At 43.3% G+C, this 142917-nt stretch overlaps 6 protein-coding genes and 2 long non-coding RNA genes across 14 annotated transcripts; 3 read left to right on the top strand and 5 right to left on the bottom strand.

Annotated features, from left to right (window-relative positions):
* The first annotated feature begins 21620 nt into the window (after nucleotides 1-21620).
* LOC124880625 (junctional adhesion molecule-like) lies at nucleotides 21621-106347 on the top strand. Its single transcript, XM_047385903.1, has 5 exons — nucleotides 21621-21958; nucleotides 23363-23370; nucleotides 98165-98483; nucleotides 100721-101044; nucleotides 105045-106347. The coding sequence occupies exons 1-5, from the start codon at nucleotides 21814-21816 to the stop codon at nucleotides 105137-105139; spliced, it is 891 nt and encodes a 296-aa protein (XP_047241859.1). The 5' UTR covers nucleotides 21621-21813; the 3' UTR covers nucleotides 105140-106347.
* Nucleotides 65211-70187, bottom strand: LOC124880601 (immunoglobulin superfamily member 11-like). Of its 3 annotated transcripts, none has more exons than XM_047385874.1 (6): nucleotides 70119-70187; nucleotides 68708-68794; nucleotides 67355-67702; nucleotides 67051-67167; nucleotides 66729-66809; nucleotides 65211-66047 (listed from the first exon to the last, which is right to left on the bottom strand). In XM_047385874.1, the coding sequence occupies exons 2-6, from the start codon at nucleotides 68772-68774 to the stop codon at nucleotides 65854-65856; spliced, it is 807 nt and encodes a 268-aa protein (XP_047241830.1). In that variant the 5' UTR covers nucleotides 68775-68794; nucleotides 70119-70187; the 3' UTR covers nucleotides 65211-65853. The 3 variants fall into 3 exon arrangements, with proteins under 3 accessions (XP_047241830.1, XP_047241832.1, XP_047241831.1); XM_047385876.1 differs by lacking the exon at nucleotides 70119-70187 and adding an exon at nucleotides 68865-69009; XM_047385875.1 differs by lacking the exon at nucleotides 70119-70187 and having other exon boundaries at nucleotides 68708-68961.
* Nucleotides 70423-76818, top strand: LOC124880599. 4 transcript variants are annotated; one of them, XM_047385871.1, is made up of 8 exons: nucleotides 70423-70484; nucleotides 71033-71068; nucleotides 71199-71462; nucleotides 71644-71790; nucleotides 71910-72062; nucleotides 74327-74425; nucleotides 76054-76140; nucleotides 76237-76818. In XM_047385871.1, the coding sequence occupies exons 1-8, from the start codon at nucleotides 70454-70456 to the stop codon at nucleotides 76287-76289; spliced, it is 870 nt and encodes a 289-aa protein (XP_047241827.1). In that variant the 5' UTR covers nucleotides 70423-70453; the 3' UTR covers nucleotides 76290-76818. The 4 variants fall into 4 exon arrangements, with proteins under 4 accessions (XP_047241827.1, XP_047241829.1, XP_047241826.1 ...); XM_047385873.1 differs by having other exon boundaries at nucleotides 71641-71790; nucleotides 71910-71966; XM_047385870.1 differs by having other exon boundaries at nucleotides 71641-71790.
* LOC124880608 (programmed cell death 1 ligand 1-like) lies at nucleotides 79339-83178 on the bottom strand. Its single transcript, XM_047385882.1, has 4 exons — nucleotides 83133-83178; nucleotides 82424-82729; nucleotides 81321-81680; nucleotides 79339-81159 (listed from the first exon to the last, which is right to left on the bottom strand). The coding sequence occupies exons 2-4, from the start codon at nucleotides 82497-82499 to the stop codon at nucleotides 80951-80953; spliced, it is 645 nt and encodes a 214-aa protein (XP_047241838.1). The 5' UTR covers nucleotides 82500-82729; nucleotides 83133-83178; the 3' UTR covers nucleotides 79339-80950.
* A 1304-nt stretch (nucleotides 106348-107651) lies between the features above and the next one.
* LOC124880657 lies at nucleotides 107652-110993 on the top strand. The gene is made up of 2 exons (XR_007041417.1): nucleotides 107652-107815; nucleotides 110689-110993. It is a non-coding gene; the product is annotated as an uncharacterized LOC124880657 (long non-coding RNA).
* A 3620-nt stretch (nucleotides 110994-114613) lies between these two features.
* On the bottom strand, nucleotides 114614-120094 carry LOC124880587 (low affinity immunoglobulin gamma Fc region receptor II-like). 2 transcript variants are annotated; one of them, XM_047385854.1, is made up of 8 exons: nucleotides 120045-120094; nucleotides 119796-119930; nucleotides 118228-118263; nucleotides 117128-117388; nucleotides 116806-117048; nucleotides 116555-116731; nucleotides 116296-116334; nucleotides 114614-115148 (listed from the first exon to the last, which is right to left on the bottom strand). In XM_047385854.1, the coding sequence occupies exons 2-8, from the start codon at nucleotides 119854-119856 to the stop codon at nucleotides 115030-115032; spliced, it is 936 nt and encodes a 311-aa protein (XP_047241810.1). In that variant the 5' UTR covers nucleotides 119857-119930; nucleotides 120045-120094; the 3' UTR covers nucleotides 114614-115029. The 2 variants fall into 2 exon arrangements, with proteins under 2 accessions (XP_047241810.1, XP_047241809.1); XM_047385853.1 differs by having other exon boundaries at nucleotides 117128-117391; nucleotides 120045-120093.
* Nucleotides 120095-124354: 4260 nt separating this feature from the next.
* LOC124880658 lies at nucleotides 124355-130441 on the bottom strand. The gene is made up of 3 exons (XR_007041418.1): nucleotides 130367-130441; nucleotides 125559-125882; nucleotides 124355-125486 (listed from the first exon to the last, which is right to left on the bottom strand). It is a non-coding gene; the product is annotated as an uncharacterized LOC124880658 (long non-coding RNA).
* A 70-nt stretch (nucleotides 130442-130511) lies between these two features.
* Nucleotides 130512-135089, bottom strand: LOC124881003 (butyrophilin subfamily 3 member A2-like). The gene is made up of 3 exons (XM_047386481.1): nucleotides 134788-135089; nucleotides 133260-133607; nucleotides 130512-130906 (listed from the first exon to the last, which is right to left on the bottom strand). Exons 1-3 carry the CDS (start codon nucleotides 134828-134830, stop codon nucleotides 130512-130514), a joined length of 786 nt encoding a protein of 261 aa, XP_047242437.1. The 5' UTR covers nucleotides 134831-135089.
* Between the last annotated feature and the right edge of the window lie 7828 nt (nucleotides 135090-142917).

The raw sequence follows: 142917 nt of genomic DNA, 5'->3' as shown, positions 1-142917 counted from the left end.
CCTTTCGTGTCTCCGCATCTTCTGCACTGTGCCTTTTTATCTTGTGTTGCTTTTGTGACGACATATTTTGTGGCGCCTTTGGTTGTCTGGAGCGCATGTTCCCGCTTGCATGAACGCGATCCAACTGCGCGCCAGCAATGTCTGACTTGAAGTTAGCATGAAGCATTTCCTGTTGCTTTTTTACTAGCTCGCTCTGACGGGCTCTGTTTAGCGCCTTCTCTAGCGTCACTTCAGCATCTATTTGTAGCTGTTCTGATAGTCTTTTATCTCTCAGACCCACGACGAATCTGTCCCGCACCATCTCATCATGCAAAGTCCCGTATCCACAGTATTCCGCCAAACAGTGTAACACGGTGTAAAACCCGTCAATGGACTCACCCGTCTCCTGTTGGCGCTGATTGAATTTCGCCCGCTCAAATATAACATTCCAGCGGGCTACGAAGTGAGCATCCAGCCGTCCCTTAACAGTCTCTTACTCACTCGCTTCTTGCAGGGAAACCAGTATATCTTCTGCCTCATCCCCCATGGTGTATACCAGCGTATTTACTTGGTTTTCGTCCGCTTGTGTCTCTAAACCAGACGCGATACGAAACCTCTCGAAACGCTTTATCCATTTCAGCCAGTCTTCAGCTCTGAACGTGAACTTTTCTGGCGGGGCGACTTGAAACTGGTTCATGGAGTTGTACTTCTTTTTATTTTTTTCTGAACCGTCAGTTCTCACTTGTTCTCTCTCACTCTTCGCTAAGTAGTCTATCCCACTTCTGACACCATGTTCTGTTCTCCGATATGTCTATCTAATAGAATATTGAGGCTACACAGAAGCACGTGTGAGACATCTCCATCTTAGCTGGTACCTCCTTTATTTGCCCCCCTCCTCCCAACACAATACAGCACAAAGGTTCCTATTCACCAATAGCCTGATACTACAGTTTTCATGTCCAACAGAACTGAGAAATAATGGTTCATTTTCACCTAAATCTACTTTATAAACACATCAGGCTCAAAGAAACTCTGAAATCATCTCATCTAAATTTAAAAATACTATTTATTACAATAAAAAACACAAAAATGATCAATTATCTGTTTTAGAATCAGAAAAAGTCAACAATGGTTGCAGATATGAAGATGAAGGTAACGTTGAAATGAAGTAAAACTAGAAGCAAATATTTCCTGTAAAACTGTAAATCTGTTGGTATTTTTACCTCATCAGCTGCAGCTCTAGAAAATCAATCAATCAAACATCAACTAGAACCAAATGAAGTGAAGGAAGATGATTGAATCAATATGATCTGATTCTACTGATGGAAACATCTAAAGACATGTCAGACCTGTCCATCTCATCCATCCAACTTTTACACCTGGAGAAATATTTATGTTTATTATCAGGCTAAAAATCATCATATCTCCACCTGTTAATGTTAGAAACTAGGAGAGGGTTAGAAATCTGCACTTTCCAGCTTTGAAACCGGACTGGGACGTCCCAGAACCTTCTGACCCACCAGGCTGTTGGTTCCACTGTTGGCTCTGAAAGTTTGGCTGAAACAGGCGCCTCCTTTTCAACTTTGGGGTTGTAGTTGAGGTATTATTTCAGCTTTTAGATATTAATCAGCTGCTCCCATTTGTAAAGACTGAACAAAAGAAAGACCTTGTTGCTATGGTTACGCATCATGACAAATGTCCAAACGTAAAAATAAATCAGCAAAAATCCTTTCAGCAGCTCAGCATCCAACAGTGAAGAGAAGAATCGTGCAAAAAGATCAATATTCATCCACAAAAGGAGGAAAGAGAATTTATCAGAATAAAGTAACAGAGCTACTCCAACATGCTGCCACCTAGAGCGGAGTAATTCTAGAATAATATTACTCCGTCGGTTTGTCTCACTGTAACCCGCTGTATGTAGAGATTAAATTCAGACCTGTTTTATTAACCAGCTTTATTAGGCAATTGGAGAGAAAAAAATCTTTTTTGTTTTGTATGAAAGATGAACAGTGCCATATTATAATTCATTTATTATACAGTTATTCTTATTACTTACATTTGTCATTCAATTCAATTCAATTCAAAAATACTTTATTAATCCCAAAGGTAAATTAAATGTTGTTCGTTCGTTCGTCGTCTTCCGCTTATCCAGGACCGGGTCGCGGGGGCAGCAAACTCAGCAGAGACGCCCAGACGTCCCTCTCTCCAGACACCTCCTCCAGTTCCTCCAGGGGGAGCCCAAGGCGTTCCCAGGCCAGCCAAGAGACATAGTCCCTCCAGCGTGTCCTGGGCCGTCCCCTGGGCCTCCTCCCGGTGGGACGTGCCTGGAACACCTCCCGAGGAAGGCGTCCAGGAGGCATCCGGTATAGATGCCCGAGCCACCTCAACTGGCTCCTCTCGATGTGGAGGAGCAGCGGCTCTACTCCGAGCCCCTCTCGGATGGCCGAGCTCCTCACCCTATCTCTAAGGGAGTGCCCGGCCACCCTATGGAGGAAGCTCATTTCAGCCGCTTGTATCCGTGATCTCGTTCTTTCGGTCATGACCCAAAGTTCATGGCCATAGGTGAGGGTAGGAACGTAGACCGACCAGTAAATTGAGAGCTTTGCTTTTTGGCTCAGCTCTCTCTTCACCACAATGGACCGGCACAGCGCCCCCATTACTGTGGCAGCTGCACCGATCCGTCTGTCAATCTCCCGCTCCATTCTTCCCTCACTCGTGAACAAGACCCCGAGATACTTAAACTCCTCCACTTGAGGCAGGAACTCCCCTCCAACCTGAAGAGGACAAGCCACCCTTTTCCGGTCGAGTACCATGGCCTCGGACTTGGAGGAGCTGATCCTCATCCCAGCCGCTTCACACTCGGCTGCGAACCGCCACAGCGCATGCTGTAGGTCTTGGCTAGAGGGGGCCAGCAGGACCACGTCATCCGCAAAAAGAAGAGACGAAATCCACTGGTCCCCAAACCAGACCCCCTCCGGCCCTTGGCTGCGTCTAGAAATCCTGTCCATAAAAGTTATGAACAGGACCGGCGACAAAGGGCAGCCCTGCCGGAGTCCAACATGCACTGGGAACAGGTCCGACTTAGTGCCGGCAATGCGGACCAAACTCCTGCTCCGCTCGTACAGGGACCGGATGGCCCCTAATAAAGGGCCCCCGATTCCATACTCCTGGAGCACCCCCCACAGGGCATCACGAGGGACACAGTCGAATGCCTTCTCCAGGTCCACAAAACACATGTGAACCGGTTGGGCAAACTCCCATGAACCCTCGAGTACCCTGTAGAGGGTATAGAGCTGGTCCAGTGTTCCACGGCTGGGACGAAAACCACACTGTTCCTCCTGAAGCCGAGGTTCGACTATCGGTCGGACTCTCCTCTCCAATACCCTGGCGTAGGCCTTACCAGGGAGGCTGAGGAGTGTGATCCCCCTGTAGTTGGAACACACCCTCCGGTCCCCCTTCTTATAAAGGGGGACCACCACCCCAGTCTGCCAGTCCAGAGGCACTGTCCCCGACCGCCACGCAATGTTGAAGAGGCGTGTCAACCATGACAGCCCTACAACATCCAGAGACTTGAGGTACTCAGGGCGGATCTCATCCACCCCCGAAGCCTTGCCACCACGAACCTTTTTAACCACCTCGGTGACTTCAGCCTTGGTGATGAAAGAGTCCAACCCCGATTCCCCAGCCTCTGTTTCCACCACGGAATGCGTGATGGCAGGATTGAGAAGTACTCCTTCCACCGCCCGATAATGTCCTCAGTCGAGGTCAGCAGTCTCCCGCCCCCACTATAAACAGTGTTGGCAGAGCACTGCTTCCCCCTCCTGAGGCGTCGGACGGTTTGCCAGAATCGCTTCGAGGCCAACCGGTAGTCCTTCTCCATGGCCTCACCGAACTCTTCCCAGGACCGAGTTTTTGCCTCTGCCACAGCCCGGGCCGCAGCACGCTTGGCCTCACGGTACCCGTCAGCCGCCTCAGGAGTCCCACAAGCCAACCACAGCCGATAGGACTCCTTCTTCAGCTTAACAGCATCCCTTACTGCCGGTGTCCACCACTGGGTTCTGGGATTGCCGCCACGACAGGCACCGCAGACCTTACGGCCGCAGCTATGGGCAGCAGCATCGACAATAGATGCAGAGAACATGGTCCACTCTGAGTCTATGTCTCCAACATCCCCCGGGATCTGGTCGAAGCTCTCCCGGAGGTGGGAGTTGAATACATCCCTGGCCGAGGGCTCCGCCAGGCGTTCCCAGCAGACCCTCACTATGCGCTTGGGCCTGCCGAGTCTGTCCGGCTTTCTCCTCCTCCAGCGGATCCAACTCACCACCAGGTGATGATCAGTGGACAGCTCAGACCCTCTCTTCACCCGAGTGTCCAAAACATGCGGCCGAAGGTCTGATGATACGACAACAAAGTCGATCATCGACCTCCTGCCTAGGGTGTCCTGGTGCCAAGTGCACTGATGGACACCCTTATGTTTGAACATGGTGTTCGTTATGGACAATCCGTGACTAGCGCAGAAGTCCAATAACAAAACACCACTCGGATTCAGATCGGGGAGGCCATTCCTCCCGATCACGCCTCTCCAGGTGTCACTGTCGTTCCCCACGTGGGCGTTGAAGTCCCCCAGCAGAATAATGGAGTCCCCGGGAGGGGCACTATCCAGCACCCCCGACAGGGACGCCAAGAAGGCAGGGTACTCCGCACTACCACTCGGCCCGTAGGCTGAAATGATAGTCAGAGACCTCTCCCCAACCCGAAGGCGCAGGGATACAACCCTCTCATCCACTGGGGTAAACCCCAACACGAGACGGCTGAGCTGGGGGGCAACAAGCAAACCCACACCAGCCCGCCGCCTCTCCCCGTGGGCCACTTCTACTCTGGAGTGTAGAAGAGAGTCCAACCCCTCTCAAGGAGATGGGTTCCAGAGCCCACGCTGTGCGTGGAGGCGAGCCCGACTATTTCTAGTCGATATCTCTCGACCTCCCGCACAAGCTCAGACTCCTTCCCCCCCAGCGAGGTGACATTCCACGTCCCTAGAGCCAGCCTAAGCATCCGGGGATCGGGCCGTTGAGGTCTCCACCTTCGTCCGCCACCCAATCCTCTTTGCACCGGTCCCTCACGGTTCCCCCTGCAGGTGGTGGGCCCACTGGAGGATGGCCTCGCGTCTCTCGTTCGGGCTTGGCCCGGCCGGGTCCCGCGAGGAGCAACCCGGCCACCAGGCGCTCTCCGACGAGTCCCGACCCCAGGCCTGGCTCCAGGGTGGGACCCCGGCTCCGCCGTACCGGGCGACGTCACGTGCCTCGATATTGTGTTCTTCATGAGGGGTTCTTGAACCATTCTTTGTCTGACCCATCACCTAGAACCTGTTTGCCATGAGAGACCCTACCAGGGGCATTTAGGCCCCAGACAACATAGCCTCTAGGATCATTTGAGCACTCAAACCCCTCCACCACATTAAGGTGACGGTTCAAGGAGGGGTAAATGTTGTTATATCTCATATTATGAAGGTTTCCTCAGAGAGCCGTTGTAGATGCTGATGGCTGTGGGCAGGAAGGATCTCCTGTAGCGTTTGTCTTACAGCAGATTGTGGAAGAGTGCGGCTTTACTACTGAGCTAAAAGCAATTAACACAAAACTCAGAGTCTTCTCTCTTCCCAGCCTCCATGTGGGGAACTTTTATTTCTTACAACGCACAAAACATCTTCATTAAAAATTCCAGAAGTTCCCCCCTTTCAGTTCTTACAGGGCGTTTTTTATACAGATACAAAGCACTGGTGTGTATGGGGTCCTCTTGACCAATCGAATTCATCATACTCATTTACGTAAAACTTTTGGCATCTACAACATTGGTCCTCAATCACAGTTCCAGGAATACAAGACCAGCAACACATCTGCAAGAAATCAGAACTGGTCTACGTGACAGTTACACAATAACAATCTCATCACTGCGGTCAACTCCTCATTCCTGAGCAAACTGGACTGCTGAACTAATGTCAAAGTGACCTGGCAGGATTTAGGATCAGAATCAGAATCAGCTTTATTGCCAAGTTCGTAGATACAAACAAGGAATTTCACTCTGGTACACTTTGCTTTCATTGGATCAGTCCAATGACAGTGGTGTCATCTACAAACTTCAGGAGTTTCACGGACGAGTCCGATGAGGTGCAGTCATTTGTGTACAGAGAGAAGAGGAGTGGGGATAGAACACACCCCTGGGGGGCACCAGTACTTATTGATCTGGATCGAGAGAAGATGCTCCCCAGTCTCACCTGCTGCTGTCGGTCCGTCAGGAAGCTGTTGATCCACTGACAGGTGGAGGCTGGGACGTTGAGCTGGGTGAGCTTCTGGTGGAGGATGTCTGGTATGATGGTGTTGAAGGCTGAGCTGAAGTCTACAAACAGGATCCTGGCGTACGTCCCTGGGTGGTCGAGGTGTTGCAGGATGAAGTCTAGACCTAAGTTAACAGCATCATCTGCCGACCTGTTTGCTCGGTAAGCAAACTGCAGGGGGTCCAGCAGGGGGCCTGTGATGTCTTTCAGGTTCTTCAACACCAGCCGCTCAAAGGATTTCATGACCACAGACGTCAGGGCTACAGGCCTGTAGTCATTTAATCCTAGGATGGTGGGTTTCTTGGGAACCGGGATGATGGTGGATCGTTTGAGGCAGGAGGAGACCTCACACCTCTCCAGTGACTTGTTGAAGATACTTGTGAAGATCAGAGCGAGTTGATGTGCGCAGGCTTTCAGGCATGATGGGGAGACGTTATCAGGTCCTCCAGCTTTCTTTGTTTTCATGCGCTGAAAGAGCCTGTTTACCTCTTCCTCGGAGATCTTTAAATGATGGTAGAAGAGATCAGACTCTCCACAACAGACTTATAGAAGATATGCAGCATCTTGCTGCAAACACCAAAGGACCTAAGCTTCCTCAAGAAGTACAGTCTGCTCTTTCCCTTCTTGTAGATGGCTTCACATTTGCATCTCCACTCTAGTCTGTTGTCCAGGTGAACACCGAGGTATTTATACTCCTCCACCACCTCCACTTCTTCTCCCATGATAGAAATAGTTTTTGACTTATTCCTGTTTCTCTTAAAATCTACAATCATCTCCTTTGTTTTAGTCACGTTCAAGATGAGATGATTGTTTCCACACCATGCCACAAAGAGGTCCACCACCTTCCTGTACTCAGCTTCTTGTCCATCTCTGATCCACCCCACGACTGCAGAATCATCCGAGTATTTCTGCAGATGACAGGAGTTTGTCTTGTACTGGAAGTCTGAGGTGTACAGAGTGAAGAGGAATGGTGAGAGTACAGTCCCCTGTGGTGCTCCTGTGCTGCTGACTACCTGGTTAGACTCACAACCCTTCGGTCTCACAAACTGTGGTCTGTTGGTCAGGTAGTCTTTGATCCAGGAGATTGTTGAGGCCTCCAACTGAGTCTTCTGGAGTTTCTGACAAAGAAAATCAGGTTGGATTGTGTTAAATGCACTGGAGAAATCAAAGAACATGATCCTCACAGAGCTGCTGGCTTTGTCCAGATGACAGTGGGTTTGGTGAAGCAGGTGTATGATGGCATCTTCAACTCCAACTCCACAGCGATAAGCAAACTGAAGGAAGTCCTGATAGTTTACTGTTTGCTTACTCAGGTGGGCCAACAGGAGTCTCTCTAGGACCTTCATGATGTGGGATGTCAGGGCAACAGGTCTATAGTCATTGAGGACTGATGGGTGAGTTTTCTTTGGTACCGGAACAAGACAGGAGGTCTTCCACAACACTGGAACCTTCTTCTGGACCAGGCTAAGGTTGAAGAGGTGCTGCAGAATCCCACAGAGCTTCTCTGCACAGGCCTTAAGGACTCTAGGGCTGACATGACCTGGACCTGCAGCCTTGATCCGGTTCAGTCTTTCAAGTTGCATCTTCACCTGACTTCTAGAGACTTCATTTTGGATATTTTATCTGGGATATGATCTTTTCATCTGGGATATGATCCCTCAGCCGTGTCTCAGTAAAGCACACAATACTGCATTCCCGGTACTCTGGCTGGGTCCTTTGTAGGGCTTGGAGTTCATCCAACTTGTTTCCCAATGATCTCACATTGCTCATCATAGTCGACGGAAGAAATGGTTTGAACTTCCTCCTTCTCTCTCTTCTCTTAGCTCCTGCTCTGCATTCACAGTGTCTCATTTTCAATTCATCAGGGATTTGGGGTTGTAGTTGAAGTATTATTTGAGCTTTTGAGATATTAATCAGCTGCTCCCGGTTGTAAGCAACAATCCTGTTGCCATGGCAATGCATAACAAATGTCCAAAAGTAGAAAAGTATTAGGAAAAATCCTCCAAGCTGCACAGCATCCGACACCGGAGCGTACAGTCATCCAAGAATTTTTTTTAAAATGAAATTAAGAAATAAATAAACACATGTAATGAATATATAATGTGCCTCAGATAAAAATACTGATTTAATTTTAAAGATATTTAATTATTTCATGATTTAATAAATTGTTTCATGTTCCTGTGCACTATTCATCAGTAATTTATTTTGTCATACATCCATCAAAGTCAGTGGGTGGCGCATAGACTACTGGATGGTTGCTCTGGTCTGAGGTAAATGCTCCAATGTTGGCGACCCAATAGTGATGTGGGAATACTGGGAGACCCAAACCACCCTCATTGGTTGGTCTGTACAGATGCTTTTTTGAGATTCTATGTTTTTTGTATCCCCGTATAACCTCTAAAATAATTTTCTCTAAGCTCTTAAAATGTCCAGCTGGAATCAATATTGGCAAATCTGGAAAGAAATATATACATTTTGGTAAAGCCATCATCTTGATTGCATCGGCTCTACCTATCATTGAGAGTGGTAGAGTCCACCAATATGATTCCTTACGTTTTAGGTTATCTACACTTTCCACAAAATTACATCTAAATCTATATTTATTGTTATTTTCAACCCTAAATATGTAATGCTATGTCATACAACGTTAAGAGAACAGTTTGATATTAATCTAACATTCCCTAAAAACATTAGTTCACTTTTAGACCAAATAATATTAAAACCAGAAATTAATCCAATTTTCCAAATATTGCAAAAGACACAGGATTCCCTCCTCAGGATTACTTAGGATGAAAATCATATTATCAGCATATAGTGATACAAGACAATCTGCCAGGCCAATATTAATCCCTTTTATGTAGGGGTGATTTCTTATCCCCATCACAAGCGGTTCTGAAGCTAAATTCAATAATAAAGGGAACAAGCAGTCGCCTTGTCTTACACCTTGATGTAGATTGAATGGAGCTGATGAAATGTTGTTTGAGATAACAAAAGACTTTGGTGTTGAGTAAATTGTTCTGACCCAATTTATAAAATTTAAGCCAAAACCAAATCTAGACAGTACTTCAAACAAATACGGCCATTCAATCAAATCAAAGGCTTTTTGTGCATCCAGTGATCAGATTGCTGCTTGACATTTCCCCTTGTAATCCGAGTGAAGCACATTTAATAGTCTGCGTACGTTCCAAAAAGAAAATCTACCTGGTTCAGAACCACATTGGTCAGGATTCATTACTGACTATATTATTTTGGTTAAACGAAGAGCTAAGGTTTTAGTTATCATCTGGTGATCAAGATTTAACAAAAAGATCAGCCTATAGTTTGCTGGATCATTTGGATCTTTATCTTTCTTTGCTATTAAACAAATATATGCTTCATAAAGCGAAGGAGGCAATAACTGTCTTGCTGCTGATTCGTTGATCATCCTAATTATAATTGGTGTCAACTTTTCATAAAAGGCTTGATAGAATTTAACCCCAAACCATCTGCTGGAAAAGACATAATTGTCTTTTCCAAAGGTCATTGCTGAAGAAGCTGGTTGTTCAGAGTTCTTTATCCAAACATATTAACAGAAAATTGAATGGAAGGAAGAAGTGTGGTAGGACAAGGTGCACCAGCAACAGAGAGAAGCGCAGCCTTAAGAGGATTGTCAAGCGAAATCTATTCAAGGAGTGGACTGAGGCTGGAGTCGGTGCATCAAGAGCCGCCACACAGACAAATACTAGACATGGGCTACAAATGTCACATTCCTCATGTCAAGCCACCCCTGAACCAGAGACAGCGTCAGAACCATCTTGGCTGGACTCAGGAGAAAAGGAACTGGACTGTTGCTCAATGGTCCGAAGTTCTGTTTTCAGATGAAAGTAAATTCTGCATTTTGTTTGGAGATCAAGGTCTCAAGAGTCTGGAGGAAGGGTAGAGAGAAACAGAACCCACATTGCTTGAAGTCCAGTGTGAAGTTTCTACAGCCAGTGATGGCTTGGGGTGCCATGTCATCTGCTGGTTCTGGTCCACTGAGTTTTATGAAGTCCACAGTCAATGCAACCATCTACCAGGAAATTCTAGAGCACTTCATACTTCCTTCTGCTGACCAGCTGTATGGAGATACTGATTTTATTTTCCAGCAGGACTTGGTACCGGCCCCACTGCCAAAGGTACCAGAAGCTGGTTCATTGACCATGGTCTTCCTGTTCCTGGTTGGCCAGCAAACTGCCCTGACCAGAACCCCATAGAGGATGATGAGAGACACGAGACCCAACAAGGCAGATGACCACAAGGCAGCTATCAAAGCAATCTGGGCTTCCAGAACACCTCAGCAGAACCACAGGCTGATTGCCTCCATGCCACGCCACATTAATGCAGTAATTCATACAAGAGGATTAAGGGCATAGAAATGGACATACTGTTCAGAAACATGACATTTGTTCTTAAAATATCCTTTATTGATTGGTCTAATGTGATATTCTGATTTTCTGAGACGCTGAATTTTGGTTTTCTTGTAATCATCAAAAATAAAAGAAACGAAGGCTTAGAATATATCCCTCTATTTCTGATGATTCTATATATCAGTTTGATTTTCTGAGATGAGTGCAAAACATATTACACGTTTAAACAATGTTCTAATTTATTGGGATGTACCTATAAATATACCATGGTTTTACTGTATCACAATATTAACACAAACAAGTTTTAACATGATCTGAAAACCTTTACTTCCAACATCTGTTCTTGGTTTTCACTGTAGATTAAATCTGACATTGATCAGTTGATAATTATCTGAAACTCTGATATTTAGGATCTGAAACTTTGAGTGTATTCACACCAGCCATTTCTGGTCTGCTTTAAACGGACCAGAGTTTGTTTCCCTCTTGGTCCGGGCCTTTTGAGCAGGTGTGAATACACTGAAACGATCACTGGTCCGAACCAAACAACCGGACCGAGGCCCACTTGTTGAGGTGGCCTCGATCCGCTTCCAAACAGACTCTGGTGCGGTTTGCTTATGGTGTGAGTACGAACCGGCCCCTATCCGAACCAACTACAGAAAACATACGTCTGTTTGGACCTAACAAGCCACTGTAGCCAGTAGCAAAGGTTTAAGTTGTACTTAAATCATACATGATCAGTTGTATGTTGCTTAGCAACGCTGCTACCGGCATGCTGAGAGATGGGGCCCTCAGAGCACATCGTCTCCTTTGGCTGGAAGGACGCATTTTCCTGACGCCGCTGCAGAATTACAGTGAGGAAAATAAATATTTGAACACCTGTGAAAATCAGTGTTAATATTTGGTACAGTAGCCTTTAACAGAGGTCAAAGGTCAGATGTGGCCTGGGTGACATAAAAGGTTAAGACCTGGTTTCAGCTATAAATAGACAATAATTATAATGTTTTAATCAACTAGTGTCTGTTTGTAAAGCAGCATTAGACAGTAAATTATTAATCTTCTTATTCTGAATGTGCAGCTTTAACATCTCTGCTCTGTGATGTTTCCTCTCCTGCAGGTCAGAAAAACATCACAGTTAAACCTGGAGAAGACGTCATTCTGCCATGTAGAGCAGCTGGGAACAAAACTGATATAGATGTAGAGTGGACCAGAACTGATGTTGGGTTAGATCAACCTGTTCTTTCTTACAAAAATAAGACTTTTACTCATGAGGATCAGTCTCAATCCTTTAAGAACCGGGTGGATCTGAAGGACGTGAAGAATGGTGATGCGTCTTTGGTTCTGAAGAGCGTGACAACTGATGATACAGGAAGATATGAGTGTCGAGTCGATCAGAGAGGAAATAATCTGGACACTAACCTCATCAGCATCATTGATATGAGAGTGGAACCAGGTGAGTCTGTTTGTTTCTGGATCAGAACTTCTAGCAGCTTCCTGGTTCTTGACATGAGAGAAACATCTCAGATCAGATGTTTGTGTTTTCTAAGCTCTGTTTCTCCAGGTCTGCAGCTTCTGTCTGCATTAGATGGACAGAGACAAACACTTCAATGATTCATGGTCTTCATGTCCAACAGAACTGAGATCTGATGGTTCATTTTCACCTAAATCTACTTTCTAAACACATCAGGCTCCAAGAAACTCTGAAATCATCTCAACTGAATTTAAAAATACTATTTATTACAATAAAAACCACAAAAATGATCAATTATCTGTTTTAGAATCAGAAAAAGTCAACAATGGTTGCAGATATGAAGATGAAGGTAACGTTGAAATGAAATAAAACTAGAAGCAAATATTTCCTGTAAAACTGTAAATCTGTTGGTGTTTTTACCTCATCAGCTGCAGCTCTAGAAAATCAATCAATCAAACATCAACTAGAACCAAATGAAGTGAAGGAAGATGATTGAATCAATATGATCTGATTCTACTGATGGAAACATCTAAAGACATGTCAGACCTGTCCATCTCATCCATCCAACTTTTACACCTGGAGAAATATTTATGTTTATTATCAGGCTAAAAATCATCATATCTCCACCTGTTAATGTTAGAAACTAGGAGAGGGTTAGAAATCTGCACTTTCCAGCTTTGAAACCGGACCGGGACGTCCCAGAACCTTCTGACCCACCAGGCTGTTGGTTCCACTGTTGGCTCTGAAAGTTGGGCTGTTTATGTGGATGACGTCCCCTGAAGAATAAAATGAGACCAAAACAGCATTAATCTCAGATTGTTTCATAGAGGTCATGGCAGGGGTCCCAAACTGTAGCTCAGGGGCCATTTGTGGCCCTAGGATGGATTTTGTGGCCCCTGGACCACATTTCAGGAATGGATCAAGTCTAGTTGGCCAGTCCAGGCAGCTGGTGCTGAGATGCTTTTCAAAGAACATTTTAGAGTCAAATTTGACTGATTCCAGAAAGATGCAGACAAGTTGAAATCTTCTTAAAATGGAGTTAATTCTTGTCTTCTTCACTGATCTGCCTCCATGCTGCCTGGGAACCGGTGGACATGTTCTTCTACGAGATACCTGCAGTGTTGATGAGACTCTGTAGAAAGCAGCTGGTCTGAGATCAGAGAGCAGATCATCAGTCACCTCCTACCGGACAGATCAGAATCACACCTGGTTCTGTTCTGCAGGGAACAAAGAGGATGGAGGGAACAGGAATGGACTGATTTTTGATCTGGTTCTGCTGTTGTTCCTGTTTTTCTGCGCCTTAGAAGGCAGAAATATTCATCATCAAACTGAACCCACCTCCATTATCAGAAGCTGAAGGTGAGAACATCATGACAGGACCATAAAAGTGTGATCATCCAGGACAACCTGTGAGAAGCTTTCAACTCACCAACATGAAGGATAAAACTCATTTCTACCTGATTGTTTTTCCCTGATCCGGTCAGAGATTCCTGACAGTTTGGACTCGTTACTAAAAGTAAATTTAACAACATTTTAAACCTTCTCAGATTGAACCAGCTGTATTTTAGGAGGCTTCTGGAACTGGGAGCATTTATTTTAAACATGCTAATATTTGTTTTTGTTTCCTTCATCATCAGGTCATACAGCTAAGATGGAGTATTGGGGCCATTGTGGATAAAGAATAAAAATAATGTGGACTAGAAGAAAGATCAGAGATTTCTAGAATAATTTCACATGTTTACAAGATAATACTTCCCTGATGTCACAAAGTTGAAAATTTGCAGGAAAAAATTGAAGACATAAATTATTATTCTCTGATATTGTAAAGTCAGATGTTTGCATGAAGAAAACTCAGAAGTTTACTGAGATTATAAAGTCAGACTAAAGTACCAGAAGTCCTCTAAGATTGAAATGGTAAATTTAGGAGCTGAGCATCTGGTCATGTTCCAGAGGTTAAATGGTACCGCCGTGTTCTTGTCCTGTATCAGAACCACTTCTCCTGGGTTCAGACCCACCATGAACGTCTCTAAGAAGTTCTGGAAAACCCGCCTGTAGCAGCGAGGAAGAAGCTGCAACATGGCTGCATCCAGTCTGCACCTGGGAGATGTTCTGATACTGGAGGAGTCTGGATCTGCTGTTTACATGCTGGGAAATATCCAGATGTTCATCCCATAAATGTTGCACCTCAACCTTAGAGAACTTCTGGGATTTATGTTGCAAATAATTTAGAAAGTCTCCAAGTTTCATACTTTACCATGTAAGAGAGTTTAAAATAGTGTTAAATTGTTTGTTAAAATTTATGGTTTTAATCGTGGTAAATTATAATTTTTTTCTAGTGAATTTACAACTTTTCAGTATCAGAAGATTTTTCTGGTAAATATGGGCATTATATCTAGACATTTCTGAGTGATTTTTGTTATACATTTGCTCCTCCGTGTCGACATAATAATTATTTTTATTTTATCTACAATGGACCTAATCCATTGTAGGACAGTAAACATTCTTGACACTGACTTTAAAACATTCGACTCAAACGTGTTTAAAGTGTCAAAACGGTCATTTCTTGAATTAATTACCTTGAATATATTTAGAATTTCTCTTTTTGAAATATATTTCAATATGTTTTCTGAGCTATGTTGCTGTACTGAGCAGTTACTGCTTGTTACTACGTGTTACTGTGTGTTACTGCTTGTTACTGCGTGTTACTGCACGTTAATGCTTGTTACTACGTGTTACTGCGCGTTAATGCTTGTTACTACGTGTTACTGGGTGTTACGTGTTACTGCGTGTTACTACGTGTTACTGCGTGTTATGGCGTGTTACTACGTGTTACTGCGTGTTACTACGTGTTACTGCGTGTTACTACGTGTTACTGGGTGTTACTATGTGTTACTGTGTGTTACTGCGTGTTACTGCGTGTTACTACGTGTTACTGTGTGTTACTACGTGTTACTGTGTGTTACTGCGTGTTACTACGTGTTACTGTGTGTTACTACGTGTTACTACATGTTACTGTGTGTTACTGCGTGTTACTACGTGTTACTGTGTGTTACTACGTGTTGCTGTGTGTTACTACGTGTTACTGTGTGTTACTGCGTGTTACTACGTGTTACTGTGTGTTACTACGTGTTACTGCATGTTACTGCGACAGGTCGTCCAAATCTCGGCAGGCATGTCAACCACTGCTTCCACAACCTACTGCATGCGCCACTTCCTGCGGACATGTTTCCTGTGGAGAAGTGAAAGTAAAGTTTCATCAGAAGGTCAGGAGATGATCATCTGCTGGTAGCTGATGTCCTCCAGGGCTTTGAAAGTGTCTCTCTGTTTGTTCTTGTTGCTCTCTGACCAGAAGATGAAGATGCTGGTGGTTCTGGATCATCTTGCACGGATTAATCTGCTTCTTCTCTCTGCTCTCATCATCTCTGAAGACCGATGATGACTTTTGATTTATTGTAAAGTGAAGTTCAGGGCAGTTAGTGGAAAACACTGGAGCTGTGAGAACAGAAATAACAGTTTAGTGAACTGGGATGAGGATGTTTTATTGATGTCAGGAGGTCATGAGGAGGTTCTGCTCCATCCGGTCGTCTTCCTATGGGAGATTTCACGTGGGGGAGGGGCTACCGTTATATTGACATGGTTGTTTGTTTTTAAAAAACCTACCCCGCCCCCTATTTATCGAGGGACCATGGATGGATGGTTACTGATCCTGTGACTGTTCACATACTGCAGTACTGTAATAATGATGCCTTCTGGTGTTTCCCTTGCATAGAACCCAGACACAGAACCAGGTCCAACAGTTTCCAGCCCAGCCACACGGCCTGCAGAAGGTGTACTGACTCCTCACCAAGAGCCATGTCTAACTCAAACATCCCATTGGCCACAGCAACCCAGCGCTGTGCACTAATAAATCACTGGATTACATCATAAACACTGGAAACATCATCCAGTCTCAGAGCTCCTGCAGCCTTAACTGACCTTTAACCTTAGCTGTGTTTCACAGTACTGAGATTATGGCTGCAGTCTGAAAGGTCCTACAACTAAACAGCAGACGATAGACACAGAATGGAAACATTAGAAAGATCAAAACAACTTGACTCTCCAGCAGTTCAAGATCTTCTTCTTGGGTCTGAGCTTCAGTACCGGTACCAGTCCAGTCTGCTGAAAGACAGGAACCCAGAGATCCAGCTGTCCTCCACAGGCTGCAGGAGAGTCTGTTATTCCAGCTGGAGGCAGATCATAGCACTCCTTTTTCCCTCACAATCCACCTACTGCAGGAACCTTTCCCTGAGCTGGTGGCTGCAGCCCAGCAGCTAAAATAGGCTCCCGTCTCCTTTAGATGCTGCTGCAACATTTCATTAAAACAATAAGTTAAACTCTTATTCCCATCAGAGACACGTTAGATGTCGTCATGGGACATTTCATCAGCTTCTTCAGCTTCAACAGGGACAGCTCTGTGTTCAGTTAACATACAGGTCCTTCTCAAAATATTAGCATATTGTGATAAAGTTCATTATTTTCCATAATGTAAAGATGAAAATTTAACATTCATATAATTTAGATTCATTGCACACTAACTGAAATATTTCAGGTCTTTTATTGTCTTAATACGGATGATTTTGGCATACAGCTCATGAAAACCCAAAATTCCTATCTCACAAAATTAGCATATTTCATCCGACCAATAAAAGAAAAGTGTTTTTAATACAAAAAACGTCAACCTTCAAATAATCATGTACAGGTATGCACTCAATACTTGGTCGGGAATCCTTTGGCAGAAATGACTGCTTCAATGCGGCGTGGCATGGAGGCAATCAGCCTGTGGCACTGCTGAGGTCTTATGGAGGCCCAGGATGCTTCGATAGCGGCCTTTAGCTCATCCAGAGTGTTGGGTCTTGAGTCTCTCAACGTTCTCTTCACAATATCCCACAGATTCTCTATGGGGTTCAGGTCAGGAGAGTTGGCAGGCTAATTGAACACAGTGATACCATGGTCAGTAAACCATTTACCAGTGGTTTTGGCACTGTGAGCAGGTGCCAGGTTGTGCTGAAAAATGAAATCTTCATCTCCATAAAGCTTTTCAGCAGATGGAAGCATGAAGTGCTCCAAAATCTCCTGATAGCTAGCTGCATTGACCCTGCCCTTGATAAAACACAGTGGACCAACACCAGCAGCTGACACGGCACCCCAGACCATCACTGACTGTGGGTACTTGACACTGGACTTCTGGCATTTTGGCATTTCCTTCTCCCCAGTCTTCCTCCAGACTCTGGCACCTTGATTTCCGAATGACATGCAGAATTTGCTTTCATCCGAAAAAAGTACTTTGGACCACTGAGCAACAGTCCAGTGCTGCTTCTCTGTAGCCCAGGTCTGGGGAATGCGGCACCTGTAGCCCATTTCCTGCACACGCCTGTACACGGTGGCTCTGGATGTTTCTACTCCAGACTCAGTCCACTGCTTCCGCAGGTCCCCCAAGGTCTGGAATCGGCCCTTCTCCACAATCTTCCTCAGGGTCCGGTCACCTCTTCTCGTTGTGCAGCGTTTTCTGCCACACTTTTTCCTTCCCACAGACTTCCCACTGAGGTGCCTTGATACAGCACTCTGGGAACAGCCTATTCGTTCAGAAATTTCTTTCTGTGTCTTACCCTCTTGCTTGAGGGTGTCAATAGTGGCCTTCTGGACAGCAGTCAGGTCGGCAGTCTTACCCATGATTGGGGTTTTGAGTGATGAACCAGGCTGGGAGTTTTAAAGGCCTCAGGAATCTTTTGCAGGTGTTTAGAGTTAACTCGTTGATTCAGATGATTAGGTTCATAGCTCGTTTAGAAACCCTTTTAATGATATGCTAATTTTGTGAGATAACAATAAAAGACCTGAAATATTTCAGTTAGTGTGCAATGAATCTAAAATATATGAATGTTAAATTTTCATCATGACATTAGAATCAGAATCAGAATCAGAAAAGCTTTATTGCCAAGTACGTTTTTGGACATACAAGGAATTTGTTTTGGCGTAGTCGGTGCAATACAGTACAAATTAAACAGTACAAACATATCTACAATATAATATAAATAAATAAATATTTATTATGGAAAATAATGAACTTTATCACAATATGCTAATATTTTGAGAAGGACCTGTACCTGCTGAGAACTTACACTGTAAAAACGGACTCCATGATAGATTCAAATATTCTAATAAATGTATTACTTACTTGGTTCTATATGGGAAGAAAGCCATCAGAAACTGAATTTGAGTTGTTCACATTGAAAATGTGTTTGTGTAATTTCAATGCAATTCAATTCAGTTTTATATATATAGCGCCAATTCACAACACATGTCGTCTCAAGGTTCTTCACAACAGTCAGGTACATACATTCCAATTAATCCTAATCATTGAACAGTTCAGTCAGATTCAGTTATTTATTCAAATTGGATAAAAAGTTTTTCTATCTAAGGAAACCCAGCAAATTGCATCCAGTCAGTGACTTGCAGCATTCACTCCTCCTGGATGAGCATGTAGAGACAGTGGACAGTCACTGGCGTTGACTTTGCAGCAATCCCTCATACTGAGCATGCATTTAGCGACAGTGGAGAGGAAAAACTCCCTTTTAACAGGAAGAAACCTCCAGCAGAATCAGAACCAGGCTCAGTGTGAGCGGCCATCTTCCACCACTTACTGGGGGTTTGAGAGAACAGAGCAGAGACACAAAAGGAACACAGAAGCATTGATCCAGGAGTACTTTCTATGGGAAGGAAAAGTAAATGTTAATGTTTTCAAGGTTAGAGTCTGAAAGAGAGCACATAGAGTTTGTTACAGTAAAAACTCAGTCAATCGCCATGTCTAGGAGAGAGAAAGGTGAAACAGCTAACTCCTGGCACATTGTTTTCAAAATCCCGCTGGGTTTCCCCAATGGGTGGAAGTTAAACAGATATAATTCAGTCAGATGAAATCTAATATTAACATTTTTTGTTTATTTATTATAATAATTCTTATTATGCTCTGCAAATAAACTGATTTAAACTTTGTTCCTTAAGTTAATATGTTAGTGTTTAAGTTGTTGAAAGCTTTACAAATAAATTAAAGAAATGGTATTTGTCATCAATGTGTTTTATCTAGTGTTAGATTTTTATATCTATGAACACAAACAATATTTTCAACATTTTAAATGGCTGAATAATGAACAAGATCATAAAACTATAAAATTTTAAAACAAAACAGCATCATAAGCCATCAGCAATATGTAAAAGGTTAAATAAAAACCATGTAGTCATTTAAACATCCATTGGTACTTTTCAAATGGAATAATACACGTTGATCAATAAAATAATCGTCGTTTATGGAGCTCCCAATACAATAAGACTTATCAGGCGGCCATCATCCAGAAGAAGAAAGTGAGATCATAAGCCCTGTCCTAATACCCACACTACACCCTACGCCCTTCTATGAAGTGTGTACATTGTAGAAGTGCTTGTAGGGGTTGAAGTGCGCAGGTTACAAGTGTGCAAAACTAGATAACTGGGACAGTAGTTGTTACGTCATCGGCCCGGTCCCAATACTCGCACCTCCACCCTCTATTGCGCGTTCCCGTTGATGGGTTCGGAGGCGTAGTGTGTCCCAATTCTCCAGTGGTCCTTAGCCCCGCCCCCTTTGTGCCCTCAATCCACACTTGGGCTAGCGCGCATCTAAGGACCTGTCCCAATTCCCACACTACACCCTACGCCCCTCTATGAAGTGTTTACTTTGTACAAGTGCATGTAAGGGTTGAAGTGCGCAGGTTACAACCTGCATAATTGGAGAATTAGGACAGTAGGGGTTACGTCATCGACTTGCAGCTCTGCACCGTAACTGCAACATCAAAAAGAGCGGGAAACAGCGCTGTTTTCACAGTCTTGCTGCTAAAAAAACTATTTAAAACTGCAACAAGCAAATTGTTTTGAGGAGAAGAAAGTGCAGGAAGCCACGGAGGTTTATACACCAGACTCTCGCCGCGCCAGTGTTTGTTTGAAAGGTAACTTCAGTGTTATGACCTACTGACTGCCCAGAGTCACTCTGAACCCACTGGTTTCTTACAATGTTGAGTCCGGAAAACCAGTAAAAAAATATATTTGTCCGCTTGCTGTCTAAAGTTTACGCAGTTCTTATTATTCTGATTTGGTGGCTGGTTACGTTGACGGTTGTGATTGGTTTTTGCTCAGAACGTCATCTGCAGCAGTGACTTGTGGGTAATATACTTCGGCGAAGTCCGCTTAGATGCGGGCTTCACCGAAGTGCGGATGTGGGGCACAAAGGGGGTGGGGCTAAGGACCACTCTGGAGAATTGGGACACACTATAGACTCGAACCCATCAACGGGAACGTGCAATTCAGGGACACAAGGGTGGAAATGCGGGTATTGGGACAGGGCCATCGATGAATCTGTGTTTGATTAATCTGTGGCTATCATCAAGGACCCGGATGTGTGACACAAAAACTGAATTTTGGAACTGAAATTGAATTACAGACCTGAAAGTGAAAGTAGTCTAACTGAATTTTTAATACAACGAAATACATTTTAAAAGCAAATGAATTCAGCTTCAAACCATTAAATTCAGTTTCCGTTTAGTGAAATTTTCAAACCAATGCATTTAATTTCAAATTACACAAATACAAGTTCAGTCAGAGCCATTCAAATTCAGTTCCTGATGGCACAAGTTTCTTCCAATACTTCTATCTGTTTCTGTGTGATTAATAACTTCAGTTAAATATTAGAGTTATTACCTTTAACCTAAGATGTTTTACACAACAAGGCAGAGAACACAACCAGAACATCAGGTTCTAAGAAGAACAAAAGAATAGTCCACTATTTGTCCATCAGTGGGACATTTAAAGTGAGAAGAACAGAGTTACAAACATAGAACTGCTGGTTAAAGGTCAGAAATATAATCAGACAGCTGCTGTAGATCCAGGTCAGAGGTCATGATGTTCTTTATGTGTCTCCAAAGAACCGTTTCCATCCTGGGCCATAGCTCTCCTGGTTCTCCTGGTTCTGGTTCTAATTGTTGCTACAGGTCTTTTATATCATTTCCGGCTCCATTTCATGTCAGGTGAGTCTCTAAAATTACATTACCCATAATGCCAATGGTCACTGTCTGATCTCCTGTCATTGCCAGAACCTTCTCACTCATCCATCCATCTGATTGGCTCCTTAATAGTTTCTGACTCCTTCTTTAGTAGCTCCTCCAAATGTCATGAAGAAGAAACACGTCTTCATCAGAAACTGGTTTAAACTGGTTTCTGTCAGACAAGAGACAGACGTCAGGTGAGCTCAGGTCACCTGGTTGGTCCACGTCCTCAGACAACCTGCTGGACCTTCTTCATCCTGAGAGTCCTCCACCAACATGAGACTCAGAGACAAGGAGGAGACAGTCATGTGACCATCAGACCTCCTGCTGCTGTCTGTCCAACTCATCTTGTCCTTTGTTGTCCTCTCAGATTACAAGGTGGAGGTGGATTCAGGGGTGGAGTCGGTCCTGCTGCCCTGGAGAACCATAGTTCACCTGCCTAAAGATGCTAGAGTGGAGTGGAGGGATTGTGATGGTGATAAGGTCCATGTGTATGAGAACGGTTCTGATCATCCTGAACAACAGCACCAGTTCTACAGAACCAGAACCAAGATGAATGAAGACCTGCTGAGAACTAAAGACCTCAGTCTGACTCTGAAACATCCCACAGATAAAGACAGTAACATCTACACCTGCATCGTCTCCAGCAGGAAGGGAAACATCCTGATGAAGAAACAAGTTGATCTCTGGGTCAAAGGTCAGTGGTTTAAAACTGATGTTATTGTATTTTTCCAATCAGCTGATTAGTTGTGATCAATAGTGATCAGAGGCTCATTAGAAGGTGGAAGAGTCAAAGTAAATGTGATGTAATGAGTGCAGCATGTTTCCATAGCAACACATTAGAATGATGAAGATGAGGAACCAGTGTAGGAGGCAGAGGTCCAGTCCAGACAGGGACCAGTTTCCAGCTCCAGGTTTTCATCACTTCTCATGACAAACACTAATCTGATCAATGGAAGCTTTGGTGGGACTGAAGAAGCAGCTGGACGCTTTGACTCGGGACCATTTCCACTGCTGGAGAAACGGGTTTGGGTTCAGAACCGACACATGGATCAGAAGAGAAACATCAGCATTTAAGTTCCTGCAACCAGAACCGCTGGTTTCACATCTGAAAGGAACATTTGTCCTGAAATCAGCAGAACCAACATCACATCAAGATTTGCAGCATTTCTCACTAAATTCACATGATAGCAGAAGAACTGAGGCCCAGGTTCTGATAGGTTCTTCCAAGGGAACTGTTTGGATCAGCACAGGAACATTTCTGTCTGGCTCTAATTAACTAGTTTGAGCTCCAACAGAGAGGTGGTTCTGATTCTGTTTTAGAAACATTTCTCCCTGACCACCATCAGAAACATGGATCCCTCCAGAATCCAGCAGAACCAGGCCTCAGAGGTCCAGAAGCTTCAGCTCCTCTCACCTTTCAGCCAGTTTTCCTGTCAGGTGTGCTGGAAGGTTCTGGATCTCTGCACAGCTTCAGAACCATCACCTTAAAGTAGTTTCATCAACACTTCCAGAACCCGGTCAGGTTGTCAGAGAGAAGCTTCTCTTCACTGAAGGTTGTGAGGACCAGGAAGAAGATCTTCCTCCATGGATCTTCCTTCAACATGTCAGGAATCAAACTAGAGGACAGGAACATCTGAAGTGTTGCTTCATTTCTTCTGGTTGGTCCACGTTGAAAAGACTGAGCTGCTGAAAACTAATCCCACTTAGAGCCTGTCTGGTTCTGGTCTCCAGTTGGACCTGTCTTTGTCTTTCTGCCAGTCTGAGGGAACCAGGAGCTAGATGAAGATGTTGGATCAACATGTTGAAGCTGTGAAGAACTGCAGCAGCAGCTTGAACACAGTGTTGACTGCTGGTTGGGTCAGTCTGCAGGGTTCTGCTGGGTCTCCTGTCCACACTGAGGACTTTCTGTCCAACAGTCGGTTCTGCTGCTGATTGGACCCACAGCAAATACAACACTGTCTCTCTTCAGTGGAGACATGGGGCCCATTTCAGACTGGAACCAGTCCAACATGTTGGAACTTCATCCAGTCAAAGAAAATGTCCTCAGAGCTGCTGCTGCTGTCTGTCCAACTCATCTTGTCCTTTGTTGTCCTCTCAGTCCAACAGGTGGAGGTGGATTCAGGAGTGGAGTCTGTCCTGCTGCCCTGCAGAACCACAGTTCACGTGCCTGAAGATGCTACAGTGGAGTGGAGGGAGCGTGGCACTGATGGTGTAGGGGCGACGCACGTGACCATATGCAGAGGCTATAGTCCTCGAAGCGGCTGTCCTGGGTTCGATTCCTGGACCCGGCAACATTTACCGAATGTCTCCCCCTCTCTCCACCCCTTTCCTGTCTACCTACTGTCAAAAAATACAAAATTAAAGGCCACTAGTGCAGAAAAACATATCTTTAGAGTGGAGTGGAGGGATGGATACAACATGAAGGTCCATGTGTATGAGAACGGTTCTGATCATCCTGAAGAACAGGATGAGTTCTACAGAAGCAGAACCAAGATGAATGAAGACCTGCTGAGAACTAGAGACCTCAGTCTGACTCTGAAACATCCCACAGATAAAGACAGTGACATCTACACCTGCAGCATCTCCAGCAGGGAGGGAAACATCCTGATGAAGAAACAAGTTGATCTCTGGGTCAAAGGTCAGTGGTTTAAAACTGATGTTGTTGTATTTTTCCAATCAGCTGATTAGTTGTGATCAATAGTGATCAGAGGCTCATTAGAAGGTGGAAGAGTCAAAGTAAATGTGATGTAAAGAGAAGCGCACAAAAAATATACATTATAAATGCAAAAGTACAGGGGTTGGACAATGAAACTGAAACACCTGGTTTTAGACCACAATAATTCATTAGTATGGTGTAGGGCCTCCTTTTGCAGCCAATACAGCATCAATTCATCTTGGGAATGACATATACAAGTCCTGCACAGTGGTCAGAGGGATTTTAAGCCATTCTTCTTGCAGGATAGTGACCAGGTCACTACGTGATACTGGTGGAGAAAAACGTTTCCTGACTCACTCCTCCAAAACACCCCAAAGTGGCTCAATAATATTTAGATCTGGTGACTGTGCAGGCCATGGGAGATGTTCAACTTCACTTTCATGTTCATCAAACCAATCTTTCACCAGTCTTGCTGTGTGTATTGGTGCATTGTCATCCTGATACACAGCACCGCCTTCAGGATACAATGTTTGAACCATTGGATGCACATGGTCCTCAAGAATGGTTTGGTAGTCCTTGGCAGTGACGCGCCCATCTAGCACAAGTATTGGGCCAAGGGAATGCCATGATATGGCAGCCCAAACCATCACTGATCCACCCCCATGCTTCACTCTGGGCATGCAACAGTCTGGGTGGTACGCTTCTTTGGGGCTTCTCCACACCGTAACTCTCCCGGATGAGGGGAAAACAATAAAGGTGGACTCATCAGAGAACAATACATGTTTCACATTGTCCACAGTCCAAGATTTGCGCTCCTTGCACCATTGAAACCGACGTTTGGCATTGGCATGAGTGACCAAAGGTTTGGCTATAGCAGCCCGGCCGTGTATATTGACCCTGTGGAGCTCCTGACGGACAGTTCTGGTGGAAACAGGAGAGTTGAGGTGCACATTTAATTCTGGTTTTATGTTTTTTGGATACAATCCGGGTTAGTACCCGAACATCCCTTTCAGACAGCTTCCTCTTGCGTCCACAGTTAATCCTGTTGGATGTGGTTCGTTCTTCTTGGTGGTATGCTGACATTACCCTGGATACCGTGGCTCTTGATACATCATAAAGACTTGCTGTCTTGGTCACAGATGCGCCAGCAAGACGTGCACCAACAATTTGTCCTCTTTTGAACTCTGGTATGTCACCCATAATGTTGTGTGCATTTCAATATTTTGAGTAAAACTGTGCTCTTACCCTGCTAATTGAACATTCACACTCTGCTCTTACTGGTGCAATATGCAATCAATGAAGACTGGCTACCAGGCTGGTCCAATTTAGCCATGAAACCTCCCACACTAAAATGACAGGTGTTTCAGTTTCATTGTCCAACCCCTGTAAATTCAAAGCTTCTAAAGTGAGTGCAGATAACCCAACCTGGAGGCCTACCAGCCCGTGCAGCAGAACGCCGAGCGGTGCGCTGAGCTCCGCTGCTCTTTGTTCGGCGCAGCGAAAAACCGCCACTGAAAATAATGGCTTTTAGGGTGCAGCGGCGTGCGCACTACGCCCCCTTCATGGGGTGAAAGGAAGCAGGAACAGACTCAGCGCTACAGCCGTCATAAAAACCACACAGAGAGGGAGTCCAGATGCCAGTGAAAGGGCCTAATTTCATCGTAGCGGGCCGCTATGCGCTGGCGAGAACTCTGTTCACTAAATTCACATGATAGCAGAAGAACTGAGGCCCAGGTTCTGATAGGTTTGGATCAGCACAGGAACATTTCTGTCTGGTTCTAACTAACTAGTTGGAGCTCCAACAGTGATCAGATGTTTGTGTTTCATCAGTGGAACCAGAGAACCACTCGGTACCAACAGGTGAGTCCACAGTCCAGAGAAGATCTCAGACATCACATGATGAAAGCAACCAGAACCAGAGGCGCCTCATGGCTCGGTTCTACAGACAAACTGTTGCTCATTGAAACAAGTCCTCTACTGCTGAAGGTCTGACAGAACCAAACTGAACTGGTCCTCAAGCTTCTGTCACAAACACACAGAACCTCATCCTGATTGGTCCACCAACTCACACGCTTATTATGGGATGTTGATGGCTGGGAGTTCATCTGGACTTGAGTTCCAGGTCCAAAGAACCTGGACAACAGATCTTTGAGAGAAGGTTTACCTGGGAATGAAGGTCCAGATTCAACCTGGAAGAACTTTCTTCTCTGAACTTCTGTAGAAGCTCCTTTGTAGGAGACGGGTCCGGATATTTAGCTGTGAAGTTCTGGAAGAATCCCGCAGACATTCTGGTCCAGTTTGAAGGATAGATTTGCCTCTTCAAGCTGTGGTTCTGCTCTCAGAGACTGAAGCTTTGGCCCGTTTCCTTCATCCTGCTAACATGTTCCAAGGTCCAACAGGACCGATGCAGCAGAACCACTCAGTGATGGAGTTTGTTTGGAGGAAGCAGCCGATCTGAGGTCCGTCTGAACAGCAGCAACTGGATCCATTTCCACAGTAAACTGGTTCAGAACCAGTGATGCTGTTTGGTTCTGAATCTTCAGGCTGGAAAGCTGCTTCTCACGTGATGTTGATGAGAACTTGGTGTCTCTGCAGGGATCCAGCTTCTTCTCTCCAAACATGTTGGTGAAGAAGAAAGAGAGCAGCTGCAGTTTTAGAACCAGAACCCAGTGAATTCTTTATGGGTTCTGGTTCTACAGCAGTGGAGTGGGAAGAGATCATCTGACAGAGATTTAGAGATGATCTGAGTAGATCCTGCTGCTGCTGCAGGAACAAGGAGGCTGTGATGTGATGAAGGTGTGTGTGTCATGAAGCAGCTGCACACTGCCGTGCAGCAGCACATGGACTAAACATCTCAACAGCATCAGGATTCTGATCGTCTGCAGAACCTTTCTGTTACCTTCTGCTCTCATCTTCTTCTGGCCTTCAGCTTTCTACACAATCAGTCAATAAAGTGATGAAGAGCTGCTGCTGCTGCTGTCTCTACAGCTCATCTTCCTCTTTGTTGTTCTCTCAGACTGTCAGGTGAAGGTGGAGGAGGGGGCGGAGTCTGTCCTGCTGCCGTTCACAACAACACCTGATCTGCTGGGAGATGCTAGAGTGGTGTGGAGAGACATCAGAGACAGGAAGCTCCATGTCTATAAGAATGGTTCTGACAAGCCTGAAAAACAGGACCAGTTCTACAGAAACAGAACAAAGATGAATGAAGACCTGCTGAGAACTGGAGACCTCAGTCTGGTTCTGAGACGTCCCACAGAGAGAGACAGTGGAGAGTACAGATGTGTAGTCTCTAGCGAGAACATCTGGAGACGGAAAACAGTTCAGCTGAAAATCAAAGGTTTGTCTCTTGGTCCATCTATCTTCTGTCCATCTATCTTCTGTCCATCTATCTTCTGTCCATCTATCATCTGTCCATCTATCTTCTGTCCATCTATCTTCTGTCCATCTATGTTCTGTCCATCTATCTTTTGACAGACTGTCTTCTGTCCATCTATCTTCTGACCATCTATCTTCTGTCCATCTATCTTCTGTCCATCTATCTTCTTTCCATCTGTCTTCTGTCCATCTATCTTCTGTCCATCTATCTTCTGTACATCTATCTTCTGACCATCTGTCTTCTGACTGACTGTCTTCTGTCTCCTCAGCAGCAACAGTTCAGGTCCAGGACCAACCAGAGGAAATCAGGACCAGAACCAGCTCCACTGATCCGACTCCTCTGATGGCTGATCAATCAGTCTGATTAGTTTGTTAATCCATCTTTGATTACTGATCCAATCTGACTTTGGATCAGAGAGAAGATCTCAGTGAAGGTTCTGATGGATCATCAGAGGAACCTTGATCCAGTCTGCAGACTCTGTATTGATCAGTATTGATTGTATATATATATGTCCTGTGAATGTTCTGATCCATATTTGATCTTCTACGGACCTCTGTTACTGTGTGAGAAGCAGTTTGTATCTCCAGGATTTCTGTGGAGTCAACCTGGATGTTTCAGTGTTTTTCTAAGTTCTTCTTCACTCTGCTGCTCTTCCTCCTCTCTTCTATATATCCAGTCATTATAAAGTTGTCACATGTATCTACTGCACTGAGATGTTTGCTGTGTATGAAACGGGACCTTCTCTCCAGGAGGTCTGGTGCTCTTTATCAGGAGCAGCAGGCTGAACGGAGAGGAGGTCTCCTGCAACCAAAGCTTCATTAAATCTTCATCATGGAGACGTAGTTTGTGTCTTTCTGAGTTTTAAACTCGACACTGAATCTGCAGAATGACCCTTGAACCATTTTAATTATTCAACCATTCCCAGTTTCATGCAGCTGATCAACTGGTTTTTACAGCAGATTAAAGCAGATTTCCTTCAAACCATAAAAATAACTCAGATTTAATAGCTGCTGATGTTTGTTGATGGTTTCTGGCAGGTCTTCTGAACACTATTCCTAATAAAGTCTCCGATTTAGATGCTGAACATGAACTTTGTGACGATGAAACAACGTCTAGTGATGATCTAACAACATGGATGATGAAGAAATCAGAGTATTTGCTTCCAACGTTGTGAACAGAAAACATTACTTCTGTCCTGCAGCTCAGACATGGTGTCTTCTAGGAGGTCCAGAAAACATCCGTCTGCTTTGTGGTTCAATCATCTCCAACTAACGAGCCTCAAATCGTCTCTTCTCAGTCGGGTTCTTGAAGAACTTTTCCTTCATTTTCTTTACTTTTTATCACATATTTCAAACTAGAGCAAATATTTCATCTGGAAAGTTCCTCCTTCTATAAAACCCGACTTTATTAGTTCTGGTGATTTCAGGAGGAGCCTTGCTTCCAGATGGACTTCAGAACAACACCAACTGGAGCCAGATGATGCTGCTCCTCATTTTAGGTCAGAATTAATCCAACAAACTGGTTTTACTCTGATCAGAACCAGAACATCTCCAGGATTTCTATCAAGTTCTCCTTCATGATTGTTAGAGTCATCTGGGATGAGGACTGTTTGATGGAGGTCCAGAACCATCCAGAACCAAAACCTGGTTCATGAGTTCAGTGTTTGATCTGAGACCCTGAAGAACCTCCTCAGAGGAGCTCATGTTGGTTTGAAGTGAAGGTCAGTCTGTCTGTCCAGCAGCAGTAAGAGTAGGACCACATGTCTTCAGGGTCTGAGTTGTTCTCAACCATGGACCTCAGTAGAACCTCAGCAGATCTTCATCACAGCTCTTTACTCTGTATCATCTTCCTCATCATCTCAGCAGGGATGAAGGTCCAACAGCTACTGTCAGTCCTGGAATAGTATGGAGGTCATCAGCAGTGCTGAGATGTTCTTACTTTGGTTTCATTGATGACCTTCAAGTAAATCATTGATGCTCCTGATTTCTGTTTAAAATTTCCTTTTTCTGCCCTGAAACCTGAATAATTATTACAGTTGGATAATTTCTCCTCATGAATCTCTGATCTTCACTTATTCTCTTGTTCTTAATTCAAAGGTGATCAAGTCAAATCAAAGTTTATTTATAGCACTTCTCAACAGTCCGAACGGTGCTGAAAGAGCTTCACGTGTCAGGAAAAATAAAACAAGGAGGAAGAAAAGTAAAAAATACAGAAATATATAAAAAGATATAAAAGTTATCTGGATGGACACGTCCAGATAAGTGACACTTTAAACATCAACCACAGCTGGACAACAGTTGTGTGTCTAGATGTGTTTTAGCTCCAAGCTCAGTGATGATCTCAGCTCTGATGATGAGGAGTTCCAGAGCTCAGGAGCAAAGGCAGCAAACCAACCGTCCTCCATGTTTCATATCTTCTCCTCAGAAGATGTAGAGTTTTGTGCTCAGATCAGCATGAAGCTCTGTGATGTTTAATGGAAAAATGAAGCATATGAAATAAATGAAACCAGTCAATCTGATCATCAGTGGAGGAGGTCTATGGCAGATAAGACTGAGTATCAGCAGAGGGTATTTCTTATTCTGTAATAGATTTAATTTTTATTGTCTTCATTTCTTATGCCCTGAGATTTTATTTTGATTTGCATTTACAGTCTTTTCTGTCATCCATCCATCTTCTATACCTGCTTCTTCCATACTGGGTTGTAGGGGAGCTGGTGTCTATCTCCAGCAGTCTGGATCTAATTCTTTGCCAGAAGGAAACTCAGAGGCCGTGTAGAACGATAACTAAAGGCTCTGGCCTGAAAGCTTTACAACACGCTACCATGACAGCAGTGGAGCACTGATTCACACTGAGGGCTCTATGCTGTTGTCCACTGTGTGATGATTGATGGAAGAGCTCATTCACTTGGTTGCAGGTTGTGTTGCTTGAAGGTAATATTTGCTTTTGATCCATATTTAAATATTTTAACACGGTTGGAGCCTTCTGCAAACAAAGTGTCACTTTGACCATGAGCACCACTGTTTAGGTCTGTGTGTTAACTGTGCTAAAATGTGGAGTTTGAGTTGAAGAAAACCGGCTCAGTTATGGTTGAGGTCCAAACACACCCTCCATTTCTGCTACCTGTATGACCCCTTCTCTTTTCCAATGGTTATAATCAGTCTGACAGAGAGAGGTATCCCAATCCTTGTGGTTTTTAGTATAACAATGACCATCAGTGGGACCCTTTGTGGGGTTCCTTGAGACGACATTGTTGTAAATAAGCGCCGTTTAACTAAATAATCTGAACTGAAACTATGGACTGAATTGGACTGAATTTATATAGCGCCTCTCCAGTCATACAGACCGCTCAAAGCGCTTTACACTAGAGCCACATTCACCCAATCGCACTCACTAACGCTCACACATTCATACACCGATACGCAGATCGGTAGGCAACTTGAGGTTAAGTGCCTTGCCCAGAGGCACATTGACATACAGCAGGAGGAAGCTGGAATCAAACCCACAACCTTCCGATTGCAAGACAACTACTCTTCCTACTGAACCACAGTGGCGCCTACTATATGGTAGTTATGCTGATATAGGCTTAGGCTGCCTGAGGACATAATGACCACTTTCATCCTCTTCGCTACATTCTCATACTACTCTCCAATTTTGCATTATTTGCTGTTATTTCAGCTTTTAACTTTGTTCTCTCTCTTTTCTCTTCCTAGAAGCTACACCTGGCCTGACTCTGTGTCTACCTGTGACACCTTTCTGGAGAGGGGAATTGTCCGAGCTTCTGCTAGCAACAACTTAATGCTCACCCTCTACAGATGATCCACATAGCCCTGTCTTTTAGTGTTTAACCCTTTCTCTCTCCTAGACATGGCTACTGACTGAGCTTCTACTGTAACTAACTCTATGTTCTCTTTCAGACTCTAACCTTGAAAACTGGCTCAGAGTTTATCTGTTCTTTCTTTCTAGATGAAACGACTAAAGGAGCTACATCCATTAACATTTACTTTTCCTTCCAATAGAAAGTACTCCTGGATCAGTGGTTCTTTGTTCTTTTTGTGTCTCTGCTCTGTTCTCTCAAAGCCCAAGTTGGTCGTGGCAGATGGCCGCTCACACTGAGCCTGGTTCTGGTTCTGCTGGAGGTTTCTTCCTGTTAAAAGGGAGTTTTTCCTCTCCACTGTCGCTACATGCATGCTCAGTATGAGGGATTGCTGCAAAGTCAACACCAGTGACTGTCCACTGTCTCTACATGCTCATCCAGGAGGAGTGAATGCTGCAAGTCACTGACTGGATGCAATCTGCTGGGTTTCCTTAGATAGAAAAACTTTTTATCCAATTTGAATAAATAACTGAATCTGACTGAACTGTTCAATGGTTACGATTAATTGGAATGTATGAACCTGACTGTTGTGAAGAACCTTGAGACGACATGTGTTGTGAATTGGCGCTATATAAATAAATTGAATTGAGTTATATGAGCTTTTTATTAACTGAGGTCCGGCTGGACCAAACAGAACCAGAAATATGTTTCTTTCAGGATTGTTTTCAACCACATCATTGTGTTAAAGTGAACTGATGGTTTAGCTCAACCAGTACAGCTGATTCTTGTCTTACAGGTCCTTCTCAAAATATTAGCATATTGTGATAAAGTTCATTATTTTCCATAATGTCATGATGAAAATTTAACATTCATATATTTTAGATTCATTGCACACTAACTGAAATATTTCAGGTCTTTTAGTGTCTTAATACGGATGATTTTGGCATACAGCTCATGAAAACCCAAAATTCCTATCTCACAAAATTAGCATATTTCATCCGACCAATAAAAGAAAAGTGTTTTTAATACAAAAAACGTCAACCTTCAAATAATCATGTACAGTTATGCACTCAATACTTGGTCGGGAATCCTTTTGCAGAAATGACTGCTTCAATGCGGCGTGGCATGGAGGCAATCAGTCTGTGGCACTGCTGAGGTCTTGTGGAGGCCCAGGATGCTTCGATAGCGGCCTTTAGCTCATCCAGAGTGTTGGGTCTTGAGTCTCTCAACGTTCTCTTCAAAATATCCCACATATTCTCTATGGGGTTCAAGTCAGGAGAGTTGGCAGGCCAATTGAGCACAGTGATACCATGGTCAGTAAACCATTTACCAGTGGTTTTGGCACTGTGAGCAGGTGCCAGGTCATGCTGAAAAATGAAATCTTCATCTCCATAAAGCTTTTCAGCAGATGGAAGCATGAAGTGCTCCAAAATCTCCTGATAGCTAGCTGCATTGACCCTGCCCTTGATAAAACACAGTGGACCAACACCAGCAGCTGACATGGCACCCCAGACCATCACTGACTGTGGGTATTTGACACTGGACTTCTGGCATTTTGGCATTTCCTTCTCCCCAGTCTTCCTCCAGACTCTGGCACCTTGATTTCCAAATGACATGCAGAATTTGCTTCATCCGAAAAAAGTACTTTGGACCACTGAGCAACAGTCCAGTGCTGCTTCTCTGTAGCCAGGGTCAAGCGCTTCTGCCGCTGTTTCTGGTTCAAAAGTGGCTTGACCTGGGGAATGCGGCACCTGTTGCCCATTTCCTGCACACGCCTGTGCACGGTGTTCTCTGGATGTTTCTACTCCAGACTCAGTCCACTGCTTCCGCAGGTCCCCCAAGGTCTGGAATCAGCCCTTCTCCACAATCTTCCTCAAGGTCCGGTCACCTCTTCTCGTTGTGCAGCGTTTTCTGCCACACTTTTTCCTTCCCACAGACTTCCCACTGAGGTGCCTTGATACAGCACTCTGGGAACAGCCTATTCGTTCAGAAATTTCTTTCTGTGCCTTACCCTCTTGCTTGAGGGTGTCAATAGTGGCCTTCTGGACAGCAGTCAGGTCGGCAGTCTTACCCATGATTGGGGTTTTGAGTGATGAACCAGGCTGGGAGTTTTAAAGGCCTCAGGAATCTTTTGAAAGGGGTTTAGAGTTAACTCGTTGATTCAGATGATTAGGTTCATAGCTCGTTTAGAGACCCTTTTAATGATATGGTAATTTTGTGAGATAGGAATTTTGGGTTTTCATGAGCTGTATGCCAAAATCATCTGTATTAAGACAATAAAAGACCTCAAATATTTCAGCTAGTGTGCAATGAATCTAAAATATATGAATGTTAAATTTTCATCATGACATTATGGACCCTCAGAACTTGAGAGGGTCAGAACTTGAAAGGGTCAGAACTTGAGAGGGTCAGAACTTGAGAGGGTCAAAACTTGAAAGGGTCAGAACTTGAGAGGGTCAGAACTTGAGAGGGTCAAAACTTGAAAGGAACAGAACTTGAGAGGGTCAGAACCTGAGAGGGTCAGAACTTGAGAGGGTCAGAACCCGAGAGGGTCAGAACTTGAGAGGGTCAGAAGTTGAGAGGGTCAGAACTTTAAAGGATCAGAACTTGAGAGGGTCAGAACTTGAGAGGGTCAGAACCTGAGAAGGTCAGAACCTGAGAGGGTCAGAACTTGAGAGGGTCAGAACCTGAGGGTCAGAACTTGAGAGGGTCAGAACTTGAGAGGGTCAGAACCTGAGAGGGTCAGAAAATGAGAGGGTCAGAACTTGAAAGGGTCAGAACTTGAGAGGGTCAGAACTTGACAGGGTCAGAACTTGAGGGGGTCAGAACCTGACAGGGTCAGAACTTGGGAGGGTCAGAACTTGAGAGGGTCAGAACTTGAGAGGGTCAGAACTTGAGAGGGTCAAAACTTGAAAGGGTCAGAACTTGAGAGGGTCAGAACCTGAGAGGGTCAGAACTTGAGAGGGTCAGAACCCGAGAGGGTCAGAACTTGAGAGGTTCAGAACTTGAGAGGGTCAGAACTTTAAAGGATCAGAACTTGAGAGGGTCAGAACTTGAGAGGGTCAGAACCTGAGAAGGTCAGAACCTGAGAGGGTCAGAACTTGAGAGGGTCAGAACCTGAGGGTCAGAACTTGAGAGGGTCAGAACTTGAGAGGGTCAGAACCTGAGAGGGTCAGAAAATGAGAGGGTCAGAACTTGAAAGGGTCAGAACTTGAGAGGGTCAGAACTTGACAGGGTCAGAACTTGAGGGGGTCAGAACCTGACAGGGTCAGAACTTGGGAGGGTCAGAACTTGAGAGGGTCAGAACCTGAGAGGGTCAGAACTTGAGAGGGAGGGTCAGAACGAGAGGGTCAGAACTTGAGAGGGTCAGAACTTGAAAGGGTCAGAACTTGAGAGGGTCAGCACCTGAGAGGGTCAGAACCTGAAAGGGTCAGAACTTGAGAAGGTCAGAACCTGAGAGGGTCAGAACTTGAGAGGATTGGAACTTGAGAGGGTCAGAACCTGACAGGGTCAGAACTTGAAAGGTTCAGATATTGAGAGGGTCAGAACCTGAGAGGGTCAGAACTTGAAAGGGTCAGATATTGAGAGGGTCAGAACCTGAGAGGGTCAGAACTTGAGAGGCTCAGAACCTGAGGGTCAGAACTTGACAGGGTCAGAACTTGAGAAGGTCAGAACCTGAGGGTCAGAACTTCAAAGGGTCAGAACTTGAGAGGGTCAGAACTTGGGAGGGTCAGAACTTGAAAGGGTCAGATATTGAGAGGGTCAGAACCTGAGAGGGTCAGAACTTGAGAGGGTCAGAACCTGAGAGGGTCAGAACTTGAGAGGGTCAGAACCTGAGGGTCAGAACCTGACAGGGTCAGAACTTGAGAGGGTCAGAACTTGAGAGGGTCAGAACTTGAAAGGGTCAGAACTTGAAAGGGTCTGAACTTGAGAGGGTCAGCACCTGAGAGGGTCAGAACCTGAAAGGGTCAGAACTTGAGAAGGTCAGAACCTGAGAGGGTCAGAACTTGAGAGGGTTGGAACTTGAGAGGGTCAGAACCTGACAGGGTCAGAACTTGAAAGGGTCAGAAATTGAGAGGGTCAGAACTTGAGAGGGAGGGTCAGAACGAGAGGGTCAGAACTTGAAAGGGTCAGATATTGAGAGGGTCAGAACCTGAGAGGGTCAGAACTTGAGAGGGTCAGAACCTGAGAGGGTCAGAACTTGAGAGGGTCAGAACCTGAGGGTCAGAACCTGACAGGGTCAGAACTTGAGAGGGTCAGAACCTGAGAGGGTCAGAACTTGAAAGGGTCAGAACTTGAGAGGGTAAGCACCTGAGAGGGTCAGAACCTGAAAGGGTCAGAACTTGAGAAGGTCAGAACCTGAGAGGGTCAGAACTTGAGAGGGTTGGAACTTGAGAGGGTCAGAACCTGACAGGGTCAGAACTTGAAAGGGTCAGAAATTGAGAGGGTCAGAACTTGAGAGGGAGGGTCAGAACGAGAGGGTCAGAACTTGAGAGGGTCAGTACTTGAAAGGGTCAGAACCTGAGGGTCAGAACCTGACAGGGTCAGAACTTGAGAGGGTCAGAACTTGAGAGGGTCAGAACTTGAAAGGGTCAGAACTTGAGAGGGTCAGAACTTGAGAGGGTCAGCACCTGAGAGGGTCAGAACCTGAAAGGGTCAGAACTTGAGAAGGTCAGAACCTGAGAGGGTCAGAACTTGAGAGGGTTGGAACTTGAGAGGGTCAGAACCTGACAGGGTCAGAACTTGAAAGGGTCAGAAATTGAGAGGGTCAGAACTTGAGAGGGAGGGTCAGAACGAGAGGGTCAGAACTTGAGAGGGTCAGTACTTGAAAGGGTCAGAACTTGAGAGGGTCAGAACTTGAGAGGGTCAGATCTTGAGAGGGTCAGAACCTGACAGGGTCAGAACTTGACAGGGTCAGAACGTGAGAGGGTCAGAACTTGAGAGGGTCAGAACCTAAGAGGGTCAGAACTTGAGAGGGTCAGAACTTGACAGGGTCAGAAATTGAAAGGGTCAGAACTTGAGAGGGTCAGAAATTGAAAGGGTCAGAACTTGAAAGGGTCAGAACTTGAGAGGGTCAGAACCTGAGAGGGTCAGAACTTGAAAGGGTCAGATATTGAGAGGGTCAGAACCTGAGAGGGTCAGAACTTGAGAGGCTCAGAACCTGAGGGTCAGAACTTGACAGGGTCAGAACTTGAGAAGGTCAGAACCTGAGGGTCAGAACTTGAAAGGGTCAGAACTTGAGAGGGTCAGAACTTGAGAGGGTCAGAACTTGAAAGGGTCAGATATTGAGAGGGTCAGAACCTGAGAGGGTCAGAACTTGAGAGGGTCAGAACTTGAGAGGGTCAGAACTTGAGAGGGTCAGAACCTGAGGGTCAGAACTTGAGAGGGTCAGAACTTGAGAGGGTCAGAACCTGAGAGGGTCAGAACTTGAAAGGGTCAGAACTTGAAAGGGTCAGAACTTGAGAGGGTCAGCACCTGAGAGGGTCAGAACCTGAAAGGGTCAGAACTTGAGAAGGTCAGAACCTGAGAGGGTCAGAACTTGAGAGGGTTGGAACTTGAGAGGGTCAGAACCTGACAGGGTCAGAACTTGAAAGGGTCAGAAATTGAGAGGGTCAGAACTTGAGAGGGAGGGTCAGAACGAGAGGGTCAGAACTTGAGAGGGTCAGTACTTGAAAGGGTCAGAACTTGAGAGGGTCAGAACTTGAGAGGGTCAGATCTTGAGAGGGTCAGAACCTGACAGGGTCAGAACTTGACAGGGTCAGAACTTGAGAGGGTCAGAACTTGACAGGGTCAGAAATTGAAAGGGTCAGAACTTGAGAGGGTCAGAACTTGAAAGGGTCAGAACTTGAAAGGGTCAGAACTTGAGAGGCTCAGAACCTGAGAGGGTCAGAACCTGAGAGGGTCAGAACTTGAAAGGGTCAGAACTTGAGAGGGTCAGAACTTGAGAGGGTCAGAACCTGAGAGGGTCAGAACTTGAGAGGGTCAGAATTTGAGACGGAGGGTCAGAACGAGAGGGTCAGAACTTGAGAGGGTCAGTACTTGAAAGGGTCAGAACCTGAGGGTCAGAACCTGACAGGGTCAGAACTTGAGAGGGTCAGAACTTGAGAGGGTCAGAACTTGAAAGGGTCAGAACTTGAAAGGGTCAGAACTTGAGAGGGTCAGAACTTGAGAGGGTCAGAACCTGAAAGGGTCAGAACTTGAGAAGGTCAGAACCTGAGAGGGTCAGAACTTGAGAGGGTTGGAACTTGAGAGGGTCAGAACCTGACAGGGTCAGAACTTGAAAGGGTCAGAAATTGAGAGGGTCAGAACTTGAGAGGGAGGGTCAGAACGAGAGGGTCAGAACTTGAGAGGGTCAGTACTTGAAAGGGTCAGAACTTGAGAGGGTCAGAACTTGAGAGGGTCAGATCTTGAGAGGGTCAGAACCTGACAGGGTCAGAACTTGACAGGGTCAGAACGTGAGAGGGTCAGAACTTGAGAGGGTCAGAACCTAAGAGGGTCAGAACTTGAGAGGGTCAGAACTTGACAGGGTCAGAAATTGAAAGGGTCAGAACTTGAGAGGGTCAGAAATTGAAAGGGTCAGAACTTGAAAGGGTCAGAACTTGAGAGGGTCAGAACCTGAGAGGGTCAGAACTCTAAAGGGTCAGATATTGAGAGGGTCAGAACCTGAGAGGGTCAGAACTTGAGAGGCTCAGAACCTGAGGGTCAGAACTTGACAGGGTCAGAACTTGAGAAGGTCAGAACCTGAGGGTCAGAACTTGAAAGGGTCAGAACTTGAGAGGGTCAGAACTTGAGAGGGTCAGAACTTGAAAGGGTCAGATATTGAGAGGGTCAGAACCTGAGAGGGTCAGAACTTGAGAGGGTCAGAACCTGAGAGGGTCAGAACTTGAGAGGGTCAGAACCTGAGGGTCAGAACCTGACAGGGTCAGAACTTGAGAGGGTCAGAACCTGAGAGGGTCAGAACTTGAAAGGGTCAGAACTTGAAAGGGTCAGAACTTGAGAGGGTCAGCACCTGAGAGGGTCAGAACCTGAAAGGGTCAGAACTTGAGAAGGTCAGAACCTGAGAGGGTCAGAACTTGAGAGGGTTGGAACTTGAGAGGTTCAGAACCTGACAGGGTCAGAACTTGAAAGGGTCAGAAATTGAGAGGGTCAGAACTTGAGAGGGAGGGTCAGAACGAGAGGGTCAGAACTTGAGAGGGTCAGTACTTGAAAGGGTCAGAACTTGAGAGGGTCAGAACTTGAGAGGGTCAGATCTTGAGAGGGTCAGAACCTGACAGGGTCAGAACTTGACAGGGTCAGAACTTGAGAGGGTCAGAACCTGAGGGTCAGAACTTGACAGGGTCAGAACTTGAAAGGGTCAGAACTTGAGAGGGTCAGACCCTGAGAGGGTCAGAACTTGAGAGGGTCAGAACTTGAGAGGGTCAGACCCTGAGAGGGTCAGAACTTGAGAGGGTCAGAACCTGAGAGGGTCAGAACTTGAGAGGGTCAGAATTTGAGACGGAGGGTCAGAACGAGAGGGTCAGAACTTGAGAGGGTCAGAACTTGAAAGGGTCAGAACTTGAGAGGGTCAGAACTTGACAGGGTCAGAATTTGAAAGGGTCAGAACTTGAGAGGGTCAGAACTTGAGAAGGTCAGAACCTCATAGGGTCAGAACTTTAGAGGGTCAGAACTTGAGAGGCAGAACCTGAGGAGGTCAGAACTTGAGAGGGTCAGAACTTGAGAGGGTCAGAACCTGAGAGGGTCAGAACTTGAGAGGGAGGGTCAGAACGAGAGGGTCAGAACTTGAGAGGGTCAGAACTTGAGAGGGTCAGAAATTGAGAGGGTCAGAACCTGAGAGGGTCAGAACTTGAGAGGGTCAGAACTTGAGGCAGAACCTGACAGGGTCAGAACTTGACAGGGTCAGAACTTGAGAGGGTCAGAACTTGAGAGGGTCAGAACCTGAGAGGGTCAGAACTTGAGAGGGTCAGAACTTGAAAGGGTCAGAACTTGAGAGGTTCAGAACCTGAGAAGGTCAGAACATGAGAGTGTCAGAACTTGAGAGGGTCAGAACCTGAGGGTCAGAATGTGACAGGGTCAGAACTTGAGAGGGTCAGAACCTGAGGGTCAGAACTTGAGAGGGTCAGAACCTGAGAGGGTCAGAACTTGAAAGGGTCAGAACTTGAGAGGGTCAGAACCTGAGAGGGTCAGAACTTGAAAGGGTCAGAACCTGAGAGGGTCAGAACTTGAGAGGGTCAGAACCTGAGGGTCAGAACATGACAGGGTCAGAACTTGAGAAGGTCAGAACCTGAGGGTCAGAACTTGAAAGGGTCAGAACTTGAGAGGGTCAGAACTTGAGAGGGTCAGAACTTGAGAGGGTCAGAACTTGAAAGGGTCAGAACTTGAAAGGGTCAGATATTGAGAGGGTCAGAACCTGAGAGGGTCAGAACTTGAAAGGGTCAGATATTGAGAGGGTCAGAACCTGAGAGGGTCAGAACTTGAGAGGGTCAGAACCTGAGGGTCAGAACATGACAGGGTCAGAACTTGAGAAGGTCAGAACCTGAGGGTCAGAACTTGAAAGGGTCAGAACTTGAGAGGGTCAGAACTTGAGAGGGTGAGAACTTGAAAGGGTCAGATATTGAGAGGGTCAGAACCTGAGAGGGTCAGAACTTGAGAGGGTCAGAACCTGAGAGGGTCAGAACTTGAGAGGGTCAAAACGAGAGGGTCAGAACTTGAGAGGGTCAGAACTTGAAAGGGTCAGAACTTGAGAGGGTCAGAACTTGACAGGGTCAGAATTTGAAAGGGTCAGAACTTGAGAGGGTCAGAACTTGAGAAGGTCAGAACCTCATAGGGTCAGAACTTTAGAGGGTCAGAACTTGAGAGGCAGAACCTGAGGAGGTCAGAACTTGAGAGGGTCAGAACTTGAGAGGGTCAGAACCTGAGAGGGTCAGAACTTGAGAGGGAGGGTCAGAACGAGAGGGTCAGAACTTGAGAGGGTCAGAACTTGAGAGGGTCAGAACCTGAGAGGGTCAGAACTTGAAAGGGTCAGAACTTGAGAGGGTCAGAACTTGAGGCAGAACCTGACAGGGTCAGAACTTGACAGGGTCAGAACTTGAGAGGGTCAGAACTTGAGAGGGTCAGAACCTGAGAGGGTCAGAACTTGAGAGGGTCAGAACTTGAAAGGGTCAGAACTTGAGAGGGTCAGAACCTGAGAAGGTCAGAACTTGAGAGTGTCAGAACTTGAGAGGGTCAGAACCTGAGGGTCAGAATGTGACAGGGTCAGAACTTGAGAGGGTCAGAACTTGAAAGGGTCAGAACTTGAGAGGGTCAGAACTTGAGAGGGTCAGATCTTGAGAGGGTCAGAACCTGACAGGGTCAGAACTTGACAGGGTCAGAACTTGAGAGGGTCAGAACTTGAGAGGGTCAGAACCTGAGAGGGTCAGAACTTGAGAGGGTCAGAACTTGACAGGGTCAGAAATTGAAAGGTCAGAACTTGAGAGGGTCAGAACTTGAAAGGGTCAGAACTTGAAAGGGTCAGAACTTGAGAGGCTCAGAACCTGAGAGGGTCAGAACCTGAGAGGGTCAGAACTTGAAAGGGTCAGAACTTGAGAGGGTCAGAACTTGAGAGGGTCAGAACTTGAAAGGGTCAGAACTTGAGAGGGTCAGAACCTGAGGGTCAGAACTTGACAGGGTCAGAACTTGAAAGGGTCAGAACTTGAGAGGGTCAGACCCTGAGAGGGTCAGAACTTGAGAGGGTCAGAACTTGAGAGGGTCAGACCCTGAGAGGGTCAGAACTTGAGAGGGTCAGAACCTGAGAGGGTCAGAACTTGAGAGGGTCAGAATTTGAGACGGAGGGTCAGAACGAGAGGGTCAGAACTTGAGAGGGTCACAACTTGAAAGGGTCAGAACTTGAGAGGGTCAGAACTTGACAGGGTCAGAATTTGAAAGGGTCAGAACTTGAGAGGGTCAGAACTTGAGAAGGTCAGAACCTCATAGGGTCAGAACTTTAGAGGGTCAGAACTTGAGAGGCAGAACCTGAGGAGGTCAGAACTTGAGAGGGTCAGAACTTGAGAGGGTCAGAACCTGAGAGGGTCAGAACTTGAGAGGGAGGGTCAGAACGAGAGGGTCAGAACTTGAGAGGGTCAGAACTTGAGAGGGTCAGAACCTGAGAGGGTCAGAACTTGAAAGGGTCAGAACTTGAGAGGGTCAGAACTTGAGGCAGAACCTGACAGGGTCAGAACTTGACAGGGTCAGAACTTGAGAGGGTCAGAACTTGAGAGGGTCAGAACCTGAGAGGGTCAGAACTTGAGAGGGTCAGAACTTGAAAGGGTCAGAACTTGAGAGGTTCAGAACCTGAGAAGGTCAGAACATGAGAGTGTCAGAACTTGAGAGGGTCAGAACCTGAGGGTCAGAATGTGACAGGGTCAGAACTTGAGAGGGTCAGAACCTGAGGGTCAGAACTTGAGAGGGTCAGAACCTGAGAGGGTCAGAACTTGAAAGGGTCAGAACTTGAGAGGGTCAGAACCTGAGAGGGTCAGAACTTGAAAGGGTCAGAACCTGAGAGGGTCAGAACTTGAGAGGGTCAGAACCTGAGGGTCAGAACTTGACAGGGTCAGAACTTGAGAAGGTCAGAACCTGAGGGTCAGAACTTGAAAGGGTCAGAACTTGAAAGGGTCAGATATTGAGAGGGTCAGAACCTGAGAGGGTCAGAACTTGAAAGGGTCAGATATTGAGAGGGTCAGAACCTGAGAGGGTCAGAACTTGAGAGGCTCAGAACCTGAGGGTCAGAACTTGACAGGGTCAGAACTTGAGAAGGTCAGAACCTGAGGGTCAGAACTTGAAAGGGTCAGAACTTAAGAGGGTCAGAACTTGGGAGGGTCAGAACTTGAAAGGGTCAGATATTGAGAGGGTCAGAACCTGAGAGGGTCAGAACTTGAGAGGGTCAGAACCTGAGAGGGTCAGAACTTGAGAGGGTCAGAACCTGAGGGTCAGAACCTGACAGGGTCAGAACTTGAGAGGGTCAGAACTTGAGAGGGTCAGAACTTGAAAGGGTCAGAACTTGAAAGGGTCAGAACTTGAGAGGGTCAGCACCTGAGAGGGTCAGAACCTGAAAGGGTCAGAACTTGAGAAGGTCAGAACCTGAGAGGGTCAGAACTTGAGAGGGTTGGAACTTGAGAGGGTCAGAACCTGACAGGGTCAGAACTTGAAAGGGTCAGAAATTGAGAGGGTCAGAACTTGAGAGGGAGGGTCAGAACGAGAGGGTCAGAACTTGAAAGGGTCAGATATTGAGAGGGTCAGAACCTGAGAGGGTCAGAACTTGAGAGGGTCAGAACCTGAGAGGGTCAGAACTTGAGAGGGTCAGAACCTGAGGGTCAGAACCTGACAGGGTCAGAACTTGAGAGGGTCAGAACCTGAGAGGGTCAGAACTTGAAAGGGTCAGAACTTGAAAGGGTCAGAACTTGAGAGGGTAAGCACCTGAGAGGGTCAGAACCTGAAAGGGTCAGAACTTGAGAAGGTCAGAACCTGAGAGGGTCAGAACTTGAGAGGGTTGGAACATGAGAGGGTCAGAACCTGACAGGGTCAGAACTTGAAAGGGTCAGAAATTGAGAGGGTCAGAACTTGAGAGGGAGGGTCAGAACGAGAGGGTCAGAACTTGAGAGGGTCAGTACTTGAAAGGGTCAGAACCTGAGGGTCAGAACCTGACAGGGTCAGAACTTGAGAGGGTCAGAACTTGAGAGGGTCAGAACTTGAAAGGGTCAGAACTTGAAAGGGTCAGAACTTGAGAGGGTCAGCACCTGAGAGGGTCAGAACCTGAAAGGGTCAGAACTTGAGAAGGTCAGAACCTGAGAGGGTCAGAACTTGAGAGGGTTGGAACTTGAGAGGGTCAGAACCTGACAGGGTCAGAACTTGAAAGGGTCAGAAATTGAGAGGGTCAGAACTTGAGAGGGAGGGTCAGAACGAGAGGGTCAGAACTTGAGAGGGTCAGTACTTGAAAGGGTCAGAACTTGAGAGGGTCAGAAGTTGAGAGGGTCAGATCTTGAGAGGGTCAGAACCTGACAGGGTCAGAACTTGACAGGGTCAGAACGTGAGAGGGTCAGAACTTGAGAGGGTCAGAACCTAAGAGGGTCAGAACTTGAGAGGGTCAGAACTTGACAGGGTCAGAAATTGAAAGGGTCAGAACTTGAGAGGGTCAGAAATTGAAAGGGTCAGAACTTGAAAGGGTCAGAACTTGAGAGGGTCAGAACCTGAGAGGGTCAGAACTTGAAAGGGTCAGATATTGAGAGGGTCAGAACCTGAGAGGGTCAGAACTTGAGAGGCTCAGAACCTGAGGGTCAGAACTTGACAGGGTCAGAACTTGAGAAGGTCAGAACCTGAGGGTCAGAACTTGAAAGGGTCAGAACTTGAGAGGGTCAGAACTTGAGAGGGTCAGAACTTGAAAGGGTCAGATATTGAGAGGGTCAGAACCTGAGAGGGTCAGAACTTGAGAGGGTCAGAACCTGAGAGGGTCAGAACTTGAGAGGGTCAGAACCTGAGGGTCAGAACCTGACAGGGTCAGAACTTGAGAGGGTCAGAACCTGAGAGGGTCAGAACTTGAAAGGGTCAGAACTTGAAAGGGTCAGAACTTGAGAGGGTCAGAACCTGAGAGGGTCAGAACTTGAGAGGGTCAGAACTTGAGAAGGTCAGAACCTGAGAGGGTCAGAACTTGAGAGGGTTGGAACTTGAGAGGGTCAGAACCTGACAGGGTCAGAACTTGAAAGGGTCAGAAATTGAGAGGGTCAGAACTTGAGAGGGAGGGTCAGAACGAGAGGGTCAGAACTTGAGAGGGTCAGTACTTGAAAGGGTCAGAACTTGAGAGGGTCAGAACTTGAGAGGGTCAGATCTTGAGAGGGTCAGAACCTGACAGGGTCAGAACTTGACAGGGTCAGAACTTGAGAGGGTCAGAACTTGAGAGGGTCAGAACCTGAGAGGGTCAGAACTTGAGAGGGTCAGAACTTGACAGGGTCAGAAATTGAAAGGGTCAGAACTTGAGAGGGTCAGAACTTGAAAGGGTCAGAACTTGAAAGGGTCAGAACTTGAGAGGCTCAGAACCTGAGAGGGTCAGAACCTGAGAGGGTCAGAACTTGAAAGGGTCAGAACTTGAGAGGGTCAGAACTTGAGAGGGTCAGAACCTGAGAGGGTCAGAACTTGAGAGGGTCAGAATTTGAGACGGAGGGTCAGAACGAGAGGGTCAGAACTTGAGAGGGTCAGTACTTGAAAGGGTCAGAACCTGAGGGTCAGAACCTGACAGGGTCAGAACTTGAGAGGGTCAGAACTTGAGAGGGTCAGAACTTGAAAGGGTCAGAACTTGAAAGGGTCAGAACTTGAGAGGGTCAGCACCTGAGAGGGTCAGAACCTGAAAGGGTCAGAACTTGAGAAGGTCAGAACCTGAGAGGGTCAGAACTTGAGAGGGTTGGAACTTGAGAGGGTCAGAACCTGACAGGGTCAGAACTTGAAAGGGTCAGAAATTGAGAGGGTCAGAACTTGAGAGGGAGGGTCAGAACGAGAGGGTCAGAACTTGAGAGGGTCAGTACTTGAAAGGGTCAGAACTTGAGAGGGTCAGAACTTGAGAGGGTCAGATCTTGAGAGGGTCAGAACCTGACAGGGTCAGAACTTGACAGGGTCAGAACGTGAGAGGGTCAGAACTTGAGAGGGTCAGAACCTAAGAGGGTCAGAACTTGAGAGGGTCAGAACTTGACAGGGTCAGAAATTGAAAGGGTCAGAACTTGAGAGGGTCAGAAATTGAAAGGGTCAGAACTTGAAAGGGTCAGAACTTGAGAGGGTCAGAACCTGAGAGGGTCAGAACTTGAAAGGGTCAGATATTGAGAGGGTCAGAACCTGAGAGGGTCAGAACTTGAGAGGCTCAGAACCTGAGGGTCAAAACTTGACAGGGTCAGAACTTGAGAAGGTCAGAACCTGAGGGTCAGAACTTGAAAGGGTCAGAACTTGAGAGGGTCAGAACTTGAGAGGGTCAGAACTTGAAAGGGTCAGATATTGAGAGGGTCAGAACCTGAGAGGGTCAGAACTTGAGAGGGTCAGAACCTGAGAGGGTCAGAACTTGAGAGGGTCAGAACCTGAGGGTCAGAACCTGACAGGGTCAGAACTTGAGAGGGTCAGAACCTGAGAGGGTCAGAACTTGAAAGGGTCAGAACTTGAAAGGGTCAGAACTTGAGAGGGTCAGCACCTGAGAGGGTCAGAACCTGAAAGGGTCAGAACTTGAGAAGGTCAGAACCTGAGAGGGTCAGAACTTGAGAGGGTTGGAACTTGAGAGGGTCAGAACCTGACAGGGTCAGAACTTGAAAGGGTCAGAAATTGAGAGGGTCAGAACTTGAGAGGGAGGGTCAGAACGAGAGGGTCAGAACTTGAGAGGGTCAGTACTTGAAAGGGTCAGATCTTGAGAGGGTCAGAACCTGACAGGGTCAGAACTTGACAGGGTCAGAACTTGAGAGGGTCAGAACTTGAGAGGGTCAGAACCTGAGAGGGTCAGAACTTGAGAGGGTCAGAACTTGACAGGGTCAGAAATTGAAAGGGTCAGAAATTGAGAGGGTCAGAACTTGAAAGGGTCAGAACTTGAAAGGGTCAGAACTTGAGAGGCTCAGAACCTGAGAGGGTCAGAACCTGAGAGGGTCAGAACTTGAAAGGGTCAGAACTTGAGAGGGTCAGAACTTGAGAGGGTCAGAACTTGAAAGGGTCAGAACTTGAGAGGGTCAGAACCTGAGGGTCAGAACTTGACAGGGTCAGAACTTGAAAGGGTCAGAACTTGAGAGGGTCAGAACCTGAGAGGGTCAGAACTTGAGAGGGTCAGAACTTGAGAGGGTCAGACCCTGAGAGGGTCAGAACTTGAGAGGGTCAGAATTTGAGACGGAGGGTCAGAACGAGAGGGTCAGAACTTGAGAGGGTCAGAACTTGAAAGGGTCAGAACTTGAGAGGGTCAGAACTTGACAGGGTCAGAATTTGAAAGGGTCAGAACTTGAGAGGGTCAGAACTTGAGAAGGTCAGAACCTCATAGGGTCAGAACTTTAGAGGGTCAGAACTTGAGAGGCAGAACCTGAGGAGGTCAGAACTTGAGAGGGTCAGAACTTGAGAGGGTCAGAACCTGAGAGGGTCAGAACTTGAGAGGGAGGGTCAGAACGAGAGGGTCAGAACTTGAGAGGGTCAGAACTTGAGAGGGTCAGAACCTGAGAGGGTCAGAACTTGACAGGGTCAGAACTTGAGAGGGTCAGAACTTGAGTCAGAACCTGACAGGGTCAGAACTTGACAGGGTCAGAACTTGAGAGGGTCAGAACTTGAGAGGGTCAGAACCTGAGAGGGTCAGAACTTGAGAGGGTCAGAACTTGAAAGGGTCAGAACTTGAGAGGTTCAGAACCTGAGAAGGTCAGAACATGAGAGTGTCAGAACTTGAGAGGGTCAGAACCTGAGGGTCAGAATGTGACAGGGTCAGAACTTGAGAGGGTCAGAACCTGAGGGTCAGAACTTGAGAGGGTCAGAACCTGAGAGGGTCAGAACTTGAAAGGGTCAGAACTTGAGAGGGTCAGAACCTGAGAGGGTCAGAACTTGAGAGGGTCAGAACCTGAGAGGGTCAGAACTTGAGAGGGTCAGAACCTGAGGGTCAGAACTTGACAGGGTCAGAACTTGAGAAGGTCAGAACCTGAGGGTCAGAACTTGAAAGGGTCAGAACTTGAGAGGGTCAGAACTTGAGAGGGTCAGAACTTGAGAGGGTCAGAACTTGAAAGGGTCAGAACTTGAAAGGGTCAGATATTGAGAGGGTCAGAACCTGAGAGGGTCAGAACTTGAAAGGGTCAGATATTGAGAGGGTCAGAACCTGAGAGGGTCAGAACTTGAGAGGGTCAGAACCTGAGGGTCAGAACATGACAGGGTCAGAACTTGAGAAGGTCAGAACCTGAGGGTCAGAACTTGAAAGGGTCAGAACTTGAGAGGGTCAGAACTTGAGAGGGTGAGAACTTGAAAGGGTCAGATATTGAGAGGGTCAGAACCTGAGAGGGTCAGAACTTGAGAGGGTCAGAACCTGAGAGGGTCAGAACTTGAGAGGGTCAGAACGAGAGGGTCAGAACTTGAGAGGGTCAGAACTTGAAAGGGTCAGAACTTGAGAGGGTCAGAACTTGACAGGGTCAGAATTTGAAAGGGTCAGAACTTGAGAGGGTCAGAACTTGAGAAGGTCAGAACCTCATAGGGTCAGAACTTTAGAGGGTCAGAACTTGAGAGGCAGAACCTGAGGAGTTCAGAACTTGAGAGGGTCAGAACTTGAGAGGGTCAGAACCTGAGAGGGTCAGAACTTGAGAGGGAGGGTCAGAACGAGAGGGTCAGAACTTGAGAGGGTCAGAACTTGAAAGGGTCAGAACTTGAGAGGGTCAGAACTTGAGGCAGAACCTGACAGGGTCAGAACTTGACAGGGTCAGAACTTGAGAGGGTCAGAACTTGAGAGGGTCAGAACCTGAGAGGGTCAGAACTTGAGAGGGTCAGAACTTGAAAGGGTCAGAACTTGAGAGGGTCAGAACCTGAGAAGGTCAGAACTTGAGAGTGTCAGAACTTGAGAGGGTCAGAACCTGAGGGTCAGAATGTGACAGGGTCAGAACTTGAGAGGGTCAGAACTTGAAAGGGTCAGAACTTGAGAGGGTCAGAACTTGAGAGGGTCAGAACCTGAGAGGGTCAGAACTTGACAGGGTCAGAACTTGACAGGGTCAGAACTTGAGAGGGTCAGAACTTGAGAGGGTCAGAACCTGAGAGGGTCAGAACTTGAGAGGGTCAGAACTTGACAGGGTCAGAAATTGAAAGGTCAGAACTTGAGAGGGTCAGAACTTGAAAGGGTCAGAACTTGAAAGGGTCAGAACTTGAGAGGCTCAGAACCTGAGAGGGTCAGAACCTGAGAGGGTCAGAACTTGAAAGGGTCAGAACTTGAGAGGGTCAGAACTTGAGAGGGTCAGAACTTGAAAGGGTCAGAACTTGAGAGGGTCAGAACCTGAGGGTCAGAACTTGACAGGGTCAGAACTTGAAAGGGTCAGAACTTGAGAGGGTCAGACCCTGAGAGGGTCAGAACTTGAGAGGGTCAGAACTTGAGAGGGTCAGACCCTGAGAGGGTCAGAACTTGAGAGGGTCAGAACCTGAGAGGGTCAGAACTTGAGAGGGTCAGAATTTGAGAAGGAGGGTCAGAACGAGAGGGTCAGAACTTGAGAGGGTCAGAACTTGAAAGGGTCAGAACTTGAGAGGGTCAGAACTTGACAGGGTCAGAATTTGAAAGGGTCAGAACTTGAGAGGGTCAGAACTTGAGAAGGTCAGAACCTCATAGGGTCAGAACTTTAGAGGGTCAGAACTTGAGAGGCAGAACCTGAGGAGGTCAGAACTTGAGAGGGTCAGAACTTGAGAGGGTCAGAACCTGAGAGGGTCAGAACTTGAGAGGGAGGGTCAGAACGAGAGGGTCAGAACTTGAGAGGGTCAGAACTTGAGAGGGTCAGAACCTGAGAGGGTCAGAACTTGAAAGGGTCAGAACTTGAGAGGGTCAGAACTTGAGGCAGAACCTGACAGGGTCAGAACTTGACAGGGTCAGAACTTGAGAGGGTCAGAACTTGAGAGGGTCAGAACCTGAGAGGGTCAGAACTTGAGAGGGTCAGAACTTGAAAGGGTCAGAACTTGAGAGGGTCAGAACCTGAGAAGGTCAGAACATGAGAGTGTCAGAACTTGAGAGGGTCAGAACCTGAGGGTCAGAATGTGACAGGGTCAGAACTTGAGAGGGTCAGAACCTGAGGGTCAGAACTTGAGAGGGTCAGAACCTGAGAGGGTCAGAACTTGAGAGGGTCAGAACTTGAGAGGGTCAGAACCTGAGAGGGTCAGAACTTGAAAGGGTCAGAACCTGAGAGGGTCAGAACTTGAGAGGGTCAGAACCTGAGGGTCAGAACTTGACAGGGTCAGAACTTGAGAAGGTCAGAACCTGAGGGTCAGAACTTGAAAGGGTCAGAACTTGAGAGGGTCAGAACTTGAGAGGGTCAGAACTTGAGAGGGTCAGAACTTGAAAGGGTCAGAACTTGAAAGGGTCAGATATTGAGAGGGTCAGAACCTGAGAGGGTCAGAACTTGAAAGGGTCAGATATTGAGAGGGTCAGAACCTGAGAGGGTCAGAACTTGAGAGGGTCAGAACCTGAGGGTCAGAACATGACAGGGTCAGAACTTGAGAAGGTCAGAACCTGAGGGTCAGAACTTGAAAGGGTCAGAACTTGAGAGGGTCAGAACTTGAGAGGGTGAGAACTTGAAAGGGTCAGATATTGAGAGGGTCAGAACCTGAGAGGGTCAGAACTTGAGAGGGTCAGAACCTGAGAGGGTCAGAACTTGAGAGGGTCAGAACGAGAGGGTCAGAACTTGAGAGGGTCAGAACTTGAAAGGGTCAGAACTTGAGAGGGTCAGAACTTGACAGGGTCAGAATTTGAAAGGGTCAGAACTTGAGAGGGTCAGAACTTGAGAAGGTCAGGACCTCATAGGGTCAGAACTTTAGAGGGTCAGAACTTGAGAGGCAGAACCTGAGGAGGTCAGAACTTGAGAGGGTCAGAACTTGAGAGGGTCAGAACCTGAGAGGGTCAGAACTTGAGAGGGAGGGTCAGAACGAGAGGGTCAGAACTTGAGAGGGTCAGAACTTGAGAGGGTCAGAACCTGAGAGGGTCAGAACTTGAAAGGGTCAGAACTTGAGAGGGTCAGAACTTGAGGCAGAACCTGACAGGGTCAGAACTTGACAGGGTCAGAACTTGAGAGGGTCAGAACTTGAGAGGGTCAGAACCTGAGAGGGTCAGAACTTGAGAGGGTCAGAACTTGAAAGGGTCAGAACTTGAGAGGGTCAGAACCTGAGAAGGTCAGAACTTGAGAGTGTCAGAACTTGAGAGGGTCAGAACCTGAGGGTCAGAATGTGACAGGGTCAGAACTTGAGAGGGTCAGAACCTGAGGGTCAGAACTTGAGAGGGTCAGAACCTGAGAGGGTCAGAACTTGAAAGGGTCAGAACTTGAGAGGGTCAGAACCTGAGAGGGTCAGAACTTGAAAGGGTCAGAACTTGAGAGGGTCAGAACTTGAGAGGGTCAGAACCTGAGGGTCAGAACTTGACAGGGTCAGAACTTGAGAGGGTCAGAACTTGAGAGGGTCAGAACTTGAGAGGGTCAGAACTTGAAAGGGTCAGAACTTGAAAGGGTCAGATATTGAGAGGGTCAGAACCTGAGAGGGTCAGAACTTGAAAGGGTCAGATATTGAGAGGGTCAGAACCTGAGAGGGTCAGAACTTGAGAGGGTCAGAACCTGAGGGTCAGAACTTGACAGGGTCAGAACTTGAGAAGGTCAGAACCTGAGGGTCAGAACTTGAAAGGGTCAGAACTTGAGAGGGTCAGAACTTGAGAGGGTCAGAACTTGAAAGGGTCAGATATTGAGAGGGTCAGAACCTGAGAGGGTCAGAACTTGAGAGGGTCAGAACCTGAGAGGGTCAGAACTTGAGAGGGTCAGAACCTGAGGGTCAGAACCTGACAGGGTCAGAACTTGAGAGGGTCAGAACCTGAGAGGGTCAGAACTTGAGAGGGTCAGAACCTGAGAGGGTCAGAACTTGAGAGGGTCAGAACCTGAGGGTCAGAACCTGACAGGGTCAGAACTTGAGAGGGTCAGAACCTGAGCGGGTCAGAACTTGAGAGGGTCAGAACTTGAGAGGGTCAGAACTTGAGAGGATCAGAACTTGAAGGTGGAGAGACCACCAAGTGTTGGGTCAGAGATGGTCAGGTAGAAAAGCGTTTTTCATTCTTTCTTTTTTTAAGGGTCAGGTGTATTTACTGTAAGTCAGTTTCTTCAATGGTTTTTAATTATTCTATTTGATGTATTTATATTTTTTATTGATAATAAAGTCATCTGCAGATTTAAGGCATTCATATGATTAGCAAATAGAATTATATTAATGTAAACATGTTATGTATTCAGTGGCGCAGATCAGATACAACAAAATACCACCAACTAGACCACCCTGACCAACGCCCTTGTACCTGTAGCCTGTTTCTATTCCACAGCAGGATTTTTTTTTGCTTCAATAGTTTAGCACATTTCTTCTCCAATCTTTATTCTTTTTAATATTTAGCTTCATTTATAAGAGGCATTTTTCTTACGGGAAAAATGTATTCTCGGTTCTAATTATTACAGTGTTTCTACATTGCAGACGTTTTAACTTTATTTTACTTGAAAATCTACAAATCGTTCCCTGGCTTTTTTAAAAGAGGTGGCAAAAGGAGAAATGATCTGATGAGGCCCAACAGTACATCAAAATTTGCAAAAATTTGGAAGCCACTGGAAGTAACTTTTTGTTGTTGTTGTTGGCTTCAAACAATGACACCATCCCTATCTCTTCTGTTGAGCTGGAACATTTGCACGCAGGACTTTGTCCATCACCTCTGATCTGACGCATGCAGAGGTGATCAGAATTTAAGCAGCTGTGTTTTTGCTTTCAATTGATTCTTTTAGGGGGATAAAGTCCTGTATATGCTGTTGTCTTAACATTTTCCATATCTATACATAAAATTGTTACTGTTGACATGAGTTATTTAACACCAAATTTTTATATATAGTTATCCTGTTTATTGAGATCTACCTACCCTAAGATGCTGGATCTAGAGGACAGATGGTTGATATACAAAGCCGCAGGTGGGCTTCCAGCCATCTTTACATACAGATCGTTCTCAAAAAATTAGCATATTGTGATAAAGTTCATTATTTTCTATAATGTCATGATGAAAATTTAACATTCATATATTTTAGATTCATTGCACACTACCTGAAAAATTTCAGGTCTTTTATTGTCTTAATACAGATGATTTTGGCATACAGCTCATGAAAACCCAAAATTTCTATCTCACAAAATTAGCATATTATTAAAAGGGTCTCTAAACGAGCTATGAACCTAATCATCTGAATCAATGAGTTAACTCTAAACACCTGCAAAAGATTCCTGAGGCCTTTAAAACTCCCACCCTGGTTCATCACTCAAAACCCCAATCATGGGTAAGACTGCCGACCTGACTGCTGTCCAGAAGGCCACTATTGACACCCTCAAGCAAGAGGGTAAGACACAGAAAGACATTTCTGAACGAATAGGCTGTTCCCAGAGTGCTGTATCAAGGCACCTCAGTGGGAAGTCTGTGGGAAGGAAAATGTGTGGCAGAAAACGCTGCACAAAGAGAAGAGGTGACCGGACCCTGAGGAAGATTGTGGAGAAGGGCCGATTCCAGACCTTGGGGGACCTGCGGAAGCAGTGGACTGAGTCTGGAGTAGAAACATCCAGAGCCACCGTGCACAGGCGTGTGCAGGAAATGGGCTACAGGTGCCACATTCCCCAGACCTGGGCTACAGAGAAGCAGCACTGGACTGTTGCTCAGTGGTCCAAAGTACTTTTTTCGGATGAAAGCAAATTCTGCATGTCATTCGGAAATCAAGGTGCCAGAGTCTGGAGGAAGACTGGGGAAAAGGAAATGCCAAAATGCCAGAAGTCCATTGTCAAGTACCCACAGTCAGTGATGGTCTGGGGTGCCGTGTCAGCTGCTGGTGTTGGTCCACTGTGTTTTATCAAGGGCAGGGTCAATGCAGCTAGCTATCAGGAGATTTTGGAGCACTTCATGCTTCCATCTGCTGAAAAGCTTTATGGAGATGAAGATTTCATTTTTCAGCACGACCTGGCACAGTGCCAAAACCAGTGGTAAATGGTTTACTGACCATGGTATCACTGTGCTCAATTGGCCTGCCAACTCTCCTGACCTGAACCCCATAGAGAATCTGTGGGATATTGTGAAGAGAACGTTGAGAGACTCAAGACCCAACACTCTGGATGAGCTAAAGGCCGCTATCGAAGCATCCTGGGCCTCCATAAGACCTCAGCAGTGCCACAGGCTGATTGCCTCCATGCCACGCCGCATTGAAGCAGTCATTTCTGCAAAAGGATTCCCGACCAAGTATTGAGTGCATAACTGTACATGATTATTTGAAGGTTGACGTTTTTTGTATTAAAAACACTTTTCTTTTATTGGTCGGATGAAATATGCTAATTTTGTGAGATAGGAATTTTGGGTTTTCATGAGCTGTATGCCAAAATCATCCGTATTAAGACAATAAAAGACCTGAAATATTTCAGTTAGTGTGTAATGAATCTAAAATATATGAATGTTAAATTTTCATCATGACATTATGGAAAATAATGAACTTTATCACAATATGCTAATATTTTGAGAAGGACCTGTATAATGTTTGAGGGTGACAGTGAGAGGGGCAAAATACTAAAATACTCTCTCAACGACCTTGATAAACAGCTGTTCAAGTATGTTTTTCACTTTTTATTAATTTCATAATCTGAGATACATTATTTTAAAATATGAGAAAATGTAAAAAATACAAAGTATAAACCTTGAGACATATAATGATGAGACTACCCCTATGAAGAAGGCTTTTGACATTTAAAAAACATGTGTTAAGGTTTAAAACACCAACATTGTGACTTCAGGTGATGGAAAGAAAACAAGGCGTAGTATGCTTTGTGAAAGGTCAACCTCAGCTGATTGACCTTTCATATTTACAGAGTTGCAGGGGAAATATTTAGTGTGAGTGTAGCCCAAGGAGGACCAGCACCACGGTTTATGCAGGAGTGGTGTTACAACTACCTTGTCACCAGAAAACTTCAAACTCATGGTGTATATGACACTGAGTTATCAACGTTACTAACGATGGTATGTTCAGTGAAAGAATTGAATCCTCTGTAAAATGTATCATTTACTTCGTTATTGCCTTTCTCACATTGTGTGCTTTGATAGTTAATTATTATGTAACAGCAAATAAGTTCTAGAAGCACTTCCATTTACACAAACAATGTGAAACGGTTAGATTTAAATTCCTATAATGTTTGCATCCAAGATTGTCATTTTGAAGACGGTAAAATTAAAGTTGTAATAATAGAACTGAAGAAACAATTTTTTTCTGTACATCACATCTATAGATTGAAGGTGCATCTGACCTGTCTGTGTACACTAAAGAGATACTGGATTGTGGCAACACCGGTCCGATTAATACAGACCATAAGAACACTATATTGAGGCAAGTTTTAAATTTAGAAATTAGAAGTAATGTGACATTTCTTGCTTTGATACAAAGTATCAGTGTAACACAATTAGTTATTGTGATAACTAGGAAATTATTTCAGATTATACAAGACCCTAAAATTCAGTTACTTTTAACATTGAACAAATCAATACATATTCAGACACTGAAGAACAGCAGACACTGAAGAACAGCAGACACTGAAGAACAGCAGACAGACACTGAAGAACAGCAGACACTGAAGAACAGCAGACACTGAAGAACAGCAGACACTGAAGAACAGCAGACACTGAAGAACAGCAGACACTGAAGAACAGCAGACAGACACTGAAGAACAGCAGACACTGAAGAACAGCTGACAGACACTGAAGAACAGCGGACACTGAAGAACAGCAGACACTGAAGAACAGCTGACAGACACTGAAGAACAGCAGACACTGAAGAACAGCAGACACTGAAGAACAGCAGACACTGAAGAACAGCAGACACTGAAGAACAGCTGACAGACACTGAAGAACAGCAGACACTGAAGAACATCAGACACTGAAGAACAGCTGACAGACACTGAAGAACAGCAGACACTGAAGAACAGCAGACACTGAAGAACAGCAGACACTGAAGAACAGCAGACACTGAAGAACAGCAGACACTGAAGAACAGCAGACAGACACTGAAGAACAGCAGACACTGAAGAACAGCAGACACTGAAGAACAGCAGACACTGAAGAACAGCTGACAGACACTGAAGAACAGCAGACACTGAAGAACATCAGACACTGAAGAACAGCTGACAGACACTGAAGAACAGCAGACACTGAAGAACAGCAGACACTGAAGAACAGCAGACACTGAAGAACAGCAGACACTGAAGAACAGCTGACAGACACTGAAGAACAGCAGACACTGAAGAACAGCAGACACTGAAGAACAGCAGACACTGAAGAACATCAGACACTGAAGAACAGCTGACACTGAAGAACAGCAGACACTGAAGAACAGCTGACAGACACTGAAGAACAGCAGACACTGAAGAACAGCAGACACTGAAGAACAGCTGACAGACACTGAAGAACAGCTGACAGACAATGAAGAACAGCAGACACTGAAGAACAGCAGACACTGAAGAACATCAGACACTGAAGAACAGCTGACAGACACTGAAGAACAGCAGACACTGAAGAACAGCAGACACTGAAGAACAGCAGACACTGGAGAACAGCAGACACTGAAGAACAGCAGACACTGAAGAACAGCAGACACTGAAGAACAGCAGACAGACACTGAAGAACAGCAGACACTGAAGAACAGCAGACACTGAAGAACAGCTGACACTGAAGAACATCAGACACTGAAGAACAGCTGACAGACACTGAAGAACAGCAGACACTGAAGAACATCAGACACTGAAGAACAGCTGACAGACACTGAAGAACAGCAGACACTGAAGAACAGCAGACACTGAAGAACAGCAGACACTGAAGAACAGCAGACAGACACTGAAGAACAGCAGACACTGAAGAACAGCAGACACTGAAGAACAGCAGACAGACACTGAAGAACAGCAGACACTGAAGAACAGCAGACACTGAAGAACAGCAGACAGACACTGAAGAACAACAGACACTGAAGAACAGCAGACACTGAAGAACAGCAGACAGACACTGAAGAACAGCAGACACTGAAGAACAGCGGACACTGAAGAACAGCAGACACTGAAGAACAGCAGACAGACACTGAAGAACAGCAGACACTGAAGAACAGCAGACACTGAAGAACAGCAGACACTGAAGAACAGGCACATTGACCCCATGTTCAACTTCTTCACTTTGCTGTTCTTGGGACAGCAGCTCCTCAGCATGCTGAATCTGCTTTGACGAAAGCCATAGACAGATTACCCATAAAAAATACCAGGGAAAATAAATAAAAATCTACAAATCCATGTAGCCATCTGTCATATTTATGAAGCCCGAATGTTGCAATTAAATCCAAGTAAAACATACCTCTGTCAGATCTGGTTCTGACACTGGTTCCTGCAGCATACCGATCATCCACAGTTGACTGGGTGTTAGGTTTCTCTCTGTCCTCAAGGGATGAGAATTACAACTCTCGTCGAAAACCTGCAGATCTTCTCGTAGTCGTGGTATAAAGACATAGCCCACACAGAACAGATGGACCACATTCGACAGGTCAATGAGACCCTCTTCCTCCAAACTGTAGAGCATGTTGTAATATTTTGAAGTCACACTCCAAACATCTCTCCATAGGCGTTCAATTCTAAACTAAATGGCAAAACATTACAACTGTCAAAATCAGGCAACTTTCTTTTTTTGAAATAATTGTATAATGAACATTAGTTATTGTTATTCACAAATGTGAAAATTTGGCTTCGGTTTCAGGTGATAGTTTAAAAAACAATACAGCAAATTCCACACACAATATGAGGACATGAATAAACAATGAGAAATGACTCCAATAGTATGTATTGATGTTGCCCTTATTGTCTTATATGTTCTTCCAGAAGGGAGTTTACCAAATTACACAAAATTGGAGCAACCCAAGTCATTCACAATCTGTTGGATCTTTTGCTTACTATGCTTTTTGACAGATCTGCCAGTTTTCTTTGCTTTATTATTAAGAAAATGTTGTCAAATGTGAGTGTTGTAGCAGATATTTATAGAAAAACAATGTAAAGTAAAATAACCGAGATTGTTCTTGTAAAGACAAAAAAAGACAGATTTGTGGTATGTTACCTCTGGTTATGAACACTTTTCCCAGCAATGAAACTGCCACGTCCAGTACCTCGAACCGTAAACATGCACCTTGCAATGTCCACATTTTCAACCCCATGATCACCTTGAACTCTATAAGACAAAGTGGAAAGTTATATTTTACAAAATCAATGTAATTCAAGAACATCATATGCAATCTTTATCTTTTTTTAACATAAATTAACTTGCCTTGATGGCCATCCATGTTTACAAACCCCATCCATGAAGAAACAAAAAGCTGTCCCTGCCTTGTTGTTGCCAAGTAAAAGATCTGTAGGATAATTTCTAGAATTAAACAGACAGAAGTGATAAGATGTTAAATTCACAAAAACACACATACCTTACCTTCCTTGAAAAACCATCAATTGCTCCAAACACAACGATGTTGTACCTAGGAATATACACACTGTTATCATCAACAGAATATATGTATATATTCTTTATGTATTCAATAAACAAACCTGATGAGCTTGTAGGGTTAGGGTTGATTTGTATCAACGTGGACAAGAGATAAGGGAGCTGGAACACAGTATTGTCGTCTTGCGATGCTGGACCATTCTGGCAATAAGTCCTGCTCTGTCCACACGCTGCAAGGACATTTTCACTCTCTCCCATTGCTTGAAGAGACCCTTTCACTAATCTGTAGCCAGCATTTGGCATTCTGGTCTTTATACACCTAACCTTCTGATCTAATGAGTCATCTGAAATGCTGGAATAGCATTTTCTTACAGACAGATCATGCTCTTTCAAACGTCTATACAAAGTTGACCTTGCAATTCCAGAAAGGCTACATAAGGAGGTCAATGGTAAACCACTACTCTGAGAAACTGTAACTCCTGACAACAAACAAAGTACAAATAGTCAAAGTCAATGGGCTGCCTGTTGAGAGTAGAAATCACTCTATGCCTAACTCTTTGTAAAAGCTGATGCAGCATAGATTCCTAAGAAAAAAACAAAAAAATATGAGAACATATTGATTAGTCTTTACACATTTAAGAAATTCCACAAGGTTATTATTTTACATGCAACTAACACAGCATAATACTTTAGGTGTTGACCAAAGTAAATAAATCAAAATGCAATTAGGCAGCAGCATTCCTGGGTCTGCGAACTGTCCAGTTGGTTTTCCATTCTGTGTACAAGAGGGTAATATCATGCCATTGCAATTAGTCTATAGTCACTTCTGAATTAACAGAAAATTTAACCTTGACTGGAAAAAAAAAGGAACAAATATTATCTGACACAATGTCTGTGGGTCTGGTTGGATATCTTTTAGGCTTTAGTATGAACAGAGTTCAAGGTGATAAAGCCCCCCCACAGCCCCCCACATCAAAGATGAATCCAGTGCCGCTGAGAGACGGTATTGGAGCATGAAAGAAAAAACATCACTTTGAACTCAACTCGAACTAAGGTCGGTGTTAGAGTAGTTTTTCTCTTTGTGAGAAAAAATGAGTCATTTTAATCGGAAAAAGTTTTTTCAAACAATTTTGTTTTCTCCCCAAAATAAAATATTCCAGTAAAAAAAAAAAATGATCACAACTTAATATTTTTTGATTGATATTAGTTTTTTTTTGATTGAATAATATTGAGACACATTTACCTCCATAGAATAACACTAAGGATGACCTCAGAGGTCAAAAAGAAAATATTTTCTGGATTAATTCTGAAATATAAAACTGGACTTTGATCTAAGAGGTAAAACTTTTAGAAGGAGATGAGGTCAACTCCCGGGACCTCCATGACCTTTCAGCACCAGACCGCTGTAGCAGTAGAAGAGAACAGAGCGCCTTACTTGAGGTCCGACTTGTATCCAAATCAAATCCCACAGAACCGGCCTGGTTGTCTGTGGATGTGTGGCTCCAGGACTCGCCTCTTTGCCTGGATGATGGTTGACCTCTGTTGGATCGTCCTGGAGTCATTTCAAGGATGTAATAAACACATTTTCAGTTAAGTTTCTTCTGAACTTATAAACTATAAATCTTACTCATATTAAGTATATAGTTTTGTTTTTCAGCATTAGATCACATTAGAATGATTTGCCATGTCTGGTGTTGTCAGTCGTACATAAATGCTTCATTTATTATCAGTTTTGTATTCAGAATCTCACCGATCAGGCTTTTCTGGGCCGATATTGATTACTAATTCTGTCTTTTGTCTATGACCGTGTATTTGGTGTTTTCATTCACCAAACCTGTTTTTACCTGTTTGGTAAAATATAAACTCAGAGGTTGTGTGAGCTGTGGGAATGTGGCTGATTGTTAAAGGTAGGTTCCTCAGATGCTTTGGGTTTCTGGTCATTTCATTCAGGCAGAAATAAAAGCACAATTTTACTGTATCTGGTTAAGAAGATTTAATACATCAGACTTCTTTCCATGATGCCTAACCTACCCAACTATATATAACTATACTATAACTATACCAACCAAAGGTGAAGAGCCTAGTAGTCTCAGAATGTCACGCGCTGCTTTCCCTCTAAATTTCCTGCCTTGGATCAGAATCATTGGAGCTCCTAAAAGAACCGGTTCAGAAAGAATCACCTTGAAGCGTCTGCTGGAGACCAGATGCAGCTGCTGTTGTTTTTTTTTAGTTCTTGGTCTGGACTTCTCACCCTTTCAATTAAAGCCTCTTAATCAAGCAACCTAATTAACATCATGTCCCTCTTGGAGACCAAAACAGAATCTGTGAAAGCGATGATTTAACTGGACCGCTCCACCTTAGTTCATTATGAGGGTTCAGATTATGAAAGACTGTCAGCTGCTCACAGGGCGGCTGAGCACCTCTGGAGGTCAGATCCCTGAACCTCCATCTCTATCTCAGTATGTTTACATCTGATTATGAGAACAAAGACTATAATCAGTTGTTTTCTGAACTGAAAATATAAAAATGATATTTAATGTGATTATGAAACATTTTGTTGGTGCTTCTGCTGTGCTATGAGCAAAGTCTTCAAAGAACATTTCTTCCTGTTCTTGTCAATCTGTATCGTTGAACTCTTGAACCTAAAAATACCAACTGGAGCTGCGATCCTTAGAACCAGTTTACCTTTATTTCAGGGGAAACATCTAAAGATGTTCATGTCTGCAGTCTTTTTTCAGAATGACGTCTGTTGGTAGATCTCCTCCAGCAGCTCCAGTTTCTCCTAAACTTTGTTTCACTGAAGAAGAGTCTGCTGTGGTCCTCACAACACCAGAGGAACCAGGTTAGGGTGCAAATTAGGATTTGAAAGTATTCAGAGGAGGAAACGACTATTACAAACAAACACTTTGTCATGGTTCATGTGGACGAGTCAGTAGTTCACCAGACTCTAAACTAAGCCGTCTTCTAAAACCGTTGCTTTATTTTTAGTGAGATGAGGTTTAGGGGCGATTCAGCGTCTGATTACCAATATTACTGGTAATAACTGCCTGGTCTAACCCAAACGTGTTTAAAGAGGCTCACATATCGGCCTGAAAAGATTCTCCACCACTGCATGGTGACCTTCAGCTCCATCTGGTAAGAGATACAGACATCCAGGAGCAAGTGTTTCCCTCAGGTAGAGAGAGGCAGCTGAGGAGCAGCTGGCCATGAGTTAAACAACCACCCTCCTCAGGGGGGAACCACACCATGTGGTTGGGAGGACAGATATCTGCTCTCCCTCCTGGACCTGCTGCCCCTAAATGAAAAAGGATCAAACATTAAGAAAGACGGAAAGCAAAGCAGCTGGATTCATGCTGCCAGCGTCCAGCTGCAGTTTATATTTAGCTTTAGCAGAGCTGAGAACCAGTTAGCATCCAGCTACCCCTGGGGACAATAACAGGGATGGATAACTTTACCACAGCTGGATTAAAGGTAATAAACCAGGAGACAAATGTAGATTTGATTATCTAACAAACTATGAATGAAGGGAGGCTCTGTCCCACAGAGAATAATATTCATCGGGTATTCTTAGGTTTGCTAAGAATATACATCTAGTATTAGATACCTTCTACCAGAGCTGACCTTTGACCTCTTGCGCTGTTTTGAGTTGTTCCTCTTTCCATCATGGTGACATGAGTTGGGATTTGTTCCAGTGCTGATGACCTTATTCTGCAAATCTCCTGTTGAACTGCTGACTATGAAACAAACTAGTGGTGATTTGAGCAGAGAATGAATGAGCTACCAGGCTCTGTCCACCAGGTGGCAGCATCACATCAGAGCCACACTGGTTGAAACAGGGGTTGAAGCTGGGGTTAAAGTTCAGCCCGGGAGCAAATTCGTTTTATCCAGTGAGTCTTCATGTTTGTAATCAAAGCAGTAGATTTGACTTATTTTATTCCTTGATCACATTTGTCGACATGAAGAAAATAGTTCAAATCAGTTTTGTCAGGTGAGAAAGTTTGCAGAAGACTCATCTGGATAAAATTCATTTACAGATCTGCTTGGAGATAGAATTAAATACGTTTGAAGGGAAATTAATAATTTCTTAGACTGTTTTCAGATTTCAAAAGCCAAGGTTTGTTAATATAATCCTAAAAAAGACATAATCCCAAACACTTCAGTGGTTCCTGCTTCTCCTCCTCTTCCTCTGCCTCATCCTCTTTCACAGGTCCACAACCACAGCTGATACTGTCCTCATCTGCTACTGTACCACTATGATACAATTTATACCATTTTGCAAATAATTCATAGTGTTAGAGCACAAATAAAATATAAGAATCAACTTAAGGAAAAGCGCTAAACATCATTGACTTTATTTCTATTTTTCTTGAGTGGGTAAAGCAGCTAATGAAAAATCCACAACAGGACAACTAGATGTAGGCTACAGTTTATACTCACATTTTTTTTTTTTTACTTTAAACACAGACTTTCTCCAATAACGCTTTGTTTTACAATAAAGAAATGTGTCATTTTCTGTTTGGCGGCAGAATTAATTATTTCTGCATGTTGTTCTGGGTGTTGGCATGGACAAGAAGCTGACCTTCAGAGAAAATACTGAGAAGATCTGCAGAAAATCCCATCAAAGGCTGAACTTCCTTCACAATTTCAATCAGTTTGGAGTGTTTCAATATTTAATGACAATGTTCAACTATTCTTCGCTCAGATCTGTTCTTATATTTGCTTTTATCATTTTAGAAAGGCAACCTTTCAGTGGTAAGTGGAAGGCAACATTACTGGTAATAACTGCCTGGTCTAACCCAAACGTGTTTAAAGAGGCTCACATATCGGCCTGAAAAGATTCTCCACCACTGCATGGTGACCTTCAAACAGGCGGTGTAAGTTTGACCTTTCCCCTCTGCAGCTGATGATGGATGTATTAGATTTAGGATGCAGAGGGTTTCTTATAGCACCACCATCTCCCATTAATACCAGTTACTGTAGGAGGCCGGAGTGACAGCCATGCTGTGGTCATCCAGGAGCACTTCTGCGTCTCCACAGGTTAGTCCAGATTCACCTGTCTGGCCTTTAACCATCATGTTGCACTAAAGCAGGACGAACGGATCTGTTTAACCTGCATTGTAACACTTTAACACGAATAAAAAGGGCTTCTCTGACCTCATTCCTGCTGGGAATAAGAGAAAAAAACAAATATTTTAGTTTATGGTGTTTAGAAAAATATAAAAGACTTGGGTTGTTTTCTTGTCTCTGAAGATCTTCTCACTGGAAACAGGTTCTGGTCCCATTTATTAGGAAAAGTAGACGATAGCGTAAAAGCTGTCATTTGAAAACAGACGGTCTGAAGATGACTCCATTTTGTGTTATTAATACAAACATTAATGTTTCTGTGCAACTTTGGATTTTTAATTTAAAAAAAGTTTCAGTTTTGTCCATAAAAGCTGACTAAGCTACCTGACCCACACTGACCTTAGATTTGCCTTTAATCACATCCTCAGCTCTGTCGGCTCTGCATCTTCTGGACTGGACTTCTGCAAGACTTCGTGACATTCAGTTTTCTGCAGCACCAGAATGATTCTGTTTCTTCTCCCAGTGGATCTCCTCTGTTCCCACAGCTGCAGCCTGCTGGTTTCCAGCACAGTCCCAGTAGAAATCCGACCATCAGGACTCACTTTCTGGACTCTCGGTTCAGAAGACTGCAGGTCCTGATGTGATGAAACCTCCGACCTTCATTCCAGTGATGGAGGAGGTCATGATCAAGGTCTCCAGTGTGGTAGAAAATAAGGTGAAACGATTCAGGTTTTCTGTTTATTCAGGTGAACCAGGTGCAGCTAACATGTTAAAGTGGCCAAATACAGTTCAGATGAAAAATGTTAAAAACATTTCAATCATATCAGAGACGATCTGCTACAAAACACAGCATGAAGAAAAATGTACCTAATGTTTCACTGATCTACAGGAAGTGGATCCTTGTCCTGAGATGTCGGCCCGTTTGGACCCAGCAAACCAAACTAAACCAGAACCACGTTCAGTCAGAGTCAGACGAGTCTCTGCATGTTTATGGGCTTCGGATCGTATGACTCCTTCTATCCGTGTTCCAGGAACAGACGTGTTTCACATTCATTCCTCCCCGAGAAACAGAAAGAGGACCCAAGTTCAGATCGGTTCTGATTGGACCTCAGTCTGGTTTCTTAAGGGCTGAATCTGGATACCAGGATGAGGTTTAACCTGCTGCAAACAGCCGCCTCATGTTACTGTGGTCAGAGACGATGGAAAACACAGCGTTTATAAACCAGATTAACCAGATTTTATGAACAGATTAACATTTCCCAGCAGTTAATGCATTCACCATCAACACCAGTTTATACGGTACTGGGAGAAAGTATTTACCCCCTTACAGATTTCTGCTGTTTTCGTCACTCCTAGAAGTTTTCGATCCTGAAACTGATTTTATTATTGAACCTGAATAAATTCAGACAGCGGTTCTCAGACGATGATTTCATTCACGAAGAGAAAAACGTTTTCTGATGGCGGGATATATATCGGAAAATTCATGATTCATAATCATGGGAAGTTTTCCAGAAGCAAACAGTCCCAGATCATCACACCACCACCACCATGTTTGACTGTCAGTATGATGTTCTGTTTCTGAAACACTGAGTTGGGTTTGGGTCAGATGGGACACAACCTTCTAAAAAGGTCCACCTTTGTTTTCAAGAAGCAACACTTGATCTAAAAATATTCAAAAATAATAGTGAAAAAGTCATCAACCAGTCTGGAAGGCTATCAACACCACTTCTAAGACTTTAGGACTCCGGCGACCCAAAGACCCGCTGGTGTCAGATGGAACGGAACAAACGTTCCACAAAGGTCCATTTGTGTTTCATCAGCCCACAGAATATTTTTCCTCGTCTTCAGGATCATGAAGTTGTTTCTGGTAAACCGGGCTTTGTGTTCTTTTGGGTCAGCAGAGGTTCTGGCCTTAGAACCAATCAAACACACTGAAGATTTATCCAGAAGAACCCAGAACAACATCTAAAGTTCTGCAAATCTCACTGCCTCAGCTAAGGTCAGAGGTCATGATTCAATAAGAGGAAAGAGAAACTGGGCAGAAATGGCCCCTATGAGAGGGATCCAACACCAGAACCACTGCTGACCTACAGAACCCAAAGGCCCGTTTACCAAAAACATCTTGATGATCCTTAAGACTTTAGGGGAAATATTCTGTGGACTGACGAGACAAAAAAGTACCTTTTTGGAAGGTTCATGTTCTGTTACATCTGACCCAAAACATCTGACACCAGCGGGCCTTTGGGTCGCTGGAGTCCGGAGTCTCAGAAGTGGTTCTGTGTCCTTCAGGAGACTGATAGATGTTTTTCTACTCTACTTTAGATGATGTGTTGCTTTGTGAGATCTTTCAGAGGTCCTAGTTAAAGTATTTATCATATCAGGTCCAGTAATAATCAGGCCTGGGCTTGACTTGTGAATTTAAGCTCAGCTTTCCAAAAATATATTTGATCACAGTTAGTTCCTGATTTAACAGGGGGAGTAATTACTTTTCAGTTTCTTTGCCTTCATGAATGAAGTCGTTTGTTTTAACTCAGGTTATCTTTAACCAGCAGCAGAATTAGTTTCACCTCAAACATTTAAGTGGGACAGAAAAGCAAAAAACAGAAGAAATCTGTAAGGGGGGTAAATACTTTTTCACAGCGCTATAACCAGTTCCTTTCCAAGCCTTTAGAGCAGTCAGAACCTCAGTGAAAGTGTAACTCTGTCTCCATGACGATGTGCTCAGAGTGACATCAGCTCCCATCATGACTTCTTAAATGATTTCAAGTCATCAGAAAATAAAACTCCATGAAAACATCTGAAAAACGTTACAAACACATTTTATTCAGTTTAAATATGAAGGTCATGTGATGATCTGCTCTACATTGGACCTTCTGAAGTTACCATCCTTTCATCATGAACATGCATGTCATTAATTTAAGGTTTTATTTATTTAAACTGTTCATTTTTCAGGGTGGAATGATGGAGAAGATGAAATGATTTCTAAAAGGACAATTTGGTGTCAAATATTATGTTTCATTTTCTCTAATCCTAAATCTTCCTGATCAACATCCTGACAAAGATCCACCGATCCAGACCTCATGTTGGTTTGCTCATCTGAGTCTGCTTCATCTGCTCCAAATGTGGTTCTGAACTGCATGATTCTGGTTCTGTGTGGGTCACAGAACATTTCAGTTCTGTTGTCTAATCATTCCACCCTGACAGAAGGAACACTTCAAACTATTAAACACCTCAAAGTTAAATAAAATCACGCTGATGCTGAGTGGATGAAACTTACCACCAGGATCCAAACAGAACCATTAATTATTTGGTACCACAACTGAAGCAGGGATGGAGATAGAGGTCCAAAGGGCTGATAAAAGGAGGTTCCTCTGCTGATGAACTAATCAGAACCTCCTGTTAGTAAGATCCACCATCAGTTTGTCTTGAACACAGACATCACGGTGTCATATCAGATCAGACGGTACTTTATCAGGAGGCGGGTCGGACCTCCTCTTCTTCCAGAACATTAAAGCAAACACTGCAACAACAACCAGAGCAACACATGACAGAGAAGCAGCTACTCCAGGAACCGTTCTGCTTCCAGGCTTGTTCTCTCCATCCTGGTTCCCAGCGGTCCGGATTGGTTCAGCCCGTCCAACTGCAAAGAAGAAGCAGGAGTGAGTCACCAGGTGGGCTGGTTCCCAGCCTCCTACAGGACGATACACTCTGCAAGAACATCGACCCGTTGTCTCAACCAGACCTGAAGAACAAATGAACCTTTGTGTTCCTGCAGCTTCTTCTCAACATCTGGAACAAACCGTTCTTCCTGTCTGGTGTCCAGAACCAAGCAGACATGTGTGGGACCTATGAGGTCCTCCAGCAGTTCAGTGTTTGTCTGGTATGAAATGTGCTGACCTTGCTAATCGTTACCGTGGTAACCAGAAGAAATAAGCTGCTGTATTTTATGAAGCTGAAGGTGTCTGAGGTAGAACATCAGGAACAGGAACATTATGGGCGGGTCGATAATCAGCAGCTGACATTTAGTTGACCTGGTTTGACCTTGGTGACCTCATCAAACAAACGAGCGCTGCTTCTCATATTTACATAACAGATATGACCTCCACGCCCCGGCGGGTCAACAGCTGGTTCTGATCAGCTGCTGTAATCACGTTAGAAACGTCGGGACACATTTCAGGAAGATGGAAACTCAAGAGAATGTTTTACACAGAAGCAAACCAGAAAAATGAGAAAATATTATTTTTAACATAAAGCTGAACCAGTACTATACTTCACTGGTTTCCATAAAAGAAGAACAACATGCAGGAGAACTCAGACGGACCTTTTAATGCTTCAACGTGGACCACTTCCTGGGCTTCCCAAACAGCACTTCCTCCATCTTTGGTCCCTTCAGCCTGACTTCCTGCAGATAGGCAGCAGGTGAGAGGAAGCAGTTTATTTATGACACATTTATCAGGCAGCACAGAGGAGAAGATGGTTAACGTTCAGGCAGAGGAACTTCACATTTATATCAGTGATCTGCTGCTGGTGGAACATCAGTCAACATCTCCTAATTGGTCCGTATTACTCCTAACATGGAGAACTCCAACACATCTATTTGGGTCTGGAAAACCACAACAGCACCAGAAGAGAAGAAGACCTACCAGCTGAAGTTGATGTCTCCTGGATTCCTCCATCCTGGTCTCCCGTATCTCTGTTTTCTTCATCCTTCTCCCGTCCAAGCTGGACTGCTTGGTCTCCTGTTTGTTTCTCAAAGTGAGCTGCAGAACAGAACCAGGTGTGAGTCTGAGCTTTCAGGGAGGAGATGACTGAAGAACATCATCTCCTGCTCTCAGACCAGCTGCTGTCTCATCGTCAACATCTTTAGGAAAGATCTAATCTGAGATGTTTCACTCTCACATCAAGGTCCAGGAAGTTCTGCAAGTTCTGATCCAGAGACAAACTCACCTGGAGAAGGAGGAGCTACCTCCAGGTGGATGGTGCTGATGAGATTCTTCTTGCGGCTTGTTCCACTCTGAACGACCCGACACTCATATGTTCCTCTGTCATCAGTCCTCACGTTCTTCAGAACCAAAGACACATCTCCATCCTTCATCTGTCTGTCCTGCAGATCCACCCGGTCCTTAAAGGATTGGTGCTGGTTAAATGGGTCGACCTGCTGGTCTCGATACAGGAGAACATAATCTGAGCCCAGGTCAGTTCTGCTCCACTGCACGACGATAACAGGGTCCCTGCGGGTCAGTCCACATGGCAGAACCACCGTCTCTCCTTGATGAGGTCTGATGGTTGGAAGATCTGTAGGAGAGACCGAGAGGAGGAGATACGGAGATGTTTCTGCAGACAGGTCATGAACAATCATCTGTCCAGAAAACAACTCATTAAAAGAACGACAGAAATATTCTGCAGTTTTCTGAAAATATTCTGGACAAATAAAAAATAACACGTCAGGTGACGCTGAACGTGGCTTCTGATTGGACGCTTGTGATTCTCATCAATTAAAGGTTTATTTCAGTGTTTTAACTCCACTAAACAGAGAAACTAGAAGACACAACTTCTCATTTATTTGACCTTTATGTGTGGAAACACATTTATTTGCATTTGTGAATAATATTCACTCTTTTATTATTATGTACTGAACATAGAGAGTAAATAAATGCCAAATGATATTTAAAAGTTGTTTAAATTAAAGACAAACTGCAGGAAACAGAGAGGCTGGTTATTTCATAATGTTTAGCTTTTTAATTATTAATTATAGTTTATGACCGTTTATTCTGTCTGCCTGGTGACGGAGATTCAGTTTCATATTTATGGATCAGATGACGTATCCAGTTAAGCTCAGAATTGTTCATACCCCTGGCAGATTTAGGGTTAATCTGTGAATTACTTTTAATGTTACCATCATGTTTCTTTTTGACCATGCCATTTATTAATAAAAATGTTAAAACAGCTCATTTTTAAACTGATACTCCCTCCCCATCAGGAAGCTTCCTGATTGGAGGAAAAACACTTCAAGTCTAAACAAGCCAGGGGTGTAAATACTTATTACCTGGAAAGTGAAACTTAAGCTTTACTAGACGCTCAAACATAAAGAAAAACCTAAAAATATAAAACAATCAGCATTTTATTTTAACATTAGGAGCCATAAAGTCATTATTTGTGTTTGTGAATAAAATGGATCAGCAGACATGATTTCCTTTGTTTCCGAACCAAGTCTGAAAACCAGTTTGTAATGTTTCTCTCTGAAGAAACCAGCAGATCATTAAGTCCACCTGTATAGAAGCAGCTTTCTGATTCACTCACCTGCAGAAACAAACACGGAGAGTCCCACAGAGAGCAGCGCGCCGAGGAGTCCGGGTCCAGCAGCCATTATCAGCCCACCTGTACCAGCTGTGGATGAAAAGCTACTTTTAACAGAACCGAACAGAACAAACGCTGCAGTTTCACTTCTAAACCGGACCTGATGGAACTGGAGATGTCGATGGTTGAGAGACACCAAGCTTGGAGCTCCCAGTGAGAGATAAAATCCAAGGCCTGCGTATAAAAATGGAGCGGAGCCGTTTGTGGGTCGGTCAACAGGGGGCGCTGTTAGTCAGACTGACTGAATTACTGATGATCATCTGGTCAACAGCACATTCCTGGCTCATATGTGCATTATTTTATTTTAACAATAAAATAATATATGTATTATTGATTGTATCGTCTTTATATGACGTAGCAGTGTCAGCGTGTTCCCACCAGGGGGCGCTGATGCTTTTTTTTAAAGCTGCACTGAGCTGAGACAGACAGGTCATTGTGTCCTTAAAGTTCTGTCCTGTAAACCAGTAAGTCCATAAATCTGAATGGGTCACCAGCGGGGTTCTGTAGAACTCACTAATAGGCTGAAGAGGTCATGAAACTAGTTAATCAGAGGTACTGGACCAGAGAAACATCTAACATGCATGGCAGCAGGCCCTCAGGATGGGTCTGGTTAAAGCAGGGTGTCTTCAGGTTTGCATCATGTGTCATTTTCCTGCCAGTACCCCCATTAAGATGTAATAATACATTTCTTTTCATTATTGGTAATATATTCGTAGGTGTCCAACTCTGGTCCTGGCTGATTTAGCGGCTCAGCAGGTCACCAGGTTCTGCAGAGGCCCGGTAATAAACCAGTTGTTGGATTGAGGTGTTCAGGTGTTGGATTCAGCTCACCTCACCTGCAGGACAACACTCACTGGACTCAGTTGGTTCTCAGGCCAGATATGTCCTCCTGTTTCAGTCCTGACCTGTGACCTCAGGGCTGCTTTCTCTGCACATAAAATCCGCCTACAGAGAGGATCAATAACAGGAAGCTGGAAGTCTGCCTAGCGACAATCCCAGCCAATTAAAAAACAGTGTAATTGTGACATCATTGTTTTGCTCGCAGATCCCAGTTAAAACTTAGTGGTGATTAAAGATGAGAACTGCTAGAGGCCACAGAATAAATGAATTTTCCCTGTTTTCCAGTTCTGTACAGGAATATTCCAGAGGATCATCTGAGTGCAGAGAAGCAGGATGTTGACATGACTCCATGACTCTTAGTGGAGATCAGGATTTAGCTCCTATTAAAGCCACATTCCAACTGATTCCTACAGTTACCATCCTCTCCCTGCCACTGGTACCAAAAACTAAACCAGAACTTTCCTGAATCCAAACCCAGTCCTTGTTTCTGTTGGAGAAAAGCTGAGTTGTTTACCTGGCAGTTGCTCGGAGATCAGCAGTAAAACCCGGACTGGATCTTTGACTTGTCTTCATGTTTGCTTTGGACTGAAATGGGTTCGTGTGAAACCTGAACTGGATCTTGTAAAGATGCTGGAGGACTAATAATACATAATATTAAAACTGAACTGCATTAATGTTTGACTTTTTATTGGGTTTGTGGTTGTTGCTGCTGGGCCCGTTTTATGTGGAATATTCTGGTTCTGTGAGGTTTAAATGAGAACAACACAGGATCTGATTGGCAGGAAGAGGCGGGTTCATGTGGTTTCCAGTCAGAAAAATGTAAAACTGCTGAAATCAGTCAGAGCTGCAATGATGGAAGCATCTTTTCCCTGTCTGGTCTGTAAGTAGAGAACCGGTTTTATTTATTGTACCTGAAGTAGCGCCTGAGGATGAGGAGAAAGGATAGAATAGAGTTTTATTTGAATGAATACTAGTTCATCTGAGGCAACCTGAAAAGTGATCGCAGACACACATCCACACACAGAACCAGAAACTGTTAGTATTTCTCATTCCTCCACAGCAGACTACAGAAACACCAACAAAACAATAGAGACAAATGTTACAGTCAACTGTAATCCGTACTGAGGCAGGGAGGCAGCTACAGAGTTTATGTGTATAAAGTTTTAGAGTAGGAACACATTATCATGTCAACATTTAGTATTTTTTATCATAATCAGGACTGAAACCTGTTTTCCAGATTTTACTGTAACCAGCGTTCTGTGATCCATCGTGTTGTAATATCCTGTAATTAAAATCTTTGGATCAGAACCGGACCACGCTGTAGTGGAATCACATGTCTGAAACCTACATTGGAGAGTTTGACGGCTCTTTAATCTAAAATAGTTTTATATGTTAAATCAGATGAAGCTGGTTTATTTTATTTTACAGTTCTGACCTCAATGCAGCTCCGTGCAACCTTTCAAGGTCAGCAAGCCTCTCGTCTAATAAAAATATTAACATTCTAGGAGGATCAGCACCTTCTGCAGCAGTTTAATTTAAAGAAACATCAATAAAATGATTAATAAAAACACTTTTTCATTGTTCTTCACAAAAGCTGGTCTGACTGTGAGTCCCAGCAGATCTCAGTTCTTTGAAGGAAACTCTGTGTCTCTGAGCTGTGAGGAGGACAACATCTCTGCTGGATGGACTGTGAGGAGAAACACAACCAGAGAAACCAGAACTCAGTGTGGAAAAGGATGGGGGACACAAGCTGGTTTAACCTGTAACATCACCTACCTGTACCCATCAGACACTGGAGTGTACTGGTGTGAGTCCAGAGAGGGAGCAGCCAGCAGCAGCATCCAGCTCACTGTCTCTGGTAAGATCAGACTGTGGAGTTAGTGTTGATGAAGCTGTGTGGAAATGGATGAAATGCTGTAGTTTGTCTCTGTGTTGAGGTGGATCAGTGATCCTGCAGAGTCCTGTCCTCCCTGTGATGGAGGGAGATGACGTCAGAATAAGGAGAGGTGATCTAATGGATTATTCTTTTATTTCAGAAGAACCCCTCACCTCCTCTCCCCAGTCTCCCTCTGCTCCCCGAGCCTCCTCTTCCTCTGCTCTTCTTTATGTGTTGTTGCCTCTGGCATCTCTGTGTGCTGTGGTAGCATCAGTTTTACTGGTGAGACGGAGCTGCAACCAGTCAAAAGGTGACATTAACCAGTCATTGAATAAATTAGTCATTTAAACCAGTCAGTGTGAAAGTATTTTACATACATGTAGTGTTTCTAAAATGTTTTTAAAATGTTTGTTTGGTGGCTGATTTCAGGTAACAAAGAACAACCTGGAGAGGACAGTCTCACCTATAGTGGCCTCGTAATATCAGGTCAGCAACAGAACAAAGAGTCGACCTCAGTTAATGATTGGCTCCAGGATGAGATCAAACTGACATGTTTCAACACATCTTCTTTGTTCCCTCAGGGTAAAACATGGTTTTACCATCATTTGTATATTAAAATATCGCTCATTACTTATAAAGTTTACATTTTTAACTAATAATTTCCAGTTTGATTCTAAACTGTTGCTGTTTTCAACCTTTAACTGATCAACATAACAAGACATTGACCACAGTAGCCTGTTAGGCTTCAGATTAGAGACCATTTGTGGACAGGTTGTGAGTTTTTTGCTTTGCAAGCTGGTCTTTGTTCCGGTGGTTATTGCCTTAGTTAAAGATGTAGTGAAGTGAAAGCTCTGTGGTCAGCTATAGTTTCCTGTTTTTGATGAAAACCTTTCAGCTGAAGGACAAGAAAATGTGCAACTGAATACCTGAAATAAGACGTAAGAATAATACATGAAAATCTGATGTTTTAGGAGCTTTATGCATTTTAATTCAATAATTAGACTATTTTGTGAACAATTTCAATTTGAAATTTATCATCTTGTCCATGCTTACTGTCCTGAAGCAATATTATTTGCAACTAAATAGATATTCTGATTGGTGAGTTTATCGGTTAAACTGTTTAGATCAGTTTTAACTTTCATAGCAGTGGTTCAGGCAATTAGGCTGCACAATATTTATATCACAATATCAGTGTTTGCAATATTCATATCGCTAAGAACTGTTTGGAGTGCAACCCCAGTTGGCTAATATATAAAGATCACAGAGTGACGGAAGTACAGATGGGAAAGAAGAAAATAAGCATATATCACAACTGATATTGTCATCGCAATATTTACCAATATTATCGTCACCGTAAGATTTTCTAACGTCGTTCAGCCCTAACAGGCACCGGTACTCACCACCTTGTCTTCAACTGTAACCTTATGTTTGCTGAATAAAATTGGTTTCTACTAAGAAAGAAACATTCTGTTTGATTCAGTTACATTTCAGTTAAGTTTAGCAGCATATACTGAATAAATAGAGAGTAGTAGGAGAAAGTATCAAAATGAGGAAGAGTGGTCATTCTGTCCTCCAACAGCCTAAACCTATAGCAGCATAACTACAGAGATAGTTCAGGATAACCTGAGCCTAAAAAGGAGACAGGGTGTCTACCTCCTGGTTCTAGAAGGGATGAGTTCTGTTTTCTGCAAAAAGGATTTCTATTGGCTAAATGCCAGAATAAGGGGGAAGTGTTTTTCGTTTTTACTTTTGTCAAATTCCAAAGTTTAATGCTTTCAGGAATTTATTGGTAGAATTTTCCTTTACTGGGATTTTGTCCCATTTCTCCTGACAGAGCTGGTGGTACTGGGTCAGCTTTGTAGGCCTCCTCGGTGTCAGACACCTCTCCAGCTCTGCCCACTGAGAACAGGGTTGGTGATGGTTACTTCACTGTCCCGAAGACTTGTTGTAACTCTGCTTGGAGACATCGTCCATTTAAAAGACTAATTTGTGTTGCCTTCACTTCCTGGCTAATGTCTTCAGATGTTGCTTCAATATTTTCACATAAAGCTTTTCATCATAATGCCACCTATTTTGTAAAGTGCAACCAGTGTTTCTTACAGCAAAACATGATGCTACCACCGCCATTCTTCTCAGTTGGGATGGTAGCTTCAGGTTTGTAAGCTTCCTCTTTTTTCCTTCAAGTACAACAATGGTCATTAGTGGTCATTAATACTTAGGTTTTATTTCACCAAACCTCAGAAAATGTGTGTTAAAACAAATAATTTTGACCCCGAGTACATTTGAAAACTGTAATTAGACTTTTGGAATATGGCTTCTTCCTCTCTGAGTGGCCTTTCAGCCCAGGTTGGTTCAGCACTCGTTTCACTGTGGACGATGACTCTCTCTAACCAGCTTCATGCAGCATCTTCCCACGGTCTGTAGCTTTGCTTCTCAGGTTAATTCACACCGTCCCCTTCCAGAACAGCATGATGTTCTCATGCTGTTTATACTTGCATTTAATTATTAGAACAGTGGGAATCGTGCTGATGATGTCACTCAAGGAAACGGTCTGTTTAAGGTGTTGCCTTGAGGCCAACCTGCATCCACAGGTCTGCTTCATTTTAACTCAGATATTGTGAATTAAACTATGAGAAGCTTATAAGACCATGACATCATTGTGTGGGCTTCACCAAATTGTTTAAATGCATAATAGTTTTATGTGTGTAATCATCTGAATGTGATAAATCTAATATTGTGTTATTTTTGCATTCAGCAAACAAATGTTGGAGATTCTAAGCGGCCTGAAAAGTTTTGTCTGGTTTATGTAAATATCTGGTTTCAGTTAGTATCTATTTATTTGACAGAGAGCGATCCAGCTACAATCTACTCAACTGTGAGAAGACAACACACCAGTTGTGGAGAAATATTCATCAACCAAATGCACGACAAGACAAATATGACAGGTAGAGCCTCCGTCTTTAGCTCAATAACACCATCATAGCTTATCATAGCTCATTAACACCAATAACACCATCTGCTCTAACTTTCATCACAGTTTAAACTGTGGCTGAGAAGAGTTTATTATGAAACTCAGACAGGAACTTTTAAAGTCATCTTAACCTGGAAAGCTTGTTGGTAACTTTGGCATCATTCACTGCACCAAATACATTTCCTGGCAGAACTCCTGCTGCAGACATGTGTTTCTCTGCTCTGTCTCACTGAGTGAAGGCAGTGACCCTGTTAATGCGTACGGTAGAATTGGGGAAATCTGAGTACAATCAAATTTCTGGGTGCAAGTGAACTGGTTCAGAAGCAGTCGAGAGTAAATAAACTCTCTAGTCAGACAACACAGGATAATCCTTTACATAAAGAGATGTGCAGCTCCTCAGCTCTGTTAGGTGTTCTGCGGCTTAGTTAAACATATTATACATCTATGCCTTGATGTTAATGACGGCTGAACCATGAGACAGTCAAACTGTGGTCCGAGTCACCATGTGGGGCGATGCTGGGCTCTAGAAAGAGACCCATTGGTTCCGACGTCAGGCCTTCTGTATTCCCCACGTGCTGCGTAACTGCTGTCCATGAGACCATCACACACACACACACACACACACACACACACACACACACACACACACACACACACACACACACACACACACACACACACACACACACACACACCAAAGGAGGATTAGAGTAACCAGTGACCCAACAGTCATGGTTTGGACTGCAAAAGGAAACTGGAGAACTCCATTCAGAAAGGCAGGGCCTGGATTCAAACCAGGGACCTTCTTGCTGCAAGGCATTAGTACTACAACTGTGCTCCATAGTTGTTTATCACTGTTTTCCTAATGGGAACACTATTAATGACAGCCAGATACTGGACATGCAGTAAATGGAGAGTAGTGTGAGAATGTAGTAAAGAGGGTGAAAGTGGTCATTATGTCCTCCAGCAGTCTAAGCCTATAGCAGCATAACTACAGAGATAGTTCAGGATAAACTAAGCCACTCTAACTATAAGCTTTATCAAAAAGGAAAGTTTTAAGCCTAGTCTTAAAAGTAGACAGGGTGTCTGCCTCACGGACTAAAACTGGGAGCTGGTTCCACAGGAGAGGAGCCTGATAATTAAAGGATCTGAGATGTTTTCAGCAGATGAGCATCCCATGATCCTTTGTGTTCTCAACCTCTTAAGCTGCATTTTGATAAAGACAGTTCTAATTATTAATGCAGTAATGTGAAAACTGGCAGCTTCCTCCTCCTCATGGTGCTGATATGTTGCCTGATACTGGTGAACCTTCGTTCTGCAGCATGTCTTACTGACAGGAAGTGCTTCTTTACACCATGGGTGTTACTTTCTCACTAGTCGTGCTGACTTGAATTCATAGAAACGAGGAGATGTCACATGGCACACAGAGAACGTTGATGAAAGCATGTCTCACTGTAGAGATGTCATGAAGAAAATGAAACTGCAGCTTCTGTTGAATCTCCCTCTAAACAACACATGAAAATAAAGGCTTTCACCTCAACTTGTGATGGTTCTGGTACCGGCCGTAGTAACGGTGTCAATATGATGCATGGTGTTTTGCAGAGAGTGATCCAGCTGCCATTTATTCAGATGTGACAACAGAGGACATCAGTTATGGACAGATAGTCATCAGAGAAAACAGGAACAGAGGTACAAAAAAACAAGAACTTTTTGACAGTCTTACTGCATCTTAATCCAAACATGTGCTTCATTAGAGTAAAACCTCTATTTCATTTTATCCTAAAGCTGTTTCAGAGCTTCAACCAGAGCCTTGGGTCATCTACTCGTCACTGAGATGATCTGCAGCCAGAAAAACACCAACCTTCATGAATTCGTGTTTTATTGCCAGACTACGGATGTAGTTCATGGTTTTCATTTGAAGCAGCAGCTCATGTTCCCACAGCAGCTGTGATGTTTCTCTGCAGATGCCTTCAAACGTAACCAGACATGTTCTGTTTTTCATGGTGCTGTGTGGCTTTCAGGAACAACCCAGCTGTCCTTGTTTGAGGTTGGTTGACACAAACGTGGCTCCAGAGCTGCAACCAGAGAATCAAACCACAGATGCTGCTAAAGGAAGCAGCAACCTGGTTCAGGGTTTTGTTTTCTTTGTTTTAAACACTGAGTCATCTGATTTAATCTTGTAGACATGACTGTACCTTGAGATCCTTTCCACGAACCCACAAACAGCATAAAGACGAGCTGCTGACGGAAACTTCTGATGATCCCAACTGAGCCTGATTCTCGGTACAAACAGCAGCTTTTCTGATTCCTTCCTGGACTGTCGGGTTTTTCTAATTGTTTGTGGAGGAATAAAACGCATCAGCTAACCGTGTTGGCATCAAGTCTTTATTCTGAACAGATGTGACGCCACAGCTCACAGTACAGTCATAAATACACTCACCGGCCTCTTTATTAGGTACACCTTGCTAGTACCGGGTTGGACCTCCTTTTACCTTCAGAACTGCCTTAATCCTTGGTGGCATAGATTCAACAAGGTACTGGAAACATTCCTCAGAGAGTTTGGTCCATATTGACATGATAGCATCACACAGATGCTGCAGATTTGTCGGCTGCATCCATGATGAGAATCTCCTGTTCCACCACATCCCAAAGGTGCTCTACTGGATTGAGATCTGGTGACTGGAGACCATTTGAGTCCATTGAACTCATTGTCATGTTCAAGAAACCAGTCTGAGATGAATGGTGCTTTATGACATGGTGGGTTATCCTGCTGGAAGTAACCATCAGAAGATGGGTACACTGTGGTCATAACAATCAGACTCATCAGACCAGGCAATGTTTTTCAAATCTTCTATTGTCCAACTTTGGTGAACCTGTTTGAATTGTAGCCTCAGTTTCCTGTTCTTAGCTGACAGGAGTGGCACCCGGTGTGGTCTTCTGCTGCTGTAGCCGATCCGCCTCAAGGTTCGACGTGTTGTGCGTTCAGAGATGCTCTTCTGTATGCCTTGGTTGTAACCAGTGGTTATTTGAGTTACTGTTGCCTTTCTATCAGCTCGAACCAGTCTCGCCATTCACCTCTGACCTCTGGCATCAACAAGGCATTTGTGCCAACAGAAGCGCCGCTCACTGGATATTTTCTCTTCTTTGGACCATTCTCTGTAAACCCTAAAGATGGTAGTGCGTGAAAATCCCAGTAGATCAGCAGTTTCTGAAATACTCAGACCAGCACCAACAACCATGCCACGTTTAAAGTCACTTAAATCACCTTTCTTCTCCATTCTGATGCTCGGTTTGAACTGCAGCAGATCGTTTGGACCACGTCTACATGCCTAAATGTATTGAGTTGCTGCCATGTGATTGGCTGATTAGACATTAACGAGCAGTTGGACAGGTGTACCTAATAAAGTGGCCGGTGCGCACACACACACACATGATACACATTTTATAAATGAACTCTTCCAAGCTGAGATGCCTTCCACTTCTTAACTAGTTGTTGTGATTGTTAACTCGCCTTCTCTGGTCGCAGCCTCTCTGGGAAACTGATGGCTACAGTTCATGATGAATATCTTGAATAATATCTTGAATAATGAGATTATTTAATTATCAGTGAATTAACACTGTCATTGTGTCAGCTGTCTCTGCTTGAAGCCCACCTGGTTGTATGAAGGAGCTAATTTTAGAGCAATGATCTCATAAAAAGATGAGCTCCACGACTGTTTGGAGGATAAACAAAGAAAGAAAACTGTGAATCAATCTGCTATTTTTGACTGTATTTGACCCAAGGCTAGTCCTGCTAGTCCTTGTTATCAAATTGAACCAATGAGCGCTAGTTTGGTTAACCAGCTGGTTCTGAAAGGTCCGACAGTCGACACCCACTTATCCTGTCCTCGAGATTCTTCAGATGCTCGTCAGGAAATCCTGATTGAGCTTACTAGGATGGGTGGGATTTAAAATAAAAACTAAAAGCATGGCTGCTCTAAAGCTAAAGACCCCGAGAAGAGAGAGAGTTGATTCCTGGAGGGGGATGAGGGACGACTTCATTGAGGAGTCAGAATGACCTTAATCCCAGCATGGAGGCCTCTGTTTGCCTTTTACTTTTAGGAGAGTCAGCTTATCCCAGCAATCCCAGACCGTCTCTCTTCTTTTTATATTCCCACAGACAGACCCCCTCTGTCCCCAGGTGGGGACCTACAGGTTGACTCTGGGAGGGAGTCGAACTACAACCCTTTAAAACCTCAGCACCTGCCTTTTATTATTACCCTCAGTCAGAAACCAGAAATTCATTCAGAGAAGGACACCTAGCTGATAAAAAGAAAGACTTCCAGACGAGGTTCTGTGTGAAAAATAAAAGGTTCCAAAAAGGAAGAATTTCTAGAAAAGGTGCAGATGACAAAATACAAAAAGTCTTCACTTCTAGTCTGAAGAATAAAAGGTCAACTCAACTCTAAAAACTAGCTCTAAAATCCACTGTCACAAGGTTTTATATGGTTAGATAAGCATGATTACCATATCTGGGTGTGATTTAATACATGCAATACATGAGAGAGAAAAATGAAAGCATTTAATATAGTGAAGAAGTGGCTGGCATCTTATTTCCTCATGGTCCACACATGGACTTCTCCTCCTCCTGCTCTCTCTCTCTGCTGGATGATTCATCTCCATCATCCTTGTGTGAAGCAGGCTGTTACAAGCCTCTCTGAATCCCTGAAGCTCTGCAGCTCCCTCTCCTGATCATGCTCCTTCCTGTTTCTTCCCAGAGCTGAGCTTCAACGTTAGAGCAAATAGTTCCTGTCCCAGCTGAATTTCCATAAGAGGAATCCTCAACAAAAACACAGTAAAAACAAAGCAATGTTGCAAAGGGAAAATAAATGAAACTCAGATAAAAGGTACATTTATCTGTTTGAGGTTTATTTACCATCAATCAGGAGCTTTTAATCAGTTTATTGCAAACAAGCAGCGACAGTCAGATGAAGCTTTATGAAGCATCAAGGTTTTTCATCCAACTGGTTCATTTAGGAGTTAAAGCTTCATGGTGCTGAAGTGGCTCTACGGTGCCACCAAGTGGTCATTTAATGTAAAACAAGCAGAGTGATTCTGACCCCATGGTTCTGGGTGGGAGGAACTGGACGGTACCAAACCGATAATGCCTCTGAACAAATAATAAGCCCAGTCAGGTGGTATCTGGTGGTCCTATAGGGACCTATAGGACCTACTGGGGACAATGTTTCATTTATCTCCTCCAAAGGCCTCCTATGATTGTTAGTTGTAAAGCTGTAAGGTAAGAACCACAGATGGACATGTCCAGGCCCGCCAGCAGCATACTGGACCCATACTGTTATCACACAGGACCGCTGGGTTTACAGGATTCAAATCACAGGAACATCTACACTTCTTTGGTTCTGCTTCATATTCTACAACACTTCAGAATGTTCTAATGGTTCTGGTCCTGTAAAACATTCCTTCACCCATCAGCTGATCCATTTGGCTGTAGTTAGGAATAAATCTGTTGGTATGAATAATTACTACATTCATTCATTACTCCATGTTTTTCCCGACTTGGAGACAACATTATATGGCTAGAAGTATTGGGTCACAGCACCAGATCAATGGGTTCTGGTGTCCCAGGCACATCCAAGGCTGCAGGTGTATAAAGTTTGGTGAGGAGAACCTTGACTGACCTGCAGAGTCCTGACCTCAACCTTCTTGAACACCTTTGGGATGATGAGGCTGCAGTTCTGGTTCTGATCCAACTATGAACACACTCCTAAACCTTGGAAGATGTTTACAGAATAGTTAAAGTTGCTGACAACGGTGGGTCCATCAACAAACTGGACCTGATAGACTAAGGATAGGATGTGATCAAAGTTCATGTGTTTGTTGGAAGATTTGTACATAAATTATCATTACTTCATTTAAAAAGGTTCTTTATCCTGAATGATTTACCTTTAAAAGACATTTTCATTTATTTAGTTTGGTGAACTTTGATTGAATACTTTTCACATTTATCTTTGAAGAACTTTTATGAACTATTAACAGAATTGTCATCTTGTCTTAAAGTTGCATTTGGGTGGTTGCTATGCAGACTGAGCAGGAACTTGTGTTTGGAGGAGTTCTGGAAGCAGTCTGTTTGAACCCAGCTAATCTCCGTGTCCTTGGATGCCAGATGTGGACATGTGGGCTGATCAGTATCTGGACAGAACCAGTTTTATTCAGTAGGACGTGTATTTGTGAAACTGTGTGTAGCCAGACCCACGATGATGTAACATGAGTGTTTATCCTTCCTTTAATGAAAGGTTGTGACACAGAGCAGCTCCTCTAAGAGAATGAACTGTTTCTACCTGGCAGCCAAAGATAACTTTGACTCACTTGTGTCTTCATTCATACCTTCTCTGAGTTTATCAGTGTGTCTAACTCTGACATCGTAGAAGTAGACAGACAAATACTTTTGGCAGTACAGTGTACTTCATCATGGACACTTGCTTGATGTGTTTAGTTGTCTCTAAGAAACAGCACCAGGATCTGGACTCTGCAGAGCAGACTGGAGCTCCAGTTCTGCAGCTGCTTGCTCGTTCTCCCTCAAACGTCTTCGTTTCTTATAAATCACAAAACCAACAGCAGCAGCAACAATGATGCCAACTGAGAGACCGACTGCAGGTCCAACAGGTCCAACCTTGTTCCCTCCATCCTCGCTGCTTCCATCCTTATGTCCTGCAGAACAGAACCAGGAGTATCAGGTAGAAGATGACTGAAGAACAACACAGAAGGTCAGATGAAACACAGACTAACATGAATCCATGGAGGGAAAAATTCAACCTGATTAAAAGTTTTTAACTTTTAAAACATTTTTCATTTGGGCCGTACGAACTCACCTGATGGAACCACATCCAGAACAATGCTGCTGATGGGTCGGGTCTTTAAAGCAGCTCTCTTCCTGCGGTTAGTTCCTCTCTGAACGACCCGACACTCGTATGTTCCTCTGTCATCCATCGTCACGTTCTTCAGAACCAAAGACACGTCTCCATCCTTCATCTGCCGGTCCTGCAGATCCACCCGGTTCCTAAAAGATAGATGCTGGTTTTCTGGGTCAAACTGCTCGTCTCTGTAGCGAAGAACATATTCTGACTCCAGATCAGTTCTGCTCCACTCCACAACTATGATGGCCTTATTGTCAGGAGCTCCGCATGGCAGAGTGATGTTCTGTCCAGGTTCTGCTGCGATGTTGATCTGACCTGCAGGAGAGGAAACGACACAGAGCACAGAGGTCAGAGGTCAAAGCAAAGCCCCACAGCACCTTTAATGAGATACCTGGTCTCTGGTCCAGCCTCTGGACTGGACCAGAGACCATTCAGCATTCAGTAAATGCAAACTGCATCCTAACTCCAGAAGTGTTCTTATCGACACCCCAGGAAGACACCAAGACAGCAGAACCTTACCTTATTTTCACCTGTTTTTCACCTGTTTTTAACAGTACATCTGATGTCATTTATGCCAATCTAGTTTACCTAGTCAAAATATAATTACAGATATCTTAATTAACTAATATGCCTAGACATAAATCAATTTCAGACGAAGTCAGACGAAGCCGATTTTATGTTAAAACGGCCTGCCATATCCCTGCACACAAAACGTTTGACTCCTCACACTGTGTTGCTATAGAGACAGAAATTAAAGGCTGAGTCTCTGGTCCTCAACATGAAGTTAGTGTTTTTACCGTGTTAGTGTAACAGGATGTTTCCACTTGGTTTTTATTGCTCCTTTCTGACCACATTTACTGTTACTGATCAGCTGGCGCATGCGCAGTACCCATTTCAGTCATTTTGTGATATAGTTTTTTTTTTTACTTTTACTGACTGCACCTTATAGGACAGGTTCTCCTGATTTCACTGTACATTGACAATCAGGCCATTCATTCATTCATGTTAGATTTATCATTTTCATTTAAATCATAGAATAATATGAAAAAAGCTCCCACCGTCTCCAAACACCGAGAGGAAAACCGCAGACAAATCCAGAAAAAGGCTCCACTGTAAAAGCGACTTAAGATCCATTCCTTCGTAAGAGATGGCAGAGCTCTTAATGCTCAGTTAAAGGAGAATAAAACCGGCTCTAAGAGAACCAGCCTGGTGTAGCGTCTGTACTTCCTGCTCTACATGGTCCACATGGTCCCAGCTGGAAAAGGTTTATCCTCTGCTGTCATCGGACCACCGGCTGATATTTCAGGGATCTGATTGGCCAACATGGCCGCCGCCATGTTTTCGTAGACACCGCCCCATACTTTCTATGGGAAGGAAAAGTAAATGTTAATGGATGTAGCTCCTTTAGTCGTTTCATCTAGAAAGAAAGAACAGATAAACTCTGAGCCAGTTTTCAAGGTTAGATGATCAGGGAATCTAATAAACAGCTAAAGATGAGCAAAAGAACATAAATATCTAAACATAGAAATGGGCTTCCCCCTGGAGGAGCTGGAGGAGGTGTCTGGGCAGAGGGACGTCTGGGCGTCTCTGCTGAGTCTGCTGCCCCCACAACACAGTCCCGGATAAAGCGGAAGACGACAAGTACGAGAAATAAACCATGAATCTGGTCTGAACATAAACAGGGGAGTTTGGAGAAACCAACAGGGAACTTCCACTGAAAACCTTACACAGACATATCATGACCACTGTGTACTAATGACCTTTCACCTCTGCATGTGACAAATCAGATGTTATAGACAGTGTCCTCTTTCCCAGCCCTGCTTGAAACAGCTTCAGCTTCACTGAAGGAGAAGGAGTTGTGTTACATTTACAGGCAAGTGAAAAAACGAGACCTCAAAGTGGTTCCACTTTAGCATTTCTTCAGGTTTCTCATTTTTCTTTTTCTCATGTCCTAAAAAAATCTGGGGAATGACGTAGTGTCAAACTCTAATCCTCAAGCACACATCACATCAAAACGTTGCACCAGACCAGCTCTCAAAGACCAGAGTTTGACATGTCTGGTCTAGAGCGTTAACTTACAGTCAGACACGGGGCAAAGCAATATTACATTAAATGATCCATGCATGATACATACGAATTACATGATAGCAAAAAAACGGTTAAGATCAAAAATGAGAAAAAGAAAAAGACACATATATACAGAAGCACAGTGTAACACCCTGACCTGCCCCTTTGAAAACAACTGCATTGACTTTCCTACCTGGTCATCTCAGACTCAGGTGAGAGTATCTGTTGGATTGTACTTTGGCCTTGTCTGCCCTCTCCCAGGATAACTTGGGAAAGCAGAGACATAATGTGCCTAAGTATGTTTATCTCAGCCATATGACTCCTCCGGTTTCCCTGGATCAGCCAGCAGAAGGAAATTATTCAGATCCAGAGAACCTCTGCTCGCCCTCCACGCTCTGCCTGTCCACCCTCCAAATCCACTCACTTCCTGGAAGGAACCTCTCGCATATCACGCCGACCTGTCAAACTTGGTTTTCTGTGGCTCTACTCACCTCTCCCTGGAACATCCTCTTCTACCTTCAGGTAAGCGATCTTCTCAGTCATCTGAAATTCAACTATTACATTTCTCCGTACTTCATACTATCTCCATACTCTCCATACTGCTATGTGATGAAGGTGTTTTCAGTATCTGTGTGGACCTAATGTCTGAGAATAATCTATCCTTTTCAAATGATATGTATAAAACAGATAAGATTTATATTCTTTTCAGAGAGCCGATCAGTAATGAACTACAGCTATGATACACTTTGAGGGCAGCAGCACATTGACAGTGGCTCATACACTAAAATTGTCTATTTCAGATGTCACATAGATACACACGTGGATTAAATTGTTGGTACCCCTCGGTTAATGAAAGAAAAACCCACAATGGTCACAGAAATAACTTGAATCTGACAAAGGTAATAATGAATAAACATTCTATGAAAATGAACAAATGAAAGTCAGACATTGTTTTTCAAAAATGCTTCAACAGAATTATTTAAAAAAATAAAAAAAATGATGGTTACCCTGAAAATAATGTGACCAAAGGGACATTTTAAATCTAGGTGTGTCCATTAATTAGCATCACAGGCGTCTACATTCTTGTAATCAGTCAGTGGGCCTATATATAGAGCTACAGGTAGTCACTGTGCTGTTTGGTGACATGGTACCAGACTCAACATGGACCAGAAGAAGCGAAGGAAAGAGTCTCAGGAGATTAGAAAGAAAATTATAGACAAGTATGTTAAAGGTAAAGGTTATAAGATCATCTCCAAGCAGCTTCATGTTCATGACTACAGTTGCACATATTATTCAGAAATTTAAGATCCATGGGACTGTAGCCAACCTCCCTGGACGTGGCTGCAGGAGGAAAACTGATGACAAAACAAAGAGACGATAATACAAACGGTAACAAAAGAGCCCAGAAAAACTTCTAAAGAGATTAAAGGTGAACTTCAAGCTCAAGGAACATCAGTGTCAGATCGCACCATCTGATGTTGTTTGAGGCAAAGTGGACTTAATGGGAGACGACCAAGGAGACCATGGTTGAAAACAAATCATAAAAAAGTCAGACTGGCAACTACATGTTGACAAACCACAAAGCTTCTGGGAGAATGTCCTACGGACCGATGAGACAAAAATTTAGATTTTTGCAAGGCACATCAACTCTATGTTCACAGATGGAGAAATGAAGCATATGAAGAGAAGAACACTGTCCCTACTGTGAAACATGGAGGAGGCTCTGTTATGCTCTGGGACTGCTTTGCTGCATCTGGTACAGGGTGTCTTGAATCTGTTCAGGTATAATGAAATCTCAAGACTATCAAGGGATTCTAGAGAGAAATGTGCTGCCTAGTGTCAGAAAGCTTGGTCTCAGTCTCAGCTCATGGGTCTTGCAACAGGATAATGACCCAAAACACACAGCTAAAAACACCAAGAATGGCTAAGAGGAAAACATTGGACTATTCTGAAGTGGCCTTCTATGACCCCTGACCTAAATCCTATTGAGCATCTTTGGAAGAAGCTGAAACATGCCGTCTGGAAAAGTCTCCCTTCAAACCTGAGACAACTGGACCAGTTTGCTCATGAGGAGTGGTCCAAAATACCTGTTGAGAGGTGCAGAAGTTTCATTGACAGTTATAGTAATCGTTTGATTGCAGTGATTGCCTCAAAAGGTTGTGAAACAAAATGTTAAGTTAAGGTACCATCATTTTTGTCCAGGCCTGTTTCATCAGTTTATTTTGAAGCATGTTTGAAGAGTAACGTCTGACTTTCATTTGTTCATTTTCATATAATTTTTATTCATTATTACCTTTGTCAGATTCAGGTTATTTCTGTGACCATTGTGGGTTTTTCTTTCATTAACGGAGGGGTACCAACAATTTTGTCCACGTGTGTATGCAAGTAATGGGAGAACATAGGACGAGCTTCCCTGTCCGTTCAGAAAGAGCGCAGGATTCAAACCTTCTTGTAAAGGAAAGATAAAATAAACTGAGGGTTCTGGTTTCCACACATGTTGGGGTTTCATAGTTCTACATCTTTACATAGTATCGGTACATTTAGAGAGGAGCTAGAATGATTCAGTCCTTGCTTGCTTTTAACTGCATTTGTGACTAAAATGTATAGCAGGATTCATTTCATAAACTCTTATTTTTTATTTTCAACTGAAACCTAATTTAACAGTTATTGAATGGGCAGATGGACAGTAAAAATAAATCTAAAGCAACCATAAAATGAGACGAATGTTTCTGTTTATATTTTTTCAATAATAAGATTTTAATAACAAGTCATTTGTTGTCATTTCATGTGTATCAAAACATAACTATGTTGTTATGAAGATGTTGAGTCGGTTATTTCCCTCCAGATATCAGGAGCACCACCTGTTACATTTCCTGACTCCCAGCAGCAGGGGGAGCTGTAGCAATAAGACGTTCATTATTAAATGTCTTGTTATTGATAACCAGTCATCGTTTAACTTTGTAAATCTTGCTAATATGTGACGTGTTTCTGAATACGGTGAAGCTCTGCTGTTTACGACAGTCAACTACGATAAAAATATAAATTTTAAAAACTCTCCTGAAGACGTTTTTCCTCCAGAAATGATACATTTCCTTATCACTTCCGCTTCCTGTGGAGCTCCAACTGTAGGCAGACCGTCTCGTCTAAATATGGTCAAGGCGTCGTTACGTCAGCGCTGATGACGTTTGACTTCCAAGAAATATGGGATGTAGAAGTCATTATTTTTACAGTTTTAATGCAGAACCCCGTGATTTGAAGCACACAATAAAACTGATATTCTGAAATGGACGGGTTCAGAGTTTGGGTTCAGATTTTCTCTCAGCGTTTTATTTGTTCTCGGAACATTTGAGTTCGGTCAGAAATCCACGGATCCTGCGAAGGGACAAATAGTCTTTGCGTTATCTCGCAATACTTTTAGGGATAGTTTCCAAACCAGACAACTGCAAAAATGGAACAAACACTTCACCCGTTTTTGAGATTTATTGAGTTTTATTTTGAAATCGGCCTTAAATAAAATGATCTTCAATCAGACGTAAAGACAGTTTTTATCCACAAGCTGTCAAACTACTGAACTCTGGACCATAAAACTGCATGAAACCACATCTGTGACACTTTATTAGCTTATTACTGCTGCATGATGTGTACTTTATTTTATTTTTATAGTGAGTTGAACGGTTCTTCTAACCATTTAATCGCATCGTTGACTGCATGTTAACCTGCAGATGACAAATAATCCATATCATGTTGTTTGTTTTGTGAGCAGTTTGTCATCTGTGCTGCTGTTCCAAAATACACAGTTTTCTCAAGATAATTAAATACTTTCGCGAGCGAACGCAAAAGTATTACATGTGTCCTCTATGTCCCTTGGCGGGCACCGTAGAAAACAACTGGGTCACGCTCAGATAACGGTTTTCATCAATAAGGAAATGAAAGCAAAGAAAATGGCAGCATGGAGCTCAGCGGATCTCTGGTGGATTCTGTTCTCTGTCAGCTTCTTCTTTACTTCTACTGGTAAGTTTTTACTCTGGACTTAAACCGAACCGAGTCCGGTTCCTAGGAACAAGTTACCAGAACTTCCAAACCCATCCTCAGATCCGTGTGTTTGGGGGTGGAGTGACGTCAGTCCGTATCCAGAGATATGAAAGTATACCTGGGTAAAAGTACCGATACTTTCTAAGAACTTTCAAGCCCAACTCTGTCTCACAGGAAAGGAAACAAGGTTTAATGTTTATAAATTTTATTTATAACTTTATTCAGACATTTTTTTTATTGCAAAGAAACAAATATACAATATATGACCTTGTAACCAAACTGTCCTAAAGGTTATATATGCAGAAGCAATAAGCTTATAATGGCCACTCCCAAAACCAGTTTACACTGGAGTAGAAAGGAGGATAGTTACCTTTATCATATTTACAAAACTAGAATTTACGGAAATAATTACAGTCTGCAATAATAATATTTTAGAAAACCAATAATCCAGCCAACAGCTCGCTGCTGTTAATTACATTCACATGATTCATAATGTTTAATCACATTTGTTTTAAATATGTTTTTAATTATATTAATGTTGTACAGTCTTTTAGCTCCTGGTCTAATTTATTCCATTCATCAACCCCAACAAAAGAAATACAATGTTTGTTTTTAATGTTTGTTCTTACTTTTGCTTTTCTGAACATTTTGTCCCTGATCAAACAGGCTCTGAATATACAACTAATTATTCTTTACAGTACAGTGGTTTTAAGGTCAACCAAATCTTTCAGTTTTAATGTTTGTAGATTAATAAAAATAGTTTTGTATGCTTTCTATAATCAGCTTTATTTAAAATTCAAAGAGCTCTCTTTTGAATGATGAACAAAGGGTTTAGTTTGTTCTGTAGGTGTTTCCTCCACACTTCAATACAGAACATCAGGTCAGGTAGAACTAAGGAGCAGCACAAGAGTTATAAATGTGTTGGATTTAGAAACTCTTTAACTGATTTGGACAACTTTGCTCTAATCAATAATCAATATGTGGTTTCCAACTTAACTTATTTTCTATTATTACCCCCAGAAGTTTGCCATCATTTACTCTTTGGATTTCTGGGTCATTTATTTTCAGTTTTGTGTTGACATTAATACCATGATTTGTGAATATGATAAATTTAGTTTTCTTTAAATTCAAGGTTAATTTGTTTAAATCAAACCAATACTTTAATATATTTAATTTTAGTTCAATTGTGTCCATTAGTGTTTTTAAATATTTATCAGAACTAAGGATATTAGTATCATCCGCAAATAATATATGCAATGTAATAAATGTAATGTTTTTGAAACTAAACATAGATTATTAATAAATATAATAAATAAAAAGGACTCAACGCTGACCCCTGCAGGAAACCAGTGGTCATTGTCAGTAACTGTGAGTCAGTGTTTTCAATGTGGACAGACTGTGATCTATTCTGTAAATCTTGATCCAACAGAGAGACTCACCCCTAGTGCCATATTTACACTATTTGTTGATTAATAATTCATGATTAACAGTATCGAGAGCTTTAGCTAGGGCTAACAACACCCCCACAGTGTATCGTTTGTTATCAATTACATCAGATATTTTTTCCACGAGATCAACAAGTGCAGAGTAGTCGTCCTATCAGGTCTGAACCCTTGTTGCTGTTCACAGAGAATATTAGATTTTACAATAAAAGGAAATAATCTTTTATGAAATGTTTTTTGCAGTAATCTTGAGAATTGAGATAAAAAAGGAAGTCGGTCTGTAATTAGAAACGTTTGTTCCCAGCCTTGTAAATAGGGATAACCTCAGCAATCTTCATCTTTTCTGGAAACTAACTGCAGAAAGAAAACAGCACACACACAGCCTGCACACAAACCACCATGGATATGACATACTGATAAAATCTAGAAGATTAGAGGAGCAGTCTGGACATCAACATCAAGTCCAGCACCAATGTGCACTGATTGTGTCCAGTCAGAACGAAATTGGACAAAATGACACAATTCTACCAAATCATCAACAAAAACTTGAAAGAAATTATGTATCAACTGAGTCTCCCCAGAACCAGAACCAGAACCAGAACCCAACATGGAGAAGCAGCATTCAGTTCTTATGCTCCACTAATTTAGAACAAGCTTGAAGAAAACTGTAGAGATGCTAAATCCCTGAGTTCTTTTAAATCAAGGTTAAAACCCATTTGTTTAGAGCTGCTTTTGTAAACTATTCATTACAACATAGACATTTCTACTAGGGTTAAAGGTCAGTTAAGATTTTCCACCTTGGAACAGACAGCGTAAAGGACCTTGTTGTCCACAGTGAGACTCTTGGTCCAGATGTAGAACAGTTTTAAAAGGAATATTTTCTGCATTATTGAGACACATAACGTTTGATTTAATTTTAAGAAAGTATGGGTCTAAAAGCATCTAGGTGATTTGGGATTTTCCCTTAGAGCGGACCTCGTTGCGAGCAGGTAGAGACGTTACACTACAGAAGACCACTCCCTGACTGACCATGGCTGAGCTGGGCTCTCCTACCAACAGTTAGAGGGAAGGTTACAGAGTGCCCAGAAGGCTCTGACTCTTGGTCCAGATGGGGACCAGTTTTAAAGGAATATTCCCCATTGCCCAGACGCATAATGGGCTAGAAGGGTTCTAAGGAATGACCTCCTCCCCAGAGAGAAACGTTTGATTTTAGGCTGAAAACATATGAACCAAAAAGCACCGAGTGCATCAATAAATGGGTTAAAGATTTTAATTTTCCTGCAGGGGGTCTTACGACTAAACGAACGTTACTCCAGCTCTGGGTAACGTTCGTTTAGTCACTTCCTGTTTTCGCTGTCGGTGAATTGTTTGGTGTGTGAAGCTCTCTCGTTTGATCTGATTTCTCTCTACTGTGATTTCTCTTACTTGTTCTAATACATAAGCACATTAAAACACATACTTTCTGTTGGTGTATTTAACGTTTGGGGACTCTCCGTGTCTTACACGGTTTTTCTAGTAGTGGTAAGGTGTCGCTAGCTTAGCTTTAGCTCCACCATGGCTACCCGTTCTACTGTTTCTCTCTCTGAGTCTCCTCTCTCCTGCTCTCTGTGTCAGATGTTCAGTTACTCCTCTGCCTCCTTTAGTGATAATGGTACGTGTAATAAATGTAGCATTTTTGTAGCTTTGGAGGCGAGGGTGTCGGAATTGGAGGCCCGGCTCCGCGCTGTTGAAAAACCAGCAGATAGCCGAGGCCCCTTAGCCAGCGCGGAGCCACCAAGGGTAGCTCCCCGTAGCAGTCCTCCAGCAGAGCCCGTGCAGCCGGGGCTTCAGGCCGGCTGGGTGACGGTACGTAGAAAGTATAGTCCTAGATCCCAGCCCACAGGTCACCACCAACCCGTCTGCGTTTCTAACAGATTTTGCCCGCTCAGCGACACACCCGCTGAGAAGCCAACTCTAGTAATTGGCAGCTCCATAGTCAGAAACGTGGCACTAGAGACACCAGCGACCATAGTCAAATGTCTGCCAGGGGCCAGAACGGGCGACATCAAATGAGTTCCACCTTCAAAGGTATGGCATTTAACTTTTTATAATTTTTCCTTCCATTCTGGCAGTATTGGTGACTCACCAAAATTGATGTTCAAAGGTGCTGTTGATGTCTCCTCAACTATATGATTGGTCACATGGGGCTCTGAGATGATACCTGCATAGGCTTCCAGTTCAGCAATGATACTTAAAGCTGAAATGAAGGTGGCATGCTTTGTTTCATTGGAGACAGCACCTGGAACCTTATCGAGTGAGCCAACTTGAAGTGCAACCAGACAGCTACTGACAACCAGGCCACCCGGCAGCCCTGAAACCGGGTGCTGAACGACAGCACACTGACTTGTCGCACTAGAAAGCTTGGCACAACCCTCAACCACTACTGTGCAACCAGCTGGAATAAGCACAGGGGTTTTGCTGTGGAGTGTCACAACACCCAAATGGTTGCCACAGTTCTGCTGATGCATTAACTGATGCAGAACTGTTTTAAACCCATATGAGGTAGGTTGAAATGTTGGACAATCACTGGAACGAAATTTTCCATTGAGAATTTCAAGTGTATTCATACCTATTAGTACTGAAACTGGAAATCCGGGTCTCACATCAGGAACAACCAAAGCAAGGGTTTCAACTGTTAAGTCACTCCCAATGAAGTCTTTTGGAAATGTTATTGATACTTCAACATAACCCAGATACGGAACCTGTTGACCTGCAGCCCCTTCAACATGAAGTAGGTCACTTAGCGAGTGAATTGGTTGACCTGAGAGATGCTCATTGAAGAAAGAAACTGGAATTGTAGTGACTTGAGAGCTGGTATCCAGAAGACATTGAGAGTTGTAGCCAGCAATGTTGACTTCTGCTGTACATCTGGAGCCGATTAATCCATTTGGCAAGTTAGTTTTGTTTTTTGTCTGCAACTTGGCACACTTAACAGACTCTCTCTTTGCGGGACAAGGTTGGTCCAGCTCAGTTCCTGTTCACCCCTCATCAGGAACTGAAACTAGTTTAAATGTGCTGAAGTAGAGAGATTTTGTCTCTGTTTCTTCTGTTTATTATAAAATATTTTCCACTTTGCACTGACCAATGCTGGATTAGGCTCATTATCACATTGAGGCTTAACATGGCCATCCTCCCCACAACGGAAACAAAACCCAGGTTTAGAGTTAGAAGTGCTGAAATTTGCATCTTTAACAGTCTTTGTCACATTAGGCTTTGAAGTAGCTTTTGTAGCAAAAGGTAGCTTAGTGCCCATCTGACCTGCTGTTAGAGCAGTGAGCTGCTGCTGTATTGATGCCATCTGCTGGGAAAGCTGTTTAGTCATGTTGTTCAAAGCAATACACAGGTTAGTTTCCTGATCAGTATGTGCAAACTGGACTTGAGATGTAGCCTTCTGTTTAATGGTCCCCAAATGGTGCTTCATCCTCAAGGTTTGTGCTGCTTCCCTGTCCTCTTCAGTTCTAAGTAACAACAAAAACTCAGCAAATGAAGGTGGATTCATTTTTCTCTGTTTAAGTTGAAGTTCTGATATTAGATTATTGTCCCAACGTCCTCTACAAAATTGAGTCAACAGTCGTACGTCCATGTCCTTCTCCAAAACACCTCCTCTCTTTACTGCATGCTGTAGCACAACCTGCAGATGCTGCAAATAGGCACCTGGCTTTTCTCCACTATCTTGATAGGTGTCCATGAATTTAACATACCACTCCTCTCCATCTTGAACAGTTCCATAAGCTGAATCAAGTTGTTGCATGTATACTTTTGGTAATGTATCAGGACTCATATGTTTCACTATATCACAGGCAGGTGGAAGTAGACTATCACGGAGTAGTCTGGTACATTGCAACTGTGACATAGAGGGATCTAGAAGAACTAAATCAACTCTTGTCCATGTGTCATAGTCAGTCTCATGACTTGGCCTGGGGACTTTTCCAGAGAATGCTCTCAGTCTATGGGATGTATGCATATGCAGAGAGCTGTCCCCACTCCTGACAACATGCTCCACAATGTAGCGTTGCATGTGGACCGCTTCTCCTGATCTTGCACTTCAGTTCTGCTGGAGACAGAAGAACTGGAGGGAAGAGGAGCTGACTGTGAAAGGGGTGACAGAGGAAAATGAGTTGAGTTGTAGCATGAGCTAATGGCTGCTGCTCTTCATCTTCCTCCGCAGGTTTTTCCTCTTTTGCCTTCACTGGCACCACAGGACAGTAGTCTGCTACAGACTGCTGTATCTGAGACATCACTTCTGTGGGGACTTCAGCATAATTTTTTCCAGACATCTTGGCAACTTCTTGTAAATCTGCCAAATACTTGTTTGTCTTTAAGCCACCAACCTTTGAGGCATAAATCTCAGACACACTTTCAATATGAAATTTATCACCCACACCTGAAGTAAATGTATATGGTAATATTGGAGATAAGCGTGCTAAAGATAATCCAGAATCATATTCAACAACCAACATTTGATCAAATTCTGATTTGCGTAAATCTATGGTAGTTTTCTGCTTAATATTACCATACTGCTCAAGAAAATGAATGAGTTCATCAGGGGGGTTCTCTAAGACTCCATCAATCAATACTGTATTACAGATTTTTAGACCAAAAGTTTCAAAAACTTCCATGATGGAAACTGAATTGGTGAGTATGAACCAAGACTTATTTGTGCAACTTTATTCAATTGTTTTCCATTAATTACTGATCAAAACAGCTCCTGGCTAGCTCGCCAATAATGTAGCACTACTTAATGTACTAAGAGACTAGATAGCATATGATATCAGAAGACTAAATTCATCTACTGGAGCTGTTGTCAGTAATCAATAAAAACAATGCAAAAGAATAACTGCTTTCAATACCATGTATTTTATATTATATTATTTATATTAAAGTGAACACCACAAGACACAAAACATACATAAAACCAAACAATAAATACTATATGTATATACACAGGACTGCAGTAGATCTTCCATATGAATGTGCACAAAAATCCTAAATTTCCCCTTCGGTCAGCACAATGTCTGATTGACACACATTTAAATAGTTCATGGTCTGATTATCCAGATACTTAAGATGAAAATGTCCAGCGCAATTTGTTCCCGATGAAGAAGAAATGAATAATGGATTGTGTGTCGGTATAGTGAGAAGGAGGGGGAAATACTACGGACCATCAGCCTCCTACCAGACCAGTATGGAGTGAATTTCAAGTTCTCCAGGCCCAACCAGTTGTCAGAAGCTCGCCATCCTTTAACCCTAAAAGGGTCACCAATTCCATATATAGTTCAGTGCATGACAGCTTCATGGCTCCAAGCTCACTGGGTATTCAGATCTGTAGCTCCTTTGTCTCCAGCTCTTCCCCTCACACCTGATTGGGAAAGCTGGAGCAGGCCTGAATAACCACTTCAGGTGCAGTGATTGGCTGAATGCACTGTGTGACTAACTGTCCCTCCAACCAATGGAGCAGCAAAGGCGGGATTAAGGGCAGTTTTTTTCCTGGGTTTCTTTCTGGGTTACACAAGGTTTCTCCATAAAAATATGCAGTAGTGAGTGTGAGGAGCCACAGACCTGCCCCCTGGACCTGGGACAGATACGGAGGAGATCCGAGCCACAGACATCCAAACGCCCCCCAGAGCACAGGAACCCCAGAACAACCACCACTGGGACTACTGCACCCCACCATAGAAGTGCAGGGGAGAGTCCCAGGGGAACCACCCAGCAGCCACAGTGCAGAAGCCCCAAGGAGCTGCAGTGACAAGCCCACATGCCCCGCCGGCGGCCGTCTACGCCTGTCTACGCAGATCTAGCCATGGACCCAGAGACCCGAGAACCCGGGACATATCACTCCCCAAGCAGAGGCTCGACAGAGCCCAGGGTTCCAGGCCCCAGAAAGCAGCAACCGGGAGTGAGCCAGCACACACCAAAGCACCCAGCCCTGATACCGAGAACCATAAGTACAAAAGTGGCCAGAGACACCAACCACCGGCAGATAGTGTGGCGGGAAGGAAATAGGCCCCACATTTGATGGGCAGCCCCAACTGACCCAAGAGAGGGACCAGCCCAAGACCCAGCCTGACACAGAAACAGGTACACACAGTCACAATCACACATTCCCACCCTCACGAGTACACATAAAAACACCCACGCACCCAACATAAAGACAAACAACAATGGACGTCGTACACTCACTCACACTCCCCATACATACTCTGCACTCTCAGGTCCAGGTGTCGATACCCCATAGGGACAACCAGCCCCCAGACCCAGGAGGTGGTCCCCTTCCCTCTGGGGGTGGAGACAGGCAGACCACCCCGGGCACCTGAACCTGGTCCAGGGCCCATGCCTGAAACTGGGTGACCCCGAGCCCCCGCCGCAAACACAGTCCCCAATGACCCCCATCCTTATCCGGAGAGGGGGCCATGTAAAAAAGAGGGGTCTACATGGTCCAAACTAGCCCCGCCAACCAGTGCCGCCACAGAATAAAATAGTCCTAAACCCCCAATGAATTGCGATCCCAACCCCACAAGCCCGCCACCCCAAATGAACCACGACATGAATCTCCCCAAAGGGCCACCCCCAACCAGGACACAGATATCAAACACATGCCCCCCAAACCCGAATGCCATGAATCCCCTCCCCACAGCACATGGGCACACCCCACAGGTGAGCTTCATTCCCGAAAAGCCGACAAAGCCACACCCACACAGCACAAGCTACACATAGCCCCGCCCCAAGCAGCCCCACCGTGTCCCGCCCCCACCACACAGCGCGCCGCGACAGCAAGGCAAGGACCCTGCGCAACGCCACCCCAGCCCACAGGTGCAACAGGGCAGACACCACCAATCACCGAGCTCACAACGGAACCCCCGACCCCACACCAAGACGGGACAAAATCACCAGGCAAGAGGTCCCCGGCCAGCGGCAAGCACTCGGAGCCGCAGTCCTCCACCACGCCCCCGCAACCACACAGACACACCAAATCACTCCCACTGCAATGATTGCCCAGGGAGAAACATTATCCAGCTCAGCTGTACCACCGCTGCTCAGCCGATCCAGGTGCCGGTGACCCCACATCCAAGAAGAGGACACAATCCTCACACGCTGCAGCCCCCCAAACCCCGGAGGTGCCCCAGGATGCTGGCCATCCACCCTCCCGCACAGCACACCTCGCCGCACCAAGCAGGCTGGCCAGCCCCTCCACCAAAGCGAATCCACATCTCAGTCAACACTGCACACTACCCAGCCAAGACCCCCTCGCCGGTGCTCTCTCTTCACCACGACGGACAGGTACAGCGTCCGCATCATTGCTGATGCAATGTGTCTATTGATCTCCCGCTCCATTTTTCCCTCATTTATGAACAAGATCCCAAGATACTTGAACTCCTCCACTTGAGGCAGGACACCCCAACCCGGAAAAGGCACTCTACCCTTTTCCGGCTCAAGACCATGTCCTCGGACTTGGATGCTCAAGTTCTCATAACACACCAGAAGCTGCCAACTCAGCTTTAGATGCCTGATCTGAACCAAGCAGCTCTTGAACTTAGAGATTCAAGCAGCTCCTCATACTGTTGGCCTCCAGGTTCCTCCAGAGAGGACTGTGTTGAAGAGCTTCATTGAACCTTCTTTCAGAACAAGTCCTGTTTGCTCCGTTCTTCTTGCTGACAGCTTATTTTCAGATCTCATGCAGATGATGATGTTAAATCTGAAACCATCTACTCTATGTGTCCTCACAGTGTCCCAGCAGGACTCAGCTGTGGAGATGTTTGAGGGCCATCAGTTCATCCTGCTGCTCTGTGAGTTTGACACTTTTGATTTAGACGACCCCACAGTGGTGTGGAGCCGCTCCAACCTCAGTCCTTCAACCGTCCACCAGCGTCAGCAGGAAGGAGATGACCTGAAGGATCAGAACCAGCATTACAGAGGCAGAACTTCCATGAAGACTGAAGCTCTGGAGACTGGAGATCTCAGCCTGAATCTGACCAACCTGAGGCTGTCTGACAGTGGAACCTACACCTGCACCGTCAGAACCTTTAGAGGAGGAGAACAGAGAGTTACAGACATAGAACTGCTGGTTAAAGGTCAGGAATATAAACAGACACCTGCTGTAGATTCAGGTCAGAGGTCATGATGTTCTTCATGTGTCTCCACAGAACGATTTCCATCCTGGGCCAAAGCTCTCCTGGTTCTCCTGGTTCTGGTTCTAATTGTTGCTGCAGGTCTTTTATATCATTTTCGGTTCTATTTCATGTCAGGTGAGTCTCTAAAACTACATTACCCATAATGCTGATGGTCACTGTCTGATCTCCTGTCATTGTCACAACCTTCTCCATGAGGATCCTGATCAGGACTCTAGAAGCTTCTCGCTGTGTCTCTGAGGAACCTTTAGGTGGTTTCTGGGTCAGATCTCAGCAGCTTCATGTCTCTGTCAGGTTCAGAATCAGAATCAGAAAAGCTTTATTGCTAAGTACGTTTTTGGACATACAAGGAATTTGTTTTGGCGTAGTCGGTGCAATACAATACAAATTAAACAGTATAAACATATCTACAATATAATATAAATATATGTGCACAGTTTTAAGTGAGTGAGAGTAAATATAGAGCAGTATAAGATGCAAGAGCAATACAACAGTGCAGGTGATCATTGTGCAAGTATGGCAGGAGTCCAAGCTGAGCGTTAATGTAACACATAGAGTTACAGGTTACAAGGTTGACGACAAACAGAACCAGAACCTAATGGGTCAGTGACTGAGGATGAAGCAGAGCTTGTTAGTTTGCTGTCAGTCAGCAGCTGATTCCCAGATCTTCATCAGAAGCTGGACAGATATCTCTGACCTGATGCTTCCATCATGGTTCATGAACTCAGAGGGTTCTCAGCTCTCTGATCATCATCTGCTCCACAATATTCTCACTCATCCATCCATCTGATTGGTTCCTTAGTAGTTTCTGACTCCTTCTTTAGTAGCTCCTCCAAATGTCATGAAGAAGAAACACGTCTTCATCAGAAACTGGTTTAAACTGGTTTCTGTCAGACAGAAGACAGACGTCAGGTGAGCTCAGGTCACCTGGTTGGTCCATGTCCTCAAACAACCTGCTGGACCTTCTTCATCCTGAGAGTCCTCCACCAACATGAGACTCAGAGACAAGGAGGAGACAGTCATGTGACCATCAGACCTCCTGCTGCTGTCTGTCCAACTCATCTTGTCCTTTGTTGTCCTCTCAGATTACAAGGTGGAGGTGGATTCAGGGGTGGAGTCGGTCCTGCTGCCCTGCAGAACCATAGTTCACCTGCCTGGAGATGCTAAGGTGGAGTGGATAGACAAGGAAAGAGATAAGGTCCATGTGAATAAGAATGGTTCTGATTTGCCTGAAAAACAGAACCAGTTCTACAGAACCAGAACCAAGATGAATGAAGACCTGCTGAGAACTGGAGACCTCAGTCTGACTCTGAAACATCCCACAGATGGAGACAGTAACATCTACACCTGCATCGTCTCCAGCAGGAAGGGAAACATCCTGATGAAGAAACAAGTTGATCTCTGGGTCAAAGGTCAGTGGTTTAAATCTGATGTTGTTGTATTTTTCCAATCAGCTGATTAGTTGTGATCAATAGTGATCAGAGGCTCATTAGAAGGTGGAAGAGTCAAAGTAAATGTGATGTAATGAGTGCAGCATGTTTCCATAGCAACACATTAGAATGATGAAGATGAGGAACCAGTGCAGGAGGCAGAGGTCCAGTTTCCAGCTCCAGGTTTTCATCACTTCTCATGACAAACACTAATCTGATCAATGGAAGCTTTGGTGGGACTGAAGAAGCAGCTGGACGCTTTGACTCGGGACCATTTCCACTGCTGGAGAAACGGGTTTGGGTTCAGAACCGACACATGGATCAGAAGAGAAACATCAGCATTTAAGTTCCTGCAGCTTTAGAACCAGAACCGCTGGTTTGACATCTGACAGGAACATTTGTCCTGAAATCAGCAGAACCAACATCACATCAAGATTTGCAGCATTTCTCACTAAATTCACATGATAGCAGAAGAACTGAGGCCCAGGTTCTGATAGGTTCTTCCAAGGGAACTGTTTGGATCAGCACAGGAACATTTCTGTCTGGTTCTCACTAACTAGTTGGACCTCCAACAGTAATCAGATGTTTGTGTTTCATCAGTGGAACCAGAGAACCACTCGGTACCAACAGGTGAGTCCACAGAGTCCAGAGAAGATCTCAGAGATCACATGATGAAAGCGACCAGAACCAGAGGTGACTCATGGCTCGGTTCTACTGACAAAATGTTGCTCATTTAAACAAGTCCTCTACTGCTGAAGGTCTGACAGAACCAAACTGAACTGGTCCTCAAGATTCTGTCACAAACACACAGAACCTCATCCTGATTGGTCCACCAACTCACGCTGTTTATTATGGGATGTTGATGGGTGAGAGTTCTTCTGGACTGGAGTTCCAGGTCCAAATAATCTGGAGTGCAGCTCCTTGGGGGAAGGTTTAACTGAATATGAAGGACCAAATTCAACCTGGAAGAACTTTCTCCTTCTGAACATCTGTAGAAGCTCCTCTGTAGGAGACGGGTCCAGATATTTAGCTGTGAAGTTCTGAAAGAATCCAACAGACAGTCTGGTCCAGTTTGAAGTATAGATGTTCCTCTTCATGTTGTGGTTCTGCTCTCAGAGACTGAAGCTTTGACTCGTTTGCTTCATCCTGCTAACATGTTCCAAGGTCCAACAGAACCGATGGAGCAGAACCACTCAGTGATGGAGTTTGTTTGGAGGAAGCAGCAGCTGATCCAATGAAGATCATTTCTGTTACCTTCTGCTCTCATCTTCTTCTGGCCTTCAGCTTTCTATTCAGTTTATTTCTATAGCTCCAATTCACAACACATGTCGTCTCAAGGTTCTTCACAACAGTCAGGTTCATACATTCCTATTAATCCTAATCATTGAACAGTTCAGTCAGATTCAGTTATTTATTCAAATTGGATAAAAAGTTTTTCTATCTAAGGAAACCCAGCAGATTGCATCCAGTCAGTGACTTGCAGCATTCACTCCTCCTGGATGAGCATGTAGAGACAGTGGACAGTCACTGGTGTTGACTTTGCAGCAATCCCTCATACTGAGCATGCATGTAGCGACAGTGGAGAGGAAAAACTCCCTTTTAACAGGAAGAAACCTCCAGCAGAACCAGAACCAGGCTCAGTGTGAGCGGCCATCTGCCACGACCGACTGGGGGTTTGAGAGAACAGAGCAGAGACACAAAGAGAACAAAGAAGCACTGATCCAGGAGTACTTTCTATGGGAAGGAAAAGTAAATGTTAATGGATGTAGCTCCTTTAGTCGTTTCATCTAGAAAGAAAGAACAGATAAACTCTGAGCCAGTTCTCAAGGTTAGAGTCTGAAAAAGAGAACATAGAGTTAGTTACAGTAGAAGCTCAGTCAGTAGCCATGTCTAGGAGAGAGAAAGGGTTAAACACTGAAAGACAGGGCCATGTGGATCATCTGTAGAAGGTGAGTATTAAGTTGTTGCCAGCAGAAGCTTGGACGATTCCCCTCTCCAGAAAGGTGTCACAGGTAGACACAGAGTCAGGCCAGGTGTAGCTTCTAGGAAGAGAAAAGAGAGAGAATATAAAGTTAAAAGCTGAAATAACAGCAAATAATGCAAAATTGGAGATTTTCTCCATTGGAGATGATTCTATACAATCAGTCAATAAAGTGATAAAGAGCTGCTGCTGCTGCTGCTGTCTCTACAGCTCATCTTCCTCTTTGTTGTTCTCTCAGACTGTCAGGTGAAGGTGGAGGAGGGGGCGGAGTCTGTCCTGCTGCCGTTCACAACAACACCTGATCTGCTGGGAGATGCTAGAGTGGTGTGGTGGGACATTAAAGAGAGGAAGGTCCATGTGTTTGAGAAAGGTTCTGATCATCTTGACGAACAGGACCAGTTCTACAGAAACAGAACAAAGATGAATGAAGACCTGCTGAAAACTGGAGACCTCAGTCTGGTTCTGAGACGTCCCACAGAGAGAGACAGTGGAGAGTACAGATGTAGAGTCTGGAGGAAGGGAGAACTGCTGAGAAGGAAAACATTTCAGCTCGAAGTCAAAGGTTTGTCTCTTGGTCCATCTATCTTCTGTCCATCTGTCTTCTGTCCATCTATCTTCTGTCCATCTGTCTTCTTTCCATCTGTCTTCTGTCCATCTATCTTCTGTCCATCTATCTTCTGTCCATCTGTCTTCTGTCCATCTATCTTCTGTCCATTTATCTTCTGTCCATCTGTCTTCTGTCCATCTGTCTTCTGTCTATCTGTCTTCTGTCCATCTGTCTTCTGTCCATTTATCTTCTGTCCATCTATCTTCTGTCCATCTGTCTTCTGTCCATCTATCTTCTGTCCATCTGTCTTCTGTCCATCTGTCTTCTGTCCATCTGTCTCCTGTCCATCTATCTTCTGTCCATCTGTCTTCTGTCCATCTGTCTTCTGTCCATCTATCTTCTGTCCATCTGTCTTCTGTCCATCTATCTTCTGTCCATCTGTCTTCTGTCCATCTGTCTTCTGTCCATCTATCTTCTGTCCATCTGTCTTCTGTCCATCTGTCTTCTGTCCATCTATCTTCTGTCCATTTATCTTCTGTCCATCTATCTTCTGTCCATCTTTCTTCTGTCCATCTATCTTCTGTCCATCTGTCTTCTGTCCATCTATCTTCTGTCCATCTGTCTTCTGTCCATCTATCTTCTGTCCATCTGTCTTCTTTCCATCTGTCTTCTGTCCATCTATCTTCTGTCCATCTATCTTCTGTCCATCTGTCTTCTGTCCATCTATCTTCTGTCCATTTATCTTCTGTCCATCTGTCTTCTGTCCATCTGTCTTCTGTCTATCTGTCTTCTGTCCATCTGTCTTCTGTCCATCTATCTTCTGTCCATCTATCTTCTGTCCATCTGTCTTCTGTCCATCTATCTTCTGTCCATCTGTCTTCTGTCCATCTGTCTTCTGTCCATCTGTCTCCTGTCCATCTATCTTCTGTCCATCTGTCTTCTGTCCATCTGTCTTCTGTCCATCTATCTTCTGTCCATCTGTCTTCTGTCCATCTATCTTCTGTCCATCTGTCTTCTGTCCATCTGTCTTCTGTCCATCTATCTTCTGTCCATCTGTCTTCTGTCCATCTGTCTTCTGTCCATCTATCTTCTGTCCATTTATCTTCTGTCCATCTATCTTCTGTCCATCTTTCTTCTGTCCATCTATCTTCTGTCCATCTGTCTTCTGTCCATCTATCTTCTGTCCATTTATCTTCTGTCCATCTGTCTTCTGTCCATCTGTCTTCTGTCTATCTGTCTTCTGTCCATCTGTCTTCTGTCCATCTGTCTTCTGTCCATCTATCTTCTGTCCATCTATCTTCTGTCCATCTGTCTTCTGTCCATCTATCATCTGTCCATCTGTCTTCTGTCCATCTGTCTTCTGTCCATCTGTCTCCTGTCCATCTATCTTCTGTCCATCTGTCTTCTGTCCATCTGTCTTCTGTCCATCTATCTTCTGTCCATCTGTCTTCTGTCCATCTATCTTCTGTCCATCTGTCTTCTGTCCATCTATCTTCTGTCCATCTATCTTCTGTCCATCTGTCTTCTATCCATCTATCTTCTGTCCATCTATCTTCTGTCCATTTATCTTCTGTCCATCTGTCTTCTGTCCATCTGTCTTCTATCCATCTATCTTCTGTCCATCTGTCTTCTGTCCATCTGTCCATCTGTCTTCTGTCTATCTGTCTTCTGTCCATTTATCTTCTGTCCATCTGTCTTCTGTCCATCTATCTTCTGTTCATCTGTCTTCTGTCCATTTATCTTCTGTCCATCAATCTTCTGTCCATCTATCTTCTGTCCATCTATCTTCTGTCCATTTATCTTCTGTCCATCTGTCTTCTGTCCATCTGTCTTCTGTCCATCTATCTTCTGTCCATCTGTCTTCTTTCCATCTGTCTTCTGTCCATCTATCTTCTGTCCATCTGTCTTCTGTCCATCTGTCTTCTGTCCATCTGTCTTCTGTCTATCTGTCTTCTGTCCATCTGTCTTCTGTCCATCTGTCCATCTGTCTTCTGTCCATCTATCTTCTGTCCATTTATCTTCTGTCCATCTGTCTTCTGTCCATCTATCTTCTGTCCATCTATCTTCTGTCCATTTATCTTCTGTCCATCTGTCTTCTGTCCATCTGTCTTCTATCCATCTATCTTCTGTCCATCTGTCTTCTGTCCATCTGTCCATCTGTCTTCTGTCCATCTGTCTTCTGTCCATTTATCTTCTGTCCATCTGTCTTCTGTCCATCTATCTTCTGTCCATCTGTCTTCTGTCCATCTATCTTCTGTCCATCTATCTTCTGTCCATTTATCTTCTGTCCATCTGTCTTCTGTCCATCTGTCTTCTGTCCATCTATCTTCTGTCCATCTGTCTTCTGTCCATCTGTCCATCTGTCTTCTGTCCATCTAACTTCTGTCCATTTATCTTCTGTCCATCTGTCTTCTGTCCATCTATCTTCTGTCCATTTATCTTCTGTCCATCTGTCTTCTGTCCATCTATCTTCTGTCCATCTGTCTTCTGTCCATCTATCTTCTGTCCATCTGTCTTCTGTCCATCTATCTTCTGTCCATCTATCTTCTGTCCATTTATCTTCTGTCCATCTGTCTTCTGTCCATCTGTCTTCTGTCCATCTATCTTCTGTCCATCTGTCTTCTGTCCATCTGTCCATCTGTCTTCTGTCCATCTAACTTCTGTCCATTTATCTTCTGTCCATCTGTCTTCTGTCCATCTATCTTCTGTCCATCTATCTTCTGTCCATTTATCTTCTGTCCATCTGTCTTCTGTCCATCTTTCTTCTGTCCATCTATCTTCTGTCCATCTGTCTTCTGTCCATCTGTCTATCTGTCTTCTGTCCATCTATCTTCTGTCCATTTATCTTCTGTCCATCTGTCTTCTGTCCATCTATCTTCTGTTCATCTGTCTTCTGTCCATTTATCTTCTGTCCATCTGTCTTCTGTCCATCTATCTTCTGTCCATCTGTCTTCTGTCCATCTATCTTCTGACCATCTATCTTCTGTCCATTTATCTTCTGTCCATCTATCTTCTGTCCATCTATCTTCTGTCCATTTATCTTCTGTCCATCTATCTTCTGACCATCTATCTTCTGTCCATTTATCTTCTGTCCATCTATCTTCTGACCATCTATCTTCTGTCCATTTATCTTCTGTCCATCTATCTTCTGTCCATCTGTCTTCTGTCCATCTATCTTCTGTTCATCTGTCTTCTGTCCATTTATCTTCTGTCCATCTGTCTTCTGTCCATCTATCTTCTGTCCATCTGTCTTCTGTCCATCTATCTTCTGTTCATCTGTCTTCTGTCCATTTATCTTCTGTCCATCTGTCTTCTGTCCATCTATCTTCTGTCCATCTGTCTTCTGTCCATCTGTCCTCTGTCCATCTATCTTCTGTCTATCTATCTTCTGTCCATCTGTCTTCTTTCCATCTATCTTCTGTCCATCTATCTTCTGTCCATCTGTCTTCTGTCCATCTATCTTCTGACCATCTATCTTCTGTCCATCTATCTTCTGTCCATCTGTCTTCTGTCCATCTATCTTCTGACCATCTATCTTCTGTCCATTTATCTTCTGTCCATCTATCTTCTGACCATCTATCTTCTGTCCATTTATCTTCTGTCCATCTATCTTCTGTCCATCTTTCTTCTGTCCATCTGTCTTCTGTCCATCTATCTTCTGTCCATCTATCTTCTGTCCATTTATCTTCTGACCATCTATCTTCTGTCCATCTATCTTCTGTCCATCTGTCTTCTGTCCATCTATCTTCTGACCATCTATCTTCTGTCCATTTATCTTCTGTCCATCTATCTTCTGACCATCTATCTTCTGTCCATTTATCTTCTGTCCATCTATCTTCTGTCCATCTGTCTTCTGTCCATCTATCTTCTGTCCATCTATCTTCTGTCCATCTGTCTTCTGTCCATCTGTCTTCTGTCCATCTATCTTCTGACCATCTATCTTCTGTCCATTTATCTTCTGACCATCTATCTTCTGTCCATCTGTCTTCTGACTGACTGTCTTCTGTCTCCTCAGCAGCAACAGTTCAGGTCCAGGACCAACCAGAGGAGATCAGGACCAGAACCAGCTCCACTGATCCGACTCCTCTGATGGCTGAACATCAAGTCTGATCAGTTTGTTGATCCATCTTTGATTACTGATCCAATCTGACTTTGGATCAGAGAGAAGATCTCAGTGAAGGTTCTGATGGATCATCAGAGGAACTGTTATGGATGTATGATTCTGTGGCCTTTCTAATCATCTCTTTTCTTTCTTTTCTTTGCTGCCTGTGTCTGAGCTGGAGAACCATTTTATGATGACTGGTTCTGGTTTTAAATGGACCAGTGAGTACTGGTGTCTTTCTGGAGATGATTGTGAAGACAACTTTAAATGGACCCTCCTCTCTGATGGAGTCAGTCAGAGAAATAATTCCCTGCTGATCCTGTGAGGTCTTCTCCTTAAACACCTCCACACACTCTGGTTCTGGTCCTCTGATGGTTCTGGTAAAAACATGCTGCAGCGTTTCTCTGCCCGGATCAGAACCTGGAGGGAAACTGATGAAGTCATTAATAAAGTCCAGTGAGATTCAGACGTCCTGGATCAGTGTTCTGGTTCCTGAGTGGTCCGATGCTTTGACTGGAAGAGGCTGTCTGCAGAACCTGAACCTCATCCATGGATTGGGTTTGGATCAGCTGTGGAGCTACGCTCACTGGCCACTTTATTAGGGACCCCTGTTGATTGGCTCGTTAACACAGTGAAGTGAAATGAATTGTTATGATGGAGATGAAGAACCACCCAGAACCCTCTGTCCAGATGTTCTTCTGCCAGGTGATCCAACCTGGACACACAGCTGCAGATGAACCTGAGGACGTCTGTGGAGGACAGGACTCTGAGAGCTGGAGGTCTGATGTGTTTAAGATGGAGAGAAACGGTGGGATTTATTAATGCTGCAGTCAGAACAGCAACAGATTTAACATTTGAACCCAATCGGACCCAGAAATCTGACCCAGCACCAGCCTGAACCTCCTGAGGAACAACCTCTCCATCATTATTTTCTCATCAACTCAAATCCAGATGAGGAAAAATATGAAAACTGTTTACTTCAAGTTAATAATTTGAATGTTTTGACCAAAGAAAACCTGTAAATATTTTGTGCCTTTAGGGTTTATTTCAGGTCCAGTTTGACTGATCCTCCAGAACCATGTTAGAACTTGTTCTCCTCAGTGTGACGATGCAGCAGAGAGAGATGGTTCCAGTCCTGATCAACAGCAGCTCACATGTTAAATATTAGTTCTTCTATCCAGGCAGCCATTAGTCCAGGTTTTAAACTGCTAGCAGCTTTTTCTACATCTGTTACCTGATCAACTCATTTTATCAAGTTCTGATCAACGTTTCTGGTTCTGTATTTCTATGTCCTGTCAATGTTCTGATCCATATTTGATCTTCTATGGAGCTCTGTTACTGTGTGGAAAGCAGATTCGTGGTTTTTTTCCCTACATGCACCAGGGCAGTTTTGTTCTACAAAAAGGAAATTTCAAGATAATATCCTGATTGGATGAATAGCAAGAAGCTTGTTGCTCCGTCACAGTGACAGTCCAGCAGACAGTCTTAGTACTGGGAAGAGAGGAAACTCAAAGTTCATACATAATAAAAACAAAACATTATAAGAAAGTTTTATTTTTTAAGACAGTCATAGAATTTCATTAGATTTAGGCAAGAAACAAGCAGTTCTTCAATTATTCTTGTTTATGTGTCAAACAACACTGCCACCTAGTGGTTAAATACAGACATTGCTCTCTGTTCATTTATTACTGTTAGCAGACATCACTTATTACAAAATTTGAATATATTCACATGGAAAGAGTTGTTTTCCTATTCACTAATTTCCTTTTTTTATACATGTCCAATTCATAACCAGTCATTTAAAGCGCCAGCAATTCGCGCTGCCAGCGGGCGACAACGCTTCACTCGCTTCACTCGCTCCACAGCGTCATCCAATAGGAGGAGCTTCTTTCTGCTGCTTGCTGGTTTTAACTCAACATGGAGACATGGAGAGAGTCATGGTGCGTTACTTATAGAAAGCTGAACAACGGCGCCGGCGTCCTCGTCCCTGGGTTCACCAGAGACAGAACCAGAGACGGTTTGGAGAGTACCACCACCTACTGCAGGAACAGCGTCTAGATCACGATTGCTTTCAGCGGTTCTTCCATCTATCCAGGACCCAGTTTGAGGACCGGCTGTTGTGGGACGAAATCAGCCTCCAGGACACCAACTGAGTAAATAATTCTGGACTCAATAGAAAAACAAATTGTACTGTCCTCAACTTCTAAATATAATAAACATTTTTGTGCCAAAACATATGGACGAGTACCGGGAAAATTCACCAGGCAGGAGCTGATATGACAACAGAATGTAGCATGGTAGCCATAAGTACTGAATAATCATGTAATAATGGCTGATCGGCGACCTAGAAATCAGGCTTGCTGACATGAATCTGATAATTAAATACTTATGAATGAAATATCATTTCCTACATGAACATAGATGTACCCTGAGCATTTGTTGGGAGTTTCATACTTGTATGACATCTGTTATGCTGATATTAGAGCTATTGTAAATATGAATCTGAGAACATTATTTAATATTAACTTCCTCAGTTCATTCCGATCAGTTCGTTCTGTGAACAAAGGTTAGCTTCCCGCTAACCTCCAGCTGTGGATGAAGAACGAACGTTGTCCGCTGCGGTCTCTGCCGTCTTCGGGCTTCTCTCGAACAGTTTTGCTTCTGTGGGGCCTCGAAGAGAAAATGTAAGCAACTCTTACACCTTCATTTCCCCGTTCATGAATGAAAATACTGGATACACAGATAGTATTTCATTTTACTTAACTTTGCATATGATCGATGATCATATGGCTTCCTTGGATCCAGTTGAATTTATATCTTTTTGCCAGCAAAAGACATTTGCGCGCTGGGACTCTCCTGAACCGTCCTCCTCGGAGGCCGTGTGGAAAGAGAAAGACTTGTGGAAAGGTGGGGGCTTTTATTTGGGTAATGGCGCCACAGGAAGTCCACAGTTACCCCCTTTCCTGGCTGTGCTGGAAGAAGGTTAATACACTTTATTTTGAAAAGTTCCAGGAAAGTATGTACCGGAGTTTTAGTGTTGAAACCCATGGCTGTGGTCCCAACAGAGCTATAGACGTGACGTAAATTAACAGAAAAGTTCTGAGTTTTCAACTCCAGCAAAATTCGATTCGCGTACATCGCAGGTTTCACTTCGCTCTATTCGCCTAAATGACACCGTTTGCATCGCTTCGCTCCTGAACACGCCTTTACATAGGGTTAACATAGTAAATAGCTTGCTCCTGTCCTGCATTCATGTTGGGTGTGAATGCACTTTAACAGAGCCCTTTGTTCTCAGACTGCAGCTTTACTGGTGGTTCCTAGAGTCTCTAGAAGTAGAATGGGAGGCAGATCCTTTAGTTATCAGGCTCCTCTCCTGTGGAACCAGCTCCCAGTTTTAGTCCGTGAGGCAGACACCCTGTCTACTTTTAAGGCTAGGCCAACATTATCCAGCACTTAGAAATCGAACCACCCAGAGCTCCAGCCTGCCAAAGCAGCCAACACTCAGAAGAGCCCAGGGACACATCCCAGCTATTGAACTGGTTCCAGGGAGGTCAAGATGAAGGGACCACCAGAGTCCAACAGTCCCTGCAGCCCACAGTGGTCCTGACCCATTTCTGAGAACCATAGGCCAGCAGCCAGGAACGCTCCACTTCCCCATAGACCTGCTCAATGGATAAATGATTACTTGGTCTTAGATGATGACCAGAAAGCATCTTGCTGCACAATATCCCAACAGAAAGAGGAAATTAGTTTATAAAACTGAATCAAATTACACTTTGGTTTGATGCTTGATGGTTTGGTTTATGCTTTCTCAGAGCTTTTCATGATTTGCAGACTTTAAACATTGAACTCTAAGTTAAGACCACTATTAGTCCAGGCAGTTATTCTTGGTCTAAGCCTAGAGGAAATATATACTGTAGATCTAAATCATGGCTGCGTTCTTTAGGTAAATTCAACATTGAAATCAGGTCTACTGCTCCCAGACTGAAGTTTTTTCTGACACTTCATCTGCTGAGGTGGGTTTATCTAATCGTTGTTAGAAGTCTACAATAATTGCAGAGACCACTAAAGGACCAGCGGCTCAAAGTAAAACAAGGTCACATATAACCGAATATTAGCAAGAATCTCACCCAGCTTTTACAGTTCAATGTCCTATGATACTGGCTCCAGAGGTACTAATCACCTCCTGGGCTGAAGCCCAGATGTTTCCAAGACAGGAAGACATATAAAAGAACATGTCTGTTAAAAAGATGCATTAAGCCCCAAAATGACAATAGACTTCATTTTTATCTAAAATCAACCAGATTTGTTTCTGTTGTGTTCCATCTAATCACTGCCTGATCCACCTAACCTGACAATGAGTCCAAAGAACAAGACAAAAAATGGTCATTTGTTCAGTTCAGGAGCGTCAACCTGCTTCGTTCATTACCTGAAAAGTTACACTGAGCGCCTCAACAGGGCTACAATAGGGGAGACGCCTCATTTCAGAGCCGCTGTGGAGCCAACCAGAGAGAAGGAGCCTGGTTGGGGTGAGCGACCAAGAACAGGTGGAAGCAGAGCAGCTGAACCCAGGATGAAGTTAACGTTAAACCTGAGAGCTGACTCAGAATGGGCTAATTGTAAGCTAGCGCTAATCACTGATTCACTCAGCAAGACATGAGGTGGAGGATCATTAATGAGCATCAGATAGAGTTAAATGGGCTGGCCGTGATAGAAAACAGTAGAACCTTCTCTGTGAGCTTCTCTGTGGTCCTTTAGTTCAGTCACAATCAAAGCATTTAATCCTAATGTAGCTGAACACATTAGAAGGTCCTTCAGATCAACACATTGCATCTCATGACTGCAGCCGGTCCTCTAGTCCAGTTCTACATGTAGACAGAACCAGGTGTTACTTAATAAACCAGGAAAATATCTCCTGGTGCCAGAAAGATGGAGTAGAAAGAGCAACAGTAAGCCTCCATCTTCTGTTTCATATCTTCTGGTTCTAAACATTCAGCTCTGGGTTGTTTAAAGGAGCAGAATTAATGAAAATAAATCATAGTTAATCACAGGTGGATTATTAATTAGTTCACTGGTTTATTATCTGAATACTAAACCTAATATGTAATATTATATAAACTAAACTCATTAAAGAAAGATACAGTTTTACTCAAGTTAATACATTCATACCACTTTATGTTTACATTTATTAATAATTGTAATATTAGTACTGATAACAGGACAAAAGATGAGAGTCCAAGAAAAGTCCAGGATGAGGCTCTAAGTTCTGTTTTAAACACCTTTTTCTCTACAGAAAGTGTTTCATAGTAAAGACTGAACTAATGACTCAGTGGAGAACAACAGACTGGGTTGTTAAATGTTTCATTTATTATTTTTAGCAGGTAAAATATAAATAGTTTCTTTATAAGTGGAATGAAGATCTGGAAAGATGCAGTAAAACAGAACAGGTTCATGAAGGTTTGGAAGTTCTCAGCAGAATTAAAAGAAAGCAATAAATAAATGTGTTTTTTGGATCTTAACATTTGACTAAGATTTCAGAAAATCAACTTTATATCAGTTTCCTTTTTAGAAATGACGACCCTGGAGCCTCAGGACTGGAACACCTTGATGAGAGGAACGTGTCAAAGGTCATCTAGTCGATGAGAAGAGGAACCCATTTATTGAGCCACAGTAAACAGAGTTTCTCTGAATTTAAGAACAACTTTAGTCAGACGGACTGAGCAGAAACTCAGATTAAAGTTTATTAAAAGATCATAAAATATCTGCTTCACTAAAATGTTTTTTCATCAGTTATAAACTGTTTCTCTTCATCCTTCACTTCAACTACGAGCAAAACATTAAAACAAGTAAAATTATTGTTAACCTTTGATGTTTGATTGACAATAATTAACATTCAATGAAAACCAGCCAAGGCAGAGAACTGGTTCAACATGTCCTATATTAGTTTATTTCTAAATGACTTAGAAACTGGGCCGCTGTCTGATGAAAATGAAACTATTTAGGGCCTGGGCTAAAGCCCCCAATGTTCCAGACCCTAGAAACGCCCCTGGTGGTGCCTCTACTTTATCATTTAATTTGTTCTGTGATGGAGCTCCTAACTGGAATCATTCATATGTGGAATTTATTTTCCTCATTCAAATGAATTAAATACAATGAATCTGTTCCAGACGCCATGAAACACCTCGATGCAGCACTCATGAACATGAAGATGATCTCAAAAAGATGATAAAAAGTTAACCTTTTATCAATAGTTGAACTGATGTGGAGCAGAAAAGGTTCAGAGGAAACACAAAGAAAACAGGAAGTAAATCACAGTAAAAACTTTACGATTCATTTCTAATACAGGACCTTCAGATTATCTGCAGGAAGAAACACCTTGTTGTTCTAGATCAGATAGATCAGGGAGTTGAACCATGTCTGGGAAATATTCTGGTGATGAATAACTTCCCTATGATGGATGGTTTATCTCCATCCTCCCTGTTATGAGGCTGAGAGACGTGGTTGGATGGTCCATATCTACAGTCTTCCTTGAGAGTCTAGTCTGCTTTTAACGTTCATTTTAAGACACATAAATATATTCAGCTGAGATTTCATGATGGAAGATCTTTATTCCAGTAAGAATTCAGTCCCGTTCATCATTAATCTTCCAGGTTTCATATTTCTGTTTTTAACCAATAATCCTAGAAGTTTTCACAAAGATCTGTCCAGTTGTCTCCAACATTCTCTAGAAATGTGGCATGAATTTCCATTCAGACCCATTCAGAAAGTTACAGTTTACCAGCAGCCATGTAGGGAAACCATTAAACACGTGGAACAAGCTGCTATGGTCAGATTAAGGAAGATCTGGACAACATGCAGAAGAACCTTCACCCAGAACACTCCATGTGGACCATGGTGGTGGCAGCATCATGCTGTGGGGATCCTTTTCAGAGACACAGAAGCTGGACAGAGTTGATGGGAAGAAAAGTATTTATGACATCATTTGGAGCTCTAAGTGCTGACCTTAAAAGGAAAGGTTTAAAGTGTGAAAGGAAGAAGTCCAATCGGGTCGGCTCTGGTCATCTCCAACCACCACCATGATGAAACCAGTAAATGTCTTGGTCATCTCAGCTCTCTGGGATCTGCTGCCATAACATAAAGAGAAGTCCTCTTTATTCCTCCTGCTTGTCTCCAGGTAAAAATGACCAGACTCCATTTCCCATAACTCCAGAAAGATCTAATATGACGTCACACAACGTTAGACGGTCAGAAACTGTTCTGACCTCTGACCCTTCTCATCCAACCTCCAGTAAATGGGTCTGGAAGCTGTGGCTGTTAGTGTGACTGCCCCCTCTTGTGGTGAAACGTTGTAATAACAGCAACATTAAAAATGGCTCCACCACAGAAACACCATGAACCAGGATTCATTAAATAGTTCTAACAGTTTTACTGACATGAAGATGAGCTTCAACTAACCTTCAGGAAGATGTCAGAGATGATTAAAGCTGCCAAGAAAACTGGAACATGTATGTGGAGGATCCTGTTATAATAAATACATTCTCTACAGATAAATCATTTATTTCTGTTCATCTAAAAAAACTTTTTATTCACATATTTGTCCATAAAGTAGCCAACAGGAGAGTCTTTAGGTTCTTGTTTCTAACTGCCACCACTAGATGGAACCAGTTCAAGATGGTGGTGGGATCATCAAGACTCAGCCCTGCTTTCTAACTGGGCCCAGTTTAACCTGTACATACAGCTCTATTTTATCATCTCTTCCTCACTGGTTCCATGTCCGTCCACATGTTGCTCTCTGGTTCTGTATCCCAGAACATCACCACCAAAACACAACTCAAGTCCCTCTAATGACTCACTTGTTTCTAAACCACTGAACCAGGTGCTGAACTACCAAACTAATGACGTCACAAACAAAGCTTTGCACGTCATTGATCACATGACTCAGACCAGACGAACCAAGCGCTGACACACTGCTTCTGTTTCCATTTTTAGACATGGCTGATATCTGCAGCTCTGCTTTTGGAGCTGAAACAATGTAGTTGTAGTACCAGGTCCCTGTCAGTAGGGGGCAGCATGTAGCTGCTTCAATGTCAGACCTGCAGATGGAGACACATGGTTGTCAGGGGTGACACAGTACTCAGATCCTTTACTTAATAAAAGTACAGATACTTGTGTAAAAAAGACTGATAAAAGTAAAAGTACTGATTGAACTCATTTACTTAAGTACAAGTAAAAACATACAGGTTCTGAAATACACTTAAGTACAAAAATAAAAAACTACTTACCAGCATTGATGAAACATAACTCTTTCAATATCTCTACAAAATAAAACACCTTTAGGCACAAAACTCAGGATAGTTTTCCTCTCTTGCTCACAGCCTGCCCTAAAAGCACGATTACATGGACGTGTTTTTTACAGATTTGATGAAGAATCCTTAAAAGCCAGAAACTCGTGTTTTTTAGGTTGTCATAAAATGCAGAGCATTGATCATGAATCATTGTAGGAACTGACAGCATCTAAGAGTCATCTTCAATGAGGCCATGGATGGAGAAGGTCTTGCTTCTCTGAATCAGTTCCAGTATCGTCTGCAAGGTTTCCCAGCTCACTGTCGCTGTTGATGATTTTCTCATTGTCTCAAACCGGGCTTCTACCGGACACCTTCTCTCCACATAACATGGGTGGTTCTAGACAGGGTCCGACAGGAACCAGTGTCCCTGTACAGCTGGTCCTGGCCCCGGTACTGAAGACATAAAGCTAAATCAATTTCTTATGATGATATGTGCTGGCACAGAAACCATAACTGATTGGTCTCTTGAACCAACTTTATTTTTTACATTTACAGTTTTCATTTTCAATGAATGAAAAATGACGTTCTTGCACTTTTAGCTTCAGTTGTTTTGAGATAGAATCCTAGTTTTGATCATCTGCTAGATCAGGGTCTGCAAACTGCAGCTCCAGAGCTGCAAGTAACTCTGTGGTTCACTTAAAATATTAATTGATGAAATATTGCCCTGTTTTTGTTTCATTCTTTTGTTTTGTGCCCCCATGAAATAAACACTGACCTCACCCTGGTAAACCTGGTCCAGAACCACCACTGCCACACAGCTGATGTTCCCAGTTTCTTGCTACTTTAACTTCATCTCATTTTCAATGTGTGTGAAAATAATGAGACCGTTTTGAGAATGTAAGGAGTAGAAAGTACAGATATTTGAGTCCAAATGTAGGAATAAAAGTAGAAACTCATCAGAAATACTTAACTAAGGTACAGATACCTTAAAAAACTTCTTAAGTCCAGTAATGAAGTATTTGTACTTAGTTACTTTCCACCTCTGGTGGTTGTTGCTCCTGAAAGTGAATAAATCAGCAGAAACTCATTTGTTTCTAAACCCTCCAGCTGGTTCTTATAGTCAACATGTTCTGACCTCCAGAAATGTTCCTGACCTTTAGACTCTGGGAGAAACAAAGAGATCGGACCAGAACCAGATTAATGGGACACATGTTTAATAGATGAGATCCTGACATTTAGGGCTGCAGCAGGAAACCGGGTCCATAACACTGTGATGATATTTGATGCAGCAGCAAAAGGATCTTTATCTGTTCTTAGCAGGGAGGAGCATCAGGGAACCACATCTGGACCAGAGCAGGTCTGATGTTCCTCAGATGTTCTCAGAAGCTCTCCTCTTGTTAATCTTGGTCTGTTTCTACGTCTCAGTGGAGCAGAGCTGCAGATGATGGAGATATTTACAGGAGCTGAACTCAGCCTGGAGCTGCAGTAAAACACTGCTGCAGCTGAGATGCACCAGGATGGACAACATGATCCAGTCAGACATCAGTTAGGACAACAGGAGGTTAAGTTTTAACTTCAGTCAATATCTGAAGCTTTATTGACACTAGGTTGAATCAGTCTTTAACATGTGATGGAGCAGCTGTGTCTCTGCTCCTCTTGGCTCTGCAGATGATTTGTCCCTGATGGACGTCTCCTGTCTTCACTGCTGAGTAAACGACAGATGTAGAAGTTTCTGCAAAGAAAACAGTCAGATTACTGCAGCTGCTGCAGCTGAAGGATGTTCTTCATCTGCAGGACTTCAGTCCACTAATGGCATTATTTAAAGTGACAGGACACAGAGAGGTATTTAATGCTGATTGGACATCAGCAGCTCTTCTTCTTCTGCTGCTTTTAACAAACTAAATGTGTTTAATGTTGGTTTATGAACCACAAACATGATCTCTGCTGCTGAAGGTAGAAAACAGACCAAACCACAGTCAGAATGGAAATAATCACCATCAGACCACATGGAGGTGGGAACTCTGACAGCTCAGAGTCAGTTTCACCTTCAGTAGGTCTGTCTGTGTGGAGATCAGGTTGGTTCTGACCAACCAGCAACAGGAAGCTGTGGTGGTTTAACTCTCATCTACACGCTACATCCAATAATAACCAGCATGTTTCAACATCAGCAGACCTACAGCTAAGCTTCTGTAGCTCCAACCTTCGGCTGCATGTTTTCATCAAGACCAGGAAGCTGGACGACCACAGAGATGTTCTCAGAAGAACCACAAACTGCAGATGAACATCTCACCAACATAAATACCCCAACTTCAGAACAATCTGATCTATGTAGTTCCTGTAGGACAAGAACTGTTTTATGATCCTAACTTGAAGAAAGCTGGATGGTCCTCATGTTCATGTCTGCTGGTCAAACGGACCTGATGAACTAGAAACCTCCCAGTGTTCCCAGTAAGCCTGCTCCCTGGACCATCTAGTTGTTAACATCTGCTCTTCTTCATGGTTCCTGACACTGAGCATGCTCAGTCTCCATGCAGGATATTGATTATTATCTGAGACCACCTCAATCCTTCTCTAAAGTGTCTCTTGACTAAATGTGTTGTTGTTCACTACAGTAAAGCTGCTGCTTTTCTAATGGCTGGAGACGATGAAGCTGTAGTAACACAGTCTGACCACCAGGGGAATGAAAGTCACTGATGGAAATACAGTAAACATGGATGCAGGAAGCAGATCAATGCAATGACTGTATTTATAATTCATAACTAAGTTTATAATGTTCAACATCAGTTTGATTTCAAGTCCTAAATTATGAGGGTTTTGTTTCAAACTGATCCTGAACTTTGCAACCATCCCAGAACAACCCAGAGCTCATGAAGAGTTACCTCTGCTGGGTCCGAGGTTCTGAGGATCAAATCCAGCTTCTGAAATCAACACAAACAAACAGCAACATTCAGCTCTTTGAGATGTTAGATCTCTTCATATGTGTTTAAATTGTTCTTCATGTTGGTGTAAATCTGTAGAAGATCAGCAGACAATAAAGACTCAGAACATAAACTGTTGGACTTGAGTGGAAACAACAAATTAAAGAGAGTTTCTATGAATTTAATCACAGAAAGTCTTAGAAAGTGAAGCTTCACTGACCTTCATGGTTCCTGTGGACACATCTCCTCACCAACAGAACCAGGAAGTGGAGGAGAACCACAGCACCACTACAGGTGAGAACCAGGATCATGATGGCAGAAGACTGGCTGTCTGTGGGACGGGTGCAGGTAGGTGGAGGACAGGTGGATGGAGGTGGAGGAGTCATGGTGGGTTTCTCTGAAATGAACCAAAGATAATTATTTAGATCTTGTCTCATAATGAAGGTTGAAGCAGTCAGAGAAGCTGCTGACCTGAGACAGAGATCCAGCTGGATGGAGACTCTCCATGACCACTGATGTTACACTTGTAGAGGCCTTCATCAGAGCTGGTCACATGGTGGAGGGTCATGTGACCTGCAGGCTCAGTCCTGATGAGGGAGCCATCTTTAATGAAAGCAGCTGAGAGGTTGGAGGAAGTCTTTGTTTGACAGCTCAGAGTGACGTCATCTCCCTCCATCACAGGGAGGACAGGACTCTGCAGGATCACTGATCCACCTCAACACAGAGACAAACTACAGCATTTCATCCATTTCCACACAGCTTCATCAACACTAACTCCACAGTCTGATCTTACCAGAGACAGTGAGCTGGATGCTGCTGCTGGCTGCTCCCTCTCTGGACTCACACCAGTACACTCCAGTGTCTAATGGGACGAGGTATCTCATGTAGCAGGTAGAACCTGCTGGTTTCCCCCATCCATCACACTGAGTTCTGGTTCCTCTGGTTGTGTTTCTCCTCACAGTCCATCCAGCAGAGATGTTGTCCTCCTCACAGCTCAGAGACACAGAGTCTTCTTCAAAGAACTGAGATCTTCTGGGACTCACAGTCAGACCAGCTGCTGGAATCAAAAACTTCACTTTGAGTTTTATTGTCGAGGCACCAAATAAAATAGGATAGAATAGAAACATTATTTATCGTCCCTCAGTGGGGAAATTGAGGCAGGTCAGCAGCAAAGTAACTGTAATGTGTACAGTAATGGAAATATTGTGTGGTTATTAAAAATGACATTCTCATGTTAAATGAAATGTGAGCAGGATGATTTGAAAATGTATAAACTGTGAATTTCTGACTGTGCATCAGAAAAAACTGATTATTTACTGACAATGGAAAAACTTTACAATAACAGCAGGTATGTAAACACTTGTTAAATTTGTTGGGAGCAGTGATGGTTAACAGCTGCTAGGAGGAAGGAGCTGTGATAACGCTCCATGTGCACCTAGGATGCAGTCTGTCCCTCAAGGAGCTCTCCAGTTCTGCAACAGCTTCATGCATAAGGTGGAAGACATGGTCCAACAGTGACGTTATTTTTGCTACAGTCCTTCTGTCTCCCACCACCTGAACTGTGTCCAGGGGGACATCCTATGACAGAGCTGGCCTTCCTGATGAGTTAATCTAACTGCTTCCTCTCAGCTGTAGCTGCTCCAACACCTTAGAAGATGGCTGATGCCAGCACAGATTCACAGAAGCTCTTCAGTAGCACCTGCTGCACTGCAAAGTAGAGGGCAGGGCAGAGTCTGCTCTGAGCCTTCCTGTTAAAAGCATCAGTGTTGTGACTCCAGTCCAGTTCATTGTTCAGGTCTGAACATAAAACACATTTTCCTGCTTTCTTTAAGTAAAACAAGTGTGGGATGAAAAGGTTTAGCTTACTTAGTAAAACGTATGAAGTTAACCAACCTTGTGTTTTTGTGCAGCAGAGTCCTGAGGTCAGAACTAAACAGAGAAGGAAAATCAGTTTGAATGAATTAAAAACGAAATATCTCGTAAGAACTGCAGACATGAACATGAGCTTTTTAACATTTAAATTTCAAAATAAATAAAAACATTGAATTCAAACAGGAGCTTGTTCATTTATATTCATAAAAGTCAGAAGTGAAAGTTGAAAACCAGTCCTGAAATATGCAGGTCAGTGAAAGCAGCGTTAGCAGACAAGCTGTTGTAAGCTGCAGTAGCTTCATCCATCTCAGTCAGGCCTGATTAACACAAACATAGTGAGCCCTACAACCACCAAGCTGGGAAATAACTGTACCAAGACTTACTTTACACATTTATTTAAAAGATGTATTTGTTATTATCTAGAACTTTTACATAGAAAGTACACCTGGATCAGTGCTGTCTCTACATGCTCATCCAGGAGGAGTGAATGCTGCAAGTCACTGACTGGATGCAATCTGCTGGGTTTCCTTAGATAGAAAAACTTTTAACTAATTTCAATAAATAACTGAATCTGACTGTTTGATAGTTAGGATTAACTGGAATGAATGAACCTGACTTGAAATCTGTATGAATCGACTAAATTGACTTTATAAACTGCCTTGAGACGACATGAATTGGCGCTAAAGAAATAAACTGAATTGGCTCTATTTACTATGAATTAAAATTAGAACCAATCAGGTATCAAAGCCAAGTATTTTACATGTAATCATTTAAAAACACAAAACTATCCAGATTCATATGATGCAATTACCACTGTGTCCAAAACACCTTCAAATTTTATCTCCTTGAAACTCAGTCAGTTTGAAGTCAGAATTTAGTTTCTGCAAGACAGTCAGAAAGTGAATTTATTGAGAAAGAATATCTGTGCTTTAACTAGAAATATCTATCTGCAAATAGATGTTACATCTTCTTAAAATTGAGTTTAAACGAAGCACATTATTGGAAACAATATGTCCCTGGAACAGAACCCTGGGGAACTCCATGGATGAGAAAGGATGAAGAAGAAGCAGATTCCTCAGGAAAGCTGGTCTCAGAAAGATGAGACCTAAACCATTCCAGCACAGCGGTTCTGATTCCCAGTTGAAGCTATAGATTCAGACGCTGTGGTCAGCTGTAAGGAAGGCAGCAGGGAGGTTTAGGAGATAAAGAATAGCAGAGAATCCTGAAACAGGGAGGCCAACAAACATCATAAAACTGTTTAAAGTTGTTACTTTGCTGTTCATCTAAAAGGCCTTTAACTAGACCACTGTTTTTAATGTGTTTGAAACCAATGGGAGTTATAAAGTGGGCCTCAGGATCTATCAGCTAAAGTAATGACTGAACTGCAGCAGATTTCTAACAGACTCATCCAGCCTCACTGTTATATATGATGTTGAACTTTGTGACATTTCTGCAGTTATTCTCACTTTAACTCCATGTTGCTCATCCTCAGAGTGTTTGAACACGTTTTAAACCTGATCTCCAGCTTCTCCTCCACCATCAGTTATCAACAGAAACCCAGCAGATGGACAGAGAGAATCTGTACTTACTGAGCAGAAATCTGATGGACGTGTCCTTCATGGTGTTTCTCAGAGATCTGAATGTTTTCATCAGTTTCTGTCAGACACACTGAGTAAAACCCTCTTCCTCTTCCTCTTCCTCTTCCTCTGAGGGGATATTTAAAGCTGCAGGAACCATTTTCACAGAGAGACAAGATGAATAAAAATATCACTGAAAGTACATGTTGTACCTTTTGATATTAAATAAGTAAGTTCAATGTTTTTAATTCACATGATCACCTTAAACGCCCCGGTGGTGCAGTTGGTTGCCTAGCAGCAAGAAAGTCCTGGGTTCGACTCCCAGCCAGGAGTCTTTCTGCATGGAGTTTGCATGTTCTCCCTGTGCATGCGTAGGTTCTCACCGGGTACTCCAGCTTCCTCCCACAGTCCAAAGACGTGTCTGTTAGGTTAACTGGTCTCTATAAATGGCCCTTAGGTGTGAATGAGTGTGTGCTTGGTTGTGTGTTTGCCCTGCGATGGACTGGCGACCCGTCCAGGGTGAACCTCGCCTCTCGCCGTAGACTGCTGGAGATAGACACCACCTCCTCCGTGACCCACTATGGAAGAAGCTGTAGAAAATGACTGACTGTTCTGTTTGTGTTGGCCCAGCAGGGGGCGCTGTTTGGTCAGAAACTGAGTTCTGTAGGAAGAAAGAAATCTGCTCCACATGAAAACTTCAGTTTAAGCTTCTTATCTAGTTTGGGTCAAGAACAGTTTCCTGTTGGGACAAGGCTTCATGTTGTCCTCAGAAACAGCTTTTTAACACTAAAAAGGAAGTTTTCACCATTTAGTGAATTCTGAAGGCCTCTAAAAGTAACATTTGTACCTAAATCTGATATTTACCTTCACCTTAGCGGTCACCAGTAGATCTGTAGCCTTAATCAAAGAACCTAATTGACACCATAGCCTTAACCCTGACATCCTAACCTCAAACATGATGTTCAGCTTCAGTAGGAGCAGCCTGTGGTCTTCAGCTGCAGCACCAGAACATTACTGTCTGCAGTGAATCTGGTGGAGCTCATCAGATACAATCAGACAAAATCAGACATCAGCTGCAACAAAAACACTCATATTTAAGACGGATTCCTCATAAAATAATCATAAAAAAGCAACATGTGATGGAGCAGCTGTGTCTCAGCTCCTGATGGATCTGCAGATGATTTGTCCTAGATGGACGTCTCCTGTCTTCACTGCTGAGGAAACTACAGATGTAGAAGTCTGAATATTCTCAGGATGTGAGGAATAAAAATAATACTTTTCATTATTTAAGGTAACAGGAACATGAGAGTTATTGAATGATTCCTTGAGGTCAGCAGAGTTTTTCCTCTTTGACTGATTATAACTAACAACATATAGTGAGGTGAAAAGTTTTTACCCCCTTACAGATTTAGTCTTTTTTTAATTTTTTGTCACTTTTACATGTTTCAGATCATCAAACAAAAATTAATATTGGATAAAGAAAACCTGAGTTTAAAGAGAAATCAGGTTTCAAATGATTTCATTCATTTAAATAAAAAGTTATCTGAACCAACTTGGACCTCTGGCCCTAAACCTGATAACTAGGAACCAAATGTGTTGCATGTCCTGTTTGGACACTAGATGGCGCTGCAGCTCAAGTATATGAGTGAGGTAGCTGGCAGGCGCTGACCCCAGAAGGGCAAACAGGTTTCTGACCTCCATGGCGGACACTTGTGAGAACTCTGTTGTCGTGTGACCTTTGGGTTTTTCTTTGAGCTCTATTCATCTTGGAGCTGAATAAACTGGAGAGATTGCAGCGAAGACGAGCCTTTGGATTATATAAATAATAATCCCTAATCCCCAAATAATCCCTAAACTAATCTTTCCTAACTGATCAGAAGTTGGACGGATGTGTCCTTCATGGTGTCTCAGAGATCTGGTTGATCTTTATCAGTCAGCATCAGAAACATCAAGTGAAACCTGCCCTCTTCCTCTGAGGCTGAGGTTTTAAAGCTACAGAAGATAATTTTATTAACTTTTAAACTAAATTCAGTCAACAAAACAAAATGCAGTCTTTTGTTGCATAGAAATGGACTTCAGGTTAAATGTTTGGACATTTTCTATTAAATCTGAATGTTTTAGCTGCTGATGTTTGCAGATGAAACAAAACTTTTTAGGAGAATAAAACCATCACAAAAATCCCCTTCATTGGGCTGTTATGTCTGTGTATGACCAACAGGGGGCGCTGGCCTATTTTCTGTCTTATAAACTATATTTGGCTAATGTGTTGCTTTAAGAGAGGCGCTCAAAGACGCCCCCTACTGGTAAAACTAAACAAGGAACAAAACGCAAAGGAGACTATTCAGTTCATACAAACATGAAGACTATCAGACCAGACACTGGTGGAAACTCTGACTGGTCAATGCTGCACCATCATCTGTGGTGAAGTCAGGCTGGGAGCACTGATCACATGGGATTTATTACAGTTTCATTCAGAAACACAGTAAATAAAGCTCTTAGTGACTCTAATTGGAAGAAGAACAATGAAATTTCCCACTTGAGGTATCAACTGGCCTAATCAAAGTAGCATCTGTTTGACAGGGGGCATCTTTATGTAGTCAGATAGAACCACCAAGATCAGCTTTTAGAACCAGAACATATTGGTCAGCTGGAATTAAAAAAATCTAAAATAAAGACAGTAAAAAAGACTCAGAAAGTGATGATATGGATCTATCCATCGGCTTTCTAGAAAGAGGTCTCTAGCAAACCAGTGCTTTGGAAAGAAGCTTTTATTTTATTATAAAATATTCCTGTTATTGCAGATAAAGTCTCTCAGAGGAGAGAAACATTCAAGCTTTTAAGGCAGGGGTGTCCAAAATCGGTCCTGCATGTTTTAGGTGTTTCCCTGCTTCATCTCACCTGATTTCCATTGATGGCTTTTGTAGAACTTCAATCAACTGATTAAGGTGTGTTAAAGCAGGGAAACATCTAGAACATGCAGGACACCTGCCCTCAAGAACCGACTTTGGACACACCTGGTGTAAGGGTTGCTTGTTTTTATAGTTGCACATTAATAAAAAAGGACGACTCTCTGATTTGCAGATCAAATGGAGAAGTACAAGAATCAGCCTCCTAGTTTGACCTTCCCTTTGGGACATTTTATCAAAGTGGAGAAGAAGTGAAACAACCCAAAGCCGACTTCAGCAGATAGCAGGAAGGTTAAATAAGGGAGAGCTAAGTTCCTCTGTTTTTGCTATCAGCCTCTGCCTTCATGAAACCCGGTGGATTAGAAAATAATGACTTCCTTTAGAAATGTCACAGTTTAGGAAAGGGTCTCCATTCTTAATTAAAATGTCTGGAATCAGCAGCAGGTGGTTTCTGTGGTTTAAATGAAATGAGTGTGGATGAGGGGTGTACTTACTTTAGTTAGAGATAGATAGATAGATAGATAGATAGATAGATAGATAGATAGATAGATAGATAGATAGATAGATAGATAGATAGATAGATAGATAGATAGATAGATAGATAGATAGATAGATAGATAGATAGATAGATAGATAGATAGATAGATAGATAGATAGATAGATAGATAGATAGATAGATAGATAGATAGATAGATAGTTAGATAGATAGATAGATAGATAGATAGATAGATAGATAGATAGATAGATCAAACTTTATTGATCCCTATTGAGGCCAGGGAAATTAAAATTCCACCAACAACAATTATTAAACCTATTATAAACCTTTAGATTATAAAACCTCTGGCATGAAAGTATTTCATGGAACTGATATTTGAATTAAAATTGTAGATATTTTTGAACGATTCTTACAGGTGCATCAGAATATGAGGAAACTGAGCTGCTGTTGATCATATCAGATGTAAGGATAATGATTATTGATTAATTAATATTTATCAAGAATTATAATTTAAAATCATAATTTGAGAAAAATTAATTTCTTAACCAAAAATCATTACTTACGAATAAAAATCAGAGATGTCCTCTGGTGTTGTAATTATGGCTCAAGGCCCTTAATAATTACAATTATTAAATTCTCAGTAATAATTGATAACTATTACTAAATGTCACCGTTTAATCAACCGCTTCACTGAAGGTGGGGAACTTTGACCTTATTTTGACAGACAAATCACTCTCGCTTAAAATAAACACAAACACTTTCTCTTTATCTACGTGAATATTTATGAAATCAACAGCCCTGATATACTTCGATATTCTGATTCAATAATCTTCACCTAATCAAGCATGCAAAGTTCTACACAAAAAGAGGTAAAATAATAACTAAACAAGATAAAACAACATTGAGTGTGTATGAAAGTAAAAACCAGCAGTTAATGCAAAACAAGAGAAAATATGGTGCTGGGCGAAGCTTTGGGAGCGGCCTCCACCAGGTTGCAGTCATAAAACCAAGTTGGAGCTCCTCAGTGAAACACAAAGGGTCATAAAACGTTTAGGCAGCAACCAGTGAAAAACATGAAGAATGAAGACAAATAAATGGTGAGTTTCCACCATGAGATTCTAGCAGTCCAACTTTAAAATGCACCTGAGTCTGGACTCAGGTGTTCAACCACAAAACAATGAGACGCGCACAGCTTGAAAGCACAGCAGCTTTCAGAGTCCAACAGCAATCAAAGTTTCAATAAGACATTTTATGCACATTCAACTTAGAACACATTGGACTATAAGTGGCGATTCTAAATCGCTCTAAAATCCTCCTCTATCCTGCCCAAGCTATTTCTAATAGAAATAAAACAAAACGGGATTATTTGGTGTCGTCTTCTGTGAAGAAGGGGGAAGAGAGAGAAGGGGGGAGTTGTTGCGCGTCCGCGATTAACTCGTCAGGAGAGCGGTCAGTCTTCGTCCTCTGGCCTCCGTTGGCGAAACGGGAAGATATGAGTAGAACAAGAACAAGAATGGCAATTCCGTCTCCTTGAAACCTCCGTGGGGTTTTTCTTCTGTTACGTGTTAAGCTCACGTCTTCGATTGGTAAAGTGAAGTTTCTGGCCTTCCTATTCCAGAAACGTCTTTCATGAATTTTCTTCTCGTTGGCCAACAGGGGAGAATGAATGAAAGTTCACGTGGGATTTTCTTCTCCAGAATGATGTGCTTCAGTTGCCAGATACCGGTCCGATTTCCAGCGTGAAAAGCAAAGATGAGGGAGACCTCATATTATTATATAGTCCACTGTGACGTCAGAGCTGCGACGCCCGCTTCCTATCAGCTGCAATTCCTGCTGGGAGTTGTAGTTGCAGACTATCCTGGGGTAGAAAATGGCAGCTGATGCTGGAAGGCATACATTCATCATGGTGGAGAACTTGTACCATGTTTCATGGTAAACCAGGTGTTTTTTAGGCTCTAGATCCTTTTTATTTCATTTCAGTCTCTCAGTAACAGTACCAGATGATTTTGAGCAACCCAATGATTTAATCAGCCTACTAAGAATAGAAAACTGAATATTACCATCATCAGTTCCATCAGTTCATATGACCTCCAAACATCCTCATCAGTACAATTAATATAAACACTTCCTGTATAAACAGATACTTTATGAATAAAACAGCTGCAGAGGTTGGACTGATCAATACTGAGTCTGGAGGAAGGAGTCGTGTCCTCTTCATCCATCAGATCCTTCACTGAGATGTTCTCTCTGATCAAACTTCAGATTGGATCAACAGAGCACTTTCATGGACCGGTCTTCTCTCTGCAGAACAGGCAGAACACAGTCAGACAAACAGACACAAAGACAAAAAAACAAGCTGAGAAACAAACAAACCTTTAACTTTGAGCAGAACCGTTTTCTCTCTCAGCTTTTCCTTGTGGCCATAAACTTCACATCTGTACCGTCCACTGTCTCTCACTGTGGGACGTCTCAGAGTCAGGCTGATGTCTCCAGTTTTTACCAGGTCTTCATTAATCTGTGTTCTGTTTCTGTAAAGATGGTTCTGCATCTCATTCAGGTCAGAGTTTTTCTGATACATATGGACCACCGTGTCTTCTCCCTCCCACCACTGCACTACTGCATCTCCGGGCAGCCTAGGTGTTGTTGTGAATGGTAACAGGACAGACTCCGCCCCCTCTTCCACCTCCACCTGACAGACTGAGAGAACAACAACGAAGATGAGCTGTAGAGTACATTTTATTTAGTCTGTGTTCTGTCTTCAAAGCTCTAAGCCAGATCAAACAAAAGGTATTTTGTGGTAAATCTGGTTTTGAGAAAGGTTTCTCCCTATTAATGAGAGTTGTTCCTTTACGTTGTTGCCACAAGCTTGCATTACAAGTGGGACTGTAGGGAGTGTGTCAGAGACCTCACTCTTTACGTGTCCTGTCCGGCAGAGTACTCTCAGAATTGTTGTCCGAGTGCCAAGGAGAAGCCCAACCGATATACTTTCAAAATCAAACATTACGGGTTTCAATATGATGCTCTGCTTGATATATATGTAGAAACTTTATTAGAAATTGCATTGGAATTACTTCAAGTACAGTGGACATGGAGACAGAAATGGAAGGTAGAAAAAAAGGAGAGAGGTAGGGCAAAAACTTAAAGGGAGGGAAGAAGATAAGAATAGAGACAAAGAAGAATAAACAGAATACAAGATAATACTCTAGAAGTCTGCTTCTAAAAACAAAAGGAGAAAAAAAACACAAAAAACACAAGGACAAACAAACTCATATCTAACCATAACGTCACAGAAAATGTACACAGTACAAACACACCCTCCATTTCTGCTACCTGTATGACCCCTTCTCTTTTCCAATGGTTATAATCAGTCTGACAGAGAGAGGTATCCCAATCCTTGTGGTTTTTAGTATAACAATGACCATCAGTGGGACCCTTTGTGGGGTTCCTTGAGCTTTTTCAGCTTTTAACTTTGTTCTCTCTTTTCTCTTCCTAGAAGCTACACCTGGCCTGACTCTGTGTCTACCTGTGACACCTTTCTGGAGAGGGGCATTGTCCGAGCTTCTGCTGGCAACAACTTAATGCTCACCTTCTACAGATGATCCACATGGCCCTGTCTTTTAGTGTTTAACCCTTTCTCTCTCCTAGACATGGCTACTGACTGAGCTTCTACTGTAACTAACTCTATGTTCTCTCTTTCAGACTCTAACCTTGAAAACTGGATCAGAGTTTATCTGTTCTTTCTTTCTAGATGAAACGACTAAAGGAGCTACATCCATTAACATTTACTTTTCCTTCCCATAGAAAGTACTCCTGGATCAGTGCTTCTTTGTTCTCTTTGTGTCTCTGCTCTGTTCTCTCAAACCCCCAGTCGGTCGTGGCAGATGGCCGCTCACACTGAGCCTGGTTCTGGTTCTGCTGGAGGTTTCTTCCTGTTAAAAGGGAGTTTTTCCTCTCCACTGTCGCTACATGCATGCTCAGTATGAGGGATTGCTGCAAAGTCAACACCAGTGACTGTCCACTGTCTCTACATGCTCATCCAGGAGGAGTGAATGCTGCAAGTCACTGACTGGATGCAATCTGCTGGGTTTCCTTAGATAGAAAAACTTTTTATCCAATTTGAATAAATAACTGAATCTGACTGAACTGTTCAATGGTTACAATTAATTGGAATGTATGAACCTGACTGTTGTGAAGAACTTTGAGACGACATGTGTTGTGAATTGGTGCTATATAAATAAAACTGAATTGAATTGAGGCTGCACGGTGGCGCAGTTTTTAGCACTGTTGCCTTGCAGCAAGAAGGTCCTGGGTTCGATTCTCGGCCGGGGGTCTTTCTGCATGGAGTTTCCATGTTCTCCCCGTGCATGCGTGGGTTCTCACCGGGTACTCTGGCTTCCTCCCACAGTCCAAAGACATGCCTGTTAGGTTAATTGGTCTCTCTAAATTGCCGTTAGGTGTTTGAATGAGTGTGCATGGTCGTGTGTGTTGCCCTGCGACGGACTGGCGACCTGTCCAGGGTGTACCCTGCCTCTCGCCCATAGATTGCTGGAGATAGGCACCAGCTCCCCTGCGACCCACTATGGAATAAGCGGTAGAAATTGACTGACTGACTGAATTGAATTAAATTAATTAATAAAAAATGTCTTTAGCAGCAACACCTGAATCCAAACTCCTGTGTGGGTGCGTTTATATAAACCCCCTCCACCAAAACGAAGCCATACCCTCAATCGCCATTGCTCCCTGCCCAGCTGACAGCTTCCCACCAGAAGCTGGTGGTCCCCCCAGCCGCTGGGCTGGGCACCAAAACCAGAACCCGAAACCCAAAATTTGAACGACCCTGAGAGAACCGAAACACCAGCCCCAGCACCAATTGAACCCCGAGATCCGACACTAAACCGCAGCCCAGACCCCAACCAGATGGCCCGCTCCTCCTCCTGGCCTCCAACCCCAGATGGCAAACAGAGAATGGGGGTCTGGAAAGACCCCAAGCCTACCTCCACCCACACAAATGTGGTGTTTATGCGTGTTGTTGTAGAAGGGGAAGATGGGGGGGCACAGCAGCCAACTCCCCTGCCGGACATCAGCCACGACCAACACACCCCTCACCTTGAACCCTTAACGTGTACATGTGACTTAATATTTACAGGGCGCAGGCACCAGAGGAGAGGCAAATTAAATAGATCCATCTCTGGATGCCATTAAGTGTGCCCATCCCCAAGGCTCCACACGTGCATTTAATGAAAATATTATAAGTGAGAGTGTCTAAGTTGTACTATACATTTGGGACCCAGGCCGCAAAGAGACGGTGGAGATGCATAAACCCTCCCTGCATCTCAATGACACAGTTGGCGGGAGGTGTTCGGCGATGTGGAGGGAAGGACTGAGGTGCTAAATGCTCTCCCAGGGAGCCCACTCCCCGGCTGATCCCAATAGGCACCCCCATTCACTGAGATCCATTGAGGGGGGAAGGCACTGGAACACCGAACCCCGCGAACCGACCAGAACCAGGACCAACACCCCAACCCCTCCTGAAAATGGCCAAACACTTAAAACTGATCTCCAGCCCCGACACCCCGCTAGCAGACTGAAGAAGCCACCGAACCCCAACAAAGATGAACTATCTGAAAGCACACAGCGGCAAACAAGAGCAAAGCCCCACCCCAACAAAAAGAGCTAACAAGGCTGGCCCACCGCAATGTCCGCAACAAGAATACACCGTCCACCGACTACTACGCTCAAACACCCTGGACCCATGGTACAGAACCAGGAGTACAGAGAGATTGATCTGATGTGGAGGAAGAAGTTGTCTCAAGACTAATATAATCTAACAAAAGGCTTCTATACTGGTTAATACTAAGAATATTATTTTTTTTCCAATTCATGAGGATGGTTTTCTTAGTGATACATAAGGCAGTAAAAATCATGTGAACTGAATTTGTCTCCATGGTGACATCATCTAAGTTGCCCAACAAGCAAACTGAGGGGTAGGGTAAAATATTACATCTCAGACACTTTGATAATTCTTCACATATCCAGCACCAGAACCTCCACTTAGGAAGCAACACTGATTGACAATCAATTTCACATGTTGTCCAAATGAAAAAGACAACAGGGGGAAATCTTTGGTGATTATCAAGACACACTCAATAAAGGAGTGGTTCTGCAGGTGGGGACCACAGACCACTTCTCAGTACCGATGCTTTCTGGTTGATGTTTTGGTCACTTTTGAATGTTGGTGGTGCTTTCACACTCATGGTAGCATGAGACGGACTCTACAACCCACACAAGTGGCTCAGGTAGTGCAGCTCATCCAGGATGGCACATCAATGCTAGCTGTGGCAAGAAGGTTTGCTGTGTCTGTCAGCGTAATGTCCAGAGCCTGGAGGCGCTATCAGGAGACAGGCCAGTACACCAGGAGTCGTGGAGGAGGCCGTAGGAGGGCAACAACCCAGCAACAGGACCACTACCTCCACCTTTGTGCAAGGAGGAACAGGAGGAGCACTGCCAGAACCCTGCAAAATGACCTCCAACAGACTACAAATGTGCATGTGTCTGCACAAACGGTTAGAAACCGACTCCATGAGGATGGTATGAGGGCCCGACGTCCACAAATGTCTCGCTCCATCCACCAACGTCACGTTGCACCACAGACTGTCCAGGAGTTGGCAGATGCTTTAGTCCAGGCCTGAAATATGCCTCCATCTCACATCTTGGATCTCCTGAATTAACATCTCCTGAACTCCAAGGAACAACTTTTCAATTCAATTCGATTCAGTTTATTTATATAGCGTCAATTCACAACACATGTCGTCTCAAGGTTCTTCACAACAGTCAGGTTCATACATTCCAATTAATCGTAACCATTGAACAGTTCAGTCAGATTCAGTTATTTATTCAAATTGGATAAAAAGTTTTTCTATCTAAGAAAACCCAGCAGATTGCATCCAGTCAGTGATGACTGGATGCAATCTGTGAGGATGATGAGGACAACTGGAGACACACCTGCCTGCCAACTCTCCACCGTTTGCTTCAAACCTTTCCAGGTTGGATCCTTGTTAAAAGAAAAGCTCAAGCTTGTAACTAGGACCAAGAACTGGACCTTTTCCTGCTGCTAGAATAAGGTTCTGTCAAGCTCACATCTCTGATATTGGCTTCATGGAGGCATATAAGTTCAAACTTACCTGACGTGAAAGAGTGCCGGAAGTGACATCTTAGAGCACCTGCAGCCACCAGCAAGAGAACCAGCAGAACCCCCACCACCAAGAGAACTATAGCCCAGGTTGGTAAATCTTCTATGAAGAGATAAAGTCAACTGAACATCTGGACCTAAAACTTTGAATTCTGACCCTGCAGATCTGACATTTTACCTGAATCCGGAGGTTTTGGGTAAACTTGCTGCAGAACCACTCTCTGTCTCAAGATGTCCTTGTCTCTGTAGACGGTGCAGATGTACCGTCCAATGTCTCCGTCTGAGGGGAACCTCAGGGTCAGGCTGAGGTCTCCAGTTCTCAGCAGCTCTTCATTCATTCTAGTACGGCCACGATAAAGGTCATCCTGTTCTGTGTGCCGCTTGCTTGTGTTTGGATACATATGAACAAACATAAATTCTGGTTCTGATCGGGTCCACTCCACTGTGGTGTCCTTTGGCAAATTAGCAGATGTTTTGCAGGGCAGGACGACAAACTCTGCTTCTTTATTCACCTCCACCTCCACTTGAACATCTGAGAAGACAAACCATTACAATGATCCAGAAAGAAGCAGCAACAGGTATGAGTCGCCTTTTAAACCTGCTGCTGTGACCTTAATCCACTGTGACTAAAACTGTTTACCAAACGGAGGTTTAATAAAATTAACTAGTAAAGACGGCTGATTTTTGCTCCCAAGACTGGGGAAAGAAATAACCTCCACCTGCTGTACATTTAAGATGGACTTTGGCCAAAACATTGAATCAGTTAAATTTGACAATTTTAAAGAAACTGTTTCTGACAATCTTCTGAAAACACCAATGTTTTGACATCTGCTGTGCAGAATACTGTGAAAATTCAGACATCTCAGTGAGCCCAGACAGCAGCCCTGTGGAAAACAAGCTAAACCTGGATGCAGGTTCTTCATGTCTGAATATGTTACTAATTTCTATAAACAGTGTTTCTATTTTAGCCTTGGAGGAACTGCTGTGATAAAGAATTTAATTTGTCTGGGATCTTCGCTTCAACACAGTTCAGTTCATGTAAAACAGAAAGGCAAAAGAAACATCACAGCTCATTTCCTTAGATTTACTGACTTTCAGTCTATAAACAGGAGTAAATAATTTCTTGACATTAAGAGAACATAATGTTTGTTAGCAATGTGCTCATACCGAGTTTCCTCTGATCTGTATAAATGGCTTGCTGGCAGCAAACCATTTTCCCTTTCTGAACCACAGCTGCACCTCAACGTTTTCTACGAGGTTCTGCCTCTTGCTCTGCTCTCTACACGCCCACAATCAGTCATAAAAGGTCAATGCAAAGCACCTCATGAATGTCAACATGTATATAAATGAGCCAGCTGATCAATGTTATTTCATGGTTAATAATGGCAACTAGGGGTTCACCGATTGCAGTTTTGCTGCTGATCACCAATCACCGTTCTATAAAAAACTTGACCTGCCGATTCCCATTTTGGTTGATACAGATTTTCTTAATAACTGACACTTTCAGGTGTCATGTTTGGTAGCCACAGTGTTGGAAAATCTGATATATAGATTGGTCATATTATGACAATACCATCCAGGATGTCAGGTAGTATTGCTCTTAGCGCTGGCTGCGATATCCCAGACCTATGGATAATTTCACAGAATATTGTTGTTCCTAAAAGTGGCTTCAGGCAGAGAGTTAATTAATTGTTGATTATGTTAAACACATATTTCTGGAACCCCAGAGTGGTTAACATCTGTAATTGAAAAGGGATGGCCTGGTTCCGGAGGGTCGGTCTCTCCCATACTTGATCCAGTTCAGCACATAGATCCAAGAGCAAGGGTCTAGGGGGTCTACATCGGCATATTAGCCAGTCATCATCACGGGCCAGGAAATCTTGATGATTCCCTCCTAAATCGCAAGGTCTTCCAGCAGCACCAATGCATCCATCACGATCGTCACCACGATATTTAAATGTTTACAGCAATCAGTATTACTGTCTTACACCTTGTCAGACTTTCTGTGTTAATCTGTGGTCCACATCACCCTGGTGATCCTCGGGGAGAGGAATGTGATGGTGAGAAAACTTTGATGAAATGTTGTGCAGACTTTGACTTAAGTTGGTTTATATGCCTTTTATGTATTTATGTGAGACGTCGTTTTATGGCTCGCTAGCATAAATAACACAGCAGTTTTAAATGCTTATGATGACATTGATCTATGTAGAGTTTGATATGGAGTGAAATTGAACGTTTGAGAGGAATAATGATGCAGTGTGGCATAAATTCCCCACCTCTCCATCTGTGTCGCCAGTTTCACCGTCTCCAAAACAAGCGTATGCGTGGGGCAGAGTTTGCATGAGTGACTGTCATGCCACAGAACTGAGCACAGGTTTGTGTTGTGTTTGTGCAGTTTTCCTTTCTCTCCCCTCTTCCTGCAGGGTGCACCAGATAGGTGCAACCGTACATCTGATACTCATCTAGGCTAATAAGAAGGCGTCAGATTGTTACCCAGCAGACATACATCTCTCCCTCAGTGAGCTCCCCTGCGACATCCAGACTCCACGACAGCTTCGCTTTATGCTCCAGTTTCTCAATAAACCTGTTAAACCTAAATTCTGCCTCAGTAATTGTAATCTAGAGTCTCCTGGTTAGTCATCATGACAGTGACTGTACATTCTCCTGTCAAGTTTAGTTTTTGTAGATCACAACCTTTGCGTGGAAAGTGACATATGCCAGCTTCAAGCCAGGCTTTGTGCATATGCCACGTTTCCACGTTTATAAATGAGACCCCTGGTATTTATGCCATCCGATGGTCTCAGCTTCTTGGTTCACCACCTAATGCAGCAGCCTTTAAATAATTTGGACATCAACATGTTAACATGTGTGAAATATTAGCTGACCTTTGACATTCAGCTGAACCTCGGTCAGTTTTAACTCCTTTATTCCATCACTGATGCTGCAGATGTAGTTTCCACTGTCAGACAGTTGAGGGTTTCTAAAAGTGAGGCTGTAGTCACCAGTTTCCAGAGCATCAGGACTCATTGATGTCCTTCCTCTGTAGATCTGGTTTTGTCCTCTGGGGTCATCTCCTCCTTGTCGCAGGAGGAAAACGTTGAGGTTGCCATCATTACGAGTCCATACAACTGATGGATCTTCTTCAGGAATTATTCCTCCATAAAAGCAGGGCAGCAGGACAGACTCCGCCCCCTCATACACCTCCAGGACTGCAGCTTGGCTATGAAGGGACACTAACAGCACACAGAGAAAACACATGTAATTATAAGACCAACATAACAGGAATAAATACATCTTCGAATGACAGTTTACCTTAAAAAGGTTATTATTATTCAGGAAGTATCATTGTAAATGTTTAAAGATGCTAATTTAACGTTGAAGTTCTTGTTGTATGTTTTCTGTGCTCAGAAAGTGAAAACAGTCTCCATATTAGGCAGGAAGCTGAGGTGGTGACGCTGGTCCAAAGACCGTCTCAGTCCCACCCTGTTCGTTTTTACATTTCCAAGAGCTTGTTGAGGAGGACAAGACAATACAGAGACACTGATGTAAAAAAGAAAGAAGGAAACAAATGAACTCAGGGAAATCTATTGAGTACAAAAACAACAGGAATATATTAGAGGAGAAAATATATTAGTGCTTAAGAAATAAAAGGACAGTAAAATAATCTGAAACATGTTTTATGAAAGAAATAAAAGGGTAGAAAAAATAAAACAGCAAGAAATTAACTTATTTTAAATAAACAAAGGAAAGATATATAGAGTTAAACATTTTTTTTGAAAATTAGTGGTTTAAATAATAATAGTGGATTAAAAAAAGAAATATATATTTATTTTGTATGTATTTTAAATTAAGGTAGGATTGGTCCTCCACAGTAAAACACTGCCAGCTGTTGCAAACCCTTGACTGCAGTTTTGATTATTCTCATACAAAACATACAATTGTTTCATTGTCTGTTTTTTCTAATCTGTAAATTAGTTTGATCTGAAATATTTAAGTGTGACAAACATACAACAATTAGGAAACCAGGAAGGAAGCAAACACTTTTTCACGCCCTCTGTAAAAGTCTGAACAGTTTGTCTCCAGGATGTGTGATTTTTGCAAAGCTTTCAAAAATGGTTTGCGGTCTATTTCCTGACTCTGGAACTGTACAAGTTTTATTTCATCCCAGATGAATGATCATTCTTGCGCATGCGCAGGTCGAGAAATGAATAACAACATGGTCACATGTGACCTACCGGTGGCTCACGTGAGTCTATATAGTCACATGACACCGGGAAGCCCCTTCTTTCTTCTGGTGGTCATCCGGGATTCATAGAACCGTAGTTCATATTCTTCTAGCTTCAGATAATGGATCCTGTTAGATCTTAGGGCTGCACCTGATCCAGTCGATCACAGACAGGAAGCTGATCTTACCGTGCAGGAGGATCCCAAAGACCACCAACATCTTCTGCTGCATTTCATCAGCCTCGGAACTGGGACCTGGAAACCGGACAAACTGGTGGCGAGATTCATGTGTGGCAGCAGCTGGGACAAGCAAATGTTTTTGTGGGTGTGACTTTTTAGGACTCCTTCACCGAACCAGGAAATAATGCGAGTTTGCAAAAACTATCAGGTTCCATAAGTTCTCCATGAAGATCTGAAGATTAAAAATACTTTTTATTGCTTGACACAGAGCTTGTAAATTATGCAGAACTTGTACTGGTTTTATGTGTTGTTTGAGAGATTGAAAATCATCGGAGGAAGATCGAAATAGATCTCAAGATGCCATAAAAAGATCCCAAAGTACTAATTAATCCCTTAAATTAGTGTTAAACCGTGACAAATAAAATACAAAGTTTTAAAAAAACGATTGGGGTTTTAATTCCTTATAACTCCCTCATATTATATATTCAAATGACACACTGACTGAAACAACAGCAGTAAAAATCAAGTTAAAATGTTTTTCAAACCACTGTTTATGTCACTTGTTCACCTACAGGACGGAGTTTTGGGGTCTCTTAGAAAACTATAAAACTACCTTTGTAGAAGTTTGTCAGAATGAATCAATGAAGAAAAAGTGACAAGTTAGAATTTAATAACAAGAAAATGGTGAGGAAAAAGAACTTCAACTCGAAATTGTAAAAATAAATGAGGAATAGTTAGAAAAAAGGATGAGAAGCTCAAACTGCTCTGTTCACAGTCAGTGATGTGTCAGGATAGCTCCTTTGCTGATTAAATGTGTTTCCACGTTGTAAAAATCATTTCTATAAAACCAAAGTTATTCATTTACAGCAGACATCACAACCGTGGGTTTTTGAGCCAGTTTCATCTTCAACTATTGATACTTTGTTCTCGTCCTTTTACTTAAAACAAAGTTCGTTTTATTCTCGTTGTTAGGTATTATTTAGTCAACTCAGAGGTAAGGAACGACACAGAGTCAGTTTTACTTGCGGCAAGGGTTGCTGTGCAATACAATCTACGAAGTATTAACACTCCTCTCTCTTTATTTATACATGCTTGGTCACACACAGTTCAAACAACATTCAGTGTGTGTGTGTGTGTGTGTGTGGGTGGGGGTGGGGGGGCAGAAAGGTTAGGGTTCATTTGTCTTGATTATAAACAAACAGAGGAAGTGGGAAGTGGGGACCTGGTGAATAGCCCCCAGATGCTGCTAATAAAATAATAAAATAATAAAAGAATAAAAGCATAACTCATTCTTGTCCCCATCTCCCTTCCTGTAACATGTAAAAAGGAAAAGCACTTAGATGAGTGATAAACAATACAAAAGATATAAAAACCCTAACACTCGTCTTGTTTTTTTTTTTTAATACTGCACCGTGTAAGTCACAAAGTGTCCACGGCAGCGTTTTGAAGTTGTTAGATTGTGTATTTGACTAGGTTTGATTAGGTTTGAGAGAAAAGCGAGGATCCCGTATCCCTCCGCTTACAGGGTACCTGCTCTCAACCCAGAGACTTTGGTGATGGACGTCTTTTTCCCGCCTCTTACTAATACGACTGCAGCCAACATTAAATACATGAGCAAACGAAAATGTACTTTGCAGCATTCCATGAATGGCCCCATTAAGTAATCTCTGTACTGTCGGGAAAAAATGGCCAAAAACACTAGATGTGCTCCTGGTTGTCCAACAACGCTAGTCAACTATATATCAAATATTTGAGAGCAGATGCTAATTTAGCAGACAGCATTAGCATGGTGAAAAACTACAAGGGAGCCACGCCTTAACATGAATAACTTTACAAACCCTGTTGCAACAGCACGAAGTATGGCACACAATATTTACACAAAGTCATTCATTTTGCCTCTTTATGTCCTAGTCTGTTAGGAACATCTAGTTAGCAACATAAAGTTAGCTTGCACAGAAAGTGGCGCATTTAATAATGGCATCTGAAACTCTGGATATGCACATTAAACAGGGTGACAAGAATATATCCCTTAAAAACTGGTCTTTCAGGTTGCTGTCCGAGAAGACATTAAACATCGCTGCTTAGTTAAAACTGAAATAGACTCCATAGTCACCGAGCTGAGCTGCACCTTGCACTTGTTTCGTTGGGGATGTGAAGGAGTCAGATACCTTTGAGCGGGATTTTGTTTTCAACTTTCTCGTTTTAGGAGAGTAATATCGCGAGAAACTTTGTACTAACATGAGTGATTCACTTTATCCCAAGATGAATTGAACATGTTAAAACACAGACTATGTATATTATGTAGTATCTACACAATGCAATAAAATTTTCTTTCAGTAAATAAAACAATCTTGTTAAAGTTAAAAAAGGCGTTTACATAGATTCAACAGATGCCAGTTTCCTTTTTTTTCAGTGTAGTTTACATATAACAGCATGGATTAAAAAGATATATTATTAATAAAAAAACAATTTCCAATAGTTTTAGTACTTCTGGAGGGAGGTGGTACTTTATTAAAACACTCATAATGACAATGATATAGTGCAAGAAAAAAGTGAATTGTATTTGATAATATTTACAGTTATATACAACAAGACATTCGAAGCTTCAGGGATTTGTGTAATCCCCAGGAAATGTTTTATAGCCATGGACAAAGTTCAACAATCCAACTCCACGGACCTTGGGTAGCTGCCATCCAGTCTGGTCTCATCAGCAACAGACATAGAATAAGGAACTTGGCCTGTGAGAGACAGACCCGATCAATGATTCTGGGTTTTATCATTGATCAAAAACCATCACATAAATATAATCAATACATGTACATGTCATATCCACGGTGGTTGTGTGCAGTTTTTGTGTGTGTGCTGTGTTTTTTCCCCTTCTCCGCAGAGTGAGACTGACAGGTGCTGCTTCTCAGCTGTTTCCTATCTGAGCGCAATCAGCTGGGCTTTAAAAGAGGCTGGAGGCGTCAGCTCGTTGTCTCTGCCAGCGTGGAAACTGATCTCTTCAGACTAGCTCTGAGTTAAGTCAGAAGCACATTCTGATCATTTCTTTTGCTCCTGCTTTCTAGAAGCTGTTCCCAAGAGGCGGTGTCTGGATTTCCTGAGTTCCTGTTCTTCATGCTGTGCTTCTTCAAGCTATAAACCCTTAGCTCCCTCGACCCAAGCCGTGAGCCTCCTATCCACTCCTGCCTTCAGCCCAGTCTCTCAGACATTGCCTATTAGGGAACCCTTCAGCCTCGTTCCCCTGCCTGTCCACCCTCCAACGCGCCTTACCCAAGGATCAGTGAAACCTCACTCAGGAAACCCAGCATCACACGTTCCCCTTGGTGCCAACCACAGCCACCGTGGAGAAGACCAAATTCCCCCAACATTCCCCTTGACATCTCCTTCTGTGAGTCAGCCTGAACTTTACATAGCTTTACGTCCACTATTCCCTATCGACAGCTCAGTAACCTCTCTCCTCTCCATTTCGGTGACAGTCCCGACCCCCTCACCAGATCCAGTCAGAGTTCTTAGCCTTTCACTGTGGTTTCAAAATAATCAGTTTAAACTTTCGCTCTGTCCTTGTGATTGTGTCAACTCCAGAGTCGGAAAACCAACATTATGACAGTACGTGTTTACAATATTTACTATAGTAATATAAGTTTAATTTAAGTAGACTAATAAATAAAATCAAGCTCAATATTAGAGTACTCTACATTTACAGTATTAAAGATCTTAATTTGGCACCATTTTACACAATATGGCAATAACATTTCATTCTTTCACTGCATCTTCTATGCAGATGCTTATTGATATATATGTTCACCTTCTAGAGTTCTTCTTCAGCTGTTTTAAACTGATTGTGGGAGCTGATAACCACCTCAGATGTGGGCGTGTTATCTCCACTGTTAGGATTAGTAAAGCCACGCTGGTGAAAAGTCCTGGCTCTGTTACCCATCGGACCGGGCCTGCAGTAACGTCTTTACCTGGAAGGGAAGAACCAGGGTTGTTCTGCTGGAACATATTTTAGATGTTCTGTTATTGAATAAATGAGGGGAGACAGAGAGGCTGAACATTACGACGTTCCTGCTGTCATTTCCAGTCTTTGTGTAAATATTTTCTCAGTTATAAAAGGTGTACTTACTTTACTTTGACTTTTGCACATTGATCAGTTTAACCTCTCTGGTTCTGCTGTTTCTTCTCCTAGATGAGCCAAACATCACAGCAGAACCGGGACAGAACATCACTCTGCCATGCAGAGCTGCTGAGGACCAAGCTGTAATAGCTGTAGAGTGGGACAGAACTGATCTGGGGTCAGAATATGTTCTTCGGTACCGAGATGATCAGCCAGATTCAGAAAACCAAAATCCATCTTTTAAGGACCGGGTGGATCTGCAAGATGGAGAGATGAAGGCTGGAGACGTGTCCTTGGTTCTGAGGAACCTGACGACTGATGACAGAGGAACATATGAATGTTGGGTCGCTCTGAGAGGACAAACTAATATGGATCTCCTCAGCGTCATCCACCTGGATGTAGCTGCTCCTCTAGGTGAGTCTGTTTGTCTCTGGATCAGAACCAGCAGCTTCCTGGTTCTTGATATGGGAGTGAAACATCTCAGATCAGATGTTTGTGTTTCTAAAGATGTTGTTGATGAGACTCTGCAGAAAGCAGCTGGTCTGAGAGCAGCAGATGATGTTCTTCAGTCATCTCCTACCTGATAGATCGGACTAACACCTGGTTCTGTTCTGCAGGGAACAAGGATGGAAGCAGGAAAGATGGAACCAGTCATCGACATCTTGGACTGATAGCTGTAGCTGTCTTGATCGCTGCTCTGATTATTGGTAGCTCATGTCCATACCTGGTTCTCCTCTGCAAGGAACAAGGACAATGAGAAGTTCATGGAAGCACTCAGACATCTGGGACTGGTTCCTCCACCAGTTGTTGCTCTTCTCTGGACAGAGAAAGAGTTCCTTATCTGTTGGTGAAGCAAATGAACCTCAGAGGTTGACTTGAAGTTCTTGATGATTTAACTTTACTTCCACTGATTATAAAACCACTGACTGTACTACCACTAACTTTACTTCCACTGATTATAATACCACTGATTGTACTACCACTAACTTTACTTCTACTTATTATAATACCACTGATTGTACTACCACTAACTTTACTTCCACTGATTATAATACCACTGATTGTACTACCACTAACTTTACTTCCACTGATTATAATACCACTGATTGTACTACCACTAACTTTACTTCTACTTATTATAATACCACTGATTGTACTACCACTAACTTTACTTCCACTGATTATAATACCACTGATTGTACTACCACTAACTTTACTTCCACTGATTATAATACCACTGACTGTACTACCACTAACTTTACTTCCACTGATTATAATACCACTGACTGTACTACCACTAACTTTACTTCCACTGATTATAATACCACTGACTGTACTACCACTAACTTTACTTCCACTGATTATAATACCACTGACTGTACTACCACTAACTTTACTTCCACTGATTATAATACCACTGACTGTACTACCACTAACTTTACTTCCACTGATTATAATACCACTGATTGTACTACCACTAACTTTACTTCCACTGATTATAATACCACTGATTGTACTACCACTAACTTTACTTCCACTGATTATAATACCACTGATTGTACTACCACTAACTTTACTTCTACTTATTATAATACCACTGATTGTACTACCACTAACTTTACTTCCACTGATTATAATACCACTGACTGTACTACCACTAACTTTACTTCCACTGATTATAATACCACTGATTGTACTACCACTAACTTTACTTCCACTGATTATAATACCACTGACTGTACTACCACTAACTTTACTTCTACTGATTATAATACCACTGACTGTACTACCACTAACTTTACTTCTACTGATTATAATACCACTGACTGTACTACCACTAACTTTACTTCCACTGATTATAATACCACTGATTGTACTACCACTAACTTTACTTCCACTGATTATAATACCACTGACTGTACTACCACTAACTTTACTTCTACTGATTATAATACCACTGACTGTCCTACCACTAACTTTACTTCTACTGATTATAATACCACTGACTGTACTACCACTAACTTTACTTCTACTGATTATAATACCACTGACTGTACTACCACTAACTTTACTTCCACTGATTATAATACCACTGATTGTACTACCACTAACTTTACTTCTACTGATTATAATACCACTGATTGTAATACGATTAACTTTACTTCCACTGATTATAAAACCACTGACTGTACTACCACTAACTTTACTTCTACTGATTATAATACCACTGATTTTAATACAACTAACTTTACTTCTACTGATTATAATACCACTGACTGTACTACCACTAACTTTACTTCCACTGATTATAATACCACTGATTGTACTACCACTAACTTTACTTCTACTGATTATAATACCACTAACTTTACTTCTACTTATTATAATACTACTGATTATAATACCACTGACTGTACTACCACTAACTTTACTTCTACTGATTATAATACCACTGACTGTACTACCACTAACTTTACTTCCACTGATTATAATACCACTGACTGTACTACCACTAACTTTACTTCTACTGATTATAATACCACTGACTGTACTACCACTAACTTTACTTCTACTGATTATAATACCACTGACTGTACTACCACTAACTTTACTTCTACTTATTATAATACCACTGTCTGTACTACCACTAACTTTACTTCCACTGATTATAATACCACTGATTGTACTACCACTAACTTTACTTCCACTGATTATAAAACCACTGACTGTACTACCACTAACTTTACTTCTACTAATTATAATACCACTGATTGTAATACGATTAACTTTACTTCTGCTGATTATAATACCACTGATTGTACTACCGCTAAGTTTACTTGACTGTGCATGACTGTGATCGAACACACCCCTGGGGGGCACCAGTACTTATTGATCTGGATCGGGAGAAGATGCTCCCCAGTCTCACCTGCTGCTGTCGGTCTGTCAGGAAGCTGTTGATCCACTGACAGGTGGAGGCTGGGACGTTGAGCTGGGTTAGCTTCTGGTGGAGGATGTCTGGTATGATGGTGTTGAAGGCCGAGCTGAAGTCTACAAACAGGATCCTGGCGTACGTCCCTGGGTGGTCGAGGTGTTGCAGGATGAAGTGTAGACCTAAGTTAACGGCATCATCTGCCGACCTGTTTGCTCAGTAAGCAAACTGCAGGGGGTCCAGCAGGGGGCCTGTGATGTCTTTCAGGTGCTTCAACACCAGCCACTCAAAGGATTTCATGACCACAGACGTCAGGGCTACAGGCCTGTAGTCATTTAATCCTAGGATGGTGGGTTATATATGTAATATTATATAAACTAAACTCATTAAAGGAAGATACAGTTTTACTCAAGTTAATACATTCATACCACTTTATGTTTACATTTATTAATAATTGTAATATTAGTACTGATAACAGGACAAAAGATGAGAGTCCAAGAAAAGTCCAGGATGAGGCTCTAAGTTCTGTTTTAAACACCTTTTTCTCTACAGAAAGTGTTTCATAGTAAAGACTGAACTAATGACTCAGTGGAGAACAACAGACTGGGTTGTTAAATGTTTCATTTATTATTTTTAGCAGGTAAAATATAAATAGTTTCTTTATAAGTGGAATGAAGATCTGGAAAGATGCAGTAAAACAGAATAGGTTCATGAAGGTTTGGAAGTTCTCAGCAGAATTAAAAGAAAGCAATAAATAAATGTGTTTTTTGGATCTTAACATTTGACTAAGATTTCAGAAAATCAACTTTAAACCAGTTTCCTTTTTAGAAACGACGACCCTGGAGCCTCAGGGGTGGAAAACCTTGATGAGAGGAACGTGTCAAAGGTCATCTAGTCGATGAGAAGAGGAACCCATTTATTGAGCCACAGTAAACAGTTTCTCTGAGTTTAAGAACAACTTTAGTCAGACGGACTGAGCAGAAACTCAGATTAAAGTTTATTAAAAGATCATAAAATATCTGCTTCAGTAAAATGTTTTTTTTTGGGTGCTGTTGGGTGGGACTTCCTGTGGTGGTGGATATCTCCTTTAACC

The sequence above is a fragment of the Girardinichthys multiradiatus genome, chromosome 14, assembly GCF_021462225.1.
Source record: "Girardinichthys multiradiatus isolate DD_20200921_A chromosome 14, DD_fGirMul_XY1, whole genome shotgun sequence".
Lineage (NCBI taxonomy): Eukaryota > Metazoa > Chordata > Actinopteri > Cyprinodontiformes > Goodeidae > Girardinichthys > Girardinichthys multiradiatus.
The sequence above is the reverse complement of the archived record's forward strand: the minus strand, read 5'-3'. Positions and strand labels throughout refer to the sequence as shown.

Excerpts from the sequence above, each read along its gene's own strand:
- LOC124880625 (XM_047385903.1), top strand. The coding sequence starts at position 21,814 with ATGAATGAAGACCTGCTGAGAACTAAAGACCTCAGTCTGACTCTGAAA. Across the intron at positions 98,484-100,720 it reads AGTTGATCTCTGGGTCAAAG|ACTGTCAGGTGAAGGTGGAG; the intron begins GTCAGTGGTTTA and ends TTGTTCTCTCAG. Across the intron at positions 101,045-105,044 it reads ATTTCAGCTCGAAGTCAAAG|CAGCAACAGTTCAGGTCCAG; the intron begins GTTTGTCTCTTG and ends CTGTCTCCTCAG.
- LOC124880601 (XM_047385874.1), bottom strand. The coding sequence starts at position 68,774 with ATGGCTGCTGGACCCGGACTCCTCGGCGCGCTGCTCTCTGTGGGACTC. Across the intron at positions 67,703-68,707 it reads CTCCGTGTTTGTTTCTGCAG|ATCTTCCAACCATCAGACCT; the intron begins GTGAGTGAATCA and ends TCTCTCCTACAG. Across the intron at positions 66,810-67,050 it reads GGAGACATCAACTTCAGCTG|GAAGTCAGGCTGAAGGGACC; the intron begins GTAGGTCTTCTT and ends GCCTATCTGCAG.
- LOC124880599 (XM_047385870.1), top strand. The coding sequence starts at position 70,454 with ATGATGGAAGCATCTTTTCCCTGTCTGGTCT. Across the intron at positions 74,426-76,053 it reads CGACAAGACAAATATGACAG|AGAGTGATCCAGCTGCCATT; the intron begins GTAGAGCCTCCG and ends GGTGTTTTGCAG. Across the intron at positions 76,141-76,236 it reads CAGAGAAAACAGGAACAGAG|CTGTTTCAGAGCTTCAACCA; the intron begins GTACAAAAAAAC and ends TTTATCCTAAAG.
- LOC124880608 (XM_047385882.1), bottom strand. The coding sequence starts at position 82,499 with ATGGATCTTAAGTCGCTTTTACAGTGGAGCCTTTTTCTGGATTTGTCT. Across the intron at positions 81,681-82,423 it reads CCTCTCGGTGTTTGGAGACG|GTCAGATCAACATCGCAGCA; the intron begins GTGGGAGCTTTT and ends CCTCTCCTGCAG. Across the intron at positions 81,160-81,320 it reads TCTGGATGTGGTTCCATCAG|GACATAAGGATGGAAGCAGC; the intron begins GTGAGTTCGTAC and ends TCTGTTCTGCAG.
- LOC124880587 (XM_047385853.1), bottom strand. The coding sequence starts at position 119,856 with ATGAAAACATTCAGATCTCTGAGAAACACCATGAAGGACACGTCCATC. Across the intron at positions 117,392-118,227 it reads CTGCTGCACAAAAACACAAG|CAGCTGGTCTGACTGTGAGT; the intron begins GTTGGTTAACTT and ends TTTTGATTCCAG. Across the intron at positions 115,149-116,295 it reads GAACCTCGGACCCAGCAGAG|AAACTTCTACATCTGTCGTT; the intron begins GTAACTCTTCAT and ends TTTTCTTTGCAG.
- LOC124881003 (XM_047386481.1), bottom strand. The coding sequence starts at position 134,830 with ATGCAGCAGAAGATGTTGGTGGTCTTTGGGATCCTCCTGCACG. Across the intron at positions 133,608-134,787 it reads CTTTGGGATCCTCCTGCACG|TGTCCCTTCATAGCCAAGCT; the intron begins GTAAGATCAGCT and ends GTGTGCTGTTAG. Across the intron at positions 130,907-133,259 it reads GGTTCAGCTGAATGTCAAAG|ATGTTCAAGTGGAGGTGGAG; the intron begins GTCAGCTAATAT and ends TTGTCTTCTCAG.